This window comes from Jaculus jaculus, chromosome 9 (genome assembly GCF_020740685.1).
Source record: "Jaculus jaculus isolate mJacJac1 chromosome 9, mJacJac1.mat.Y.cur, whole genome shotgun sequence".
In the NCBI taxonomy this organism is placed as follows: domain Eukaryota; kingdom Metazoa; phylum Chordata; class Mammalia; order Rodentia; family Dipodidae; genus Jaculus; species Jaculus jaculus.
Window position 1 is genome coordinate 33085330 of NC_059110.1, and position 144179 is coordinate 33229508.

The 144179-nt window shown below is 40.7% G+C and overlaps 2 protein-coding genes and 2 pseudogenes across 2 annotated transcripts; 1 reads left to right on the top strand and 3 right to left on the bottom strand.

Annotated features, from left to right (window-relative positions):
* Positions 1 to 19758: 19758 nt before the first annotated feature.
* On the bottom strand, positions 19759 to 20714 carry LOC101605467 (annotated as a pseudogene).
* Positions 20715 to 21923: 1209 nt separating this feature from the next.
* Positions 21924 to 22952, bottom strand: LOC101599123 (trace amine-associated receptor 8a-like). Its single transcript, XM_004651198.2, is given in 3 exon segments — positions 21924 to 22189; positions 22192 to 22415; positions 22417 to 22952. Coding segments are annotated over 3 exon segments (1026 nt in total).
* A 12265-nt stretch (positions 22953 to 35217) lies between these two features.
* Positions 35218 to 59290, bottom strand: LOC101606043 (annotated as a pseudogene).
* A 9476-nt stretch (positions 59291 to 68766) lies between these two features.
* Stx7 (syntaxin 7) lies at positions 68767 to 119089 on the top strand. Its single transcript, XM_045159162.1, has 10 exons — positions 68767 to 68888; positions 79151 to 79300; positions 105384 to 105453; positions 108660 to 108753; positions 109396 to 109533; positions 110284 to 110336; positions 111412 to 111508; positions 113027 to 113099; positions 114256 to 114338; positions 115952 to 119089. Exons 2-10 carry the CDS (start codon positions 79216 to 79218, stop codon positions 116048 to 116050), a joined length of 792 nt encoding a protein of 263 aa, XP_045015097.1. The 5' UTR covers positions 68767 to 68888; positions 79151 to 79215; the 3' UTR covers positions 116051 to 119089.
* Positions 119090 to 144179: the final 25090 nt, after the last annotated feature.

Below are 144179 nucleotides of genomic sequence, written 5' to 3' on the forward strand. Positions count from 1 at the left end.
CATAGTGGAGCCCACCCAGGCTTGTAGTCACTGAGATATTTTTCCTGTGTTTACATTTTTCCATTTTCATGCAGAAAATGTGGGATAACATCTAAAGGGATTAGTAGGCTATAAAAAACTACATAACTTTGGAACTTTTCCTTGTCTTTTAAATATTTTAATTTATTCATTTCTGAGGAGAGAAAAAGAGACAGCAAGAGAATAAGAGAGCATGGGCAAGCTAGGGACCCTTGACATTACCAGCTCCAGACACACGCACCACTTTGTGCACCTGGCTTTACTATGTGGGTGCTGGAGAATTGAACCTTGTGTGACAGGCTTTGTAAGCAAGTGCCTTTAACCACAAAGCAATCATCTCAGCCCCCAGTTTTTCCATTATATCATCCATATATCTTTCTAAGCCTGGCTCCAAAAATCATATCCTCAGTAAATTCTTTTCATGTATCCCAAACGTTAGGATTCATTGTCCCATATCATTTATCAATGTATATTTTTCTGTACGTTTGACTTGAAGCACATCATATTGCTATCATTGTTTTAAACCAGTTCCACTCATAATGTAGAACCCACCTGCTAGGCAAATGCTTCTTCTCGTTTATTCAGGTATCTCCATGACCATGCTATAAACAGTTGTTTAATAAATGTATTAGCTATCTTTGTCATTGCTGCACCAAATGTCTGACAAAAGCAACTTAAGGGGGAGGGGTCATTGGGGACAGGAATTTAGAAGGCCAAATTTAGGCAGAATATGCATAAAAAATAGGAGATAGCTTCAAAGTTGTTCAAGTTTATAGTCCATTATTACAGAGAAGAAGGCATGGTGACAGGAGCATTCAGCACCTAGTCATGTGTCCAGCATGAAAAAGCAGAGAACAGGAATACTGCTCTGCTAGCTTTCCCCCTTGATACAGCCCAGGACCTCAGCCTATAGAATGGAGCCAAATTTAGGGCGAGTCTTCCCACCTCAATTAACCTAACTTAGAAAATCCATTAATCTACTCTAGGAAATCCTTCACAGACACGCCCAGAACCTTGTTCCCATGGTGATTCTAAGTCCTGTCAAGTAAACAACCAAATTAGCCATCATAATAAATATGTCTACATACTGCATATATGAATCTCTAGTCACCACTTGCATTTAGGGAGATCCTAGACCACTTTCACCTCTTCAATTTCAGGACGTGTTTTCATTGTTACTCATCTTAAAGGGAATGCTCTAAAATTCAACTGTCCTAAGAGACGCTTCTTTTTTCTAGGGAAACTTATAGGTACAAAAGCTCTCAGCACTCTGAGAAAGGTAGTGGGCTAGTCAGCTAGAAAAAGGCCTGCATTTAAAATTTCAATTTCTTTTAAGAAATATGTAAATCCAGAATTTTACCAAATACTTTCTCTATATTTTACCATTTTATTACAAATGGTGAAACATGGCAATTAATATTTTCTTTTTATAAAAAGAAATTCTAGACACATGCACCACCTTGAAGAGCCAAGACAATGCAAGCATTCTTCCCAAGCTTATCTTTGGTTCTGTTGCATCCCACTCTGGTGTTCATTTTGTGTTAACTGTTCATGGGGAGAGGAGAACAATTCATGAAAATATCAATACCAGTACGAATATCAACACAACCTGGCATCACACATTCTTGAGTAATAGTGTAGACTGAACCAAGGCTTTTGATTTTGCTGTTTATTCTCAGCACTAAGAAACAACACCAGGAACTCACAGGCTTTAGAATGGTAATAGCAAGGTATGTCTCCAGTCTTCAAGATGATTGACATTTTCCTAAAATCACATATCTGGCTTGAATAGAATCATCTATGGCCAATAAGATCATTGTGTAGCACCAACAAAACACTTTACATTTGTGTAACTAACCAGGAAGCCGTGACTGACATATCTAAAGTACTCGTACTAAAGACTATGATGAAAGATGTAGAAAACTAATCCCTCATCTGTTCTCTTTTAGGCAAAGTTCAAGATATTCACTATATGTTCAAAACAAATACCCTACTTACAGTCACATTGTAGGTTTAGACATAATACCAAAATATTTTGTTTGACAAAGAATGAGCTTCCAAATATTTCCATTTACCCCTGAACTATTATGAATTATAACTAAACAACAATGCTAGGGGTAGTATATTGAATGGGACTATTATCTGACTCTTTCAATAAATTTTTCTTTCTATTGTTCTCATATGCTCTAAAAATAAGGAGCATGCTATACCCTTCCTTAAACCTGTCATAGTTAGGTTGCTTGATTGGATATTGTTAAGTGATGGTATGAAACTTTATTTGTTGGTTATTAACATGTTGCTACTCTATTTATTGAGCTTTAGTATGCCAAGCTCAGTCCTACATGTGCAAATTAACTCTAATGTCCAAGACAGGTTTATACACTCTTGTTTGCTTGTGTGAATTCAAACAGTCTTGAAAACTCATTAAAACAACATTTCTACCAAAAAAGTTCCTCATTTAATTCCTTTATCAGCCTGTGAAGACCCTGTGAAATCGTCATTAGTCCTCTGATTCCAGGACTCAGCACAACACTTTCATGACCCTAAAAATATAATGTGCTGTCCATGTTACTCATCAAAATTAATTTCCTTGAAAAAGTTATAAGTGGAATACATATTTTTTTTTTTTTTGATTTTTGAAGGTAGGGTCTCACTGTAGCCCAGGCTGACCTGGAATTCACTATGGAGTCTCAGGGTGGCCTCGAACTCATGGCGATCCTCCTACCTCTGCCTCCCGAGTGCTGGGATTAAAGGCGTGCGCCACCACGCCCGGCTGGAATACATATTTTGATGGCTGATGCAGATGCTTAAACAAAATTATGCTCAAAATTTATTAGAAGATAATTTAAATCCTCATTGGAAATCAAGAAAAGATATCATATTTTAATAATGACAATGGATAAACATAAGAAAGAAAAAACACAAGGCTTATCAGTAAGTGCTCCAGTGTAATTCAGGTTCATTACATAAAATATTCTAGATATGAATTCTGCAATGACTTTTACTGAATTAATAGTGTAAAATATCCCAGAAAGCAAAATATGAAAATATACCATGTATAATTTATACTGCTCTAATATAGTATACATTTTTTCTGCAGGATTAACAGAATTTTTGATTCTGAAACACTCTGGGGAAATAAAATAAAATTCAATGTCACTTCTCCTCAAGTTTTTTATTACTCAGTTTCTGTTAACTAAAAACAAAATTATAAAGGTTAGAGGTTAAAATGTCCAAATTCTCCCACTTGTTGAGAACTTGTACCATCAGCCTCTTCCAAAATAACTTGTACAAAAATAACAAGCAATTCCTTTTGGAAGAAGAGCCAGTAGGTTCCTGCTCTTCTTCATCAAGGCATGGAATGTTGAGATAACATTGTCCCCTGCCTTAAGTCACTCCATATTGTGTAAAAGAGGGGCTTTTTAGACTGCATCTTTCCATGAGTGACTCCATTTTACAAGCAGAATTTGACCAGTTGTGAGGATGGAAGATGCCTCTGCATGTAGAGAACACCATTTGTCTGGTACCACCCACAAGCAGACTAATGAATAAATTATTCCTGACAGTAGAAATGGTGCCAAACTGTAAATTTATCAAAGGAATTTGGGACCAAAGGAGCACACGTGTGTGTTAAAATCATAGCAGAAAAACCAAGTCTGAGAACTTGTTAGACACGTGAGACTGGACTCCACACAGAGGAAGAGTAAAGCCACAATGAATAACCTCACCGACCTCACATCTGACCACTGGTGTGTGCATGAAGACACCGCCAGGCAGAGAACACCAACTGTCCCAGAGGCTTCATCTCTGCTCAGTCACTACTGCTAATGTTCCCTACCCAAAGTGCCACTTACCTGTCTGCCTGCTTACCCCAGGATCTGCCTTCAGTCCTACCCAGGCCCCGCCTGCCTTTGGCCTCTACTCTTCATGGCCCAGCAGCTCACTCCAGCAATCCTACAGCCTGACTCTACAGCAGCAGAGTTATCTCCTACAGGGACTCTGAACATCTATCCCTTCCCAGGGTTCACTTCTCAGGCCTCTTTGAACTCTGCTATTCTACTCTGGCCTCTTTAATACATTACAGCCATTCTTTAACTAACACACACACACACACAAAATGAACTGTGTGACTTGAAAGGATTAGTAATTATGATTTTTAAAAAACATTTTGTTCATTTTTATTTATTTATTTGAGAGTGACAGAGAGAGAAAGAGGCACAGAGAGAGAGAGAGAAAGAGAGAGAGAGAGAGAGAGAGAGAGAGAGGGAGGAGAGAATGGGAGCATCAGGGCTTCCAGCCACTGCAAACGAACTCCACATGCGTGTTTCCCCTTGTGCATTTGGCTAACGTGGGTCCTGGAGAATTGAGCCTTGAACTGGGTCCTTTGGATTCACAGGCAAGCACTTAACCGCTAAGCCATCCCTCTAGCCCAGGATTAGTAATTATGATTTGAATAAAACAACCTGTGTTTGGGGCTAGAGAGATGGCTAAGTAAAGGGCTTGCCAAGCAAGTATGAGAACCTGAATTTGGACTTAAAGAAAAAACCCCACATCAAAGCCAAGCATGGCTGTGCCTGCCTGGGATCCCAACACTGGAGAGGTGGACAGAGGAAGATCCCAGGCTGTTGTTGACTAGCTACTTGTTGGCTACCTGAGTTGGTGAGCCCGAGGTTCAATGTGAGATCCTGCCTCAACAAATAAGGGTGGAGAGTAGTTGAGTTGCTTTCTGGTCTCCACATGTAGGAATACACATGTGCACACATTCACTCACACATACAAAAAATACAGACACCTGTATACACATGACATTAAAACAGATGCTCACAAAACAGTCTGTTTGTCTTTGTCACTTAGCAAATTGAGAGCAATAAAACTTCTGTACCTTGTGAATAATGTCTCGATAAATTCTGGCATTGTGGAAAAGCACAAAATATGACATATGGGGCTTTCTCTGCCTCTCAATCTGCCTCTTTCTCTCTCTGTCTGTGGCTCTCAAATAAATAAATAAAAACAAACAAAAAATTATTTAAAAAATATGACATAGTGTACTTGTGGCAAGAAATAAAAAGATTGATTTTGAGAGACACAATTGTCATTCACTTATTATAATATATTGATATATATTTTTTAAGTTTTTATTAGTGATTATGAATTTTATACTATCTCTAATTTGTAACCTAAACTTCATCATAAATCTGTATATACACAGAAAAAATGTGATATAAACAAAATTCACTGATATCCATTGATTTAGGCATCCACTGGATGTTTGGATGTATAATCTGAGGATGAGGGGATTTTGGCACACATTTTTTAATATTTTATTTTCATTTATTACAAAGACAGATGGACAGACACACACACACACACACACACACACACACGCACACACACAGAGAGAGAGAGAGAGAGAGAGAGAGAGAGAGAGAGAGAGAGGGAGAGAAACAGAGAGACAGAGAAAGAAAGAAAGAGAAAGAGACAATGGGTGTGCAAGAGACTCTAGCCACTGTAAACCAAATCCAGGTGCATGTGCCATCATGTGCATCTGGCTCACATGGGTGCTGGGGAACTGAACATGTATCTTTAGGCTTTGCAGGCAAGTGCCTTAATGGCTAAGCCATCTCTCCAGCCCAGCACATACTAGTTTTAAGTGAGAAAAGTGTGGAGAAAACTTACAGAAGGTAAGTGCACATGATTTCAAATTGGCATAGGTTGATCATTGTGCCAGGCACTTGTGGGACATTTTCTATGTGAAGAACTTCTGAACAATGTCTATACTTAGTATATCACAAGGCTTAATTACTTACTAGTCCCATAATATAAATAGACATGCTAAGATTATGTCCAATATTGAATATAAGTTTACCAACTGACCACCAAACCTCTAAGAGGTATAAACATTGAAGGTAGAGGGAAAGATCATCTGATTTTAATCTCTTGGGTAGTGCCATCAAAAAGAATTGGGACTGGGGCTGCATAGATGGCCTAGCAGTTAAGGCACTTGCCTGTGAAGCCTAATGACCCAGGTTCAATTGCCCAGTACCCACATAAGCCAGATGCACAGGGTGATGCCCACCGGAAAGTCAGCAGAGGCCAGGGAGGCAGCAGGGACATTGGCTGGAGAGTGTAGCTGCCTGAAGTGGAGGATGGACGTCATCACCAGGAGGTTTCCAGCCATGGCCAGTGCAGCACCAAAGCCAAGGAGTGCATAGAGGATGAGCCAGGGCTCTGGCGAGTAGGGAGTCTTCACGCAGGATCCATTCACGTTCTCATAGCAAAGCTGCAAGGCTGGCTGGGAGAAGTTGCTGGCCATGGTTCTGCAACCTGATGTTTGCTGTGTTCTGTCCTCTGATAGGGAATAATAACTTTGTGTTCTGAAAAGTAGAACAAAAACATAACTAGAAAATTGATTTCAAATTTTGCCTGAGATTCTTTCCTTTTCTGATTTTAATCATAATGAAAATAAAAAATTTAAAAACTGTAAATAATATTTTTCTTCCTGGCATTAGTCACTGTTGCAGTCAGGTCACATTGCTGGCAGAAATCACCCAACCAAGAGCAGCTTCTGGGAAAAAAAAGCATTTATTTTGACTAACCGATTTGAGGGGAAGCTCTAAGATGGCAGGGAAAACGATGGCATGAGCAGAGGGTGGACATCACCCCTGGCCAACATAAGGTGGACAATAGCAACAGAATTGTGTGCCAAACACTGGCAAGGGAAAGCTGGCTATAACACCCATAAGCCCACCCCCAACAGTACACTGCCTCCATGAGGTGTTAGTTCCGAAATCTCCATCAGCTGGGAACCTAGCATTCAGAACATCCAAGTTTATGTGGGACACCTGAATCAAATCACCACATTCCACCCCTGACTCCCATAAACTAATAACCATACATGATGTAAAATGTAATACATTCATCCAACTTTAAAAGTCCCATTGTTTGTATCACTCCCAATGATGTTCAAACATCCTCATGGTCCAAGGTCTTTTAAATGAGCCATAATACCCAAAAAATATCCCCCCTAAGCCCATAATAGCAGAGAATAAACACTCACTGCCAAAGATGGCATTAGGTATAGCAAAGAAATACTCAACCAATCCAAGATTTAAGCAGGGCAAACATCAAACTGTAGCTCCAAGTCCAACAACTCTAGCCAGTGACAAATCTCCAAGTCTGGTAATTTTAACTAGCAACAAGTCTCTGGACTTCCAATTCTGCCAATCCAGCTTGGCTACTCACAGTCCTGGAAAACATCATCTGGGGTCAGAAGCTTCCCTTAGCAGCCATCTCGTAGTCCTGGTATCTCCACTGGGTCTCCACTGCAACTCACGGTTCATCCTCACAGCTCCATCAGGTCTCCATACAGGCATCCAGCAAACCTACTTTACACTGTCTATGGCTGTTTCCAAAACACAAGACCATATTGCAAACTTAATAACCCTCTCTTTTCTACATTTCTTATACTCCACAATACCAGGTAGGATGCCGATTTGTTAATCCAGGGGAGAATAAATCAGACTTTGAAGAACAGGACACTCCTTGAGCACTCAGGCTCCTTCAAACGTGGCTACATTCTTCCTGTTGCACCGTTGCACGCCAGCTGGCCTAATCTCAAAAGTTGTAATCTCATATATTTTCAGCTGAACAGGCAGAAGTTTCAGCCTAAATATTTTATTTCTGTGCCGTATTCTTCTGCACATGCCAGTCCATTTCTATGCAATGCAACCCTGCACAAATTCTCATGACATGGGCATAACAGCAAGCCTCTCACAATACCGCTTCTAGCCCAGTTAAGACAAAGCTGTTTCCCACCCTCATAAGTCAGACCTCAAAGTCCATAGTTCTTACTGCACTCAGGTCTTCCAACTCTGACCCGAATAGTCAATCAAGCTGTACTTACAGTACTGCAAGGCATCTCTTAGGTCAAGGTTTCAAATCCTTCCACATTCCTCTTGAAAATCAGATCCAAAAGACCATAGCCACATAGTCAGGTGTCTAGCAGCAATCCCACTCCTTGGTAGGCATATAAGGAGGGAAAATGATTAAACAAGTCGTAAATCACATTATCTCTATGCCCAAGGAAAGAAACAAGCACAGATATAAGCAGAACTGAATGCAGACATATTTGTGTGATTAGAAGCAGATAGTTTAATGCAAGACTGTCACTCATTTAAAAGGATCAAAAGTTCCCATGCAGACTAAAAAACAACAACAGCAATGTAAATAGTAGTCAGGTTTAAAGTCCTCTCTGTACAATGCCATAAAATGGCCCCAAAGCAACACGATTTGCCCCAGTTGCAACTAGGCTCTCAGAACACCATTCATCTAATGAGATATTAGAACACAGACAACAGACATAGGTTCACATAATACACCTGGGCTGAAATGTTTGTCATTTCTTTGACTGATATAATTTGCTCTATCACAACTTAATAGGCACAAAACACCTTTTAGAGCATGACTATTATTTAGGGACTTTTAGAGTTGGGTGGAAACAACTTAAAAACTACCAGGAACCAGACTGGAGAGATGGCTTAGTGGTTAAGGCGCTTGCCTGTGAAGCCTAAGGACTCATTCAGATCTCTAGGTCCCACAAAAGCCCAGTGCACAGTGATATGAGCATGCAAGGTTGCAAATGTGCACAAGGGGTCTTGAGTTCCTGGAGTTTCTTTGCAGTGGCTAAACGCCCTAACACTTCCATTCTCTCTCTCTCACCAATAAATAATAAATAATAATAATAACTACTAGGCACCAGATGTGTGCTTTTTGTGAGTTGAGACTATAAAGTAAAAATAAAAACTAAATAATGCTTCCAGTTAAAATAAGAAAGCTCATGGAGAAATATAATATTGAATTAGAACTAATAAAATCAAGAACCAGACCATGTGGATATCTTACAGAAGATCATGGTGTGTGGTGGTGTGAAGCCGTTTTCCCCCATAGACTCATGTGTTTTGAATGCCTAGTTCCCAGCTGATGGCAATTTGGAAGGTAGAGCCTTGCTGGAGAGATGTGTTGTTGGGGTCGGGCCTAGAGGTGTCACTACCAGCTCCTCCTTGCTAGAGTCCATCTCACTCACCTGCTGCTACTGTCCACCAGATGTTGGCAAGGCGGTGAAGTCTATCCTCTGCTCTACCATCTTGCCCTGTTCTCGTGGTGCTTTCCCTGGAGACTGAGCCAGAATAAAATACTTTTTCTATTAGCTCCCCCCCCCTCAGGAACTTTGTCCCAGCAACAGGAAAGTAGCTACAACAGAAAATTGGGGTCATTGCTGCTAGAAACCTGAATGTGGCTTTTGGCCTTTTAGAATTGATTTGCAAGAGTAATGTGGAAGGATTTGAAAACTTGGCCTAAGAGACTCCTAGCAGTACTATGTGCTTATTTTTAAAAATTATATATATATATATATATATATATATATATATATATATATATATATTATATATATATTGGAGAGGGAGAGAGAATGGGTATGCCAGGACCTCTAGTTGCTGCAAACAAACTCCAGATGCACATGACACTTGGGGAATTTAACCTGTGTCCTTTGGCTTTGCAAACAAGTGCCTTAACCACTAAGCTATCTCTTTTTTTATGGACAGGGTAGTCAAATTTATTTCAAAACAAAAGCTTTGTTGGGCTGCATCAAATGCAAAAGAAAAGGAATACTTAGGGGAACTGATAAATTACCAGTGTTAAGCTATCTCTTTAGCCTATATAAGCAGATTTTTTTGTTTATTTATTTATTTGAGAGCAACAAAGAAAGAGGCAGAGAAAGAGAGAGAGAGAGAGAGAGAGAGAGAGAGAAAATGGACGTGCCAGGGCTTCCAGCCTCTGCAAAGGACCTCCAGATGCGTATGCCCCCTTGTGCATCTGGCTAACATGGGTCCTGGGGTATCAAGCCTCGAACCAGGGTCCTTAGGCTTCACAGGCAAGTGCTTAACTGCTAAGCTATCTCTCCATCCCTGTATGCAGATTTTTGATGGACCATTCTGATCTGTGTTTGACAGACTTAAATGCAGAGAAAACTATATACTGTGATGGTTTTGATTATGTCAGGAAGAAAGAGCTTTGTCTGGATTGGTCTAGAGGCAATTTGTATAAAAGTATAGCTATGTCCTGCCCAATGTCCTTTGAACATGAAGAGGACTGAGTTTAGAAGAAATAGACTGGGGTGAGCAGATGGACCTGGAACACAGAAAAATGAAAGTTGGGCTCCAGACATCAGCCCAATTCAGCTGCAATTGACTGAGAGATTGCCACCATTGAGATTGGGCCAGCTATCCTGTCCTGAGACAGTAGAAATAATGATGACTCTTTTGAAAATAGAGGACCTGAATGCCAAAGAAGTGTCCTACTCTTCAAATTTGGCTTCATTGCCACCATATGAATAAACTTGTTGGCCTATCTAGTCCTATGGGAATATAACAAATGCAGGAAAGGGGAAGGGTAGTTGGATTTACAATGCAGTTTACTTATTTTTCTTTTTTTTGAAATTCCCACTGGGCAATATGTGGTCAGGCAGCATTGCTGTAGTCCCTGTGGACTGTGGATTGCAGTGAAAATCTAGGAGATTCCAAGACTATGAGACAGCTTCCAAGGAGTGCAGCTGGCCAAAGATAGATTACTCCCCAGGCTTTGAGAAGCCCAGCTGGAGGGACAAAATTAGAACCTCAGAGAATTCATTGGTTATAGATATGAGACTTAGGGCTAAAGAATTTTGTATTTTGGCCTGCTTATTTTAGAACTTGCCTTAGTTCAATCTTGCCTTTTTATGCTTAATGCCACCTTTTGCACTATGAATGTTTACTCTGTGCCATTATGTATTTTTGGCTTCTCCAGACCAAAATACCAAATTCATTACATTGAAGACAAGCTGATCATGTAGTTGAGCAAGTGGTACCTAGCACATTGAAGGCATTAATAGCATATAGGTCGCCTAGACATGCCCTATGAAAGATTTAGGGGTTCTATATCATTAGGTACTTAAAGATGTCTGACAGAAAGGAAAGGACAGATAACTATATATTCTGGAGTTCCTGTAGCAAAGAAGAAACCACCATGCTTGGTATACCTCTCTAGAATCTGAAGGTAAGATACCCAATATTTAGCAATACCACTCTAGCCCATAGGCTTGGTGACAAAGATGTCTACTCACTTCTGGGTAGCTTGAATAGGAGAGGATCCCAAAGTTGGATAAAGCTTCAATAGAAAGGTAATATAATTAGTGACATGTGCTGGAAATGTTAATGGCAGAACAAAAAAAAAAGATGCGATAAATATTAGAATCCTTTGCAATTCTGGAGCAAGGCCATGTTATTTTCAGTGGAGAGAAAAGACTTTTTTCTTTGTTTGCTTGTTATTCGAGTAGGGTCTCACACTAGTCCAGGCTGACCTGGAACTCACTATGTAGTCTCAGGGTGGCCTTGAACTCATGGCGATCCACCTACCTCTGTGCACCACCATACCTGGCAAAAAAGACTGTTTTGACTGATGGCTCTTGGTGTTCTCCTGAGACCAGTATTATCAGAACATTTGGCTGTCTCCAACCAGAGATCCTGAGTCTGATCCCATCCATCTTGAAACCTGTATACTGGATCATCCAGTAGAAGTGACCCATCCACAGTTAAGCATAAGCAGGCTGGAGGGCTCATAGATGCTGCATGAACTCAGTCTGTAATTATCCTACACCACCACATGTCCATCTCACACTTCAGATAACTGGAGTAAAAGCCCAGGCTGGGTGTTGGGATGGACTGTCTCCGTCTGTTAGTGTGTGTGTAAATATGAACAGTAGTTGTATTTTCACTTTGCTCCGTCCTGACTTTGGATAAGCTTCGAGAAGCAAAAGTTCCCAATAGGTGAATTGTTGATTTTGCTCAGTTGGTGTTAATACCAGAACTATTTTCCACTTAAATAAATCTTCCCTTCCAATCACAGAAAAAAAATCGCCACATAGTCTCACATCATCTACAGCACCTAACCTGAACCTACCCAAGATGCCTTACATAACCAGCAAGCTTCTTGTGGACTAGACAATAGGATGGGTGGGGAGGGAGGACAACAGAGGGGGTGGGGGACACAAATGTAGACACAAACGGCAATGGTACCATAAAAAAACTACTTCCTAAAAGGCAGACCAAATATCTGAACCTTCACCAGGCCCTTAGAGGGAACACCTGACCCACAAGACACTGGAGAGGGTATGAGGAAGACTGACCTTAATCTTCTACAGCCTCTCTCTCCCTCTCTCTATCTCTATTATATTAGTTATCTTTTTCTTCCTTTTCTTAGTGGGCACTGACCTGTAACTCCCAGTACCAGCAGTTGGCTATCATCCACAATGAGCTTTTGATCAGAGAGACCTACAAGGTTTCCTAAAAGAAAGACAGATTTCTGTCAGAGTACTTGATGACCCACCAAAGTTTAGTGGCAAGACCCTACTGCTGAAGACACTTTATGGGTTGACACATAAAATGGAATGGCATGGCTAGAAGCTGGAAGAGAGTCAGTCCCAGACAGTCAGTGCATCTAGTGCCAGAAGGTGCTACATGGGCGACTGGGGGAAAATGACCAATATCTGTCCAAGCAACTCATGGTGTAACCTATTTAGCAGCAAATAACCTGTTGTGCTGCTCACACAAGTGCAATAGTGGCACACAGCCATGGTAGGGAACCACTGCTGTTGATTTGGCTAACTAATATCCTCAGTGGTATGGGACCCATAGCTGGAGCTGGGAAACAAGTCAGAACCATACCCAAAAATAAGCCCGCTCTCCACTATCAAGCTCCCACCAATCATGGGCTACAAGAGGGCCTACACCTATTAAATGCTGTATAAAAAAGTAAGGGTTATCTCATTTGTCTGGTGCTAACTTACTCTCCATTGGAGAATCTGCTTCTCTTTTTCAGATAGATATAGATCCTAAGGAGAGAGCCGCCTCATCATGCCTCAAAAGGGCCCCAGCTGAAACTAAGAACAATTGGCAAAACAAGCAAGGGTGCTGTTTTCCTGGTGAACCGGATACCAGCACAAGGGGGAAGGAGATCAACACAGAGAAAAATCAACTCCTACCAAATCAGAGAGCCAGAGACTCAGAGGCCCCCAACACCTCATCACCAAAGCAGACCAAAAATGAACCCAACATAGCTCAGGGAAATTTTGTGGAAGAGGGGGTGGAAAGAATGTCAGAGCCACATGTTGGGTCATGATATGCAAACATTTATCCTACCCATAACTGTGGGCTGGCCCCAGAATGCATGACCCATATACTTCAACAAGGACGGCAAAGGGGAGGAGTTAGGTAATGGATGAGCCTAATAATGGTACCAAATTGACTGTATTTGCTGAGTACAAAGCTAATTAATAAAAAATAAATCTTCCCTTCCTAGAACTATACTCTTAGTTCTCTTCTACTTTCATCTGCTACCATCTCAGAAAGTAACCTCTCTATTTGAATCAGCTTCACATTACTGGGATGACTCTCCAAATCAGACAGTTTATAGGAGGAATGGAGTTTACTAAAGCTTGTAGATCCAGGGGAAGTTTCATAATGGTGGAAAAGAGTAAACCCACCATCAGCACCACAAGCAAGCGCACTCCAGGAACTCCAGACTGAGCTCCAGCACTCTACAAATCTTGAGACTAGATTTTCACATCTGTCCCCAAAACTTAGGCTGGACCCTAGGATCCACCCAGTGACACCTCCTACAGCCAGGTAGCTGGAAATCTAAGAAGCTTTAATGAAACTCCTGAATCTATTGGGGAACATACATTCAAAATACCACACTCTCTGAAGTAGCATTTTATTTTTAATGATGTCACATGAAAAATTTAATTTATTCAGTTATCACGTAGCCATTGTTTCAGTTACTTTCTCATTGCTGGGTCAAAATACCCAACTAGAAGCTGGTATTATCTTATCTTTGCTCTTTGGATTCACATAGCTGGGATGTGAGACTATTCGAGCTATTAGAGATAGCTCTAATGGATATCTTGAGTCATCCTTCTCTATAAAAGGTGTGCTTTTAAGCTCATTTCACTTTTGCGATGTGCATGTGCATGATGTGTGCGTGTTCCTGAGCGTGCATATCACAGCACGTGTGTGGATGTCAGAGGACAACTTTCGGGTGCTGGTTCTCCTCTTCAACCTACTTTGACACAAGGTCTCATGTTCTTCACCACGGCTTTTCCCCAGGCAGGCTGGCCCCGAGCCTCCAGTGGAACTTCCTGTCCCTGGCTCTCGGGATGAGCTGTGAGCTGGGACTACAAATGCCTGCCACAGAGTCCAGCTGTTTCCCTGGACGCTGGGACTCTGAACTCAAGTCCTCACGCTTGCACAGCAAGCACTTGACCCACTGAGCCTCAGCCCGGACTTTCATATTTGCAATCAGTTACAAGAGTCTTCTCACAGAATGCCGCAGCTCCCTCTGAGCTCTAGTATCTAATTATAGCATAATGCATTCACAACACTCTGCACATAGTCAACTAGGTTTTGTGGTTAACAGTATTGATCATGAAATTTCAGTTAAGCAATCTTACAAAGGCATATTGTAAAATTTTCTCAGGAAAACATCCTTAGGAACTTTCCCTACAGAGAGCACGTAAAATATGAACCTTGCGATATTTTTGCTGCTGTGGGTTTCAGCTCTCTTTCTTCACAACCTCTCGATTTTATCATATGTTCATCACTGTAGGATGCTTCATTAGCATCTTAATGTGATAGTAAGATGCTCCATTGCACAAGGGGTGACTTAATGAAGGTGGAAGACTTTGCAGATAAAAGAAAATATGTTTTCAAAACAGACCAGCTGTGAATAGTCCTTCCAGCCAATCACTGTGCGTCAGCTCATGTGTTCTCGATTCAGGTGAGGAGACTGCATGTGAAAAGATGGTTCAATTGATCTCACACTTTTCTCTCGCTCTCTGTAAAACCATATATTATATCCATACAGCTTATATACACACATACATACAATACTCTTTTTTGACCCTCACTCCCAGCTCCTGTTTCCCTGGGTGGCCCTCCTCATTGGGGTTAGGGTATTCACTCACAAGTGCTGGGATTAAAGGCATGTGCCACCACGCCCAGCTCTTATCTGCTCTTTTAACAAAAAAGTGTGAAATGATGGACATATTACTTTGTATCACTTTCTTCAAGCTTTCACTATGTATATACCCCATACCATCATAACAAAAGCCTCAAAATATAAAATTTAATATAAATTAATATTTAAAAATAATATATTATAAATATAGCCAATTTTCTGTATATCAAAGGACACATATTTCACCCTTAAATCTTTCTTAAGAATAATTTAACCTTGAAATACATATTTAAAGTATGATTCTGCTTTTATCAAAAGCAAATGCAAGGCAAAATTGTTTTCTTTAAAATTGACTTTAAATGTTTGTTGTCTTTAAATAATGATGAGCAAAGTCAAGACAAGAGCACCGGAGCTAAATTAAACCTAAACAGAGTAGTTTAACAAGTTGTAAAACATGGAAGCCAGGAAAGAATGTAGGATGGCGTCAGTAATAAGTGAGGAACTTGTTATAGTAATGCCCAGCCACAGTGATGCAATCAGAGAAGGCGTCAGTATTAATGAAGATTTCTTTGCTCCCTCCCTCCCTCCTCCCCCTTCCTTCCTTCCTTCCTTCCTTCCTTCCTTCCTTCCTTCCTTCCTTCCTTCCTTCCTTCGTTCCTTCCTTCCTTTATCCTTTTCTTCTCTCTTCTTTATAGAGGTGATGGGATAGAACACAGGACCTGACATATGCCAGCTGATCACTCTTCTCCTGATCGATACTACTCTGTCTTTACAATTTGTTATTGATGGACAAGTTACAGCCTTACCCTTAAATAACTGGTAAAGTTATTTTAATCTTAGTTGATACTGAAGACAACTGTCTAATTGTCCTGTTACTTTCTGTGTCTTATTACCTCATTTAAATATTTTCTTAATTTTAATTTATTTATTTGAGAAAGAAAGAGAGGGAGAAAGCAGGCACACCACTCCAGCCACGGCAAACAAACTCCAGACCCATGTGCCACCTTGTGCATCTGGCTTACATGGGTACTGGGGAATCAAACCAAGGTCCTATGGCTTTGCAGGCCTTAACCACTGAGCCATTTCTCCAGCACTAACTTTTTTTTTTTTAAATACACAGAGCTTTACATCATTTAGACATCTTAGTATTTACTGGGGAAAACATATACTGACAACCGCTATTCTTAGTTAAACCATACTTTTAGACATACATTTTATTAATAAAATTTAACACATATGTTACTAATGGCAGATACATAAAAGATGTGGTATTTCAATAACTACATCTGTGATATAAGCAGATAAATTATTTCTCTACAAGATATCTACGGCCTTCCATTGGCTGTAGAAAACAACTCCAGATCCATAGTCCACCATGGAGGAGAGACCAAGTTCAGTCACAATGCCAAGGGTTATTTTGCAGACAAGCTTGCAGAGTGGAGCTCAATTCCTTCCAAGTGGGTTTCACTCCAAACATAGCCTTGGCTCCAGAGGGAATATGTTTGAAAGCATGGAAAGTTGATTTCTAAGAACAAATGAGTCATTGAGAGAGCATGAAACTGTGCTAATAGTCTAATTTTGGGGGTGGGGGAGAAATAAAGACTTACTTATAGAGGGTAATAAAAAGAGGAGAAAAATAAGAAAATGGGTTGGAAGTGTATTCATCTAGAGATACACTCTATAAGTAAAAATAAATAGCATAGCATATATTTTTTAATTCATTTAGATCATTTTGTATATTACTTACACATTCAGTGTTAGTTTACCTTTGCAAAGGAAGAAAAAAAATAGGCAATCTTTATAGAAATATCTGACTCACCAGCCAGGGGACACATGGTTTGAGTTACTTCTTAAGGAATGAAAGCAATGGAGCTTAGTCAAGCATGCATGTAAGGCAGTCCAGAGAGCTGCTCTCAATGGTATTGTCTGAACCACAAACAGGTGTTCTGCTGTGAAGACTCAAAACCCCCATTGTCATCTTTTGTCCTTTTATCCTCATACATAATCTCAGCCCTCTTCAAAATGTGTTAGCACACAAATTTTAAACAGCTTAATTTTCTGTTAAATATTTTCAAGCTCGGGCTGGAGAGATGGCTTAGCGGTTAAGTGCTTGCCTGTGAAGCCTAAGGACCCCGGTTCAAGGCTCGGTTCCCCAAGTCCCACGTTAGCCAGATGCACAAGGGGGCACACATGTCTGGAGTCCGTTGGCAGAGGCTGGAAGCCCTGGCGCGCCCATTCTCTCTCTCTCCCTCTATCTGTCTTTCTCTCTGTGTCTGTCGCTCTCAAATAAATAAATAAAAAATTAAAAAAAATATATTTTCAAGCTGGTTCACCTATAAAATACATGGCATGCAATATCCATAGCACATACTTAGGGTCCTTTTATTTCATAAGACAAGATTGTGCAGAATAGTCTGGAGACTGGAGAGATGACCCCGTTGGCAAAGTGCTGGCCACTAAAGCATGAGTTTGGGTCCCAAATGCCCTTGTGAAAGCCTTGCATGGTGGTATACACTGTGCTCCTGGTATTGATGAGGCAGAGGCAGGAATCCAGCCACATTTGTGAGCTTCAGGCTCAATGAGAGATCTTAACTCAAAAAAGAAATAAGATGGAGGGCTAGACAGATGGATCAGCAGTTAAGTATGCTCCTTGTGCATGCATAAAGGCCTGAGGGTCCTGAGACCACCAGACTTTGAATGTAGCTGGGCATGGTCACAGGCTAGTGCAAGCTTAATCCTTTGGGGAAGTAGAGTCAGAGCCCCAGAATCTCAGGAATCTGGCTTAAAAACCAAACAAAGACTGAATGTAAGAGACATGGAGTAGTCCACCTGACACTCTGCTCTTCTCCAGCACCTTTAGGAAAACATCACCTGCCTCCCCACCACTTTATGAGACACCACACCAAGCATGCATGTGTGCATGCGTGCATACATGCACACACACACACACATACACACAAAATAGTTTATGCAATCAGCTACCTAAGCAAAAAATTAAGACATAAGCTCAAAGGTTTAAGAAGTTTCAGAAGGTGATTCTCCTTATCTTGGTTTATTTTCAGATTCACCGTATCTTGAAATATACAAGATAGATTTTAATGAAAACAAATTAAAGTTCATGCTTCTTGGAAATATATAACTGATAAAAAAAACTGGAGACACTACTAGATTCTATCTCTGTTTAGTCTTTGCTTCATTAAAACAATTCTTAGTTAAACTTGAATTACTGTTTTAGGATTTTCAAAGGTCAATGTCATGCATGGATCACTGTAAAACCTCACATGTAAAACATATATTCATTTGGATTGATATTTTTTAAATATTCTTTTTAAAAAAACTTTTTGTTATTTATTTGAGAGAAAGAGATAAAGAGGCAGAGAGAGGGAGAGAGAGAATGGGTATGCCAGGTCCTCTAGCCACTCCAAACGAATCCCAGATGCATGTGCCAACTTATGTATATGGCTTACAGGGATCCTGGGGAATCAAACCAAGGTCCTTTGGCTTTGCAGGCAAATGCCTTAACCACTAAGCCATCTCTCCAGCTCTGGATTGATATTTTAATAGTAAAATTATCATATTAATTCACATTATTTAAAAAGAAGTGGAAAGATCTTTTTTTTTTAAATTTTTTTGTTCATTTTTATTTATTTATTTGAGAGTGACAGAGACAGAAAGAGGGAGAGAGAGAGAGAGAGAGAGAGAGGGAGAGAGAGAGAGAGAGAGAGAGACAATGGGTGCCCAGGGCTTCCAGACACTGCAAACGAATTCCAGATGTGTGCGCTCCCTTGTGCATCTGGCTAACGTGGGTCCTGGAGAATTGAGCCTTGAACTGGAGTCCTTAGGCTTCACAGGCAAGCACTTAACCACTAAGCCATCTCTCCAGCCCGAGAGATCTTTTTTATATGACTATTATACAACAATAATGTTACTTAACAGTAGCATGCAGAATTGTGATCGCTAAATGTGTTCTTTTTCTAATTGAGACAAAGAATTCAGGGTGCAGAAAAGAATTCAAAATTCTTTACAAATGATCTTCAATCACTATGCAGTGCTATATTCCAATTCTCAGAAGAGTCTTTTTAGATTAAAAAGTGCTTCAGGAATTTATAATATGAAATTTACTTCACAAGTGAAACGAATAAAAATAAGAGGCTTATTTTTCCCAAGAGAATCTAATTTTCATCACAACAGGAACTTTTTCCACCTTTGTGCCCTTTGTAAAATTGAGCACTGAACATAGCTGTGGAAGAAACAACAAAATATTTGAATTTGCAACACTCAGGAGGCAGAGGCCATGAGTTTAAGGCCACCCTGAGACTCCATAGTGAATTCCAGGTCATCCTGAGCCAGAGTGAGACCCTGCCTCAAAAAACAAACAAACAAAAATATTTGAATTTGAATTATTACAGCTCCAAGTCATTTGAAAAAACAAGTGGGATGGTCAAAGCAGATCCGGACAAATAAAAAACAATTAAGGAATACTATGTAGGAAGAAATTAGCAAGTCTTTTCCATGTGCACCTAAGTTCTAAAAAGTGCTAAATCACATGAAGAGAAAAAGGAAGAAATTATTCATAATAGTGGTTGAAAATAAGACCCTTCAACTTGCCACTCTAGACCTAAGTATGTATTTTTGCACTTGAACTTAATTCCAAGTTGGTTTTGAAATCCCTACATTGATTTTTTTTTTTTTTTAGTGTGTATCTGCTTCTCCAGAAAATAAATTAGTTCTTGATGAATCACTCCTTAAGACTTTGTCACTTGCAAAAAGTTTGATTGCTTTCCAGAACCAGGGATAAAAAAGCATATATCAAGGGTTTCATAGCTGAATTATAGTAAACACACCAGCCCAATAGCTCATAAACATATGCTGGAGTTATGAAGTCCATGTAAGCATTGATCACTGCATCAATGACGTATGGTAGCCACAAAACAAGAAATGCGGCCATGACAATGCCCAACGTTCTGACCACCTTCCTCTCTCTTTTGGCTACTCTCTCCTCATAGCTTTCTATGGAGGACTGAGCTTGGCTGCCTGAACTTTCTATCTTCCTTGCTTCATGCTTAGCCACCAAAAAGATCTTACAGTATATGAACACCATGGCCACTGTGGGGAGAAAGAATAATAGGAAGCAGAGTAAAACCCAATTTTGATTTGATGGACCCTGAAAGCCTCCCACATAAATTAGAGCAATGACTTTCCTCGATCCCTTCTTCACTGGTTCCAGGTAACAGCAAAGAACCAAGAGACAGCAATGCATACTCCTGAAACCAATATGGTGAGCTTGGTTGGGTAGGAGAGTGGATCATGACAGCAATGTACCTGTCAACAGAGATGCAGCAGAGATGAAATAAAGATGAAAAGCAAAAGGACATGTCAAAGCAGCTGTGGGATCTGCAGCCACTCTCCACAGTCCTCACAGGCCGAAGGGCATGACTCACTCCCACCAAGATGTCTTTACAGGCCAGGGTCACCACCAGAAAGTTTGTAGGTGTGTACAGATGTTTGAAGTTGATGATCACAATAATGAATAAGTTTCCAACCACAGCCATCAGGGGCCCTTGGTCCCAGGGCAGCGTAGAGGATGACTCGAGGACCTGGAGAATAAGAAGTCTTAATGCAGGATCGTTCATGTCATCATAGCACATGCAGTCTCAGGGTGGCCTCAAACTCAAGACAATCCTCCTACCTCTGTCTCCCAAGTGCTGGGATTAAAGATGAGCACCAGCATGCCCAGCTCAGCATACACTATTTGTTAGCAAGAAAAAGTATGGAGAAAACTTGCAGGAAGGAAGTGCACAGGATTTCAAGTTGGCATATGTTAGTCATTGTGCCAGGCACTTGTGGGACATTCTCTATGTGCAAAAGTGTTGGGTAGTGTCTATATTTATTACCTGATCTCAAGGCTGAATTAATGGTGCCATGACAAATTTGTGTATATTAAAAAGATTAAACCCCACAGTTAAGTATAAGAAGTTTACCTTCTACTCCCAAAGCCTTGTCATGAACAGGCTTTGAAGGAACATAGAGACATTGTCCTAGAATCTGGTATGGACAGGGATGGTGTCACCTCAAATCTGTGTTAAAATCTTATGTCCAGCCAGATGTGGTGGCACACGCCTTTAATCCCAGCACTAGGGAGGCAGAGGTAGGAGGATCACCATGATTTCAAGGCCACCCTGAGACTACATAGTGAATTCCAGCTCAGCCTGAGCTAGAGTGACACCCTACCTCAAAAAACCAAAAAAGAAAAAAAACAAAGGTCTTACGTCCCCACACTCTAGTCTTGAACAAGATAAATGAGTTATGACAGATGTTAAGCATTGGCTCAAGTCCTTACAAATGTTTTTGTAATAGGACTCAGACACAAACCTGTACAAAGAAAATTTTCATCTGCAAGACTAAGGGGGAAAGCCTCTGGAAAGGAACTCCTGCTGGTGTCCCTTGATGTTTGACTTTTCCTTATCCTCTAGCAGTCTGAGAAGCAGATTTCGGCTGAGATCTCGTGGTCTATGTACAGTCTATGTGTGGCAGCCCAAGCAAAGAAAGCAGAACAGCAAGCGAGAGTTGGGCATACAATAAAGACTAGAAATTTCACATCATTAACAAGATTTACAATTCAGAAAGGTGGGTGACACAATTGCATATGGCAAGAATAGGCACACAATATTAACAGAGAAGATGCTTAGAAAACATTTTATGATTCATTTTAATGCAGGAAGTAGTTATACAATGGTTTAACTTTAACCTCATAATTTCCAATTATGAAACATCTTTTCTTTCATTTTTACATTTTATTTCATTTTAACTTCCTAAATTAGAAAGTATCTTTAACATTCTCACCTTAGTGCATATAGTTACTCTGAAAACACACTCATGGTTGATGTATGGCAGCTTAAAAAATGCCCATTCAAGAAAAGTCTTATTGCTTTCCTAAACCAAGGATAAAACAAAGCATAAATCAGGGGGTTCATGGCTGAGTTATAATAGGTACTCCAGCAACAGATTTCATAGATATAGGCAGGTGTGATGAAGCCCATAGAAGTGTCAATTATTGCATCAATCACATAGGGAAGCCATGACACCATAAAGGCCACCACTGTGATTCCCAGGACTTTTGCAGCCTTTCCCGCTTGGCCACTCTGGCTTTGTAACTGTCCAGAGATGTTTCTGCCCTGCCACTATCTATGGTTGTTTCAATCTTTAGAGCTTGCTGTTTAGCTACCAAGAAAACCTTACTGTAAAGAATTATCATAACTAGGGCAAGTATGAGGAATAAGAGAAAATGTACCACAACCCAATCTTGATTTATAATGATTTGGCAGCCACCCACGCAGTTGAGAGCACTTGATGTCTTCCATCCCATCATCACTGACACCCGTGTAGAACACGGCACTGCTATACACCAGGGGCAGGATCCAGGACACAGCAATGCACACCCCGGACACAGACCCCGTGAACTTGGTGGGATAGGCCAGAGGGTCAGTGACAGCGATGTACCTGTCGATGGAGATGCAGCACAGGTGGAAGAGAGAGGAGTAACAAAACGCCGCATCACAGCACGTGTGGAAAGTACAAAATTTATCTCCAAAGTACCAGCAGCTCTCGATGGACCTGACCATACTGAAGGGCATCACGGTGACACCCACCAGAAAGTCAGCAGCGGCCAGGGAGGCGACCAGGAAGTAGGTGGGAAAGTGTAGCTGCCTGAAGTGGAGGATGGATGTCATCACCAGGAGGTTTCCAGCCATGGACAGCACAGTGCCAAAGCCAAAAACTGCATAGAGGATGAGCCGGGGCCCAGGCGAGTAGGGAGTCTTCACGCAGGATCCATTCACGTTCTCATAGCAAAGCTGCAAAGCTGGCTGGGAGAAGTTGCTGGCCATGGTTCTGCAACCTGATGCTTGCTGTGTTCTGTCCTTGTGAAAGGGAGCAATAACTTTGACTTAGGGAAATAGAAAAAAAATATCTTTGTATCTGGAGAAATGATTTCAAATATTGCCTGATATTCTTTGCTTTTTCTATTGATTCATAATCTAATTAGAAATTTCAAGACTCAGAACATCATTTTCCCTGTTATTAGTCTCTTAATTATTCCTGTAATTGGGTTACTGTCAATCACAGACAAATATAAGGCTTTTCTATAGCCAAGAAATCACATTACCTAAATAATTGAAGATGTAAAATGATCCCTTGCAAAAGATAATCTTTGATAATGTAAGCACACGTTTGAAATGTCACCCTTTAATAGGATTCTATGCCCTTAGATGTTTTGGGAAGCCAGCCAATCTGTTTTACCCATTATAAATTCCACACCTGCAGTCCCCACAGTGCAAGGTGTGAGTCTTGAAATAAACTTATGATTAATGATTGTAATTATTATCTTCTACAAGTCATGTTTCTCTGCACTCTGCTAATTTGTGAGTATACTTCTTATTCTCACTACCAAGGACTTTTATAAATTCAATTATGCAGAAAAGGCTCAGGTCAGTATTTAACAGTGATTTTATCCATTCCATATATATAAGAGTAGGAAATTCTTCCTCCATTTTATATAAAACAACTATCCAGTAACAGATTTTAGAGACATTTCCTCCAGTGTAGTAGATTTCAAATCTTGAATATAGAAACATGATAAGCTATTTAGGATAAAGATATACTAATCATTTGCTAATTATGAAAACAGCATATATTAAATTTGTGGCATGAAAAAAATCCTTTACACTAACATCAGCCCAACTCTTCCCATTAATGCTAACTCAGTTTCCCTATAAATTTTCAAACCTAATTTTGCTATTTAGGATAAAGATATACTAATCATTTGCTAATTATGAAAACAGCATATATTAAATTTGTGGCATGAAAACAATCCTTTACACTAACATCAGCCCAACTCTTCCCATTAATGCTAACTCAGTTTCCCTATAAATTTTCAAACTTAATTTTCTGGGTTGTGATGGAGGCAAGAGTCAAGGATAGTTTCCATATTCATAACTTGTCAAGAGAAAGCTATAGTAAGGGCTGGCAAGATGCTCCACTGGTACAGGTACTTGCCTGCAAATCCTAATGGCCTGGGTTCAGTTCCTCAGAACCCACATAAAGCCAGGTGCACAAGTGGCACATGCATCTGGAGTTCATTTGTAATGGCTAGAGGTGCTGACACACTCATTTTCTCTGTCTCACTATGTATGCAAATAAATACATAAAACAAAAAAAAGAAAGCTACAGTATAGAAGAATACATTAACTTAGGATGTTGATGAGTTAGGCTTGTACCGGTTGAGGGGACATAAAAGTGGGTCCTTTGTAGGTAGTGTGACCACTGTGGTTTTGCCCAGGAAAGAAGCAGACAGAGACAGATATTTGATGTTTCTGTCATTCTGCTAGTGGTGAAGCCATACAGGTAAACTGAGCACCTGGTGTACCTCTGCCATGGTCCCTCGGATGCGGCACTCTGGCTTTGTTGCTTGGATCCTAGTATACACAGTCACAACAGAAATAGGAGTATCAACTGCACAGTGATACCCATAAAAGAAAGAGCAGCAAATGCTACACAGGGGAAGACAGGTAAAAGTGATCCCAGGGAGCCAGTGGAAAGAAAGAGGCTGGGAGAGTTCCTAGCCAGAATATCATGTTGAAGCAGTGAGTTAAATAAAAACTAAGACTTGTGGGTTTCCGTTAACAGCTAGATTACTGATATGCATAAGTAGACTTTTCTGTGCAATGAGGGAAATAGCATCTCTAATAGTCATGAGGCACATTAAGTATGAATGGCTATGGTTGTGGGAGACAATCTGATGCAGTGAGCACTGGTGAATATTCAACTGCAAGAGGAAGACATATGTGATAGGAAACACAGATTCAGAAAGCATCCAGTTACAGTTGTTCCTGCTTTGATTTTATTATTTGAGGGTGTTGAAGAAGAACTAATGAAGAAGCCGAGACCAAAAACTAAGCTCTTATTGGCAACATTTTCTTGTCAATAAGAAACCAACCAGGTACAGACCCAGGCTATGGAACATGAGTTCAAGGAAGTAAAAATAATGCCTTTTAAAGCCATGGGACCACCATGACCTGCCCATGTCCTTTTTTTTTCTTTCCCAAGGCAGGGTCTCACTCTAGTCCAGGCTTACCTGGAATTTGCTCTGTACCCCAGGCTGACCTTCAACTCACAGCGACCCTCCTACCTCTTCCTTCCAAGTGCTGAGATTAAAGGCATGCACCAAACACAGCTCCATGTCTTCTATTATATAAGTTGACCTCTGAGTGGTTCTGATGAGTACTGATGGCTGGCATCAAGAAAAGAAAGAGCTGAGCGTGGTGGCACATGCCTTTAATCCCAGCACTCAGGAGGCAGAGGTAGGAAGATCACTGTGAGTTCAAGGCCACCCTGAGACCACATAGTGAATTCTAGGTCAGCCTGGGCTAAAGTGAGACCGTACCTTGAAAATCAAAAAAAAAAAAAAAAAAAAAAAAAGAAAAGAAAAGAAATTAGTCAAATACCATAGTCATATACTCTCAGTGCCCAAGGAGAAAAGCAAGCACAAGATGTGAGCACACTGAAAACAGACATTTTTACTTGTACATGAAGAAACAGAAGTGGAATATAGGATTGTAACACCTTTAAAAGAACCAAAAAAAGGGCTGGAGAGATGGCTTAGAGGTTAAGGTGCTTGGCTGCAAAGCCAAAGGACACAGGCTCAATTCCCCAGAACCCACATAAGCCAGATGTACAAGGTGTCACATGCATCTGGAGTTCATTTACAGTGGCTAGAGACCCTGGCACATCCATTATCTCTCTCTCTCTCTCTCTCTTCTCTCTAAATAAATAAATAATAAATAAACGTGAAGTAAACTTTTTTTTTTTTTTTTTTTTTTTTTACAAAATGAGGTGGGCATGGTGGCACATGCCTGTAATCCCAGCACTCAGGAGGCAGAGGTAGGAGAATCATTATGAGTTTGAGGCCACCCTGAAACTACATAGTTAATTCCAGGTCAACCTGAGCCAGAGTGAGACCCTACCTTGAAAAACCAATAAATAAATAAATAATGCAAATATGCCCTTCTAGATAGTAACAAATACTCAGTACACATATTTAAAGTTGGGGTCTAGAGGAAGGGTTCACACCTCCCAACATAGGTAAAATGATCCTCATGCAATAAGATTTGCTCCAATTGCATCTAAATATTAGTCGTTCAGGAAAGTGTTCATCTAGGGAGATACCAGGATGCAGACATAAACTCACATAAAACCTTTGGAGTGACATGCCTCCTGGGTGCCTTCTTTTTTTTTTTTTAATTTTTTTTTTATTTAATTGAGAACGACGGACACAGAGAGAAAGACAGATAGAAGGAGAGAGAGAGAATGGGCGCACCAGGGCCTCCAGCCTCTGCAAACGAACTCCAGATGCGTGCGCCCCCTTGTGCATCTGGCTAATGTGGGACCTGGGGAACCGAGCCTCGAACCGGGGTCCTTAGGCTTCACAGGCAAGTGCTTAACCGCTAAGCCATCTCTCCAGCCCCTGAGTGCCTTCTTGATTCATGGTATTTTATATATGACAAACAATTAGGAACACAAAGTAAATTTTAGAGAATGACTGTGATTTTAGGTCCTTTCAGAGATGGAAGGAGACAACTTAAAATCTTTCCTGGTCCCAAAGATATGATTTTTGTAAGTTGAGAACAAAGTAAAATCAAAAGCTATTCAATAACTCTTCCACTCAAATGAGAAATCACAAGGAGACATATATTACTAAATTAGGACTCATAACATCAACAAACAAAACAGGTAACACCATTGGGCATGTTACAGAACATCAACGTAATGCATTACATTGATGACGTGCTGATCACACAGGAAGAGCAAGTGGTACCAAGCACTGTGAAGGCCTTAATAAGAAATAGGTTTCTGGGCTGGGCTGGAGAGATGGCCTAGTGGTTAAGCAGTTGCCTGTGAAGCCTAACTACCCTGGTTAGTGGCTTGATTCCCCAGGATCCACATAAGCCAGATGCCCAAGGTGGCATATGCATCTGCAGTTCATTTGCAGTGGCTGGAGGCCCTGGTGTGCCCATTATCTCTCTTTCTCTCTTTCTCTGTCTCTTTCTTTCTCCGTCTGTCACTCTCAAATAAATAAATAAAAATAAACAAAAATAAATAAAAAATAGATTTCCTGGAAATGTGTAGATTGGCCTAATGAAAAGAGATTCAGGGGTCCTACTTTAAAAATATTCTACACAAAGGAAAGGACAAATGACAATATGTTGTGTCTCCTACAGCAAAGAAGGAAGCACCATGTCTGGTTGACCTCACTAGAATCTGATGGCCACACACTTCACACATAGGCATACCCCTGTGGCCCATATACTTGATAACAAAGATGTCTGCTAGTTTCCATGTAACTGGTATGCAAGAGAACTCCAAAGTAAGGTGGGGCTTCAATGGAAATCTCATAATTAGTGACCTTGTGTTGTGGTAATATTAATTACAGAAAACAGTATTGGTATAGATGTTGTGGCAGGTACCGTTGTGTGGTGATTTGATTCAGGTGTCCCCCATAAACTTAGGTATTCCAAATGTTAGTCTTCCTAGCTGATGGCAATTGGAAATTAAAGCCTCCTGGAGGTGGAGTATTGTTGGGGGTGGGCTTATGGGATTTTTAGCTGTTTTCCCCTTGACAGTGTTTGGCACACTCCCCTGCTACTATTGTCCGCCTTACGTTGGCCAGTGGGTGATGTCCACCCTCTGCTCATGCCATCATTTGCTCCTGCCATAATGGAGCTTCCCCTTGAGCCTATAAACCAAAATAAATGCTTTTTCCCCAAAAGCTGCTCTTGGTCTGGTGATTTCTGCCAGCAATGTGAACCTGACTGCAACACATGGGGATTAACTTTGAGTCCTTTGCAGTTCTGGATTAAGGCCAAGCTATTTCCTGTGGAGGATACAAGGCAGGTGACTCTTGGTGTGCTACTGAGCCCAGGTAGTATTGCAACTTTTGGCTGTGCACATCAGAGCATGCTGTGTGCGACACCTTCCAGCATAAGCTAAGCATTATGGATCCTCCATTGGAAATAATCCATCCAAGGCCCAGCATTGGCAGGCTGGTGGGTGCACAGGAGCTGCACGAGCCCGAAATTCATGTTTCCTGCTCCGTTGCATCTCCACCTCCCACTTCAGGTAGCTGGAATCAAACCCCAAGCTGGCTGTATGGATAGGTTGTAACAGTGAGTTGTTGAGTGTGGGTCAAAAATGACCCAAGGTTGAATTTGAAATTTGCTCAGTACTGGCTGTGGATGAGCATAGAGAGGCAAGCCGCTCCCAATGGCTGAACTGTTGGTTTTACTCAATTGGTATTAATACCAGACTATTTCCCACCTAAATAAATCTCCCCTAGAGCTATATTCTTGGTAGTTTTCTTATAATTTTGTCCACTACCATCTCAAAAGAGAAGCCCTCTGTATTCACATTTTATTTTTGATGATTTCATATGAACAAATTAATTTTTTTCAGCCAATAGTTATCACTTAGCAGATGTACTGGTTGCTTTCACATTCTAGGGCCAAAGATCCATCCAGTAGCTGGTTAAAAGAGGAAATGGTTTTAACCTGGTAGAATCCTTCATGGTGGGAATAGCACAGCAGGAGCTGGAAGCCAGGGTCACATCATCACACTGGCATACAGGAAGAACAAAGAGAACAGCAAGCAGGTTTAAACTACAAAACCTCAATGTCCCTGGTACCCAGGGACACATTTCCTCCAGTAATGCTCTGCCTCCAAAAGGTTCCACGACCTTCTCAAATCAATTATTACAGGGACATTATACATTCCTATTGTTGATATAATCTATAAGGCTAAGTTTATGTAGCATTGTCCTTATGTTAAAATAGTGTCCTCTCTCATTTGCCATGTGTGTGTTTAGAGTGCATATGTGTGAGGATGTTCAAACAGAATGAAAAATCAAAGTCAGCTCCATTGTAATTCCTGGGAGAATAGTCCATGTCGTACTTGTGATATTATTGAAGATCTTCCTAACTAGTTCACAGTAGTAGTAAAGTCTTGACTTGGAAGGCTTGACATTTTAGCCCATGGAATTTATCCAAAACTTGCTTCTTCATTAATGTTTCTTTAAATTAATATTAACAATATGAAAAAATGCTAATGTCAAAAATTCACAGATTGTAAATGGTTCATATAAATATCTTTTTTATTTTTGCATGAATGTATTATCTTTAATCTTTGGAATCCTGCTATCTCTAATGAATATTTAGAGTTATACTTCTTTATAAAACATATAATTTTAAACTCATTTGACTTTTTTGATGTGTATGTGCATGATGTGTATGTGTTCTTGAGCGTGCATATCACAGCACGTGTGTGGATGCCAGAGGACAACTTTCGGGTGCTGGTTCTCCTCTTCAACCTACTTTGACACAAGGTCTCATGTTCTTCACCACGGCTTTTCCCCAGGCTGGCTGGCCTTGGGCCTCCAGTGGAATTTCCTGTCCCTGGCTCTCGGGATGAGTTGTGAGCTGGGACTACAAATGCCTGCCACAGAGTCCAGCTGTTTCCCTGGACGCTGGGACTCTGAACTCAAATCCTCACGCTTGCACAGCAAGCACTTGACCCACTGAGCCTCAGCCCGGACTTTCATATTTGCAATCAGTTACAAGAGTCTTCTCACAGAATGCCACAGCTCCCTCTGAGCTCTAGTGTCTAATTATAGCATAATGCATTCACAACACTCTGCACATAGTCAACTAGGTTTTGTGGTTAACAGGTTCAATTATGAAATTTCAGAAAAGTAAGCTTACAAATGCATGTCATAAAATTATCTCAAAAGAAACATCCAAAGAAAACTTTTCCTACTGAGATCTGATAAAATATGAAAGAAGCCCTATTTTTCCTACAGTGGTTTATCACCTCTCTTCACAATCTGTCTATCTACTTATAATATATCTATCACTGTAGGAATCTTCATTATCATCTTAATTCCATAGTAAGAAACTCCCTTTATACACAGGTTATCTTAATCAAAGTGTAAGTCAGTGAACTGTGAACTGTGGAGGTATAATTCAACCCCAAGCTTCTGACCTTAAGAGATCACTCTGGACCACTACATTGTGCACAGTCTTTGTAGATTAAAGGAAATATCTGCTTTCAAAACTAAACCAGCTGTGAATAATCCTCACAGTCAATGACTGTTGTATCAGCTCATATGTTCTCAATTCAGATAAGGCAACTCAATGTAAATCCAAATGACATGATCTAACACTTCTTGTTAACTACAAAGTGACATTTAACAAATATTTCAAAGACTAAAACTGAAAATTTTCAAAGGATTATTATAGATATTTTCTATTTTAAAAATCACATAAAGAAGGCAGTGATAAATATAGTTTTTCACCACACGTTGCCAACACAGAACATAGAGAGACCTGGCTGGAATCCAAAAGAGAGCCACACCCCAGGCAGTCAGCCCATCGAGCACTGGCAAGGGCAACATGAGCCTGTGGGGGGAAGTGGCCAGCAAAAGTTAGAGCCAGCAGGAGTCTAAGCTACTCAGAAGCAACCAGCCTGACAAGAAGTACATACCAGTGCAGTGGTGGCCCACAGCCTTGGTGGGTAACCAGTGGCTTTCTGACTGGCTAACAGATTGGTTCAGTGGAAAGGAACCTATATCTGGAACTAGGAGCCAGGCCCGAATCCCATGGAGACAAAGATTGTGCTCTCCAATGTCAAGCTCCCACTAGTCTTTGGCTAAAAGAGGGCCTACATCCATCAAACTCTCCCTAAATTAATAACACTTATTCTATTTAACCTATGCTAATTTCACTCTCTGTTGAAAAATCTGTTTTTGTTTTTCAGAAGGTAGTGAGACCTGAGGAGATAAATAGTAGCCAAGGCCCAGGTAAAGCCATCAAGGAATTGGGGAGGAGAGCAAGAGTGCTGCTTCCATGGTGAGCCTGACAATCAGCTCCAAGGTGAAGGAAACAGAATTGAGGATACTCAACACCTACCAAAGCAGAGATCCCGAGAATCCTAAGAGCTCATCACTGAAGTAGACTTAAAACACACCCACTACGGCTCAGGGAATTTTATGGAGGAAGGGGTTGGTAGAGCTACAGGTTGGGACATCATGCCCAGAGACATTGCCTTTCCCCCCAAACTGACTTCTGCTCCCACAACACAGAACCCACAACCTCATGGGGAATACCAGCAACCCCACTGAGGAGTGGGGTCAGGGAGGAGGGTAAAGGTGGTACCAACACATGATGTATGCATGCAAAGTATGTTCTTGATTTAAAAAAAAACCGTAAAAATGAAAAAATACATATAGACTTAAAGATTTATGGATTATTCACATATTTTCTTCACAAATATCTTTGAAGATTTAAAAATTGCAAAGCAATGTGCTAGATATTGAATTGTCTAAAACAAAGCCTTACCTGAAAATATTTTTTAAAAATGTAGCATTTTCTATAAACATCAGATTTGTTGACTTACAAGGGACAGATATGTATAAATATAATTTCTTTTATTAAAAATATAAGTTCAAAGATGAATTATTTTGAAGTAAGCACTGAAAGCAAAATGCATGTCCTTAGACATGCAGAAATTTTATTTGTTTACAATATTTTCTTTTTTGTTTATTATGGGTTTTTATTTAATTTTCTGTATTTGTGGTTTGTATCATGATTCTAAGGGCTATATACATAATAAAATTAAAAAAGAAGTACTCTTAAACAAATTTATATTTTATTAATAAAATTTAATATATTTTAATAATGACACATACATAAGAGACATGGTGTTTCAATAACTGCATTTGTGGCATAAGCAGATTAATTACTTCTCTGCTAGATATCTACAGCCTCCCATTGGCTGCAGCAGACAGCTCCAGATCCACAGTTCATCAGGGAGGAAAGACCCAGCTCAGCTACAGGTCACAATGTCAAAGGTGACTTTGCAGACTGGCTTGCAAAGTGGAGATCAATTCCTCCCACAGTGGGTCTCACATAATCCTTAGCTCCTCAGGAATTTGTTTTGCAACTGAAAAGAGGTTTACAGTTGATTTCTAAGAATCAGTGAGTCACTGGAGAAAGGGAGGTGCTGTACCAATAATCTAGTTGTTTGGGGAGAAATAAACACTTTTCATTGAAAGATTACTTTATAGAAAAGTTAATAAAAAGAGTAGAACATAAGCAAGAAAATTGGATGGAAGTCTTTTCATGCAAGGATGTCCTCTACAAGTAAAATGAACATAGAGTATATTTTAATTCCTGCAGCTTGTTCTACTCATTATTAACAAGTCCTAATGTTAACTTACAGTTGCAATTGAAGGAAAGGATATGTGTTTTTATACAGACATATCTGATTCACCAGCCAAGCTTTGAGTTACTTCTTAAGGAATGAAAGGAAGGGAGCTTAACCATGCATCCATGTAAGGCAGTCTGGAGAGCTGCTCTTTTTTTTTTTTTTTTTAAATTTTTTATTTATTTATTTGAGAGTGACAGACATAGAGAGAAAGACAGATAGAGGGAGAGAGAGAGAATGGGCGCGCCAGGGCTTCCAGCCTCTGCAAACGAACTCCAGACGCGTGCGCCCCCTTGTGCATCTGGCTAACGTGGGACCTGGGGATCCGAGCCTTGAACCGGGGTCCTTAGGCTTCACAGGCAAGCGCTTAACGGCTAAGCCATCTCTCCAGCCCTGGAGAGCTGCTCTTGATGGTGTTGTCTGAACCACAAACAGTTCTGCAGTAAAGACTCAAAACCCCTTTGTCCTCTTTTGCCCTTGTCTCTCTCCTAAATCCTTTCAGACCATTCAAAGTATATTAGCTCACACATGTCACACAGCTTAATTTTTAATCAAATATTTCCAAACTGCTTCACCTATAAGTCACACAGCCTTCAATGTTCATGAACTACTTACTTAGTGCCCTTTCATTTCAAAGATAAGCCTGTGTAGAACAGGCTGAAGACTTGAAAGATGGTTCAATTGGTAAAGTGTTTGCCACATGAGAATGAGACCAGCACTCATGCAAAACCCAGGTGTGGCAGCACATACTTGTGATCTCAGTGCTGGTGAGACAGAGGCAGGAGGATCCCTGTAGCTTGCTGGCTATGTAGGCTAGCCAAATTGGTTAGTTTCAGGTTCAGCAAGAGGCCTTCTTTCAAAATATATGATGGAGAGCTAGACAGATGGCTCGGAGGTTAAGAGTGCTTCCTGTTCAAACCCGAGGACCTTAAGGTATGCTGAGATCACCAGAATTGGAACCCCCTTATCCATAGTAAATAGCTGGCCATAGCCACATGCACCTATAATTCCAATTGTTGTGCCATGACCCCTGACCAGGAGCCAAGACCCCCGGTCACCCAGGAATCACCTAGAGGACCGCCACAGAAGCCGAGACACTCGAATGTAAAAGCAACAGGTTTCTTTTAATGTCAAGCTTAAGCAGGGACTCAATCCACACAGACCGACGCAGCGGGAGTGGGAGAGAGCCTCGACCTTCTAAAAGTAGGGGTTTATAAAGGAAAAGAGTGGGAAGGGGGAAAAGGGGTTACATCACATAGCATCTTTTAAAATGATTGGTTCCAAGAAGGCGCGCACGGGAACATTTCTAGTTGCTCATCTCTGGTCAGCAGACTGCTTGCAGATCCTATCTTTTGCAAGGGGCCGGAGGCCCCCAGAGCTAAGTATTTCTGGAATGTCCTGTTGAGCAAGCGAGCATGAGTTACAGAAGCAAAGGTCGGCACTTTAATCAGTTAGTTCCTTATCTGAGCCGAGCCCGGGATCCTCCTTTGTTCACAATGGTTTGTCCTACAATGGCAGTGTCATTGTTTAATTAGTTACGTGTTATTTCTTTCTGGTCTCTCACAATTCCATAGAGAATCAAAGCCCAGAGTCAGAGTCCCACAGGCTCAGGAATCACTAAAAAGATTATGGGTCGCATGAAAGATTGGGCAGCAGAGAGATGGATTAGACACCTGACGATCAGCTTCCCTCTAGCCACCTTGGAGGAGCACCACCTCCTTCGCCAAGACAAGCTTATGTGGCAACACACACACACACACACACACACACACACCATAATTTATGTAATCATCAACCTAAACAGAGGATTAATCAGAAGTTCAAGGATTTCAGTTTTCAGAAGACAATCATCCCCACCTTAGTCACTGTATCTTGAAACATACAACTTAGATTTTAATGAAAACAATTTTAAAATTCATGCTTCTTGGGAAATGTACAACAAATGATAAAACTGGCACTCTTGCTAGGACATATACCTGTCATGGAGTACTTGCTGGATTAAAACAACCTTGGTTACATTTACACCACTCAGTGCTAAATGTTTTCAAAGACAAACGCCACAAATGGTTTAAAGGCAAAGCTCAAAAGGTGAATAAATGCTCATGTAAACTTGTATTTTTTTTCACAGAGGGGGTATTTAAATGTAGGGTCTCATTCTAGTCCAGGCTGATCTGGAATTCACTAGTAGTCTCAATTCTAGAGGCCTTCAATTCGTGGTGCTCCTCCTATCTCTGCTTCACAAGTGCTGGGATTAAAGGCATGCACCACTGTATTTTTAGTAAAAAAAAAAAATTATTTTAGTTCAAACTATTAAAAAAGAAGTATACCATCCTTTTCATACTTCTCCTACAATAATAATGTCCTCTAACAGAACATGGGCAGTCATGAACACTAAATGTGTTCTTGGGGACACAGTCCTCATCAAATGGAGATGAAGAGTTCAAGGCTCAGCTGACACAAGAGTTTAAATGCATTTAGATAATCTGTAATCACAGATAGTTCTCTATCCAAAGTCTCTGCTTTTTTAAATAATGTATTTACTTCTCAAGCAAGACATGCTTTAAAGAAAGTTTTTTCTTTGTCCCCAGAGAATCCAATTTCCATATAGCAGGGGCTTTTGCCTTTTTTGTGTTCTGTGGTCACCAGCACTGAGAATGAGTATGGGGGAAAATACAGAGTTTCGAATTTTTGAAGAAAGAAGTAAGAAATTTATAGCAGAGTTGGACAAGCAGTAAATCACTAAGGAATACTATGTGGAAGAAATTAGCAAGACCCATTCATGTGTCACTAAATCATAAAAAGTGTCAAAATTACAAAAAAAGGAAAAATTTTCAGAAAAAGTTAGAATGTAAGACCCTTTAATTTGACTTTGCCACTTGCAATAAGTTTGATTGCTTTCCAGAACCAGGGATTAAAAAAACATATATCAAGGGTTTCATAGCTGAATTATAGCAAACACACCAGCCCAATAGCTCATAAACATATGCTGGAGTTATGAAGTCCGTGTAAGCATCGATCACTGCATCAGTGACATATGGTAGCCACGAAACAAGAAATGTGGCCATGCCAATGCCCAAGGTTCTGGCCGCCTTCCTCTCTCTCAGCTAATCTCTCCTTGTAGCTTCCTATGGAGGACTGAGCTTGGCTGCCTGAATTTTCTATCTTCCTGGCCTCATGCTTAGCCACCAAAAAGATCTTACAGTATATGAACACCATGGCCACCATGGGGAGAAAGAATAATAGGAAACAGAGTAAAACCCAGTTTTGATTTGCTGGAGCCTGACAGACTCCACACAGGTCAGAGCAATGACTCTTTCCTTGATCCCTTCTTTACTGGCTCCAGGTAACAGCAAAGAACCAAGAGACAGCAATGCATACTCCTGAAACCGCTATGGTGAGCTTGGTTGGGTAGGAAAGTGGATCGTGACAGCAATGTACCTGTCAACGGAGATGCAGCAGAGATGAAATAAAGATGCAAAGCAGAAGGATGTGTCAAAGCAGCTGTGGGATCTCCGCTTTCCACAGTCCTCACGGCCCGAAGGGCATGACTGTCACTCCCACCAAGATGTCTGCACAGGCCAGGGATGCCACCAGAAAGTGTGTAGGTATGTGCAGATGTTTGAAGTGGAGGATCGCAATAATGACCAGTAAGTTTCCAACCACAGCCATCAGGGGCCCCTAATCCCCGGACAGCATAGAGGATGACTCAAGGACCTGGAGAATAAGAAGTCTTAGTGCAGGACCTTTCATGTCCTCATAGCAGAGTTCCACAGCCTCCACTTGGGAAGAATTGCTCACCTTTGCCTTTTATTTATTTATTAATTTTTGTTCATCTTTATTTATTTAGTTGAGAGTGACAGAGAAAGAGGCAGATAGATAGATAGATAGATAGATAGATAGATAGATAGATAGATACATACATACATACATACATACATACATACATAGAGAGAGAATGGGTGCACCAGGGCCTCCAGCCACTGCGAATGAACTCCAGACACATGTCTTCCCTTTCCAGGGTCCTTAGGCTTCATAGGAAGTGCTTAACACTAAGCAATCTCTCCAGCCCATCACCTTTGCCTTTTTACTTGGATGATTTTAACATTTCCATATTTCACACCTAGTGACCTAAAGGCACAAAGAAAATAGCAATTCCACAATCTGATAGAAGGAAAAAGGTCTCTAGGTAAAACAAGGTAAGTTTTATAACTCTTTCTGTGTGATATCTATGCCAACTTAGTCTTTCTAAGAAGTAACCTAAAGTTTGTAATATACTTAGAGTGATAACTTGTGCCCAAAAGTTGCTAAAAAGAAGTCAAATATATCACTAAATAAATGGCCAGAAATATGTGTAGTCTAATTATATTACACAATGCAATTTGATAGTCATTTCAATAGCTATACTTTTAAAAGGGTCACTTTACCTTTTGAAAACCCTGTCTGGAGCCACCTGAGTCAAGAATAACTCAGCCACCAATAGCAGAGTTTTATTTACTTAGTTATCTCTCTGAGTGGCCACTTCAGAGGTAATGACAAACAATAAAAAAAAAAAATGACATCTTCTTCAAATCATAATCTCAACATCCCTGTAGTATAGAGTGTGAATTCAGACTGAGAGTTTACTCATAATAGCCTTAAACGACTTTGGGAAGTTATGTCTTTGATAATTGTATTTTCAGAGTTTATCTTTTTTCTGTACTATTTTACTTATTTATGGTTTAAAGAGCTGAAATGATGTGGAACTATTGTCAAACTGATATTAGGCCAACCAGGACAAAAGTATTCCCCAGTCAAATAGCCTATCTTGGTTGTCTAGTATCAGTAAGAATTTTTAAAAATAAGAAAGAACTGGGTCTGGAGACATAGCTTAGCAGTTAAGATGTTTGCCTGCAAAGCCTAAGGACCCATGCTGTACTCTGCAGACCCCACATAAGCCAGGCACACAAAGTGTGCAAGCATGCAAGTTTGCACATGAGCTCAAGATGACACACACGTCAATTGCAGTGGCTGGAGGCCCTGGTATGCCAATTATCTCTCACTTTCTCCCTCTTTCTCATTCCCATTTAAAAAAAAAATACAGAAGCTGGGCATGGTGGCACACACCTTTAACCCCAGTGGGATTAAAGGGAGGCAGAGGTAGGAGGATTTCCGTGAGTTTGAGGCCACCCTGAGACTTCACAGTGAATTCCAGGTCAGCCTGGGCTAGAGTGAGACCCTACCTGGAACCCCCCCCCCCCACAATACAGAAAAAGAAATAGCTTACTTAGTACCTCACCCCCAATTCTTAAAAAGGCAGTGTAGCTTGAAACCCACCACAGGAGAAAGGGGTGGGCTGGAATGGTGCTTTGACATTAGCCATGTCCCATTAAGTGCATATTCATGCTGCTAACCAAGGTTCAAATAGTTTCTGTAGGTGTTTGAGTTTGTTCTAAGACATGAAGTATAAAGAAGGCTTACTGACTTTGTCAAATTAGTGAAAGACTTTTACCATGTTTGACAATGGGTAAGTGCAATCTTGCTTCTCAATATTAATCTCTAGGATAGAAAATTGACCACATTTATTACCATTTACTCCACAGCACACATCTGGGCTTTGTTGAAAATTCAGGGTCCTTGAAAAAAGTATAACTACACATGTAAGTGTGTGTGTGCCTTTTACCTATGTAAGTTCCAGATAATAAGTTTCCCTAATGCTGAAGTTATAAGTAATGCTTATTTCCAGCTTTGCTAACATATTGTGTTGATGTTTACTTCACATTTATGTTTGAGCTCTCCCTGATTGACGGTGCAGGATTAAGTGTCCACTATGCACATTTGTACTGAGTTCACTCCTTACACTCTCCCAAGGGTGAGTCAGTGTGCTCATACATCCATGTGAACAACAAAGTCACACTGACGGCATAATCCCAAACTCTTGTGCCAGCTCTCTTCATACACTCCATCCTTGTCTTGCTTGATTCTCAGAACAGCCAAAGGAAGTTCACCATAGAGCGGTGCTTATAGTTTGAATGTCTGTGTAAAGCCTTGGAGTTTCCGTAAGCCTTGGAGTTCCCCACTTCTATAGTACACAAGTAATGAACCCATGATGCATGAGGATGTGACCTCAGTTCTTCCTATTTGAGCTCTGGAAATGCAAACTTCTGCCTCTACATGTCTCTAGTCTTGCCCTTCTCCTGAAGCAAAGACACTTGAATGGCAAGGAGCACTCCTAAATGGCCTTTCTTGCTGTGGAATAATGCTCTTCACCTGTCAGAGGAAGGAGGGCTTTGCAATGCCATGCTTGTCCCAACAATGGATAGCGAAGGTGGTGCATGGAGAATCAAACGCATTTTTATGCCAGAAACCAAGAGGTTTTTAATGTGAAAGCATTTCAAAGGAGCTCTGCTGTCAACATGAATAGGCTCTTGATATACAGATCTTTAACCTCTTTGGGCTAGAGAGCTGGCTTAGCAGGCATGAGCACTTGCAGTGCAAGCATGAAGGCCTGAGTCTGGTCCCCAGAACACACAGACTTCAGGCCGGGCCATGCATGCCTGCAACCCCAGTACTGAGCGGTGTGGAGACAGGAGAACTGCTGGGGCTCACTGACCGGCAAATGACTGAAAAATGACAGCTCCAGATCCAGTAAACCTCTATCTCAGGAAAACAAAGCTGAAGAGTGACAGAGGAGAACACAGCACTCTACTCTGGCCTCTGCATCTCCACACCTCTGCAACTCAAATCATAACAGAATTATTCAGATCCTTGAGTTTTAGAAATTCAAAATCTTAGGTATTATCAAAGCAGCTATTTACCATTGTTTCTCTGCTTCATCCTTTTCCTCTTCTGTTTCTTAACGGATAATTATCTATAAGTGGTTATATATTATCTAAGTTATGTGAGATATAGTATTTTTCTCTTTTCACCACACTCTTCTTAATATTGTGTATCAGATAACCCTAATTATCTATGGCTAAATACACTTACAATTTTCTCTGGGATTTGTATTAGAATTCATCAGTAATATTTAATTTCAGAAATTACAAATTTTCAGTCCTAGATAGTTTTGTTTTTATTTTGTTGTTGTTGAGGCAGGGTCTTACAATGTTTTCCAGGCTGAACTTATACTCATGATCACCCAAGCTCGGCCTCCTTTATGCTGACATTACAGCCATGCGCTACCATGCCCAGTTCCAACTGTAGAATTTTATCTTGTGCTGTTATGTATGTAGGCATTTATTTTGATTTCTCAACTGAGGATTCCCAGATTTCAATTCACTGGTAGCATGTTCTTTGTAACATTAGTGACAGCAATGGCAGCTGCTTTGGGTGCTGGGGAGGTGGCTGAGAATAGAAAATACCTGCTGTACAACTCTGACAACCTGAATTCGGATACCCAGATCCTACATAAAAGCTGAAGCTATGGTTGGCTTTGATATTCCCAGCACACCTGCTGAAAAAAGGGAGATGGAGACAGGAGAATTTCCTGGAAGACTTTTTATAGCTCAGTGGGATGGACTTTACCGCCAAGCTCAGGTGAACAAGGCAGAGAGCTGATGGCTGTTTTCTGTTTGTTTATTAGTTAGTTTGTTTGATTTTGGACTCTAGAAGACAGCATACCTAAGTATGTCAGACTGGGTGCTGTTGTTGAACTGAGGGACTAGACTGGATCAGAAGCTGAATTCCAGTTCTGCCAAAGCAGGCAGATGATATCTCTTCATTTTCTGTCTTTGGACCATTGTCCATGACTACCTATTTAAGAAAGGAACTACCGTGTGCCTATTTCTCCCTCACTTCTTTTCTTCCTGAAAATTCCCCTCTCTTTCTAGTGAGCACAGTTACCATGAGGACATTTTTCAGGTTCTGTGGATCAAAAGGTTTTGTTTTTCAACAAGTTCCCCCACCAACCCATATACCCTGCTAACTAAACCCAGTCCTGGGCTAACACCCATGAAAATGGTAACTGTTTTCCCTTAAGTACATGTATCTCACCAAAATGTGCTTACCTGTATTCACTCTCTGATGCTTTCAGGTATCTGCCTCTGACCCAGAATATTGTTGTTTTGTGTGAAGTAATCATGCACACCAAATGTGGTGGTTTGATTCAGGTGTCCCCCACAAACTTAGGTGTTGTAAATGCTAGCTCCCCAGCTGATGGATATTTGGGAATTAATGCCTCCTGGAGGGAGTGTATTGTTGGGGCGGGCTTATGGGTGTTATAGCCAGTTGCCCCATGCCAGTGTTTGGCAAATTCTCCTGTTGCTATTGTTCACCTTATGTTGGCCAGGGGGTGATGTCCACCCTCTGCTCATGCCATTGTTTTCCCCTGCCATCGTGGAGCTTCACCTCAAGCCTCTAAGCCAAAATAAATATCTTTTTCCCAGAAGCTGCTCATGGTTGGGTGATTTCTACCAGCAAGGCGAACCAGACTGCAACACCAAACATGTATTAAATATCTAAACTTTTTCTTTGTTCTATAGTTTTGCCTTTGTTACTACATCCTACTCTTAACTTTTATTTCTGCAATTCACACTTAGTTGAATCTCCCTATTGGTACAAATAAGAATTAGTTAAATATGTTTCAGTTAGTTAAATATACTCTCTGTGTTGAGTTCTTTCTTAGATGTGCTGTTTGTCTTGGTCACATTCTTCCTTCTTCTGAATTGCCTCAATTGTCTAGTATCACTCAGACAAGATTTACATTCAGCTCAAATCAATGTTCTTGTTATTCTTAGCTGTCTTCCTAGTATAGACTTTTTTCACAAATACCTCATCACAGGAACACATATCTACTAATCAGATCAGTCATACTTACAAAAAGTATGATAGATGACAAATTTTTTATAAATTAACCAAAATATATATTGATAAACAGTAATAAGCTAAAAAGATCAAACATTCCATAAATGTGGTATACTTCTGGAAGTACACTCTACTATAGAATGTTTATGTAGCCCCAAAATTCATGGCTTGAGGCCTAATCCTCAAGGTGATGGTATTAGGAAGTGTGTTATTTAAGGGGTGATGGAGCTGTCATATTTGGGATTGGTGCTGTTATAAAAGAGACTCCAGGTCTGGAGAGATGGCTCAGCAGTTAAGTAACTTGACTATGAAGACTAAGGACCCATGTTCGATTCTCTAGTATCCACATAAGCCAGATACACAAAGTGACACAAATGTGCAAAGTGCCACATGTATACAAGATGGTGCAGGCGTTTGGAGTTTGATTTCAGTGGCTGGAGACACTGGCCAACCAATTCTCTCTGTCTCTCTCTCTCTAAAAAAGAAATCCAAAAAAGGGACTACAGAGAGTCTCCTCACATATGTCACCATGTGAGGATGCACGTGAAAGGTAGCTATCTATAAAGCAGGCAGTGAATGCTCACCAGAAAGCATATCTGTTGGCACCTTGACTTTGGACAGTATCCAGAACTGTGAGAAATAAACTTCAGTTGCTCATAAGTCACCCAACCTATGCTGTTCTGGGATAATAACCACATGATAACAGACAAAAAGCCACTTGTTTTCCTTTTGTTTTGGATTGTATGGAACTCAATCAGCCTGCTCATTATTGTGTTTTATGTTCATCAGAATGAGAAAAAGTGATACAGTGAAATGATGAGATAACATTTGGATCCTATCAAAGAGAAAGCCTTCAGAGTAAGTTCAGCTTCTCTGTCACTATTGCAGTGTGCCACCTATAGCACAGCCCACTGGGTTTTTTGGAAAGTAAAAGGAATTCACTACAACAATAAACAGAACCAACCTGCAGAAGGAGTAGTAATCCCAGTAATAATGTCTATTATGCAGTATCATTTGAGCATGCTTTATATTAATTAGTAAATTTACATATGTGAATTAATCATTTAATTGAGAATGCAGCTCATGGTAAGTTTCCAGAAAGAACTCTGCTATTATTCTAAAGGACGTCAGGATGGAAAAAATATATTGATGATATATGCTAAGAATAATATGACTATCAAGAAATGAGTTCCTCAGTTACTTTGGTAGATATATGTATTACAGGGGATAAAGATAGCATTGAAGTAAAGTCTTGGGAGATGTAAGAATCTGGGACATATCAAAATACACACTTTAAAGACAAGTCATTCCAACTTGTGCCTGCCTCCACTGCTACCCTTTGTCTCTCTTATTGACAGCTTCATTGGATATTCCTAATGATTTGATAATCCAGAAAAAATAAAATCAAACCTGATTTTTACATATACTTATGTCTTCCACAATATAAAAGCTGTGCTATTGTAGCCCAAAGAACTTTGTGATGGGCAATTCTTCCAGTAAACAGAATTAGTGATAGCATACATTTGAACCCACCATTTGTTTAGAGTAAGAGATGTCCTCAGGCATGTGTACTATGGATGGCCTATATTAGTTTGACTAGGTTATTAGAATCTTAGAAGAATCAAAATAAGAGGACTAGTGGCAGGGATATTTGAGGAAAAGATGTGTTGACTTGACAGCTTAGAGTGGGCTCATAGAGGAAAGGAGTATGTTCTGTATACGTATCTACCAAAAAGGCAGAGCAGAGAGGAAAGTTATTAATGACTGTAGAGCAAGGGGGCCACTTAGAGAGGTTAGCTACTCTCATTTACCAACCAAAGCAGTGCTTGGTCAGTAGCTTTATATTCATGGTGGCATAGATGAAGTCTAAGCAGTTTCTTCACATGGTGGGCTTTCCTCCTCGTGAAATTTTACAGCAAAGCAGAAGCCCAGCCACACACCAGGAAGTAAGTTTGAATGAATTCCATGCATATTAAGGCAGCCAGAATTTGTTTCTATAACATGAAAACTTATGAGAACTTAGATTTTATTTCTTTGTTAGCTATGTTTTCACCATCTATTGGCCTACTGAATATCTCTTGTATCACCAGACTCAGTAGAATCAAGAGAGAAACTTTATACCAACAGAAGAAGTAAAGCAGAAGTTGCACATGCTATGGGATTTGTACTCCTACAAGTCATGAGTCAGAAGCAGCTCATCTTGTGGGATGGTATGATGGTCTACTGAAGATGTCTACTGCAGGATGAAAGCAAGTTCAGGGAATAGGCTGTTATCCTAAGGGAAGTGATACACACTCTTTTTTTAAAAATTTTTTTTTTGGTTCATTTTTTATTTATTTATTTGAGAGCGACAGACATAGAGAGAAAGACACATAGAGGGAAAGAGAGAGAATGGGCGAGCCAGGGCTTCCAGCCACTGCAAACGAACTCCAGACACATGCACCCCCTTGTGCATCTGGCTAACGTGGGACCTGGGTAACCGAGCCTCGAACCGGGGTCCTTAGGCTTCACAGGCAAGCGCTTAACCGCTAAGCCATCTCTCCAGCCCATGATACACACTCTTAACCAGCTGGCACTACACATGTATTTTATCTCATTTTCACATAATGAGTCTTACAGCCACATGCTATATCGTTAAAAGTTAAGAGTTGTTCCCTTGACTCTCCTCATGAAATTATTTTTATTCCCCAAATAATTACTGTAGACTTTGCTGGCTTACAGTCTTATCAATGCATAGAAGAATGCTTCTACATTAATTTAAATGAGAGCATCTGTGACCAGTCATAACATTGAATTTAAGCTGAGATTGCCAATGGGGACCTTTGAGATTATTTACACCACTAGAAAAATAAGCTTAAAAGGAGTTAGGATATTTGTAGCACTAATCCTGGTGTCAATAAAGTGTTGGATAGAACATTAGTATTAAAGGAATGCTGTGTTAAAGTCCTAAAGACTCAGTTTTCTCAGAAACGTTGCACCCTCACTGAATAGAGAAACCTGACAGTAGCTAGGCACTACTGAAGGTCAAGGAAGAGGGTCTAAGCAATAGAAAAGAAGAGACAAGCATTTAACAACATTTATACTGTAATCCATTGAACAATGATACAGAGAGAGAGAGAGAAAGAGAGAGATTGCTCACTTAATCTAATTTTCCAAATTTCCTAATTTTTGAAAATATATAGTATAACTCCTTTTTTTCCATAAGAGTAGAGTGGTGTTTACTGCATATTTTAGCCTATAAGTTACTGAATATTTAAAGGGGACTTCATTAGGATGGAAGAGGAACATATGCCCACCCAGACATCATGAACTTGGAAGCAATAATTGGGAAGATTGAGCTGCTAAATGGTATGCTTTGAGTTATGCAAGGAGTATTAAGAGAAAAATAAGCACTCTTATTTCTAAGTTTTGGGGAAAAGTGTGGTACTTGTAAGGCACATGTGTGAACTTGACTGTCCCAAATCCAAGCAGTCTTCATATGGTTGGGAAATGACCAAGAGAAGGGGTGTAGTAGTTCTCTTCTCATGGCTGGGATAAAACACCCAATCAGAAGCAGCTTATGGGAAGATAGGGTTTATTTCAGTTTATGGTTTCAAGGGGAAGATTCATCATGGCAGGAAAAGCATGGCACAAGCAAGACAGCAGGGAAATGAAGTAGTGTGAGTGCGCTACCTCTGGGAAGGGGAGCTGGGCTGTAATAATACCCCAAAGCCTGCCCCCAGCAACACAACTCCTTTAGCAAGGTCCATTTTCCAAATTGCCACCAGCTGGGGATTGAGTATGCAACTGAATCACGCACATATGAGACTAGGGGAGGCATTTCACATTCAAACTACCACAAGGCATATCAGGACCTATGTTATAACATGTACCCTCTTCCCACCTTCCTGCCCAGTGTGTATAGGATGAATGTTGATGCCTGCTCAGAGACTTCAGGGTGTTATGGTCAATTTCATGTTGCTGGGATGAACATCCAAACCAGACATAGTTTATAGGAGGAAGGGATATATTTCAAGCTTATAGATCCAGGGGGCAGTTCCATCATTGGTAGAAGAAACTGCTTCCATACATCCAAGCAGAGAGAAACAACCAAACAGCCAGCAAAAACCAAAAGCAGCAAGCACAAACTGGCACACAAGCAGCAGGGACCCCACCGGAGCCCAGACTACCCTTATGGCTGGAAATCAAATCCACCCCCAAACATACTTCAGGGATCCACTCCCAGTGACACCTCTTCCAGCCAGGCAGCTGGAGGTCCAAATTTTAATCAAACACCCAAGTCTATGTGGGTCCTACATTCAATCTCCCACAAGGGGTGATGAGGAAAGAGAGTGACTTAGACATCTTGACTGCAGCCTCAGGGAGGCTAGCTCATGTCCACAGTGACAGAGCAGAGCTGAGATGGAATGTCCCTGTGTGGCTTTCTCACTAGATCACCTGTGCTGGAATTGTTCCTTGGGTCCTATCTGAGACAGAGTCTCCTGCCCGTCTGTAGATTTAGGATATTACCTATACTTTCCTAATGAGCTGAATCTTTTTTTTTTTTTTTTTGAGGTAGGGTCTCACTCTAGTCCAGGCTGACCTGGAACTCACTGTGTAGTCTCAGGGTGGCCTCAAACTCATGAACTCATGGTGATCCTCCTACCTCTGCCTCCTGAGTGCTGTGGTTAAAGGCATGTGCTATCACACCCAGCTGATGAGCTAAAATTTTACCTGAAAAAATGACCTGTACTATATGAACAAGGAATAGTGAAAATTCAAGAATGACTGACTTCTAACATTCTCGCCTAGCTAACCTGCTGGAAGAGAAAGCTTGAGTAGATAGGGTGAGAATGGGATTTCTAGTTTGTGATATTGAATGCCAGATGCACAATAAACAAATGGTTAGATCCAGATAATACTCTCAAAGCTGGGACAATTTATTTAGAGACTGTAGTAGTTTGAGTGTATGTCCCCCATAGATTCAGGTATGTTATAAAAGCTTGTAACGTCCATCTCCAGTTACCTGGCTGGCAAAGTTGTCACTGTTGGTGGATCCTGGAAACCAATCCTAAGGTATCTCTGGGGTTGGATCTGAACTCCAGCTCAAAGGTAGCAGGTAAGTCTGAGCTCTGATAGGGGTCCTGCTTGTTTCTGCTTACTGCTTTTTGGTGTTGCTGACTGGTGGTGGTTTCTCTCTTGCTTGGATTTATGAATGGGAGCCAGCTTCTTCCACCATTGATGAAATTTCCCTTGTATTTTGTGAGCTTGAAATAAACCCTTTCCTACCATAAATTGTGCCTGGTTTGGATGTTCATTCCAGCAACATGAAACTGTCTACATCAGAGACCATAATCTTCTCTTTTTCTTTTAAGAAAGATTAATGGCTGGAGAGACAGCTCAGCAGTTAAAGGCAATTGCTTGCAGATCCTGATGGCCCAGTCTCAATTCCCTAGTACTCATATAAAGTCAGATGCAGTGGCAAGAGGACTGGCAAACCCATACTTTATTCTCTTTCTCCACCTGTCTTTCTCTCTCAAGTAAATAAATAAAATGGTTTTTAAAGGAAGGCTGGAGAGATGGCACAGCAATTAAAGTGCTTGATCTCAAAGCCTAATGGTCTGGGTTCAATTTCCTAGTACCCAGGTAAAGCCAGAAGCACAAAGCGGTACTTGTATCTGGAATTTGTATGCAGCAGTAAGAGGTCCTGGCATGCCCATACTCACTCGTTCTACTTTCTTTTCTCTCTCTCTCTCTCTCTCTCACTCAAATAAATTAAAATATTATAAAAAGGGGACTTCATTTTTGGCCATGCTGAAAAGAGTTATAGATAAAGGGGTTCCAGTGACCCCAGGTTTATCTTTAGGATGCAGAGTTAGTGTTAAATAGAGGAAGAATTGAGGCACACAGCAAGAGGCAAGCTCAATTAAGTAGGTTTGCTCAAAATGTGGGCTGGTTGGTCCTTATCTCAGTTCTGGGTTTGCAAGGAGGTTTGAAGAAGTCCTTATTGGTAGAGTGGACAAGCTGGTTCCCATGTGCCTCTTTGTCCTTAGTTGGGGGCATCATCAGGGGATGGTCTGTTTATGATGTTCTGTTGTTCTTAGAAGTCAAGGTGAACCGGGCATGTTGGCGCACGCTTTAATCCCAGCATTCAGGAGGCAGAGGTAGGAGGATTGCCATAAATTTGAGGCCACCCTGAGACTCCATAGTGAATTCCAGGTCAGCCTGGGCTAGAGTGAGACCCTACCTCGAGAAAAAAAAAAGGAATCAAGGTGAGTTCTTCAACTTTAAGACAACAAGTAGTCTTTTGGGTACCTTTTTGAGAAGTCTGGACCTAGACATTTAAAAACTAACAGTGAGAAGTGGAGGCTGTTATGTTGTACATTATAATTAATCACCCAGAGTACTAAGTGTTAGGGACATGCTTCATCATAAATGCATCGTGATTCTGCTTGTGTTTCAGGCATCTACTAGCTGTCACTGCAGGACTACCAAAGTCAGGTCATGCTGAAGTCAGCTGATGACTTTACAATTCTATGCCATGGCCTGAAAAATGCTGCTTGAGATTCTAGATTTATTCTGAAATAAGAAACAAATGAGGCATAATAATAGTTCTGAGATTTCCATTATTTGATACTTTCTTTACCCAAATCTTGTTGATCCAATATTCTCTATCACATGTATTGAATAATATATTTTATTTTAAAAAATCTATATATTTGGCCAGGCATGGTGGCTCACACTTTCAATCCTAGCACTTTGGAAGCAGAGGTAGAAGGAATGCTGTAAGTTTGAGGCCAGCCTGGAACTACAGAGTGAGTTCTCGGTCAGCCTGAGCTAGAATGAGACCCTACCTCAAAAACTAAGTAAATAAAAATAAAATTAAACTGAAAATAGTTATTTGTGTATATATGTGTGTGAATGTGCATGCACAGAGGCATGTGCCATGGTTTCTTGCTGGTGCAAATGAACACCTGTCTTGCTTTATGTGAGCTGCTGGAGCAGGGGGATGCTTTGCAAGCAAGTGCTTTGAACTGCTGAGCCATCTCCCTTGACCCTATAATATATTTTTGACAATTTAAAGTCTCTCCTTTTTATCAATGCCTGAAGTACCTTCAGCTATGAGAATTTTCTGGATATAAGTAGATGATAAAAGCAAAACCATGTTTCCAAGCTTCTGAAGAAGTTGTTTCCTAACTTAGAAATAATTTACTTATCAACAGTGTAAGTTAGAAGGCTTGAAAATAAGATCCCTATAGTAGTAGCTGAAACTGTGAAGGGAGTTATGACATACTCATGATTTATTGATTACTGAATTATTTCAGATGTAATGACCCACTCTGTTTTAACACCCTCTCATTTCAAGGTAATTTGCTGCCCCGTAGTGGTCAGTGTGAGCAATTCTGGACTGAAGAAACAAAACAGAAAAATTCAATGCTAAACAGGAAGTCTTTTGACATGCATCCCCACAGCAAACACTTTGAAAGCACAGCAGGGTGATTATCAACTCTCTACCTTCGGAGCCATCCTTTTATAAAAGTCTACTTAAATAAAGGTTCTGAACTATTATCTTTATTAGAATCACATTAATCTTCATTAAAATAGGTGCATGTTAAGATTCCCTGGTCCTCCACAAAATCTCCTCTTAGGTCTAAAGTGGAACCTGCATGGCCTTTTCCAATTAAGTTCCCCAAAGGATCCTGACATTTCACAATTGACTTTCGGAGTGATGATTACAAAAGGAAGAACTCTAGGGCTGGAGAGATGGCATAGTGGTTAAGCGCTTGCCTGTGATGCCTAAGGATCCTGGTTCAAAGCTCGATTCCCCAGGACCCACGTTAGCCAGACGCACAAGGGGGCACATGCGTCTGGAGTTCATTTGCAGTGGCTGGAGCCCCTGGTGTGCCCATTCTCTCCCTCTCTCTCTAGCTGCCTCTTTCCCTCTCTGTCTGCTGCTCTCAAATAAATAAATAAAATTTTTGTTTGTTTGTTTTTGTTTTTTTCTAGGTAGATTCTCATTTTAGCACAGGCTGACCTGGAATTCTCTATGTATTCTCAGGGTGGCCTCGAACTCACAGTGATCCTCCTACCTCTGCCTCCTGAGTGCTTGGATTAAAGGTGTGCGCCACCATGCCCAGCCAATTTTTTTTTTTTAAAGAAAGAATTCTAAACTTGGAGTTAGAAAAGTGTGGGATGTTCACTCTGTTATCGTTTGTAAAACTTCTTCCAGTCTAGGCATGTGGGGCAGGTGCTAAGAAAGCAGATACAAACCACAGCCCCTAGCCTAAATAAGTTCATTGTCTACTTGGAGAGAGAGGCCAGGTAAACAATCTCCATGCCTTCAGATAGTGCTCCAGAAAGAAAGAGTCGGGGCACTGTGGGAGGGAGAAAGAGAGCCTTGGGGAGTGCCGGGGGAAGACATTCATTGTCAACGTGCTCCATTTAGGGATTGTGAATTGACTTAGGACAAGTGGTATTCAAGTTTCTAATTTGTGTGAGCCCACACCCAAAGTCTTTGAGTATCTCTTTGTCCCTCTTACAAGGCTAAATGCATATGGAGTCATGATTCAGCTGTGTCTGGGACTGTCCTTGGTTAAAGACACCACAGTGTTTATAATAAGTAAAGTAGCTGAACTCTAACTCCCAAGAGTGACAGTTTTATGGTCTTATTTATATGCATGACCCATGTATGTTATGAGGGGAAGCTTATTATTCTTGTAATTAAAATAGGTTCACATGCTAAGTGTTCACTCAATGTCAATGTTAACTCAAAATCATCTATCAAACATAAATCTAGAATACTTTTTTGTCATTAAACATGGTACTGTGTAAACTCCAAATGGAAAATTAAATGGGATAACATGAAATAAGGGGACATGGGCAGAAAAATCCTTAAAAGAGGGAGACAGAAAAACAAAAAAAAGGAAAGGATAGAAAGATAAGAAGAATTAGGATGGGGAGACCAGAGAAAGTGATTTATCCCCCTGTCACCTTCACATTTCGGTCATTCTTCTTCTATCGTAGCCTAGCAAGCCAAACACCTCTGTGGTCCTTTCTGAAGCAACACTAACATTTATGCAGGGTCCCTGTCTTGTCCCTGGCTCTTGTAGTACTGAGAGTTAACACATGTTGAATGATGATCTGTTAGCAGGTACTCCCGCAAAGGCTTTCCTTTGTGACTACACAGAATCATCACAGCTGTGTGAGGGACCATTGTAATCATTACTTGACCTGTGAGCATGATGTTAGTAACTTACACAAATGCAAAACTAGGAGCTGAGCCTGTGTCCTTATCTTCATTGTAGGTTACTTGATGGCCAGGAGTTTATAGTCTCCTCCATTTTTTTTAATCCTCCTCATGCCAGTGGCAGAAAAGTGTAAAACCAAAAAGTATAATGAATGCCTAAAGAAGGAAAAAGAGATAAGAATGAAGGAGAATTGGAATTAACTGGTCATAACCAGAAACATCTAAATACAAACTTTATCTAATTGTCTCCTAACCTTTGTGGATTAGCTAATTGACTGTCAAAAGCACTTCAACTATTAAGATATTTAAATTTCAAATAGATAATTCTCGAAAAATTTTACCACAAAGTGAATTCCATGGAAATGTTGCCCTCTTCATTTGAAGTGACCAGAGGATTGTCATCTCAGGGCCAACAGCATTCATAAGCTATGGCCTTAGCACTCACTTCCTGACATTCCTCACTATTCTCTCATCCTCATAGAGCAGATGGCCTTACTTTCCTCTCATGAGTCTTGTGAAGAGAAAAATTTTGATAGTTCAGCAGTATATGAAGCAAAGTTAAGGTTGATTAGTATATCTTTTAGATATTCTCTCTCTCTCTCCCTCTGTAGACACACATGTATACATGGATACATACATACGTTTACCTTATAGCCTCACAGCGCATCATCTAGATTTTTTACGACATTTGCACTGCAAGGTGCCGAGAACTGCATACTTCCACATATTTGCTCATTTGATTTGTCCACCAGAGCCCATGAGGCATGTTCATTTCCCAAGTGACAAAACTAAAGCCCAGAGAGGTTGAGTGACTTAACTATCACATATCTATGGATAGTGGAACTCATGTTTGAACCAAGAAATCTGACTGGCAGGATACCCTCATACTTTCATAATTTCATAATTTGTTAATGGTCGTATATTCCACTGTTATATGTGAAAAATATGTAGTTAATAAATCCCACCTTCAGTTTGTAGGAAGGCCACACCAGCTCACAGAGTCACAGCTCTCTGTAAGCATGCCCATTACCACATACCTGCCTGTTGTCAACACTAGGCATTGCCATGCTCTTTCCTATGGCCCGCTCCTGAGCCCTGCAGTGCTGGAAACCAGTGAGACTTCTTCCTCAAAGTCCCTGAACTTAGGTCTAACCTCAGCCTGAGCCAGCTAAAAGCCAGCCTTCTCTGAGAGCTGGAAGGCCTGAGGCAGAACATTCTCTGATATATTGCCTGGCCTTGTCACTTTCCATTCATCTCACTTTGCATATAATCTTTTCTAGTCACATGCATCTCTCTCTGAAAGAAAACTCCACTGTGCTAGCCCAGGGGACCCTTGTAGATCTTTTGGTCAAAGGAGTTTCCCTGTTGTGATGATCCCTTCCCCCACGCAACCTCTTTTCAATTGAGTATATCCTAAGTCTTTATTATTATTATTATTCCAAAAGAACAGCACCTTGACACATGACTGAACCATTATATAAAAATTAAATCAATCAAGTTTTCTTTTGTTGAGAGAGAGTGAGAGAGGGATGGAGGAAAAGAACGGGCACACCAAGGCCTGCAGCTACTGAAAACGAACCCCAGATACATGTACCACTTTGTGCATCAGGCTTTATGTAGATAATGGGGAATTGAACCCCCACTGTTAGGCACTGCCAGCAAGAGCCTTAATTGCTAAGCCAACTCTCTAGACCCTCATTTTGTTTTTTAAAATGTACTCTTGTTTGTTATTCAGATGTAGATTATTGGCTATTTTTGTTCTTTCTCATGGATTTTATAGAACTCCACAGCAGATATGCTCAGTTCAGATGTCTCCAGAATATTGGCTTTTTTTCTTTTCTTTTCAGGAGATTTTGGCCAATAAAGACATTACCTTACAATATTGGACCTTGTGGCTTTCCTTATACTGAATTTAAGTTTCCTCAAAGATTCAATCATGGTCCCTTATTGTGGTCTCAGCAGCGCCAGTATATAGTTCCAAATCCATCACACCCACAGAGGCTGTGGTTTCTCTCCCACTTTCCACCTCATCAACCAGTTATCTCTTTTGAATCTTACTTTCCAGAAAGCCTGGATAACACTACTCACCTAAATCTGGAATTTGAAAAGTGAGTAGGCTCATTGCTTAAAATATTCGGAAGATGAGAAAAATGAAGGCATTCTTTAAACACTTTATTTTCTAACATTCTTAATGCTTTATTTTCTAACATTTTCTAAAAGTATAGCAGTCTTTATTCCCCCAAGGGGTGCTCCTAGATTTTCTAAGAATGGAGTTAAGGAAAGAAGGCAGCAGATGCATGCATCTATATACTTTTTGTTTGTTTGTTTGTTTTGAGGTAGGGTCTTGCTCTAGCCCAGGCTGACCTGGATTTCACTCAGGGTGGCCTTGAACACACAGCAATCCTCCTACTCTGCCTCCCACATGCTGGGATTAAAGGAGTGTGCCACCACACCTGGCCTGTATATTTCTTTTCTCTCGCACTCAACTCTCACTCCTGCCCCAAAGCATGGTGGGTAAAGCAGGGCAATCTGGACGGTGCCTGTAGTCACAGGTTTCAAGTGACTAAGCCATGTTCCCTTGAAAATAAACCACTGCTCTTCCCGTTTTATAGCTTCCTGTTCTTTTCCCGCTACTCTTGTTCCCCTAAGAGTCCTGTGAAATCTAAGCATGCAAGTTTGGCATAGGCTTTTAATTTTAAGAAAATTGGATTAATGTTTCTATGACTTGTCTATTTTAAGCTTTGGATAAATTTTTCTTAAAATGTTTTTAAAATTTATTCTATTTATTTATTTGCAAGCAGACAGAGACAGAGTGGGCATACTATGGCCTCTAGCTGCTACAAACTCCAGATGTATGGCAAGCAAACTCTGGTCCTTAAGTTTTGTAGGCAACTGCAGAGGCATTTTTCCAGCCCCTTAAATAGATTTTTTTTTTCTTCCCAGAAGCACATTTATGTTAAAAGAAGAAAATTTGGGAATAATGCTCACAGGAGATAGAGACGAAGAAAGTGGGATTCTCAGAAGGAAAAGGCTAGGAATGTGGTTTCAGCGAGACTAGCTTTGATGAGACCATACTGGAAGCTCTGGGACTCACGTTGACTGTAAGTCAGGATCTGATTTCTCTTTGTATCAGTAAGAGGGTCTCTGCTCAAGGGAAAGAGATGCACCATCTTGGTGTGAGAACTCATGTGCCAAACCCTCACATGGGCTCTCAGACACATGAGTTCATCTATCCTCCTCGTCCTGGTCTGCCGGTTTCCCTCATTCTCCTGACTTACCTGAATACTTCCCTGAATAAATTACAAACTGTCCTTGTCAGTCTGTTTTATTCCAATTCTTTGTTAAAACAGATACAAACTCAGGGTTTGGCGTTTAAGGACTTATACTGAACCCCTCACCCCCAACCCTGTTACACAAGCATATATAGTTTCATTGATGAATTTTAGCAAACACTTAAGAAAGAAATAATACCAATTCTATAAAATACTTTCCAAAATATAGGAAAGAACACACTTTAACTGGTAAAATATCAACATTGTCCTAATGCTAAAAACAGACAGAAACATAAGAACAAGCCCCCAAATCTAGAGAATAGTCCTCAAAATATGCAAACAAACGAATTCTCAATAAAATGTTAGCTAAAAAATCCAGCAATATGCAAAAAGAATAACATCACAAGCAAGCAGAATTCACTGTAGGAATGCATGGATATTTAAAATTCAATTTCAAATTATATATTAGCAGACAAAACAGTAAAACCACAGTCATCTTAATAGATGGAGAAAAGACATCTGAAAAAATTAACATCCACTAATGATAAACCTTTTCAGTCAATTGGTAAAAGGATACTTCTTTAATGTAATAAGGGGAATATTAAAACCCTTACAGCTTTCTTTTTTTGGAAGGGGGGAGTTTAGGTAGGGTCTTGCTCGAGCCCAGGATGACCTGGAATTTATTATGTTGTTTCAGGCTGGCCTCAAACTCACTGCTATCCTCCTACCTCTGTCTCCCATGTGCTGGGATTAAAGGCATGGGTCACTATGCCCAGCTAATAAAATAGGTTTTTTTTTTTTTTTAAACTTTTATTATTTATTTATTTATTTGAGAGAGAGAGAGAGAGAGAGAAAGAAAGGGCATGCCAGGGCCTTCAGTCACTGCAAATGAACTATAGATGCATGTGTCATGCTGTGCATCTAACTTGTATGTGGGTCCTGGGGAATCAAACCTGGTCCTTTTACTTTGCAGGTAAGATCTTTGACTGCTAAGCCATTCCTCTAGACCTATACCATCAAGTTTCTGTTCCATACTGAAAAACTAATTTTTTCCTCCTAAGATCAGAAACAGGACAGATATTGTCCTTACCATTACTATTAAGCATCATACTGGTATTCTTACTAAATAAACAGGACAAGAAAAAGAAACAAAACCCATACAAATTGAAAAGGATAAAAAATAAGAGGTTAGGGGTAGAATTCTTTGGCTAACTTTCATGAGGACATAGGTTGATGTCAACAATAAAAAATAATCTCTGGGTTTGAGAGATGGCTCAGGGGCTAAGGTGCTTGCCTGCATAGCCTAAGGACACAGGTTTGATTCCCCATTACCCATGTAAGCCAGATGCACAAGGTAGCATATGTCTGGAATTCATTTGCAGTGGCTAATGGCCCTGGCATGTCATTCTCTCTTCTTCTCCTCCTCCTCCTCATTCTTCTTTTTCTCTTTCTCCTCTTCCTCTTCCTTCTCTCTCTCTCAAATAAATAAATAAATAAAATGATAGAAAAGAAAAAAAAGCACCTTGACACATAACTGAACCATTATATAAAAATTAAATCAATTAATTATAGACCTAAATTTAAAATGTAAATTTATGAAACTTTGCATGAACTGCTGCCTGTTCAGCTGCAATTGAGAGATTATAACTTTGAGATTGGGCCAGCTGATCTGTGTTGGGGCAACAGGAAGAATATAGACTCTTTTGAAGGGGCTTGGGTTCTCAAGGAACATCCTATTTTTCAAAGTCTACTTTATTCCCCCCTGAATTAACAAATTTTCACCCTACCTGGTATTGTAGAGTATAAGAAATGCAGGAAAGAGAGGGTCATTGAGTTTGCAACACGGTCTTGTGTTTTGGAAATCGCCATGGACAGTGTGAAGCAGGTTGCTGGATGCCTGCATGGAGACCCGATGGAGCCATGAAGATGAACCATGGATTGCAATGGAGACCCAGTGGAAATTCTGGGACCATGAGATGGCTGCTAGGGTAAGCTGCCAGCCTCCATAAAGTTTTCCAAGACTGTGAGTAGCCTAGCTAGAGGAGCGGAAACTCCAGAGACTTGTTGCTGGTTAGAATTATTGGTCTTGGAGATTTGTCATTGACTACAGTTGTTGGACTTGGAGCTACAGAGTTTAATATTTGCCCTGTTTAAATCATGTATTGCTTGAGCATTTCTTTGCTATGCCCAATGCCATATTTTGCAGTATGAATAGTCTGTGCCACTATGGGGTTTTTGAGGTTATTTTTTTGGTATTATGGCTTAGTTAAAAGAGCTTGGATTATGGGGATATATGAACATAATTAAATTGATAAAAACTATGGGGACTTTTAAAGTTGGTTGAATGCATTGCATTTCACATCACATATGATTATCAGCTTATGGGGGCCAGGGGTGGAATGTGCGGCTTGATTCAGGTGTCCCCCATAAACTTAGGTGTTCTGAAGGGTGCTAGGTTCTCAGATGATGGAGATTTGGGAATTAATGCCTCCTGGAGGTGGTGTGTTGTTGGGGGCAGGCTTATGGGTGTTATAGCCAGTTTCCCCATGTCAGTGTTTGGCACAGTCTCCTATTGCTATTGTCCACCTTATATTGGCCAGGGGATGATGTATACCCTCTGCTCATGCCATAGTTTTCCCCTGCCATTGTGGAGCTTCCCCTTGAGCCTGTAAGCCAAAATAAACCACTTTTTTTTCACAAGTTGCTCTGTGTTGGGTGATTTCTACCAGCAATGCTAACCTGATTGCAACAGTAAAGTGGTACCAAGGAATGAGAGTGCTGTTAGACACCTGACTGTGTGGCTTTGGCCTTTTGGAGCTGATTTTCAGAGGAATGTGGACAGATTTGAAACCTTGGCCCTAAGAGATGCCTTGCAGTGCTGTAAGTACAGCTTGATGGAATATTCTGGTCAGAGCTACAAGACCTGAATGCAGTAAGAACTATGGACTATGAGGTTTGGCTTATGAGGGTGAGAAAGAGCTATGCCTGGACTGGGCTAGCAGTTTGTGTGAGGCTTGCTGTTATGCCCATGTCCTGAGAAGTTGTGCAGGGTTGCTTTGCGTAGAAATGAACTGGCATGAGCAGAGGGATATGGCACAGAAAGAAAAACCTGTAGGTGAACTGTTGCCCATTCAGCTGCAACTGAGAGATTACAACCTTTGAGACTGGGCTAACTGACATGCACTGGGGTAACAGGAAGAATGTAGACTCTTTTGGAGGGGCCTGAGTGCTTAAGAAGTGTCTTGCTCTTCAAAGTCTGCTTTATTCCCCCAGGATTAACAAAATGGCACCCTACCTAGTATTGTGGAGTATAAGAAATGCAGGAAAGAGAAGGTCATTGAATTTGCTACATGATCTTGTGTTTTGGAAATGGCCATGGGCAGTATGAAGCAGGTTTATTGGTTGCCTGCATGGAGACCCCATGGGGCTATGAGGATGAACCGTGGATTGCACTGGATATGCCAGGACCATGAGATGGCTGCTAAGGAAAGCACCAGTTTTCCAGGACTGTGAGTAGCCTAGCTGGAGGGGTGGAATTGGAATGCCAGAGACTTGTTGCTGGTTAGCATTATGAGACTTGGAGCTTTTTCACTGGCTAGAGTTGTTGGATTTTAAGCCTCAGAGTTTGATGTTTTCCTTGGTTGTTTTAAATATTGTATTGGTTGAATATTTCTTTGCTATGTCCAATGCCATCTTTTGTAGTGTGAATGTTTATTCTGTGCTATTATGGAATTTGGGGGAATTTTTTGGTGTTATGGCTCAGTTAAAAGCCCTTGGATTATGGGGATGTTTGAACATCATTAGGATTGATAAAAACTATGGGAACTTTTAAAGTTGGATGAATGCATTTCATTTTAAATAATGTATGGTTATTAGTTTATGGAGGCCAGGGGCAGAATGTGGTGGTTTGATTCAGGTGTCCCAGCTGATGGAAATTTGGAAATTAAAACCTTGAGGGAGTGTATTGTTGGGGGTGGATTTATGGGTGTTATAGCCAGTTTCCCCATGCCAGTGTTTGGCACACTCTCCTGTTGCTATTGTCCACCTTATGTCGGCCAGGGGGGGTGATGTCCACCCTCTGCTCATGCTATTGTTTTCCCTGCCATTGTGGAGCTTCCCCTTGAGCCTATAAGCCAAAAACTTTTTTCCCACAAGCTGCTCTTGGTTGGGTGATTTCTACCAGCAATGCAAACCTGATTGCAACATATGGTCACATGCACTTTTGTGTCTTTGGTTGATTGGTTGGTTGGTTTTATTTTGTTGTGTTTTATTGTGTTTGGGATGATGTTTTATTTTGTTGTGTTTGGGATGATGTCTCACTGGCCTAGAACTTGTGATTCTCCAACTCAGACTCCTGAGTGTTGAGCTCTAGGCATCTGCCACCACACCTGGCTAGGATGAGTATTAAACTCAATATTAAAGGATGATCCACAGAAGAAAAACTTGTTAAATTGGAGCTTATCAAAAGTCATTTTTATCTGGGTTTGGTGGCATACACTTTTAATCCCAGCATTTGGGAAGCAAAGGTAGGAGGATCACTGTGAGTTTGAGGCCGGCCTGAGTCTACAGAGTGAATTCCAGGTCAGCCTGGAGTACAGCAAGACAGTACCTTGAAAACCCAATAAATAAATAAATAAATAAATAAATAAGTAAATGTTGTTTTTCTTTTGAATGAGAAATTAAATGCCATGAATGAGAAGACAACCTAAAGCTAGAAAGCAAATCTTTGCAAATGATGTGTTTAACAAAACACTTGCATATGTAAGTAATATGTAATAAAACAATTGAGCAAAAGCTCTTAAGCGATACCACACTAGGGAAGACATATATATGAAATTCAAATGAGCAAGAATAAAAAAAGCTTAGCACAATCAGAAACATGGGATTAAAATACAATCAGTTGTACTATCAAAAGGTTACAAAGATGCAAAGCAACAGAGATCCTTATCCACTTCTGGTAGGAACAACAAATGATATAGCCACTTCCATTTTGGAAAACAATTCAGTAGTTCCATATTAATATATATATTCAGATAACTTATTCACAATTCTATATATTTAGTCAATTGAAAAATATTCTTACCTAAATCTGTTTTCAAGCATTTATAGAAGTTCCTTTCATAATAACCCCAAATTGGAAATAACCAGTTGGTGAATGGGGAAATAAACTATTGAAAGAATGATACAAACTCTTCAGCCATAAAAGAACAAATTACTGATTCATCTAATAATGTAGATGCTTCTTAAATTCATTATTCTAAATGAAACAAGACAGACTTAAAAGGTGACTTGTTGCTGTTAGGTCAGGACAGAATGGAGTTACGGAGGACAGCAAGAGGGCAACAGAGACACAAGGAAGTGTGTCATCCACATTCCTCAAGGGACTGCCCAGCCATTACCCCTTCCTTGCCTAGTAATGCCCCAGGTCTAGGTTTTATGCCCCTTATCTCCCACCTGGTCACTTCTGGTGTCACACCCTATGGCTAATGTAAAGAACAAAGGAGTTCTTCCCTTCCTCACCTTCCCCCAACTGAAGAGCCTTATATAGCTCACTATCTGTAATCTCAAAGCTGGCTGCTTTGCTCTTGAGAGTCAGTGCTGGCAGCTTGTGTTTATCCCAAATAAGAGCTTCCATCTTTGCCTCAGAGTGGTCTCCGTGGTCTTGGTCTCTCCTGAACCTTACAATTTCATGTTTCAATTTTTGTGGAGGAAGAGAAAACATGATGGTTGCCCCAGGCTGTAAGGAAGTGAGCATTATATTAGCTAACGTTGGTGCAAAAGGAGATATTTAAGGCAATGGAACTAATCTGTATTCTATTGAGATGATAGATTTTTTATTTGTTATTTCTTACTAGAAAATAAGCCTTATTCAAATTACAAAAGAAAGAAGGAAACAGAGAAAAGAACAAAAGGAAAGGAAAGAGAGAGATAGAAAACAAGAAGAAAGGGAGGGATGGAGGAAAAGAAGAAAGAAATTAGCTAGTAGGTTTAGGATCTCAGGATGAAATGTTGATCAATAACAAATGAATCTACCAACAAAATAAACATGTGACATATTTTCCACTGAAGAAGGTGGAGCTGACCTTGATACTCTTTGAAAGTGTTGTTTTGATTTCGTGCTCTGATGAAAAAGACAAGAAGAATTGCCCATTAGCACTGCAGTTAAAATTATTTTTTCCCTCAGAAGGATAACCCAGAATTCAAAAGTGACTTTACGTTATGAAGCCACAATTCTGAAGTGACTTTACATTACATAAATAAATAAATTGTAGCTTATGAGAGCTTGGGTCCTCCATGTTAAAGAAAGAAGTCTGTAAAAACATTAAACAAAGCTAGCTGAATCCTGTGGTACTGAATTAAAGGGAGAAGATTAGTATGAACTCATGTTTGTATATGCAGAAAAGTTAAGTGGAATTATAGATATATGTATGTGGATAGATTTATAGAGACATGTATTTCCTTTCCCTATATCCTGTGAACAAGAAACCCATCCCCAAACAATGAGAAGTTAGCTCCCAAATCTTGACTTGTAAGTGCCATCTTCCAGCAAAAGGAACAGTAATCTCTAAGTAAAATGACTGAGTGTAGAATTGGAGTAGGGAAATAAAGGATGGAGATAACCTGGAGTATCTCATTATACCCAAAAAGGATTCAAAATAAGAGATTTGTCAAAAGAACTCAAGCCAGCTTGAATAAAATTTCCAGTGATGGGGTAACTGAGAGATAAATGAACCCTAAGCTAAAATAACAAGGAGGCTGAAGAGCTGGCTTAGTGGTTACGGTGCTTGCCTTTGAAGCCTAAGAACTCATGTTTGAATCTCCAGGTCCCACATAGCCAGACACACAGTGATGCAAGTGTGCAACGGTGCACATGTGCACAAGGGGGCGCACATGTATGGAGTTCATACACAACGGCTGAAGTCCCTAGCATGCTCATTCTTTCCCTCCCTCCCTTTCTCTCTTAAAAATAATACATAATGAAAGTTTAAAAAAATAACAAGGACAAATAAACCCCCAATGGTGCAAATGACTGAAAGATAAATTGGAGAGTCGTGACAAAAATCCTCCTTCTAGAAGCATGGAAAGAAATACAAAGTCCCTCCTAGGTAAAAGAAATCACAAGAAACACTTTTCAAAGTTCTTCTTGAATGCTAGGGAAAAATGAACCATGCACAGTCTCAAAATATTTCTCCCAAAAGATCCCTGCAATGGTTTCCCTGTATGCCAATAAACTATTTCTGAGACAGGGTTTGACTATGTTTCCCAGGCCAACTTTGGACTTTCACTTTATAGCCATGCAGGGCAGGTGTTGGAGCTATCTTCTTCTTGATGAGATAAATAGCTGATGGGAAGAAAGTTATTTTGTCTTACAATCTTGAGGAGAAGCTTCATGATGGCAGGGAATAGCACACCTCTTCCAGCAAGGCTCCAACTCCCAAGTTGACATCAGCTGGGAAGCAAGCGCTCAAAGCACATGAGTTTGTGGTGAATACCTAATTCAAACCATGATAGCAGGCTAGCCACAAGCTTAGCCTCTTAAATGTTGGGATTAAAGGAATGTATCTGGGCCATTAGTTTCCAATAGTCTTTCCAAAGGTAGGGCTTTATTCTCCTTCTTTGATCAGAGACAAAACTCAGGTGCTTTTCTAATGAGCGTGCTATGAAGTGGAAATAAACAGTCTTTGTTCAGTGCAGGAAACTTGGACACCATTTTGACCTCATGAATGAGAGGAACAATTCATATCTGTGGAATCCTTCCCCAACACCTCTGATCCAGCCTATGCATGTGGATGCATCAGACAAAAGTAAACTGAGGGACATTCTACAAAATGCTCCTGACTAGTAGTCTTAACCAGTGTCACAGTTAGGGTTGGAGCGATGGCTCAGCACTTAAGATCACTTCCTGTGTAAGCTTGAGGGACTGAAGAGGATCGAGAGAGATTTCAAGTTCCATCTACAGGACTCACAATAAACAGTTGGCTGTGGCCACTCATGTCTGCAACCCAGTCTTGCGAGAAGCAGAGACAACAGGATCACCAGAACTTACGAAAAGAATAAAAAAGAGCAAGCTCTACGATCAGTAAGAGACTCTCAAGTAAGAACAGGTGAAGTGCGTTGGAGGGTGTCACTTGACATTGCCCTCTGGTAACTACTACAGGTGGGTGTACAGGGTGCTGCAAGGGCACATGCGTGTGCATACTCCACAACACACATGCCATGCAAAATAGTGCCAAAGCCATAACAAAGAAAGAAATCAGTCACTTATGGGAGGAAACAAAGCAAACACTGTACAAATAATGTGGCATGCTAGATCGGTTACCAGAGCAAAACAGACATTACTGGAGCTTATGAGTTTCACTGATAGCCAGTCGTTTGGTTGTCCATGTGTTCATTGTTTTTTTTTTTTTTTTTTTTTTTAAGGTAGGGTCTCACTCTAACCCAGGCTGACCTGGAATTCACCATGTAGTCTCAGGCTGGCCTTGAACTCACAGTGATCCTCTTACCTCTGCCTCTGAGGTGCTGATATTAAAGGCATGCACCACCATGCCTGGCTAATTGTTTATTTTTGATGAATGCTATATAAGATGCTTATGTTCAAGAAATTGAGTGAGTCAGATGGAAACTGCCCAATCTTTGCAAGTCTTTCTTTTTCTTTTGTTCTTTTCTTTCTTAAGAGTCTCACTCTATAGCCCAAACTGACCTAGAACTTACTATGTAGCCCAGTCTGGCCTCAAACTCACAACAATCCTTTCCCCTCAGCCTTCCAAGTGCCAGGATAACAGGTGTTACCTATCATGTCTAGCTTGTAACACTTCTATGTACAAATATTCCAAAGAAAAATACTTATTTTAAAACCGGGAAGTAGAAAGAATATATAACAGATAGCAAGAACTATGTGAGCCAAGTAAAGAAATAAGGGAAAACCCTGGTGTATGATTAAATTGCTGTCAGTAGGAAGGCAGGACCAAAAAAGAAAGAGAAGTTCCTTAAACCAACATAATTTCAATCATACATTTCAATGCACGGAACATCAGGATCTAAGGCACGTGGCACTCAGATGTAAGGTGACTCAACACTGTGTCATCTGAACTGGGGTAAATTTGAGGATAAATATGTCACTCAGCAGGCGGGGTGCTGGGACAACAAACATAAATTGGGACTGTCCTAGGCAAACTGGACATGGTCTTCCTATTTGCCACCATAAAGAGATTGGACTTGATTTTCAGAACAGTGTTTCCCATAATGCAGAACTGAAAGTCTTAACAAATTTTAAGTGTAAAAATGTTCATAGTAAAATGGATTCAAAAATACAGGCTCAAAGAAAGTTATGTTTACTGAACCACTTCTCAGAGCTTCTGATTTATGCATGTTTTTGAATATTCATGAATGTAATATGTTTCTCATGCATTTCTCTGTGGACTAATTCCCCAACCCACATAATACCCACCCTTTCCCTAGCAAAGCATTTCTTATTTTAAACAGTACATTTTGGCAGGTAGGATTTGAATTCTGGAGTGCTGGCTTGAGATTCATATTTTAAGCAGTTTAGCACCTACTGGGAGGAAAACGACATCAAGTTGGATTGGACACACCAGTATCAGTACTGTCTCAGTGTACTGGGACTCGGCATTACTGGGCAGAGAACAAGGGTCGTGGAAAACATGTTCAGAAGGCATGGTAAGAAACAAGCTCCCATGGTTTGGATGTGTCTTCCAGAGTTCATGGTTACAAGCTTAATCCATAGCTCATATGTTAATGGTGTGTGGAGGTGGAGACTTTGGGAGGTGATTAAGACTAGCAGAAGCCTTGATGGCATCTGTAATAAGATCTTCTCTGTCGTATGCTGTGGTACTCTCCAGCATGTTAATGAGATAGCACAAGGCCCTCACCAGAAGCCAAGGAGAAGCAGACACCACAGTCTTGACTACCCAGCCTCCAGAGCTGTAAGCCAAATTGGACTTGTGTTCTTTGTTACCCAGTTTCATGGACAGACATCAATATAATTATCCTGATTGCTCATTTTCTTAGATGTATACTTATTATCTACATGTTTAAACTAGAACAAAATCTTGGTGTTTGTCCAGGCACTTGTGTGCTCTTAGGAAATAAGCAGACCAGTGGCAGACATGTGCATCAGTGGCTTTACTCATTGCCACGAGCAAATACCTGACAAGAAGCAGCTTAAGGAAGGAAGGGTTTATCTTGGCCTACAATTTCAGAGGATATACTCTATCATGACTGGGAAGGCGTGGTGAGAGGAGCATGAAGTAGCTGGTCACATTGTATCCATAGTTGAAAATAAGATTTAGGACAGCTAGTTTTGGTCAGAGTGTAATCAATAATTAGTAGGACGATTGGAAGAGGCCCGCTAGCCTCAGAGTCTTCTATAAAGCCTTGTACTTGTCCCTTCCATAGCCAGAGGTTGACCAAAGTCATCAGGAAGAAATCTGAAGATTAGAGGCCACATAGATGTTAAGTTCTTGCATTATCACTCCCTAAATGGTGGAATCACCTCTTCCCAGTTCATTAATCATTTCTTAATTCTCACACAACTTTCAGTTCTCAGATTACCTGAAATTTCTGTGACAAGTGACATCTTAGATCACACACATTTTTTTTGAGAATGTTTTCCTTCATTCCCTCTCTCTCTTTCTCGACCTGGAGCTCATTCTGTAGTCCCAGGCTGGCCTCAAACTCACTGCAATCTTTCTACTTCTGCCTCCCAGGTACTGGAAATAAAGGCATTTACCTCCACACCCAGCTTCCTTCATTCTCAAGTTTACATTTTCCTGCATTATTTATTTCTCTACTTCTTTTTGCTGTCCATTTCTTAAACACAGGTAGTTCACAACATCCCATACTTAAAATCTTCTCATAGATCCCATCAGTACTCTATTCTGAATACTTGCTCACATTTTTTCAAGTACCAAAAGGGACACTGGATGTCTGAAGTATGCATGTTTAATATTTCTTAGTATTTTAATACCTTGTCCAAAGCAAAATGTGTCACATTTCTGACACTTCAGTACCTCCTTGTTTGTTTTATTAGTAATCTTAGATCTCAGAAGGCCATGATAATCTCTTCTATTTTCCATACCTAGTTGATTTGAAAGCCTTCCCAACTATTTCTCAGTTAACCTTTGTCTCCAACTTATTTGCCTTAGGGCAGTGCTGCAGAGTCTCCAGTACTGGGGAGAGTCTTGCCTCCTGAGTGTTTTCATTCTCGGTGTGATTTCTCTTTCATTTTCCCTACTTCCCCCTCAGACTTTTCTTCATGGTATGGAATTATGAGAACTCCATACCTTTACGTAAAAACCTTTGGTATTTCAAATCCCATTAGATAGATCCCATCACATAACATGGTACAGTGGCTTTCATTCTAAGAGTCCCACTTGCATTTAGAATGTAATGTCAAGCACTATGCTGAATTGAAAGATTTGTTTACACTTGTCTATGATATTATAAGACTATACCTTCTCTCTCTCTCATTTTTTTTTTTGCCTAAATGTCCTTTTCCATCTTGCCTTTCACTGAACTCAATGTCTCTTTAAAAAAGTTCTGTTCATATTTCTTCTTTGGAATCATCTCTGACCCCACAGTGAATCACCCTCATATCTGGTTTGCTACTGTGCTTTATATAAATCTTTGTCCCAGTGCAGTTTACCCTATTTACTGGAAAAGATACTGCTCCGTGATGGAAAACACTATCTTATGCACAATACGTAGTTCATGGGAGGCTCCCGTGAGCACTTGCTCACGAAGGATATGCTAGGAAGATCTCCAGAGTATTAATTAGGACACTTGGGCCTGTACTGTTCGCAGTCATCTGTGTGGTTTGATTCGGAAGTATTCTGCTGTTTCAGTTTCTATGTTCTGTGAAATGAAGAAGTAGAAGCAGGCACTCCATGAGAGACTACGCAATGCTTGCAGTTAACACCACTCCCTGTCATAGAGGTGGAGACAAAATGCACCTGCTCACAGAATTGTATTTATATTGAAATTATAAAAATGTTGAAAAACGGGAGAGATTTTGAATAAAATTTGAATTTCCTTTATATCTTGAAAAAGCAAGTAATGTCATTAAATTGGGGTAATATTTCTTAAGTCCGCAGTAGGGGCTATGAGCATAGCCCAGGAGTAGAGCACTCACCTAGCACATCAGTTATTTTCTCATTGCTGGGAAAAGATACCCAACCAGAATCAACTAATGGAAAGAGAAGGGTTTAATTCCATTTACAGTTCCAGAAGGCAGAGTCTGTCATGGCGAGGTGAATATGGCAGAAGCAGGTTTACATCATCACATCAGCAGGAAAGAAGTGGAGAGCAATGAATACTCAATGTTCCACTAGCTTTCTCCTTTTCAATGCAGCCCTGGAACCCAGCCCATGCGATGGGGTTACCCACAATTAGGGTGTGTCCTTCCACCTCAACTAAGCTATTCTACAAAATCTCTCACAGGCATGACCAGAGATTAATAATCACATCTAGAATATATTGGGTTTGATCTTCAGTATCTCAAAACACAAACAACCTGGGGCTTATGACACAGGTCTGTAGTCCCAGCTACCCAGAAAGCTGAGGCAGGAGGATTGCAAGTTCAAGGCTTTTCCTAGGCTATAGTGATTTCAAAGGTATCTAGGCAATTTATCAAGACCCTGATTCAAAATTCAAAATTCAAAATTCAAAATTCAAAATTAAAATGGTTGAAGATATACATTGCTAGTAGAGCACTTGCCTAGCATGTATAAGGCTCTAGGTTCAATCACCAGTACCAAACAAAACAAAATAAAATTTAAAAGTCTATGATGGCTCTAGCTGAACGACACTGCTTGTAGAAAGGTGTGTCAACTCTGGACAGCATGCCACTTTCCCTCTACTGACCTAATCCAATTATGTACAACCTGCGCCTATAGTGCCAATTCAGAATATTCTGTGTTTCTAAACTAAATACAGTTTTTTTTTAAAATAATAATTATTTATTTATTTATTTTGGTTTTCTGAGGTAGGGCTTCACACTTGCCCAAGCTGACCTGGAACTCTCTATGTACTCTCAGGATGGCTCTGAACTCATGGTGCTTCTCCTACCTCTGCCTCCCCAGTGTGGGAATTAAAGGCATGCACCACCATGCCTGGCCTTTTTAAAAAAATTTCTTATTTGTTTATTTGCAAGCAGAAATAGAGAGATAGAGAGAAGAAAGACAGACAGAGAGAGAATGGACACCCCAGGGCCTGTAGCCACTGCAACTGAACTCCAGATGCATGTGCCCCTTGTGTGTCTGGCTTATGTGGGCCCTGGGCAATCGAACCTGGGTCCTTTGGCTTCACAGGCAAATGCCTTAACCACTAAGCAATCTCTCCAGCCCCTATTTTATTTATTTATTTGAGAGAGCAAGAGAGGGAATGAGGCAAACAGAGAGAGAGAATTGGCGTGCCAGGGCCTCTAGCCACTGCAAACTAACTCCAGATGCATGCATCACCTTGTGCATCTGGCTTACTTAGGACCTGTGGAATTGAACCTGGGTCCTTTGGCTTTGCAGGCAAACGCCTTAACCGTTAAGGCTTCTCTGCAGCCCAGAATATTCTGTTGTTTTTTCTTAACTTTTTTTTTTTTTTTTTTTTTGAGATAGGGTCACATTGCATTCCAGATTGACCTGGCACTCAGTCTATAAGGCTGGCCTCTAACTCACAGTGATTCTCCTATCTCACCTTTTTTTTTTTTTTTGTTTTTCAAGGTAGGGTCTCACTCTAGCTTAGGCTGACATGGAATTCACTATGTTATCTCAGGGTGGCCTCTAACTCACAGTGATCCTCCTACCTCCTGAGTGCTGGGATTAAAGGCATGTGCTACCATGCCCAGCCACGGTGCATTTTGATCATAATCCCCGTTCCAAACTTTCCTTTCTCCTTCTCCCCTGCTTCAACTGAATCCAGTAGTATTTCCTACTAGTCCCTCTTTTATTTTATTTATTTAGTTAATTTTTTTTTCTTTTTTCAAGGTAGGGTCTTGCTTTAGCCCAAGCTGACCTGGAATTCACTCTGTAGTCTCACGGTGGCCTCGAACTCACAACAATCCTCCTACCTCTGCCTCCCAAGTGCTGGGATTAAAGGCATGCACCACCACCCAGCTCCTAGTCTCTCTTCTATTTTGATGTCTTTTTTTCCCCTCTCCTCCATCATCCATGATAGAATGTTGAGGGGTCCAATACTATGCATGCCTTGTGCAATTAACCTAGCTACTATTGGAACACGAATGCAATGACAGGCCACTTCATGTCCAGAAGACAGCATTCCAAAGCATTTCTCCCCATCCTTTGGCTCTTTCAATATTGTCACAGCGTTCCCTCAGCCTTGGAGGCTGTACTAGAGACTTAGCGCTGAGAACTCAAAGGCCACTTATTCTCAGCACTTTGACGAGTTTGGGGTCTTTCTGGTTATTTTTCCCGACGTATAATTCATCAGGACCTTTGTTATCACATGTACTAATAATCCTTTCCAAAAATAAAGTTGCCTTACTATGAAAAAGTCAAACCAATCTATATCGATCATTTTCCTGAGGTGTGTCACTTGAAGCAACTGATGCCTTTTTGCTGTTGCTGATGCTTGAAGTCATTGTTGGAACGTTTATGCTCATTTTGAACGCCAGTGAAAACTGCATCCTGCGGTCCAAGGATGCTCGAGTGACTTACTTGCATGGAATGTGGAAACCTGTTTGCCATGTGCACACTCCGAAGTGGCTCTCCATTTATTTCTTGGTGGGTCCAGATAGGACTTTATTATTTTATTTTAAAGTGGAGTTGTAAATAAAGGCCGATTTTCAGAGTTAAAAGGCGAGGAAGCAGAAGGGGAATGACATCCTGGTGGGGCACGGACGTTGGCGTCATCAAATCAAGAAAACTCTCCCCGTTCCCCTCCCCTTCTCTTCTGCACGCAGGCGTTCACCATCTGGACGGTCACCAGACACCCAGCTCCCTTGCGGTTTTGCTAGTCCCCCCCCACCATTCCTTAGCTTGGAGCCAGATGGGGGCGGGGGCGGGGCGCCGTCAGTCAGCTACGCGGGCCAATGGGAGCGAAGCTAGTTCCGCCTCCTTCGCTGGGCCGAGCCGCGAGCATGCGCACTGGGCGTGCCCGCGCCACCGCCCATCAGCTGAGGACTCGCTGCTCGGAGCCGTGGGGCCCGCGGGTGACAGTGGCCGGAGAAGGAGGCGGAGGAGGAGGAAGCCGAGGGGCGTGGGGTAAGACGAGACTGGAGAGCCGGGGGGGATGTGGGGAGGGTGTTCCCTAGCGGGGCGTCTGCAGCTGTCGGCCCCTGGCCGTCGCCCTGCTGCGTGCAGCTGCGGCTCCCGAGAGGCGGAGGGCCGGGGGCGGGCGAGCGCCGCAGCGTGCGCCCACGCCCGCGCCCCGGCCGGAGGGGCGGCCCCCGGGCTCCCCGCGCGCTCTGCCCCGCGCCTCCGCGGGCTCGGGCCCCGCCCCGCCGCGCCGCGCCCCGCCCAGCCCCCGTCTAACCCCCCCGGCGGCGCTCTGGGGCTGGCCAGCCGTGACAGCCCGCAGACCTGTTCCGCTTTTACCCTCGGAAAACACCCCCCGTAAAACTTCTGCATGGGGAGCTGACGAGGGTCGGCCACGCGCGTCCTATTGTCTGCCATTTGCTGTCGGCCTTGACAAGCTAACTTTCTTTGACCTTCCTCCAACCTGTCTTGAATTGCTTTATGTGCCGAGACCTTTAAAACACACCAGCGTTTCAAGAATTCTCATGCCTTCCTGCGCGGTGTGAGTTAAGTTCAGCTAAATTTAAAACAAACAAACAACAACAAGCAAAAAAACCACAAAGGAGGTTGGGATGGCCTGGTCAAATGCTATCGCTTTTGTTCCTCAAAATTTCTTCAGTTTGGATTTTATATGCATATATTAATTTTTAATCATTTCTTACTATAATTATGTGCAATTTACAAGTTGCCCGGAATCAGGAGGAAATGGAGAGAATGACGACATGCTGTGCTGCTTGGTCGTGCTAGAGGTGGGCATTTCTTGGGTTCCAGGTGTACTCTGAGCTGAAACTGATTAAAGATGTTAAATTGTGTCTTGTGATGTGGATGAGCCTTTTGCTTTGCAGGCTGCTTTGAGAAGTTGGCCCCAAACTTGTGACCTGTTAAGAATGAGACTGGTGTTTCACAGTGTCTGTCCAAGTTAATGAGATAACATATTAACTCGGTGAAGTCCACTCCATTTTCCTTCAGATAGTTGACTCGCTGATGATCCTGATAAACAAAAAAGTCATTTCTGATTTTGATTGTCGTCCTCAATTTATCCAAATGCTTCCAGTTACATTGCGCTGAGATGTAGATCAATGGTAGAGTGCACAAAACTCTGAGTTCAATTCCCAGCATTGCACATATGTGCACATGTATGTATATATATCCAGTAAGTCTGAATAAAGTTTTCTCTGATTGCATTTAATTTGAAAGTTTAATGTGCAACATTGTAGAAACAAAAATCCCATTGACTTGAACTAAAAGTAAGTATGTCAGTTGATGGAGTAGCAGGGCTGAAAACATGCTCTGGTTTGTGTAGAGAAGACACCTAGCGTCCTCACCTTCACTGATCACCTGCAGTAAACCCCTCTCATTCAAGACTGCAAGAAGGCACACTTTAGTGCCTTAGAAATGGTAGTGTTTACCCACTGGCTTGGTGTATGTTCTTAGGAAGTAGGTCCACTTATTCACTCATTCTTCAAACACTTACTCAGCACCAGTTAGGTGGCTGAGCACTGAGAATACAGCAACGCCACATTATGAACCAAAATCCTTTCTTTAGCCCCTCTCTGACATTTCTGGGGACAAGGCAGAGGACGTAATTTATGCTGCTGTTCTTGATCAAGAAAGTGAGACTGTTTCTTTTGCCCAGGCTAAATTTTTAAAATATGAGGTTTTTGCTGTTTGGAAATCTTGAGGATTCCACAGCATGTCCAGCAGTAACTGCAGTGGTGTTTGACGCTGAGGAATCTGTTAACATTGCCTTTGTTCACTTCCTTACTGGTTTTAGAAGCAGTCTTGAGACGACTGTTGTTACAAGTTAGCACTTTGATCCTCCCTTCCATTCTTTCTTCTTAATAGCCCATGTATCTTCATAAAAACATAATTGCTGAGGTGTTGAGTTGAGTTCTAGCCAATAGAACTTTTCTATAGTGATAGAAATGGACTCTACAGGAGCTGTCTGAACTGCTGCTGGCTACAAGCCACACATCATTTCTAAACCCTTGGAAGGGAGTTTGGGTAGCTTTCATTGAACTTAATTTCCATGTTAACAGTCCACGTAGATCGTAGCTACTCACAGTATAGGTGCAGATAATAAGATAGGTATGTAGTATTCTGAGTGAGGCCAGTAGGAATTATGAAGGGTTTTCAAAAGATTATTTTTTGTGCGTGGGTACTAGGAATGGTTATAAAAAGCAAACCTTTGAAAAACTAAGCGTAAGTTTAGTTTGCTTGCAAAATCACAAACCTAAAAGTCAACTTTTAATAATCTGCTTATTACATCTAGTTATTTGGCACACTTATGTCTCATCAGAACAGCCAATCACTATTGCCTTTTTTCCCCTTCATTTATTTTTATCTTGTGTTGGCACATAGAAATTTAGGGTATCATTCATGCTTGCATCTTCAAATATAGTTTCTTGGGTTTTTTTTTTTTTTGTTACCATACTCCTTTCCCCATGCCTCCCCAGCCCCACCCTCGTGACCAGTATCACCCCCTTTTGTTCTCTGCGTTCACTTTTGGTTACATTTCAACCTTTCCAGATTTTGTTCACATGTGCTTCCCCCCCCCCCCCCGTATATACATACTTACAGTTATAAGAGCTAAAACTTGGTGGAGTCACTTTAGTTAATATGATTCTTTCCAGGTCCATCAGTTTTCCTGCAAATTTCATAATTTCATTTTTCCATATTGCTGAATGGAATTCCATTGTGTACATCTTCATTCTTCTGTTGATAGACATCTAGGCTGCTTCCAATTCTTAGCTGCTGTAAATAGAGCATATGTATGTGTAGGTTTCTCTGCCACATGCTTAGCCAGGTGTGGTATGGCTGGGTCAGATGAAAGGTGGATTTCTGACTTTTTGAGACACCTTCATATTGAATTCCATATTGGCTGTACTTGTTTGCACTCCCACTAAAAATGGATGAGGGCTTCTCATTCCCAACATTCTCACCAGCATTTGTTGTCTGTTTTCTTGCTGAAAGGCCATTCTGACTGAGGTAAGATGGCACGTAAAGTTATTTTTGGTTTGCATTTCCCAAATGGCTAGGTATGTTGAACACTTAAATATTTTTAAATTTTATTTATTTGCAAGCAGAGAGAAAGAGAAGAGAAACAGACATAGAGAATGGGCACTCCAGGGCCTCCAGCGACCTCAAATGAACTCCAGATGCATGTGCCACTTTGTGCGTCTGGCTTTATGTGGGTAGTGAGGAATAAAACCTGGGTCATTAGGCTTTAGAGGCAAGCACCTATAACTGCTGTGCCATCTCTCCAACCCCACATTTCCTGATTTTTAAAGTACTTATTGGCCATTTGTGTTTCTTCTGTTTTGACTGTCTGTTCATTTCACCAGCTCACTTGGTGATTGACAGACTTAACTTTTTGGTGTTAAATTTTTTCAGTTCTTTGTAGTTTCTGGTTATTAGCCCCTCTATCTGACATACAGGTGGCAAAAATGTTCTTCCATTCTACAGGCTATCTGTTTGCTGATGTCTTCTTTGGCTGTGCAGAGGCTTTTTAATTTCATATAGTCAGTCCCAAATATGTTGAATCTTGGGGATATTCCTTGTGCCATTGGCATCCTGTTAATAAGAAAGTTCTTGTCTATACCTATGTCCTGAAGCATGCTTCTTATCTTAGCACTTCTTGGGTTTCAGTCTTTAGACCAAGGTCTTTAATACACTTTGAATTGATATTTTTGCACTGGGTGAGAGATACAGATCAAATTTTATTTTTCTGCAGGTGGATATCCAGTTTGCCAGCACCATTGTTGAATAAGCTATCTTTTTCCCCACTGGCTGTTTTTGACTCCTGTCAGAGATTAGATGGTCAAAGTTGTGTGGATATAACTGTGGGTCCTCTATTCTGTTCCATTACTCTGAATTTCTGCTTTGGTGCCAGTCCCATGCTGTACTGTTGCCCTGGAGTATCATTAAAGATCAGGTGTTGTGACATCGCTAGCTGTGTTCTTTCTCCTTAGGTTTCCTTTGTCCATCTATGATCTTTTGTGCTCCCATATGAATTCCTGGATATCATTGGAGTTTTGATGGGAATTGCATTGAATCTGTAGTAGATTACTTTTGGCAAGATAGTAATTTTTGCAATGCAAATTCTGCCAATCCAGTAGAATGGAAGTTCTTGCCATCATGTAGTGTCCTTTTAGAGATAGAATGCATGCACATTTTTAGTGACTTGAAGTTTTCATTATAGAGATCTTTCATTTTTTTGGTTAGATTTATTCTTAGGCATTAAGTTTTTATTAGCTATTATGAGTGGGATACTTTCCTTGATTTCTTCTTCTGTGAGTTTATCATTGGTGTATATGAAGCTACTGTTTTTTTTTGTGTGTGTGTGGTGATTTTGTATCCTGCAACTTTATTGAAAGTCTTTGTTAATCCTAGGATATTATTTGTGGGTATTTTTAGTGTAAAATCATGTCATCTGCAAATAGGGAGAGTTTGACTTCTTTTCCTATTTTTGTTTGTTTAATGTCTTCGTCTTGTCTTACTGCTCTAACTAGAACTTTGAACATGATTTTGAATGAGGTGTCCAGAGAGGGCAACCTTGTCTTCCTCTTTTTTTTAGAGTAAATGGCTTCAGTTTTCTCCATTTAATAAAATATTGGCTGAGGGTTTGTCATCTGTGACCTTTGTTACATTGATGTGTGTGGCTTCTATTCCGAATTTCTCCAGTACTTTTGTTCTGAAGGTGTGTTGGACTTTGTCAAACACCTTTTCTGCATCAGTTGAATAACCATGTGATTTCTATACTTAGGTTTATTTATGTGCTATATGACTTCATTGGCTTACATATGTTGATCCAGCCTTGCATCCTCGGTATGACTTCCACCTGATCATGATGGATAATCTTCCTAATGTGGTCATGAATTCGCTTTGCAAGAATCTTATTGAGAATTTTTGCATCCATGTTTATCAGGTAAATTGGTCTGTAGTTTCTTTTTTTGGTTGTATCTTTATTCTATTTAGGAATCAGGCTAATGCTGGCTTCACAGAAGAATTTGGAAACGTTCCTTTCCTTTTTATGTTGTGGAGAAACTTGAGGAGAGCAGGTATTAGGTTGTCTTTAAAAGTTTGATAGAATTCTGTAGCAGTGAGAATCTGTGTGGTCCTGGGCTTTTCTTTGCAGAAAGACTTAACTATCACTCATGGCTCCATGGTTCATGTCACCTGCTTTGTAAGCCAGCTGACTATACTTTGGATCCCCAGCACACACACAAGGTTACACAGGTGGTGCATGCACCTGTTGTCCCAACATACCTATGGCAGTAGGACGTGTCATCAGGCAAATCATGACAATGTCATGGGCTAGCTGGTTTGGTGTTTATAGGGAAACAAGGCAAACCCTGTCTTAAGGTGGCAGGCAAGGACTGATTGACACCGTGACACGGTCCCCTGACCTCCATGTTATGTACCTCCCATCACTTGTTAGCAGAATAGTGTGTAAAAGGAAAGCAACATTTACATGGGTTACCTTGATCAACTCCTGTCCTTACCCTAAACTTGTTTCCTCATTTTAGGAGTGAGAACAGTAAAACTGTAAGTGGGCCTGCAGAAAGGTGTTAAATTTGATGTTTTCAGTTGAGTTGGTCCACCTGTCCTGAATTTCATTATACATAAGCAATATAGTTTGCTATGCAAAAGCAATAAAGTTTATGAAAGTGAAAGCTCTAAAATATAACTTCAGATTTTAATTATTTTGTTTCTTCTCATTATGCTCCAGTTTCTGTCTTTTAAATTTTTACTTATTTATTTGCTAGTGGAGAGAGAGAGAAGAGGCACACAGAATATGTGTTTGTGTGTGAGAGAGAGAATACCATGACCTCTAGCCACTGCAGACGAACTCCAGATACATGTGCCACTTTGAGCACCTGGCTGTACATGGGTACTGGGGAATCAAACCCTGATCTTCAGGCTTTGCAGGCAAGTGTCTAATTGCTGAGCTGTCTCTGAGGTCCTGCCTCCATTTCTTTACATGAAGAATCACAATAATGTTCCTATCTGAGAACGTAAATGTAAAGTCTCCATGCATAGGAAATACTAAGCCTTTCCTAAAACAGCTTTTCCTCCTTTGCTCAGCACTGAGCTGAGAGGCAGACACCTCTGTAGTCTCTCTCAGAACTTCAAGACACTCAGAGAATACCTGCCTTTAGGGTGAAGCCCAGTCATCTCCAGCACAATCCTTCATGTTTGCTTGGTTGAGTAAAGACATGAGGATAACGGGTTGTGTTAGTTACTCTTTGGAAAGAAGAAAAAGATGCTTTTAAAGGAAAACATGGAGAAGGTTTGCGCTAGATGGGCGTGAGTTGTGAGGGTTAAGGGAAAGACTGTAGTACTTTGTATGAGGTAACAGGATACCCGTGATTCATTTTGTCTGAAGAACATAGGCTACAAGTGAGAGGATGCCCGTGTAGCTCTGATGCAGGCCCCTCAGATGCAGGAACATGTGAGACACATTCTCCCTGCACACAGAGGAAAGCACCGGCTACCTGGACGTGCATTATCTTCGTTTGATCCTGGCAGGAAGCCCAAATGCTAAGTGCCTTTCCCAAGGTAGAGATTTTGCTTGCACTGGCAGCTGAACAGACAGATGGTGAGTTCTAGTAATTTCAGAGACTTATAGAGACACTAGAGTGTTAACAGTGTGACTTGTTGATATGGATACAAGACTCGCTTATATCCATGACTGTGTTAAAGTGAAAATTATTTGCGATGTGTTTGTGTTGACTGTAGGCCTTTATTTATTTAGTTTTATTTATTTTTTAAGAATGATAGTTGGTAGCTTATTTAAATTTTTTTGTTTATTTATTTGAGAGAGAGAGAGAGAGAAGGAGGGGGGGTGGAGAATGGGCACACCAGAGCTTCCAGCCACTGCAAATGAACTCCAGATGCATGTGCCACCTTGTGCATCTGGCTTACTAGGGAATCAAGCCTCGAATTGAGGTCCTTAGGCTTCACAGGCAAGCGCTTAACCGCTAAAGCATCTCTCCAGCCCCTAGTTAGCTTTTTGTGACAGGGTCATTGCTGTGACATCAAGGTTCACATTAAACTCACTGTGTAGCCTAGGCTGGAGTTCAACTCACAGTCTTTGTTCCTCAGCCTCTGAGAGCTGTGAGTACAGGTGTAGTAGACTATATCCAGCTTTCCTTGTCTGGTCTTGTCTGCTACAGTCCATAACTGTTTAGATGGCTGCAGGTCTCATCCCACCACTGGAAGGGTTTACTCCTTCTTCGCTGGTGCCATAGATGTGGAACAGCTGTCAGATGAGGCATCTGTTTGCCTCTAATGAAATGGGTTTGAGTCTGTATCAGAGCCTTGGTTCATGGAAACATAGTGGACCTGGGCAACAGTGAAGGAGGATGGAGAGCACCCAGAGCCCCTAGGACTCTCAGCATTCACCGCCCTGCCTGGCTTCAGATGCCTTGTCTTTGTGTTGCAAGAACCCCAGGTTCCAGGCATGACCCCTGTTGTTTTACCACTTTCAATAGCTCAGCTATGGTACTTCCCCCAGCACTGCCCCTAAGTACTCTCCCTCCCGCAGTTCCACATGTGTAGTGCATCAGGGCTTTTGCTTTTTTAGGGAATAATAATTTGATTTCCTTTTAAAATATTTTATTGTATTTATTTATTAGAGAGAGTGAAAGATACATGCACCACTTTATGCATTTGGCTTACCTGCGTCCCTAGGCTTCACAGGCAAGCACCTTAACTGCTAAGCCACCTCTCTAGCCCCCAAATATTTTTTGAATTACATTTGTGTAGAACATATACAGAGTATTCTTGTTTTAAAATATTTTATTTATTTGGGGGAGGGGGGGGAGAGAAGGAGAGAGGGGGGAGAGGGAGAAAGAGAAAAAGAAAGAGGGAGGGAGGGAGAGAGGGTGGGGGGAAATGAATGGGTGCACCAGAACCCCCTGCCTCTGCAAATGAACTCCAGATACATGTGCCCTTTAGTGTGTCTGGCTTTTACATGAGTACTGGGGAATTGAACTCTGGCTAGCAGGCTTTGTAAGTAAGCACCTCTAACTACTGAGTCATCTCTTCAGCCCTTGTTTGTTTTGTTTTTATTTATTATTCCATAAACAATACAGTATAACAGCAATTTACATGACATAGGACACTTGAACATACCTGAGTTTAGTAGCTGTCTGGCCTCCTCTTCTGCTACAAATCTCCAGTGGGTCCATATTGTAACATTTACACTGAACCCTTACTCTACTGTGGCATTTATTCTGTGTGGTAGTAAGCATGGTAGTTTTGGAATCTGAACCTGGGGGATTGAATCCCATCTCCACAAGTGCATGGTAGGATGTGTTATTTTGAAGCACTTATTTAATCTTTTTTTTTTTTTTTTTTTTTTTTTTTTTGCGGTAGGGTCTCACTCTAGCCCAGGCTGACCTGTGCTGGGATTAAAGGTGTGCACCACCATGCCTGGCCACTTATTTAATCTTGATAAACCACAATTAACTCATAACTAAAATGATGGAACTGCCCATTTTAAAGAGGAAGAAGTTGTGAAAATTAGTTTGGACAGTCTATGTGAAATGCTTCTCATTTCACAGTTAGGTAGTAAATGTTAGGTCATTTCTCTTTTTCTTTCTCTTTCTGGGGTTGCCTCCTATTTATACTATCCTTGAATCATCTGGTCTAGCGTTAGTCAGCAATGCCTCCTTCCTTTGGTAAACACATAGGCCCATATATTCATATTCTTGGTCTGTCCACCTAGTCTTTATGTCCAAGTATTTGTTCTACTTACTAATCATACCCAAGTAACCAGCTTATGTTTCTACTTCATTGAAAGTTTCTAGGTAAGGACAATTGTGATTTTTCTGTCCCCCCCTTTTTTTTGCCTAGTATATGGTCTTTAATGAATTTGTATTTTTTTAATTTTTTACTGGTATATATAATTATCCTTTCTCCTAAATGACAGTTTCATTTGAGCATATACTTTATTTTTTAAGACAAGGTCCAGCTATGTAGTTCAGGCTAGTCTTGAATGGTTATAGTCCTACCTCAGCCTCCCGAGTGCTGAGAGACAGATGTTCCCACCCTGCCTGGAGTCAGACACTGTGTCTTCATGTTTCATTTATCTTGTTCTGAATCTCCCAAATGCTTCACTTAATGGTGGACATGTAGCAACCTTTTCAGCAGTGGTGACTCACAGACTGACCACTGGCCACCTTGCAGTACACACTTGGTGTCATAGAGGTACTGGAGTGGTTGGCATCCCTTGCTAGGCACATGGCATGGCAGCAGTTTGACAGCTGACTTTCCAAATCCGAAATGTGAATAGAAAGAAGAAAATGCCTTCATCTTCCCTCCCTTGTGAGGCAGTACCCAGCTGTGCCTTCTAGGAAGAGAGTCACTTACTCTCCTTGCTGGGTCAGGAAGCAGTGTGAGCCTCTTATAGGACATTCCTTGGTCTTCTCAGTTGTCAGCTTGGCTATTTCAAGATTTACCTTTCCCATTACACATCTCTGAGATGTTCCTATGTATGATATTGATATTAAACATGATGAAGTTTCTATGGATAGTTTGAAGTCCAGATTCTATTTAACATTTAAGCATTTTGTGCTAAGAATTGTTTTAAATTTTAGAGAAAAAGAAATAGTATGTGGGTCCTGCCTTATGCTTGCTTGTATTTTTGTTGAGAAAAATCTAGAAATATTTAAAGTTATACATAGAAAAAGGACTTAATAATCATTTTCCTTTGATCAAAGAAGTTTTCAAAGGGAATGTGCAATTTGAATTTTAATTGTTAAGCATATTTAACATGACTAACCTTAGGAGATCAAGGTGTGTGTGTGTGTGTGTGTGTGTGTGTGTGTGTGTGTGTGTAGACAAGGGTTTTGCTATTGTATATATGTATCACATTGCCATGTCTCAGTTGTATCATGTCCCAGATGGATAATTTGGAAAATGTAAATTAATAACTTTAAAAATGCCATTATTGGGGCTGAAGAGATAGATTATCAGTTGAGGTACTTGCCTGTGAAGCATAAGGACCCAGGTTCGATTCACTGGTACCTATATAAGATGCACAAGGTGGCACATGTGTCTGGAGGTTGTTTGCAGTATTTGGAGGTTCTGGTACACCCATTCTCTCTCTTTCCCTATCTGCTTCTTTGTTTCCCTTCCTCCCTTCTTCCTTTTCTCCCTCCCACTTTCTTAAATAAATAAAATATAAAGAAATGAAATTATGCAACTTTTGTATCTTTTAGGTGACTGTGTAGAAAACCACGTGCCCACAGTCATCTGATGAACTTCGTGAGCCAGTGTGGCAGCCATGTCTTACACTCCAGGGATTGGTGGGGACCCCACCCAGCTGGCTCAGCGCATCTCCTCCAACATCCAGAAGATCACACAGTGCTGTGAGTTGAGTTTCAAATTGACTTCACTGTTTTCAGTTCTGAGTTGAATTTGGTGAAGGCTCATAGATCTTCTGCACTTGAGGGAAGGAGGAGCATGCCACTAAGAACAGATGTGAACATTAACTCTCCCTGGGATGAGTACAGGGATAATTGTAATGGAAGAGTAGAATGTCACAGTGGGCACGCAGTGCATTGCTTGTTAATGAAGTAAAGGTCATACATACGAGGTGCTCGTATTTGATCTCGACTCAGCTGGTTCCTGAGATTGAGATTAGTCAATCCTGTCCCACAGGTTAGGAACTGAGGGGCACTAGGAGCTCAAAGGATTTATGTTTATTAGGAATAACATTTGGTGGGATAGTGACTAGGTTAATTCTATAGAGGTGAATACATGACATAAAATTAAAGGAACAGAGAACTAAGCAGTTACCTTGGTTCGTTTTGTGTTGCAAAACTTGTGTAACAAAATGTACAAGGATTGTCACCTTACAAAGGAACTGCACTGTTGGGCTCACAATTTTGGAGGTCCAGTAACACATCATGGCTTCTTTTAAGCTTCTGGTGATGGCCTCATGATACAAGAGCTCACATGGCCAAGGGGAGCCCGAGGAAGCCTCACTGCTGAGTAACAGCTACCCTCATGACAGCCAGTCACATCAGTAACAACTAGTGACTCTCAGTGACACCTCAATCCTCAGCATGAAGTTTAATGTGAAAACCACATTCAAACCATGGCCAGAGAGGATATTTTAATCTATTGGGGGAGATGCTATAGAAGACAATGAATCAGATTCCCCACAAATGGCCTCTTCCTTTATTTTTCATAGAAGCAAACACAATGACTGATTCAGTATGGCATTTCACTGAAAATCATTACTTCTCAGAATATACATACACAAGTTAAAGAAAATCATTGTGGTAGATTAGAGCTTATGGATTTTGTTTGTAAGAAAATTTTTATTCCTCAATTATAGCCAGTCTCTCTGCGAATTATGCTAGCCACCTGTCTGTCAGTGTTTATCCACTAGGGCATTGTCAGAACTTGTTGAGTGTGTTAATGCAGTTTTATTCTTCAGCCTTACCAGGATGTTAGCACACTACTAAAATACAGAAAGTTTCCGCGGGACTGTACTACGTTTAATCATTACCCTCCCAGTACTTACTACTTTGTCTGAATGGTTTAAACAAGATTCTAGTATGTTTTGGAGGTAAAGGGTATATCTTAGAATATAGAAGTTTCTAGAAAGCTACGGATATGCGCAACCATATAAAATAGTTCTTACTCTGACTTGGAGTGCCTTGTGTCTTTGGCGGCTTTCTTAGAGGAGCCAAGAACGGCAGGGCAGGCAGTGTAGAAGTCCCTCGGGACCGTCTGGCTTCCTGTGCCTCCAGCTTCACGTCAGGACTGATGGTGGATACAAAGGCACCTCTCCTTTTCGAGGCTCTTTAAAAACATTTTTATGATTTGTGAGGAGCGGGTGGGGGAGAGAGAGAAAATAAGGGCCTCCACACTGCGGAGGAACTCCAGACACGTGCGCTACCTTTCGTATCTATCTGCTTTCTGTGGGCTCTATGGATTTAAACCCAGACCGTTAGGCTTTGCAAGCAATCGCCTTTCACCACTGAGTCATCTCCCATGTCATTTTTGTGGCTCTCTTGCTGCTTGTTAAAAGTATCACTGATATGGGCTGGAGAGATGGCTTAGCGGTTAAGCACTTGCCTGTGAAGCCTAAAGGACCCCGGTTCGAGGCTCGATTCCCCAGGACCCACGTTAGACAGATGCACAAGGGGGCGCACGCGTCTGGAGTTCGTTTGCAGTGGCTGGAAGCCCTGGTGTGCCCATTCCTTCTCTATCTGTCTCTTTCTCTCCCTCTCTCTCTGTCACTCTCAAATAAAGAAATAAAAAGGACAAAAAATATTTAAAAAAAAAATGTATTGCTGATCTGCCTTAGGAACCTGTGTGAAAATCCGAAGGGAGCTTATGATTTAACTTACACATATGAAAAATAAAGACCTCTGTGCAAAGGGTAGGCTTCTGTGCTGGTAGAGCAAAATGGTGTCAGGAATTCCAAGAGGATGAGGAATGACTGTAGTATACCGACATGAGAGAAGGAGTAAGCAGAGGATGGAACACACGGTGCCTGGACTGGAGATTGTGTGTCATCTTGACCTGAGGGGAGGTAAAGGCTATGGTAAGTCGGCCATGATTGCTAAGAGCGACCAGTTGATCTCGCCAGATGAGAAGCAGTAACTTAAGCCAGAGTTGAATGTTCGTCATGTGGCTCACACTGAGGATGCAGCTTCCCTGTGACCTAGGGCAAGCTTGGGTTGTGGGAGGAGCCATGCCATCCCCCACCCCCACCTGCCCCGCTGTCCTGTGCTTACAACTGGTAATACTGAGTTCAAGTGGGACCAGGTGGTGAAGGCCTATAACCCCAGCTATTGACGAGGCTAAGGTGGAGGATCACAAGTTCAAGGCCTGCCTGGGCTATAGAGTAAGTTCAAGGCCAACCAGGGTAACTAAGTGATCTTGTCTTAAAATGGAAAGTTAAAAGGGAGCTAGTCATGTAGCTTAGTAGTACTTGCTTAGCATACACACAGCCCTCGGTTCAGTCTCCAATACTGCTAAATGAAGTGAAATTAAATTAAAATTAAGTAATTGTAATGAAATAATGGAATGAAATTAAAAGAAAATGCTGGGTCATTAAGCCAAGTGAAGGTCTGGCCATGATGCTCTTCAGATTTGCAGGGCACGGTGCCTCTTGTCAGTTTAAAACAGAAGTCATGTGTTCTGCATGCATATTGGGGCCTCCATACTCACTCACAAACTACAGGGAGTCATGCCCTGAGCTGAGGAGAAAGGCTTTTTGAATTATCTTCAGTGGTAACTAATGGCAGAGACAAGATACACAGAAAGTGTGTAAGATAGAATGGGTACTATTAAAAATCCTAACAAAGCTTGAGGTGGTCAGAAAATAAGGACATAAATGGTAAGCCCCAGTTATCTGAAGCACAGTGCATGAGGCAAGAGTGGCTGAGGCAAGAGGAGATCACAGAAGGCTGGATGAATTACTAACGGCTTTGTAGACTCTATGGGAAGTTTAGATTTCATTGTAACAGGCCGAGGAAAACACCGGATGCTTTTGAGCAGGGAAGAGAAGAATCAGATTTACACGGTGCAAAGATGACTTTGGCTGCAACTTCGACTTTTGGGGACTGAAAGGCCTTACGTTGGCCTTGGCAGAGGTTTGTCGGAAGATGTGGGCATGCACCTGGGTGTTAGTGGTGAGGATAGAGAGAAGGGAAGAGTGTGTTTTGGGGACAGTTGGGAGAACTTGCTGATGAGTGCAGGTGGGGCTGGAGGGAGAGGAGTCAAGAACGACCCCGGAATTTCTGCACAGAGCGACGGAGGACTGGCTGGTTAAATGTATGTATGAGATGGAAAGGACTTCATGTCAAGACAGTGGAGGAAAGCTTTGTTTTGGTCCGGTAAATCTTTTCCCAGTAGAATGCTAGGCAAGCACTCTGCCACTGAATCACATCCCCGACCTCTGAGTTGGCTTTTTGACATGTATGTGTCAGTGTCCAATAGTTTACATATATAAATTTGAAAATCACGATGACCCCCAAAGCAAAAATGGCATTTAAAAATGTGTAGATTTGAAATAATCCCAAAATAGTTCAGAGAAAAGGACTGGGACATTAGCAGACTGTAGAAGTCAGAAAGATAGGGAGAGAGTAACTCAGAGTCAGGGCTGTGACCAGAGAGCTAAGAGCAAAAACAAGTCTGGTAGATGACTGGAAGTGAAAGAAGGAAATTTTCGGGAACGAGCTCTGCGGGGCCGGGAGGTGACTCCGTCGGGGGGGTCTCTGCTGTGCGAGCGTGAGAACGTGAGCCCACGTCTCCAGTGCCCTCGCGAGACACCAGCTGCGATGGCCTAGACCTGTACGCCCAGCACGGGGGAAACAGGCAGGAGGGTTCCCAGGGCTTGCTGGCTAGCCGGTCTGGCTGATTAGGTAAGGTCCCTGTTCAGTGAGAGATCTTCATCAGTGCACCCATGGCCCTCAGAGCCAGGAGAATCTGGACACTTGCAGGCCAGCTAGACTGCTGCATGCAGTGGTGCAAGAGACGGTCTGTCTCAAGAAAGAACGAGAAAGGAGAGGACAAATACTTCAAGGTTACACACACACGCGCACACACTCACACACACACACATCTTACAAAAGGGTGGAGAGCAACTGAGGACACCAGAGCTTGACATCTTGCCTCCACATGCACATGCACACAGATAGGTGCCTTCATGCATGCACCTCTGCATACATACTACACACACACACACACACACACACACACACGGAAAACAAAAGTATAAGGCTTCATTTCTGTCTAGTGCTGCTGAGAGGCTAAGATACTAAGCAGAGAATTACATGTGACAAGTGCTAGCTAAAATACAAAGTCGTCTCATGTCTATCTTTCAAGTGTGGGAGGAGAGGGGACTTCATCCCTCATGTAAAGATTTCCCGGAAGTCGCTCACCCAGGCTTATGTTGTGCACTGTATGGCCACACCTAGCTAAGTAGGCTGTCAATTTATTTAGCTGGGTTTCAATGTGTTCACCAAAATTGGGAACTCCCCTTTGAAAAAGAAGAGGTAATTAGTATTTTGTAGGTAGCAACAAACTCATGGAAGTTGAAAGGCCAGAGTGGATGGGATTACATTTTCCTATAAGAAAAGGGAAACTCTAAAGAGTATAGTTGTAAAAAACAAAAGTGCCTTTGAAGACTAGAAGGGGACCTGCAAATGAACCCCTCATGAGTGGTTTGATTTCATCTACAAACAGGTGAGGGTTGAGCACAGTGTAGGTGGGAATGGGGCTGGCCAAGAAGATTTCCTTCCTGAGTGGGGCTGTGTTAAAATGAAATGTTGAGGCCAAAGCAACAGAAAGAGAATGGGAGGGAAATGATTGGAAGTTTCTGGAAAGGAGAGAGTAAACTAGTTGTGAATTTCATAATTGCGATAATGAATGTATAGTCCACAGGGAAGTAGAGAAGGAGGGTTTGGCAGGACGAATTTACATTTGAGATGTGGAATCATGAATTTAGTGAAACCAGGCACCTCTTTTTAAGCTTCTCTTAATTTTGAGGTTCAACATCTAAATGCGAGTAAGTTTAGAATGAGGCTAAGTTTTTGTTAAAAATCTTGTCTACTGTTCTCTTAGAGGTTGTGCAGAAATCACATGAAGTGAAAAGCAGAAGTGTGAAATTTCAGTTCACTTTCCCCACTCCCCCCCACACCTGACTGTGTTGTTAATACAGGAAGGGTATGGTGGAATAAAAGGTACTTTGCACCACATTTGGGTTCTTCACTCTGACATTCTCATCTTTTGAGTTTGTGTCCTTGTGAATGATCTGATTTTGTAAAAGAGCCCAGAGAAGATGATGGAAGAAGAGTAGTGGAAGGTGTAGTCGTATTAAATCATATGGTGCCGTTCATACCAAAGAAGGATAATGATTACAATAAAACTTGATTGTTAGAAGGGCCCAAGAGAAACAGATAGTGATACTGGAGTTTTGTGTCATTTTACCAGGATTCTATTATTCTGTTTGGCAAAGAATAGTACAAATGAAACTCATTTTTTTTCTGAGTATTAAACTGAAGACCATTGGAAAGCATCTACCTCTGAGCTATATCCTCAGACCTGAAAAAAAAAAATCCAAAAGTTAAGTGCTTTATAACATTGTGAAGTCACTTTTTTTGTTTTGTTTTGTTTTGAGGCAAGCCTTACAGACTGGCCTTTTTTATGGAAGAGCGAGAGAGAGGGGGAAAGGGAGAGAAAGAGATAGATAGAGATAGAGATAGAAAAAGAAAGAATTGGCACACCAGGGTCTCCAGCCAATCAAACTCCAGATGCCTGTGCCCCCTTGTGCACATGTGCGACCTTGCGCACTTCCATCACTGTGTCTGGCTTACACGGACCTAGAAAGTTGAACATGAGTCCTTATGTTTTTCAGGCAAGAGCCTTAATTTCTAAGCCATCTCTCCAGCCCTGAAATCACTTTTTACTAAAAATATCAGTAGTGTAATGAATCTCCTTATTAGTAAAGCATTTAAGCCATCAAGGTAATTTATTAAACAAAATATTAAACATTAAAAATACACATAGATCAAACTATATACATAGCACAGATACACTAAAACAATATTTTAAAGTCAAAACAAAGTGGAACTTTATTGTATATCTCTGTGTGAATATCTGAGTGGAACATTAAATGATTAAGTGAATATTTTTATCCTGTAGAGTAGACTGTCAACTCTATAACAAAGTCAGTTAGGCATTTGCTCTTTTGTCTTCATGTCCTGAACATTATTTTCTGCTCTTTGCCTACCATGGCACCTAGACAATTTTTTTTTTAAGGTAGGGTCTCACTCTAGCTCAGTCTGACCTGGAATTCATTACGAAGTCTTAGGGTAGCCTCAAAGTCATGGTAATCCTCCTACCTCTGCCTACCAAGTTCTGGGAATAAAGGTGTGCACTACCATGTCTTGCTTAACTTTCTTTTTTTTGATGGGTTTGATGGAAGTTTTCAGGTAGGGTCTCACAGCCCAGGGTGGCCTGGAACTTTGTAGTTCTGGGTTACTTTTGAAGTCAAAACAATCCTCTTACCTCTGCCTCCCAAGTGCTGGCATTAAAAACATGTACCACACCATCCAGGTAAATATTCTTGACCCAGAGTCTCAGGCCACCACTTTCAGTAGAGTGGAGTGGGAAGTAAACACACCTGTCTGTTTTCCTAGCTCCAGAAGCTCAACATGTGTCTAAGAAGTATTAGATTTAGTTCTCACATTTTGAGTCAGTGCTCAAAAGTAGCATTTTTATTATCAATATTTAGACTAGAAATGTATACTCAATTACCTTCTCTTATCTTTTCTGTATTTTCTCTGATTTAGTACCAGTGTGTGTGTGGTATAAAGGGAAGCAAGCCATTGTGGGTTGACATGCTGAGCCTGTCAAACCAAAGAATGCTTTCACATGGACCAAACACATACTGTATAGAAACACGTCTTCAGAATACACAGAGAAAACTTGTGTTTTTGAAAGACACAGAAGAAATTAGTTGACATTTTAAACATGTTTTTTGTCTTTAAAAAATGACATGTATGGGGCTGGAGAGATGGCTTAGCGTTTAAGCGCTTGCCTGTGAAGCCTAAGGACCCCTGTTCAAGGCTCGGTTCCCCAGGTCCCACGTTAGCCAGATGCACAAGGGGGCGCACGCGTCTGGAGTTCGTTTGCAGAGGCTGGAAAGCCCTGGCGCACCCATTCTCTCTCTCTCTCTATCTCTCTTTCTCTCTGTGTCTGTCGCTCTCAAATAAATAAATAAAAAATGAACAAAAAAAATTTTAAAAAAATGACATGTATGTTCTGAGCTAGTATAGAGATTATTAGTCCAATGGAATATCTCTCCCAACACCATGCATATCAAGAAATAGAACATTCTGAGCCCCCCCTCCCACATCCTCTTCATTTGCGTACCCACTCCATGTCTTTCAGATATTCCAGAATCCTGATTTTTAACATCTCTAATTAGCTTACCTGGCTTCAAGTGTCATCTGATGTACTAGTGTGCTTTATTTGTGTTGGGACTCATTCTCTGCATTATGCTTGGGATTTATCCTTGTAGCTATAGGCTGTTTGCACTTACATTGTACTCCACATTCAGACCCTTGAACCTCAGTTTATTCTTCTTCCATGTTTTGTTGTTTCCCTTTCCTATGATCAGCAGTGTTCTGTGTGTGTACCTCAAGCGAGGGTTGCTGGCTCTCAGGGTACGTGTGTTAGCTTTAGTAGGTAAGCCAGCTTACTTAAGTATGCTTATTATTATGCTGCCATCAGCCAGGGTATGACAGTTCATATCACACCACATCCTTGCAAGCCATGTCTTAAATTTTGTCCATTTTAGCTATTTTAGTTATATTTCATTGTGGCTAAATTTGCCATTCTCTGATTGGAATCAGGCATTACAGGATGCAGCTGAGTTAGGAAATTCAGTCTGTTGCATAAGGTATATGCATGTGCTTGCACATTTCCTGAAATCAGATTCAGACAGGGGGAGCTTGAGTAAGCTGTTCACTTTCTAGGTGGTGGTTTCCTTACACACATTGTATGTGGGCAGGAGTATAGTCTCTTCTACGGAAACAGGCTACTGAGAGCTGTTTTAGAGTCCTGAAAGAAAGCTTTTGTAACACATAACAGATTAGGTTTTTGTTTGTTTATTCTTAAGGGTCCCGATGTTATGTCTAGGTCCATAATACATGTTTTCAACATCTCATAAAGGAAGCCATGCGTAAAAGCAATTAGAGTGACACCAGGATTTATGCAGTGTGCACTAAGTATGAGGAGATGGGAGAGTTGTGGGCAGTGAAGTTTCTGCAGTGAGTCAAAACAAAATTAACAAAACGCTGAGTTAAAATATTTACATATATACTAATTGTGGTGGAGCGGCATCTCCGTTCTGAGCACGAATAAGAATGCCAGCATTTGAGTTAATACTCTTTTTAAAGAGTAACCTGAAAAAAGAAAGCATAAAGTGGCTGAAGGTAGCTGCTGGACATGGTTTAAACAAATCCACTGGAAAAATCTTTGCATCAGAATTTGAGGGAAGAAGTTTGTGTTAGAATTTATGTAATATGTCACGTGTGTTTCCTCTGTATATATGTTTTACATACAGTTTGGGAAGGCAGAAGTCTCTAGGGAAGTGCTAAGAATGAATTTATGACCATTGTTATAAATGTTATAGATGACAGAATGTATTTTGGTTGAATTAATCATTTTTTTTTTGTCATTTGTCGCCTGTAAATTTAAGCTGCCCACTACACATAGACTTGTTTAGAATTTTATGAATATCGCTTGAATTTCCCTGTGTTGGTAAGTAGCTTCTCCTCCTGTACGTGCACTTCCCTTGTTTATTAAGAGGTGTTGGTGCACTGATGGCATCCTAGTAAGATTCTCAAGAGTTTGAGATGACATAAAAAGTTGGAGCCAGGCATAGTGACACATACCTTTAATTCCAGCACTTGGGAGGCAGAGGTAGGAGAATTGCCGTGAGTTCGAGGCCACCCTGAGACTACATAGTTAATTCCAGGACAGTCTGAGCTACAGTGAAACCCTACCTCAAAACAAAACAAAATGTCTGTAAAAACATGGATCCCTTTGCTGTCTCTGAGAATGCCAAAAGTTTGCTTGTTGAGTCTGGGGCAGGGGGCTCTTGTTTTGAAGCACCTTAACACATGACTACACAAAAGGGAAGTTAGTATCCTAACTTCTCTTTTTGGTGCCACAGCAAGATTTTCTTTAAGAAAGGACCCCCAGCCTCCCGAAGTGAGCAAGCTCACTGGAATTGTCTGTTTCCTTTTCCTCATGTAGAACTTTAATGAAGTGAGAAAATACTGGATAGAGGAAAGAGAATTGAAAGCTTGTCTCTTCCCTCCCTCCTTTCTGATCTATGTACCTTTCCTATCGTACATCTCAGAGCATTTGGTTGAGATTAACTTTGCGGTTAAGGAGAGAAACCCAGTAGTTTGATTTCATTGTAATATTTTTCATGCCTAAGTCATTAGCACAATGTAGTAGTCAGGCAGGAAAATTAACTCTTATCCATGGGACTCTTATCAGCGAGTGACTGAGCACAAGTGCAGTGTGTGACCAGTGAACTCTTATTTAATGAGCTGTCTCCTTAAGGGGGGGCTCCAGTGTGCTTTGGGAACTTTAACTTCTCTTCCTGCCAGAACCATCTATATGTCTCTGCCCTGAGCACAAACTTGTTACCTTCACTCCTGCCCTGCAATCTGATAACGGGTGTCTTTCCTTCCCTGCATCCTATCTAATTGCAAATATTGTATATGTCAAATTTATCCATTTCTCCTCATTTCCATGTCACCACCCAGGTCTGAGTTGCTTCTATTGCTTTGAGTGACTGTGTCCTCTAAATCATTCTCCCTGATTCCATTCCCATGTGTTAGTCTTCTCCACATGGTTACCAAGGTGAACTTTTAAAATTATAAATGATATCATGTCTTCCCGCAGCTTAAAACTCGAGAATGAGTTAAGCCAAGTAATTTATAATCAAGGGTGAATGAATCCCTCCCAGATCTAATCTCTGTTCCTACTTGCTATCTACACTTTCCCCTTGCATTGCCACACTCCAAAGTGTCACCTCAAGGTCTTTGCATTTCCTCTCATTTAGCTTCATATGTCTCCCCAGATCAGCCTGTGGCTGGTTCTTTTTTGGTAGTCGGGTCTCATTACATGTGGTAGATACCTTCCTTGACCTACCATTGTTTCCTTCAGCCATTTCTCATCAGCCGCTTTGTTAATGGAATGCATCTTATCTTTAAATCAAAGTGCAACTTTTAGTTACTTATTCTGTGTTCCTCACTAACATGCCAGTCTTTGAGAGAATGGTTTTCATGTATTTTATCTGCAGAGGTATTCACACATGATTATTATTATTATTATTATTTACAAAAATGAGATGATAACATAAATGTTTTGTTTGCTATACTGATTATTTTCATTATTAGTTGTTCTATACAGAATTTACCCAATCCTTTATTAAAGAAAATTTTATCCTATGAGTATATATATGATTGAGAGTTGGGGAGCTCGATACCTGTACTGTCGCCACAAATCAATCCTCTGTATACATGCATCAGTCACTGTCTCCTTGCTGGGGCAGAAGACCTGCCCAGCAGCAGCTTCGGGAAGGAAAGCACTTATTTCAGCGCAAGGTCCAGAGGGTGGAGGAAAGCAGGGCCTGTGTAGGAAGCCAGAGTCATGTCACCAGAGAGGAAGGAGAGACCTAAGGAGACAGCAAGTGGGGCCAGGCTAAAGTACCTCAAGGCCTGCCCTGGAGACCCACCTTCTTTAGCAAGGCTCCACCTCCTACAGACTCCATAGCCTTGACGTATAGTGCCACTTTGCTGAGAAACAGGTATCCAGACATATGAGGGGTCATTTTAAATTCAGCCACCACAGTTGGTAAGTATGATTGTGGCCATATGACAAAAGTGTCTCTAACTAGATAATATTTACTTAAAATTATTACAATTACTATGAGATTTTGTTCATTATAAACATGAATTAATCACCAGTAGTTGCAACAGTGCAGTTTCGTTTTCATTAGAATATAGTTTATGGTCAGTTGTATAATGGCTGCTGAGCTCATTCTTGTTGGCCTAGTGCTTGTATGGGAGCCCGACAGCAGAAGTTAGGCTTTGCTACTTAGTTTTCATTCCTCAGAATTATTTTGACGGGTCTTGCCGTCATCTCTCTGATCCTTTTTGCTGTTGTTTCTTTGCTTACCAAGTTCCAAGCAATTTTTTTTATTATTAACAACTTCCATGATTATAAACAATATCCCATGGTAATGCCCTCCCACCCCCACTTTCCCCTTTGAAACTCTATTTTCCATCATCTACCCTCCTGCTCTCAATCAGTTTCTCTCTTATTTTGATGTCATCATCTTTTCCTCTTATGATGATGGTTCTTGTGTAGGTAGTATCAGCGGGCCTCCAGTCTAATTAGAGGGCAGCTGGATCATTTGGAGTGGCTGGCAAAATATAAGGCTTGCAGTGTCCATTGATGAGTATCTTCACTAGTGATTTCACTCTCTCCCATTGAACTACATGCAGAATGGCTTCTTGCAGCTTTCTTTCAGCTGGTCTTCGTGGGGGAGGTTATCAGTTCAGTTCCAGCAGGATTTTTTATTGGTCTTGCAGCCCAAGTGTGTAGAGTCTTCAGCAATAGGGTCTTACCATCTATTCCTGGTGGGAAACCAAGGGCCTTGGCAATGGCCTGTAATGTTTTGGGGGCATTAGGGACCTCCGTGGCCAACAACTTATTGGAAAGTATTCCATCCCTGGCACTAAAAATTTTCTAGTAACAATCTATGGCTCCTGAGTGTTCCATTATCCAAAAACATAGGTTTCCATATGATTTATTTATATCCTCTTAGATTTTGATTAGCCCTCCCTCCACCTTTCCTTTATTCAATCTCTTCTCCTGACCTCACTTTGGGCCTTTTCACCCCCATTAATACCTCTTCTACTAACATATGTACAATGCCATCCTATTAAGTACCCCCTCCTTTCCTTTCTCTTACTCTTCCCTTTATATCTCTTGTCTAGCTTATTGGTCTTTGCTACTGAGCTGTCTTCCTCTTCACACAGAAGTCCAATCATCTGTAGCTAGGATCCACGTGTGAGAGAGAACATGTGACACTTGGCTTTCTGGGCCTGGGTTACCTCACTTAGTATGATCCTTTCCAGATCCATCCATTTTCCTGCAAATTTCATAATTTCATTTTTCTTTACTGCTGAGTAGGACTCCATTTTGTAAAAGTGCCATATTGTCTTTATCCACTCATCAGTTGAGGGACATCTAGGCTGGTTCCATTTCCCAGCTATTGTGAATTGAGTGGCAATAAACATGGTTGAGCAAGTATCTCTAAGGTAATGAGATGAGTCCTTAGGATATATGCCTAGGAGTGCTATAGCTGGGTCATATGGTAGATCTGTTTTTTGCTGTCTCAGGAACCTCCACACTGATTTCCACAATGCTTGGACCAGATGGTATTCCCACCAACAGTGTAGAAGTGTTCCTCTTCTCTCACATCCTTGCCAGCATTTATGATCATTTGTTTTCATGATGGTGGCCAATCTGACAGGAGTGAGATGGAATCTCAATGTAGTTTAAATCTGCATCTCCCTGATGACTAGGGATGTAGAACATTTTTTTAAAGATGCTTATATGCCATCTGTATTTCTTCTTTTGAGACCTCCCCATTTAGTTGGATAGCCCATTTTTTAATTGGGTCATTTGATTTCTTGTTATTTAATTTTTTTTAGTTCTTTGTATATCCTAGATATTAATCCTTTATTAGATGTATAGCTGGCAAAGATTTTTTTCCCATTCTGTAGGTTGCCTGTTTGCTTTATTCACAGTGTCCTTTGCATACACAGTTGTAACTTCATAAGATCCCAGTGGTTAATCTGTGGTTTTATTGCCTGAGCAATTGGGGTTATTTTCAGAAAGTCTTTGCCAAGACCAATATGTTGAAGGGTTTCCTGTACTTTTTCCTCTAGCACTTTCAGAGTTTCTGGTCTGATGTTAAGGTCTTTAATCCATTTGGACTTAATTCTTATGCATGAAGAGAGAGAAGGATCTACTTACATCCTTCAACAAATACATATCCAGTTTTCTCAGCACCATTTGCTGAAGAGGCTGTCTTTTCTCCAATGAGTATTTTTGGAATTTTTGTTGAATATCAGGTGGCTATAGCTACCTGCACTTACATCTGGGTCCTCTATTCTGATCCTTCTGCTCCATTGTTCTACATGTCTGCTTTTGTGCCAGTACCATGCCATTTTTGTTACTATGACTCTGTAGTATAGGTTAAAATCAGGTATGGTGATACCACCAGCCTTATTTTTGTTGCTCATAATTGTTTTAGATATTCAAGATTTTGTGATTCCAAATGAATTTTTGGATTGTGTTTTTTCTATTTCTGTGAAGAATGCCATTGGAATTTTGATAGGGATTGCATTAAATGTGTAGATTCCTTTTGGTAAGATTGCCATTTTCACAATATTGAATCTTCCGATCCAAGAACAAGGGATGTTTTTCCATTTTCTAATGTGCTGCAATTTCTTGCTTGAGTGTTTTAAAGTTTGCATTGTAGAGATCCTTCACTTTCTTAGTTAGGTTTATTCCAAGGTACTTTATTTTTGTTTTTTTAATGCAGTTGTGAATGGAAACGATTCTCTGATTCATCCTCTGTGTGTGTGTTGTTAGCATATATGAAGGATTCTGATTTCTGTGTGTTTATTTTATATCCTGCTGTATGGCTATAGATGTTTATCAGTTCTAATAGTTTTCTGGTAGAGTCTTTAGGGTACTTTATGTATAGAATCATGTTATCTGAAAATAATGAAAACTTGATCTCTTCATTTCCAATTTGTATCCCTTTTATGTGTGTCTCTTGCCTTATTGCTATGGCTATGACTTCCAGTACTATATCAAATAAAAGGACACCCTTGTCTTGTTCCTGATTTTAGTGGAGAAGTTTCCATTCAGTAATATGTTGGCTATAGGCTTGTCATAAACAGCCTTTATGCATATGTTCCTTCTATTCCCAGTCTCTGTAGGACTTTTATCATGATGGGATGTTGCATTTTTTCAATTGATTTTTCTGCATCTAATGAGATGATCATGTGATTTTTGTCCTTCAGTCCATTTATATAATGTATTATATTTATCGATTTGCATATGTTGAACCATCCTTGCATCTGTGAGATAAAGCTTACTTGGTCAGATCTTTCTTATATATTCTTGTTTTCTATTTGCCAATATTTTGTTGAGAATTTTTGCATCTGTGTTCATGTCTGTAATTTTCTCTTTTTTTGTTCTACCTTTGCCTGGTTTTGATATCAGGGTGATGCTAGCTTCATAGAGGGAGTTCAGTAGAATTTCTTCTTTTTCTATTTTATGGAAAAACTTAAGAAGCAATGGTGTTAGTTCTTCCCTTAAGGTCTGGTAAAATTCACCAGTGAATCCATCTGGGCCTGGACTTTTTTTTAATTGGGAGATTTTTGATAATTGCTTGGAACTCCATACTTGTTATAGGTCTATTTAAGTGATTAATCTCATCTTGATTTAATTTAGGTAGGTCATATAAATCAAGGAAATCATCTATTCCTTTCAGATTTTCATACTTAGTGGAGTATATGTTTTTATAGTCTATCCCTATAATTTTTTTGAATTTCTCTGGTATCTGTTGTGATGGTACCTTTTTTATCTCTTAATTTTATTAATTTGTGTCTGTTCTCTATTCTGGTCAGATCTGCCAAGCAGTATTTTTGGTCAAAGATTAATTGCCTTTTGTATGTATTCCACATAGAGCTTTTCCTAAAGCGACTGTTAGTTGGCTTGCTTTGGATGTTACTTTGGATGAACCCAGATGTGATCCAAAGTAGTGCTCCCCACCTTCCTCGTTGTGGTGTCGTTCTCATGAGCATTGTTTCAGTACGCCATGGGTGCGCTCATGCGTTCATGATGCTGTGTGTGGCCACATACTTCTCTGGGATGGTTTTGTCTTCATCCCATGGGAAGTCAGCGAGGAATGCCCACAGATTATATCAAGATTTGCTTCTAGTCTGTGGACCATCATTCTACTCTGGAGTCTGGAAATCTCTAATAAAGTCCCACGGAAGCCTGCCTATTTGTGAAAACTCAGAGTACACTGGAAAATAAGCATGCCAGTATATATCTGGTGCTTTTTAGGTGTGTAGTCTTGCTGGAAAGTGAGATCCTTTGATTTTGCTTTTCTTTTTCTTTTTCTTTTACTTTTTCTTTTTCTTTTTCAAGAGAGAGTTTTGCTATGAAGCTGAGAACTCGGTCTTATTATCTTTGTTCCAGCAGACTGCAGAATGCTGGGATTATAGGCATGTTGTGTGCTAACCTAGTATTTTATTTTATTTGTTTTAATTCTTTTACCTGCTCTGTGTCTTATATTAAGAATAGTCTGGTTTTTCACATTGTTACTAGAGTTCATCATCATGCCTGTTCAGATGAGAAAATTTAGGTTTAGAGTGGTTAAGTCACTTGTGTAAGTTCATACATTTGTATTTGAATTAGAACTTGAATTCAGGACAATCTGACTTATGTAACACAAGACATTCATGTTGTACCAGGACACAGTTTGTGCATCTGTGAACATTTGTTCATTCCTTGAGTATTCACAAAGTGCCTGTGGTATACTAGGCAGTCTGGATGCTGGAGGTGTGTCAGTGAACACAATAAACAGAAATGCATGCCCTCATGGAGTGACCCTTAAGTGAGGGTGACAGCATCAGATAACGAAGACAATTGAATGATGTTGTAGAAAAAGGTCTTATAAACATTTTGAACAGTAGCAATGAATAGTACTTGTCTGCAGGAAGAACTTCATCCAGGAGGAGGATCCAGGTAGGCTTGAGGAATTGAAGAAAGTAAGGGAATGTGCTCTCAGTATCTAGGAATTTTCGGGGAGGAATACTATGGAAGTTCCCGTGGGACATTGAGGACTGGTGAAAAGGAAGGAGAGTGGGAGCTTGTGCCAGATTGGGCAGACCTTGCAGGTCATTGTAAGGACCTTGAATGGAACAAGGGTTTGGGCAGAGGGTGATAGTACAGGGACAGAAGATGCATTGTTGGAGATGTGTCAGGTGGTTAGGCTGGTGGACATATGCAAGGGAGCAGTTACTGTCATGGGCCATGTAATCTAAGGCCAGGAGGGCTTTTTGGAGTCAGTATGCCAGCGCGGGCTAGGTGCCCAGGGAATAGTGATGGCCGTGGCATTATGAAGACATGGTACTACCAAGACATGGTGCTGCGGCTGTCAGCAGTGAGAAGGTGGAGCTGTGCTCTGCGGGGGTGGAGGGGGGAGACACATGATCACTTGGGGAGAAGTTGAGGGACATTGAGCTGCTGCGCATTGATATCCTGAAGAGTCTGGTGGACAGGGTGTTAGCTAAAAGTCACAGCCCTCAGGAGGTGTACAGTGAGAGTGACCTTAGGGACCAAAGTGACTGAAACTGCACTGGATAGCGGAGATATGCTCCAACGCTTTCTCTGTTTTTGTTCTTACTTGTCATTTAGACTTCATTTCTAAATTTACCTTGTTTAAATTTTTTTTTTTTTTTTATAGATTTGGGACTCAAAATTGAGGCACGGAGATAAACCATTTATTGAGTTGAGGACATAATTGTAACAGGCTGGGGGGTGGAAAGGAAGAGGGAGAAAGAGGTAAGGTGGGATGGGTGCCCCAGAAAGCGCAAGAGGGTCCAGGAAAGCAAGAGAGGGCTGGAGAAAAGGTTTTCTGGGAGGAAGACGAAGCTGCCCTGCAGAGAGGCCTTGAGTGGTGTGTGGAGGCTGCGGTGCATGAGGCCCCTTCCCGCTGGACGTGGCTCCTGAATTCCAGACCTAGTCTAGGCATGGCGGTACGTGGAGGAGAGAGCTCTGAGACTTAAACTCTTCCTTTTCCTTCCTGAATGAGTCGACTTTTTACTCATTAGCTTGTTATCATTTGACCATGTGCTCTTGGTCTTTCTGATCTTCCTTTAAAACTGCCTCATAGACTCTTCTTAAAGACTTTTGGGGGTATTTTTTTGTTTTTTAATTAATTAATTTTTTATTAACAATTTCCATGATTGTAAACAGTGTCTCATGGTAATGTCCTCTCTCCCCCACTTTCCCCTTTGAAACTCCACTCTCTATTGTATATCCTCCCCTCTCAATCAGTCTCTGTTTTATTTCGATGTCATCATCTTTTCCTCCTTTTATGATGGTCTTGTATGGGTAGTGTCAGGCACTATGAGGTCATGGATATTCAGGCCATTTTGTGTCTGGAGGAGCACATACTAAGGAGTCCTACCCTTTGGCTATTACATTCTTTCCATTACCTCGTCAACAATGGACCCTGAGCCTTGGAAGGTATGATAGAGATATTGCAGTGCTGAGCACTTCTGTCACTTCTTCCCACCACCATGATGCCTTCTGAGTCATCCCAAGGTCACTGTCATCTGAAAAAAGAAGGTTCTGTACCAAAAGTGAGAGTATCATTAATATATGGGTATGAACATTAAGAGAAGTGATTACCAGGCAGTTTGACGAGCATAGCATATACATTTAGCAAGACAACAGCAGATATTACACCCCTAGGGCTCATGACTACCCCTGTTTTAGGTTTTCAGTATCAGGGATATATTCCCTCCCATGGAATGGACCTCCGGTCTAATTAGAGGGCAGTTGGTTTCCACCAGGACAGACGTGCCACTATTGCACCTGTTAGCTCACTGTTGCACCTGTTGGCTCATTTTGGGGGTTATTTTTGATCATAACTTTCATTTTAGTCACTTTGTGGTATCATGACATATTTTCTCAGATATGGACTCCATGTTGGGAGTTACTGTTGATATCCACATTTCCAAGTGGCCCCTGTGAGGCTGCTTGCTGACTGGTTTGATTTTCATGGGAGGAGCTGTCTAGCTTCCCTGCTCAGGGGCTTTCTCCCCTGCCTCCTCACATGGACATCTGTGCTGCCCAACCCCCCGAGGATTGTTTCCTCCAGTCTCTGTCTCACAGGACCTAGTCTGATATAGGAGGGTTCTCCCCTGTAGTCATGATGTCACCCCATCATTTCAGGGTCCCAAGAACACTTCTTTCCTAGGTATTTCCATCCTTTTAGGAAATAGTCCCATCCGTGATCAGCCTTGGTCAGGTTGGAGCCTCCTCTGTCTGCCTGTTCTGGCAGACCACTCCTTGCTTCATAGCCTGGCTCCTGCCTGTTCCCACTCAGTGGTGTTTGTGTGTGTGTGTGTGTGTGTGTGTGTGTGTGTGTGTGTGTGTGTTATCTACACACCTCTCTATGTCTCTCTCTCCCTCTGATTGAGTGTCTGTTACCTAAAATGTATAGGGCCACAAGTGTTCAAATCTCAGACTTTGAATTGTAGGATATTAGTTTATGTAAAATGAGACATCTTGGGAACAGAATTCCAGTCTGAACATGAAAATCATGTATATATTGAATCTTTTTTTATTTATTTATTTATTTATTTGAGAGCAACAGACAGAGAACGAGGCGCAGAGAGAGAGAGAGAGAGAGAGAGAGAGAGAATGGGCGCGCCAGGGCTTCCAGCCTCTGCAAACGAACTCCAGACACGTGCGCCCCCTGTGCATCTGGCTAACGTGGGACCTGGGGAACCGAGCCTCGAACCGGGGTCCTTAGGCTTCACAGGCGAGCGCTTAACCGCTAAGCCATCTCTCCAGCCCTATATATTGAATCTTGAACACGTAGCCTGAAGGTAATTGTATACAATATTTTTAGTAATTCTGTCCATGAAATGAAAGGTTCATAGTCTGGAATTTTCCATTTGTGACACTCTAGTGTTCAAAAGTTTTGAACTTCGGATTTTTGGATTAAGGATGCTCACCCTGTGAATATTCACTGGTGACAGCTGGAAGCTCTCCTCCCCCTTCTCTGGCCTCCACAGCTTTATTATTCCCTGCCTTCTCATTTCTCTTCCTTTTGGCCATATTTACACATTTTTATGAATTTTTACGAATTTTGTCTTAATTTCTGTGAAAATACTTTTTTCCCCCTTTTCCCTCTGTTGTGTTTTGCTTGTGGAAGGAAGCAAGCGGGAGAATCAGACAATTGTACTGCATTCCTACAGGAAGCAGGCATTGCTTCGAGTATTATAGAAGCGCTTCATGATATCTTGAGAAATTAGGACGGAGGGAGGAGGCTGGGAATCATTGTCATCTACACTGGAGTCACTTGGTGGCCTGGGTCCTCCTTGGCTGCTGGGGCACAGCATTACTGGGCCAAGTAGTGTTGGAGAGGAAGGGAATGCCATGGGCAAAAGGAGACATCGGGAAGGCTAGAGGTCTGCCAGGTGCAGGACATCCTCACTATGTCCTTCCTGTGTGCATCTTACCCGCCTTCTGCAGAGACAGGGCTCTTGGCCCTCACCTCTGCTTGCTGTCTGTACAGCAGTCCCTGTGCTAAAACGTGAGCCTTTGCTAGGAGGTACAGTCCGGAATGTTCTGGCCGTCTGGGAATCTGACTTTTTATTTACTCATGGTTGGCAGATGACTTGTTTTGGCCATGGTGCTAAGGATCAGGTCCTATGAGTCGAGTCAGCCTTTTATTAATCGACAGGAGCATTAAATTACCCCAAACTGTGGCTCTGCCAGCCTCTGGGCTTTTCTACCTGTGTCGTCTCTGGGGAAAAACCCAGTGAGGAACTTCTACCTGCTCTAAACTTGAGGTTGCTTGGCAAGGCCAGGTGTACCTGCAGGGGCGCATGCCAGGAGGCACAGTACCGTCACTGGGCTGGTTCTTGGAGGCGGAGCTTCTCTGGAGACTGACTCCACAGTCTCCCTCAAGGAGGGAACCACCAAGAAGATAAAAGCTCCTTCCTGTCCCAGTCACAAGACAGAGCCACAGATAAAGAGAACTTTGAAAAGAAGCCACAGGGTTTCAACATCTTTCTGATTCTCTAGGACGAGCCTCCCCTTGTGATGTTGATATATTATTAAGTAGACCGAGTCCACATGACCCACATGACCTTTTCTTGGAGCCTTTTTGTGTTGATAGTTTATGGCTTTTTTTTTTTTTTTTTTTTTGATTACCTGAGGTAGGGTCTCACTCTGGCTCAGGCTGACCTGGAATTCACTATGTAGTCTCAGGGTGGCCTCAAACTCTCGGTGATCCTTCTACTCTGCCTTCCAAGTGCTGGGATTAAAGGGGTATGCCACCATACCTGGCAAGTTTATGTATTTGTGTTTATTTTTATTTATTTATTTGAGAGCCACAGACAAAGAAAGAAAGAGGAAGGGAGAGACAGAGACAGAGAGAGACAGAGAGAGAACAGGCTCACCAGGGCCTCCAGCCACTGCAAAGGAACTCCAGATGCGTGCGCCCGCTTGTGCATCTGGCTAACATGGGTCCTGGGGGATCGAGCCTTAAACTGGGGTCCTTAGGCTTCACAGGCAAGTGATCAACCACTAAGCCATCTGTCCAGCCCCCAAGCTTATGTATTTTTAACTGGTAAAGATATTTTATAGATTGGGAAGATGGCTCAGTGGATAAAAGCACTTGCTTAGAAAGCCTATTGGCTGGGGTTTAAGTCCCACCCACCCACATTACAGCTGGATGTGCATTCATTTGCAGTGGTATCAGGAGGCCCTGTCATACCCAAACACACACACACGCACACACAAAAATAACTTTTTATAATGATACTTTAAATGGACATTTTCCTGTCTTCCTTGTGCTCCATAATGGATCTGAATTTCAACTCTAAAATTTATTATAAATAGTATCTAATAGAGAGCTCTGCTGTGTTTAGAAATGTTTTCACATATATTGTATAGTTCTCCACATCACCTTACAGTGCAGTAGGAACTGATAGATAAGGAAAGAGTTCAGTCTTCTCATATTTAGGGTTTTTGTGGTTCTGTTTTAGTCACTTGTATGTAGCTGTTAGGTACATGCCATTCTCAGATAGGAGCTGACTCCTTCCTCCTCTTCATGGGATATAATTGCCATTTATGTTGAAATTTATCATTTCCTCTGTAATCCTCACCATACATATATCATAGATTATTAAGTTATGTTGTCCTCAAGCATGAGTCACAATGGTTAATTAAGATATGTTAATAAGAATACTCTTCTTGTCCACATCTGGCTTCGGAGGAAATGACGTAGCCCTTCCTCCTGTACTCTCGTTTCCTGACCCTCGTTACCTCCAGTGAAAGGAGCTTACTTGCACTGCCCAGTTTAAGTCACTGACATGGGAAAGCTAGGTGGTTTCTCAGCATGTGGCTGTTGAAGCAGCTTGGTTTGGAAATGTGAGGTCAGAGCCCCAAAGTCAGCAGCACAAAGTGTGATCAAAGCCAGGGGGACTCTGCAGTCCACTTGCTGGTCAGTGTAAACTTGTTCTTCCTCTCTGTGGAGGTTGAGACTGAATTGGAATGTCAAAATCAACTAAGGATTTTTTTTTTTAAGACCTTTATTTTTCTGAGGTTAGCTGTTATACATCCGTTAGTTTGGATTGAGCAACAGTGATATGGCCTGCTAAAAGATAAGGTAGCTGAATTCTTCCCTGGGTGATTGGGAAACAGTTGTTTTTGAAGGTGGTCTGTGTGGGTTTGGGAAGGTCCTTGTAGCGTGCTTGTCTATGTGTCAGGAGGCCAGGTAGGTGAATTTACACATGCTGGAGCATTAAAAACCCTGACGTGAACCTCTGTTTGCATTATTATTATTATTATTTAACATTTTGTTTGTAAAAACAAAATTTTACTGCCCAAATAAGAAACAAGGCACACGTCTGTGGTGAAGCACGTTCCTCAAGCCGGGATCCGCTAGGTGGCAGCACACTCACACTGAACGAGAAGGAGCGCGTCTCCCCGCGCTGGGCTGCAGGTGGCGCTGTGCTGCTGAGCAGACGGTGACGCACGTTTTGGTTGAGTTGTATTTCTGTTACGAAAAACTGTAATGTACTCTGGAAGTGAGTAATGGTGAAAATAGCACAAAATTGTGGATAATGACAAAGGAAATTTTCTTGCTATATTCTTCTAAAGGTACATCTTGAAAGAACCCCTTTTATAATTTGAAAATCATCTGTTAATTTTCCTAGTGTTTTTTAAATAGAAAATATGCCAGTTAAATGAGCCATCACTTTCCTGTAAATACATAACAGCCCAGACCATTGGGAAAGGGAGCCATGAGGACTAGAGTGCAGGAGACCAGGAGCGTGAGCGGTTCTTCTTTTTTTTTTTTTAATTTTTTTTGGTTTATTTATTTTTATTTATTTGAGAGCGACAGACAGAGGCAGAGAGAGAGAGAGAGAAAGAGAGAGAGAGAGAGAGAATGGGTGCGCCAGGGCTTCCAGCCACTGCAGACGAATTCCAGATGATGCGTGCGCCCCCTAGTGCATCTGGCTAACGTGGGTCCTGGGGAATCGAGCCTTGAACCGGGGTCCTTAGGCTTCACAGGCAAGCACTTAACTGCTAAGCTATCTCTCCAACCCAAAAAACTTCTTAATGATAGTTTTCATACTTATATTTAGTGTATTTTGATAATAATTCCATCCCACTACTTTGTTTTATCCATCTCCCTCATCCTCTTCCACCAAACCCTTCTTTCCAACTAGTCTCTCTATTTTTATGTATCTCCCCAGCCATTCATGATGGACTGTTGATGGGCCCAGTATTGTGTTGGTAACAACAGTCACTATGTGATGCCCGCAAAGGCCGCTTCATGTCTGGAGACAGCCTTCTAAAGCACTCCACCCCATCCTTTTTGTTCCCTCATGGTCACCTGGGTTGAGACAGAAGTTCCCATAAAACACTTTATCTTACCCTACCTTCCATGAGAAAAAGAATTAATCTTCACTGAAGCCATGCAGTAACAGAATAGTAGAAATGTGATACATTGAATACCTGCAGAAATGTTTCATTGTGATGCAGAGTAACTCTAATCCTCTTCTTCTTCTTTTTTTTTTTTTTTTCTTTCTTGAAGTAGGGTTTTGCTATATATAGTCCAGGCTGACCTAGAATTCACTATGTAGTTTCAAGCTGGCCTCAAACTCACAGCTATCCTCCTACCTTGGCTTCCTGAGTGCTGAGATTAAAGACATGTACCACCAAGCCTGATCCTGATCCTCTTTCTACATTAATGAAAGAGCAGCAGGTAAAAATAAATTATTCCAGCCAGCACTTGTGGTGTCCTGGTAGCATATTTACAAACATACAACTTGGTGTGAATTCAGTGGAAAATTTTATTTTGCCAAACAGACTTAGTTATACAATGAGTACTTAATGTATTCAGGTAATATGCTGAGTTGAAGTTATGAATATATAGTATACTAATTTTAGTAATTCAGAGTGACAAATCAAATAGCTTTTTAAAACTCTTTTGTTGACAACTTCCATAATTATAGACAATAAACCATGATAATCCCCTTCTTTCTCTCACTTTCTCCTTCACAAATCCAATCTCCATCATATCCCCTCCCCCTCTCCATTATTCTCTGTTTTATTTTGATGTCATCATCTTTTCCTCCTATTATCAGGGTCCTATTCAAACAGCTTTTTAAAATATATATTTTATTTACTTATTTATTTGCAAGATAGAAAGAGGCAGAGAGAGAGAGAGAGAGAAGGAGGGAGAGAATGGGTGCATCAGGGCTTCCAGCCACTGCAAACGAACTCCAGATGCATGTGCCACCTTGTACTTCTGGCTTACAGTGGGTCCTGGTAAATCGAACTGGGATCCTTTGGTTTTACAGGAAATGCCTTAACTGCTAAGCCATCTCTCTAGCCCTGAAACAGCTTTTTAAATTTATTATTTATTTGCAATCAGAGAATGAGAGAAAGAGGCCAATAGAATGGATATACCAGGGCTTCTTGACACTGCAAATGTACTCCAAACACATGTGCTGCTTTGTGCTTATGGGTTTGTGTGGGTATTGGGGAATCAAACCTGCGCCATCAGACTTTGCAAGCAAGTACCTTTGACCACTGAGCCATCTCTCCAGCTCTCAAACAGCTTTCCATAAAGTATAGGATAATAAATATTTTAGTCTTTCCTGGCTCAATGTAATCTCCTGCAAGTTCTTCATTTTCTTGTTGTTATTAGCTCTTTAATACATGTTCTTAGCATGGAGGCATACAAAACCAGGTTGTGGACCCATTGGGCCATATTTTGCTGCTGATGGTGTCGAATGGTAATGCTAGTGCTATGTAAAATGTTGTCCCTAGAATCTTTAGTACATAAAACCTGAGGAGAAAGCAGGCATTTATTTCTTGACCAGTTTCAACTGGGTGCAAGGGTCATGGTCACTCATTGGTAGGCCACAAACCACACTTGGATGCACCTAAGCCTCAGCTCAACTCTTTTAAACTACTTCAAGTTGGACTCACTTACATTTCCTCTATTTGTTTTGGCTACTATCACACACTTAGATGTGAACTGATCTCTTGAATGCTTTCAAAGTCTTTTTAGAACATTGAGAAATACTGTTTCGAAAGCCAAGAAACCTGTGTTCTAATCTCAGTGCTTCTACTAAAGAGCTACAGTTTCTTGGACAAGCAGTTATTCTCTGTGCTTCTCAACTTCTTTTAAAAAATTCATTAGAAAGAGATAGAGAGAGCAACGTGGTGGTATACGCCTTTAATCCCAGCAATCAGGAGGCAGAGGTAGAAGGATCACTGAGTTTGAGGTCGGCTTGGGACCATAGAGAGAGTTCTAGAACAGCTTGGCTGCAGTGAGATCCTACCTCAGGAAAAAAAAAAAATTTCATTGTTATTTGGATGAGAGGGGAAGGCTTAACAGTTAAGGCGCTTGCCTGCAAAGACAAAGGTTCAATTCCCCAGGACCCACATAAGCCAGATGCACAAGGGGCACATATGCGCCTGGAGTTTGTTTGCAGTAGCTGAAGGCCCTGGCATGCCCATTCTCTCTCTCTTTTTCTCTCCCTGCCTATTACTGTATCTCTCTCTCTCTTTCAAATAAACAATTTTTTTAAATATTTAAAGAGAGGGAGAGGGAGAAAATGGGCTTGCTAGGGTCTCTGGCTATTGCAAATGAACTCCATATACATGTGCCACCTTGTCATCCAGCTTATGTGGGTTCTGGGGAATCAAGCCTGTGTACTTAGGCTTGATAGGCAAGCACTTTAATCACGAAGCTATTTCCAAACCTTCAACTTCTTTGTTTGCAAAACAGGATTCAACCAACATCATATATTTTTTCAAAATCAGTGATAATTTCAAATTTATATTCCCATATGATAAAAGTCACCTCCTAAATGTCACCTGTTGGTGACAGCTGAGATTGTGTGAATGTCTTCCAGTTTTAGCGTGCATGAATGGTCTTAATCCTTTCCAGTTATGACACAGATGACTAAAAAGATTGTTTCTAATTTTCTTACTTTTCTTTTCATTTTTCTTATTTTTTGGTTTGTTTTACTCTAGTCCAAGCTGTCCTAGAATTCACTATGTGGTCTCAGGGTGGCCTTGAACTCACAGCAGTCCTACCTCTGCCTCCCAAGTGCTGGGGTTAAAGGCGTGTGACACCATGACAGGCCCATTCCTAATTTTCTTATCCATTCCTCCTTTATGACTATAATTCATTCACTTTGTATTATAATTAAGTATAGAGTCAACGTAGTTTCTTTCTTCACATTATTTATGCCAGTGTATCACTCATTTCTTTGCTGTCCTGGTAAAATGTGAGAGATAATGTTTCCGGTATAAGTGCAGTTTCTCGTGTTAACCTTCCCACTCAATTTGCTTTTGAAAATCAGATCCATTTTTGTTGTCAATTAGACTTAAACAGTTTTCTTTATCTTTTTCTCAGTTCTTGTTGTCTATCATAATGTCTTTGGCTTTCAGCTGCTCAGTTACACACTTGCTTTTCCTTTATTTCTGTGGCCCTGACTTTCCTAACAGTTATCCATTTATTTCTCCTTATAATAGCTGTGGAAATCCAGAGGGCTCTGAATCAACTTGGGACACCTCAGGATTCCCCTGAATTGAGGCAACAGCTGTAAGTATTGAAAAGAAAAAGATAAGAAAACCCATTTTTGTTACTGTAATTTTTGTACTGTGTGTTTTCTGGAGAAACTGATAGAAAAATTACTAAAGATTTTTTTTTTAATTTTTTTTTTTGTTTTTGTTTTTTGAGGTAGGGTCTCACTGTGGCCCAGGCTAACCTGGAATTCACTATGGAGTCTCAGGGTGGCCTTGAACTCATGGCAATCCTCCTACCTCTGCCTCCCGAGTGAGTGCTGGGATTAAAGGTGTGTGCCACCATGCCTGGCAGCAAGGTTTTTTTTTTTTTTTTTTTTTTTTTTTTTTTGTTACCTTATCCAGACGTTTGTACTGATTCTTACCAAAGCAAAACTTCTTTAGTTGGCATTTCTTTTTTATCCCGATTGTTTTTGAGAAATTATATGCTTCTCAGTGTGATTTACTTCTCTGCATTGGTCCCAGTTTTATTTTGTTTACATCAGTACATAGTTGTACTAACTACTTTCCAAAACTTTATACTTAACATGCATGGCTTTACTTGCATGCATAAATTTATGTAAGTAAAAAATTTAAAAACTTGACATAATGGTTCATGCCTGTGAGACTGCAGAGTGAGAACTGTTTCATTTTAAAAATTTTTACTTAAGGGCTGGAGAGATGGCTTAGCGGTTAAGTGCTTGCCTGTGAAGCCTAAGGACCCCGGTTCGAGTCTCGGTTCCCCAGGTCCCACATTAGCCAGATGCACAAGGGGGCGCATGCGTCTGGAGTTCGTTTGCAGAGGCTGGAAGCCCTGGCACGCCCATTCTCTCTCTCTCCCTCTATCTGTCTTTCTCTCTGTGTCTGTCGCTCTCAAATAAGTAAATAAAAAAAAATTAAAAAAAAAACATTTTTACTTAAAAAAAAACTTTTCACTGACAGCTTCCATACATGTAGACAACATACCATTATCATAATCCTCTCCCACCAACCCTGTACCTCACCTTTTCTACACCCCTCCTGTGAGTCCCTTCTTTCCAGCTAGTCCCTCATCTGCTGTTATGTAGGTAGTGCCCCTGTGAGGCCATGCGTCCTGTGACCAGTTTGGGTCTGGAAGACAGCACCGCAAAGCACGCCTCCTCTTCCATTTGCTTTTATAAGACCCTGTTTCAAAAAAAAACACCAACAAAATACACACACACACACACACACACACACACACACACACATACACACACACACATCCATATACATATACATATACATATACATACATACATACATACACACACACACACACATGTGTATATATATATATAGTGAACTTGTGGAGAACATATTTCAGTAAGCTAATATGCTTGTAGGACAATAATAGTATTTTGTGATGTTTTGTAAAAACATATAGATTATACAGTTTTTCATCTTTTCTGATTTGAACCTTAAGAAATTTAAGTGAGGTAGTCAGAGCTATTAGCTATTCCTAGTTTGCTCACAAGGAAAACTTATTTCTTTGGTTTTATTGATTTCCCCACTATTTACACACTCTTCATTTTCAGTGCTTTAAAAGCGGAAAATTTAAGTGATATATGTTTATACTTATATACACTACGTAGGTAATAGCAGTTCATATATTTAGAAGTGTAATTTGAAGGTATATACTTACCTGTATGATATATTTTATTTTTCTGCAGTAGATAGATATCAGGATGGCAAACGTGCTTAAAGCTAATAAATCATGTGTTAAAGTAAAATGGAATGAAAATATATCATTCTGAATTGTTATGATATCTTGTGGAGTTGATAGAAATTCTGAATACAGAGACATGATCAGTAAGGTTGCCCTGGTAAAACTTTGTCCAATTCCAAAGATTTCAAAAGGCATATCAAAGATGGGATGTTTGGTACATGGAGATAAAAATTGGTGATGGTTTTCCATATTAGATCCTCCTGGGCAACTTTTACGTAGTCCTCTTTAGTGTGGTCATTCCGTGTGTAGGTCTGTGATGTGTATGAGAGGCACTAATGTAAGTGGTAAAGCAGCACTTTAGTACAGGGGGCTTTTGTTGAGTGTTAAGTTTGTAAATTAATATTTGTACTTTTTATGATAGCTCAGAAGATTCGGGTATAGATATTATATTCCCTTTTTGTTGTGTTTTGTTTCTTTTTAAAGAAATGCTATTAGTTTTTGTATATCATACTTCAATAATAGTTTTTACTGTTATTGCCTCTTCTTTTCTATTTTTTAAATTATATGGGAAATAAATGTTCACATAAAGAAATGGAAGAGACTAGATGTACCTAAAACCTGAGAAATTGGAAAAAAAAAATGTCTTTACTTATCCATCTAACTTGGCGGGTATGAGACACAAATAAAACATGCCCTTTATAAAAAACCAGACAGTCAACACTCCTGGTTAAAATTCCTTTTGACTTAAGTAATTTCCTTTTTTTTTTTTTTTTTTTTTTTTGAGGTAAGATCTTACTTTAGCCTAGGCTGACCTGGAACTTACTATGTAGTCTCAGGCTGGCTTTGAATTTAGTGATCCTCTTACCTTTGCCTCTCAAGTGCTGGGATTAAAGGCATGCACCAATATGCCCGACATCGCTTTCATTTTAATGTATAGGAAATCATTTTTATTAATAGATGAGGAAAATTCACATGTGTTCCTGATATTTCTGTAAGCTTTGTTATCCTGGGTGAATGAAGAACCTGCTATGTAAAATTTACTTAGTATTCATAAAAAGTAGAACCTAAAGATTTTGGCTTGACAGAAGAAATTGAGAAGTCAGTTTATAAAACTATAAGCAGTTAGTTCTAACTCACAGTTTGAGAATATAAATATTTTTTTTCTAATACTGTTCATTAGAGTTAACAGAAATGGCAGAGTTGTGACTCAAATATATAGTTCTTAGCCTTTTGCAAATTTTTTGTACACAATTATTTGTAACAAATGTCTTACCAAATGCTTTCTGTTTCTCTTGCTTGCCCATCGTGGCTGGTGTTACAGAAGAATAGTGCAAACATTACATCTTTCCTGGGGAAAAGGGGATTTTCTTTTTTAGTTTGTGGTGAGGGAAGGTGTGTAAGGGAGGGATTATTTATGTTGAATGTTTAGACTTTCTTCTGCATGATACACATGTTATATTATCTTTAGAAAGCTTCATGCTGTATGAATAAGAAAATAAAATATTTTAAACTTAAAAAAATATAGTTCTTTATAATGTGTGTTTTTTCTTTCCCTTTAGGCAACAGAAGCAGCAGTATACTAACCAGCTTGCCAAAGAAACAGATAAATATGTTAAAGAGTTTGGCTCCCTGCCCACTACCCCCAGTGAGCAGGTACCATGCTTTAAGAGCCCGGGTTGTTTTGAATGTGAAGGGAGTGAAGTGCATACGTGGGGCTTTGAACTTGATGCTAGAAGAGAAATTGGGGAGGCAAAAACTTGTATTTGAGGTTCAGTTTCAGAATATAAAAGTATATGTAGTTGCTCAGCTAGTATCTTGTGGTTCAGTGAGGCAGAAACTGTTCCCATACAGTTGCGCTGACTCATAATTAAGTGCAAAGAGCACGATTCCCGCTTTCCAAAGCTGCCTTCTCACAGCATGTGCGCTCACTCAGCATGCGCTGTGGGCACACATCTGCCTCCTTGTTCCTTACTGCCAGTTAGTACAGATGCAAGAGTATCAGGTTTTATTTGCCTAAAAAAAAAATTATTATTTTTAGCCTCAGAATCACGACCCACTTTTTATTAGCTATGAGAAATCCAGCACATTGGGTCTTTCACCTCATGGTCAATGTGCTATGTTTTAACAAAGTGTCAAGATGTGATTGAGAGCGAGCCAGTAAGTCCCTGTAAGCCTGTAACTGGGGAGTGAGTAAAACTGTTAGGATTAAGAGCCAAACAGTGGTAAAGCCACTAGCGCAAAGCCTGCTGGAGTGAGCAGCTCCACTCAGCAGGATTTCCACTCTCTTTCCTGTAGCGGCAAAGAAAGATCCAGAAGGACCGCTTAGTGGCCGAGTTTACAACGTCCCTGACAAACTTCCAGAAGGTCCAGAGGCAAGCGGCTGAGAGAGAGAAGGAGTTCGTTGCTCGAGTAAGAGCCAGCTCCAGAGTATCTGTACGTATTGCGTGAAGTGTGCATTCCCTTGAGTTTTAAACTGTGGAGATCTGTGACTGTCCTGGGAATCCAAATGAGCATATCTTCAGGGTTTTCTGTCCGACTCTTAAGAAGCATGGTGTCATATATCATTGGAGTCATCCATTGTCCTTGCTGCAGAGCAACTGGAAACATATTCTACTTAAATATAAAAACCTGTTTTGTCAAATGAGAGTAGAGGTCAAGGGCAGCCAATGTCATAGGGACTTGGTGCCGAGGATGTGAGCATGTGCACATGCTGGTACAGAGAGCACCTTCCTCCTGGGCTATAGGGGATGATGGTGTTGAGCATGGCACATGTGTCAGACTCCTGTTGAGAATGGGTTTGAACCCAGAAAGCGTAGATGAAGAATGATCCCAGGTGGAATTTTGAGTTCATCTAGTTTTAAATTCCCTCAGAAATGGTCACAGGGTTCTTATCTTTTACTGTAGAGGTTTTGTAATGACATTAAATTTTAGCCAAATGATATTTATTATTAATTCCCTAAGAAGAGTTAATGAATTTCTTTCTTTTAGCTTAAGACATACTTTGTTAATACTTGAAGCAGTTGGCCTGGACAGTTGGAACAGGAACTTGTCCCTCACTCTCCACATGCATCTACACATGTCACACACATAAATAAAGTTAGGCTACCTTAAGGAAAAATATGTGTTTACTTTTTCTTATTTTTGCTTTCTTGCCTATTCCATTCTCTGACTGAATATACTCAGGGTGGTTTTCCTGAAGACAGTTCAAAAGAAAGGAATCTTGTATCCTGGGAAAGGTAAGAAACAGAAAACATTTTTTTAGATCAAATGATAATTTTTTTCTTTTCACAATTTTTATTAACATTTTCTGTGATCATAAAAAATATCCCATGGTAATACCCTCCCTCCCCCCCCCACCTGCACTTTCCCCTTTGAAATTCCATTCTCCATCATATTACAACCCCATCTCAATCATTGTACTTACATATAAACAATACCAACCTATCAAATGATAATTTTTAAAACTTCACACAGTATAGTCCTTGAAGTAATATAGTAGAATTTTTTTATAAATTTAAAATAATAAGTGTGAAATCCTTTAAGATATTTATTATAAAATATGAAATTAATTTTATATATAAATATTTGCTGACTTAATTTTTTAGCATAAATTATTCTCTCAGTTTGAAGTCAGCTAAGAAGAGAGATCCAAGTGCCAAATTTAGCTTTCAATGATTATGTAAGTCTTAAGTCCACATAGGATAAAACTTGAGAATGGAAATTGAATATCATTTTAGAAATAGATTCTTAGCACCATTTATTTATTTATTTATTTATTTAGACTTTTTGAGACAGGATCTCACTATTCTGCTCAAGCTGGCCTAGACAGATTGTTCTGTCTCAGCTCCTTAGTGCTAGGGTTATATACATGTACCACCATGACTGGCTCAGTTTATCACTTTTTTTTTCTTATTTATTTATTTATTTTGAAAGCAACAGACGGAGAGAGAGATAGAGGCTGATATATATATATATATATATATATATATATATATATATATATATATATATATATATATAGAGAGAGAGAGAGAGAGAGAGAGAGAGAGAGAGAGGATGCGTGCCAGGGCCTCCGGAACTCCAGACGCATGCACCCCTTTGTGCATCTGGCTGACATGGGTCCTGGAGAATCGAGCCTCCAACTGGAGTCCTTAGGTTTCACAGGCAAGTGCTTAACTGCCAAGCCATCCCTCCAGCCCAGTTTATCATTTTTATATCACCAATTCTCTGACTTTAAAAAACAAGCTATCTTATTTTGTGAGTATGCCTTAAATAAGAAATAAGTCGCTTTTCCGTATTGATTTTTATTAGCCAGACACAACCCCAGGTACAGGTACAGGATGAGGAAATTACAGAGGATGACCTTCGCCTTATTCATGAGAGAGAGTCTTCCATCAGGCAACTTGAGGTAAGAGCCATTTTGCAGTGCCAGGCTTCTGCTCTGTTCCGTAGCCCATGCTCATAGCACCTTGACAATGCTGGGAGAGAAAACACAGCCAGTGTTTCAGTGTGGCATCATTGATGGCATACAAAATGGAATCATTCAGTAATGCTTTTGGTGCTAGGGTGAGAGAGCACACAGGAGTGTACTTCCCCCCACCCTGCTGTTGATCTTGTTAAGTCACCCACAGACCACCATCGTATTGAGAAGATGCCATTCTAAAGATGAATGCCTGTACAGGGGATCTGCATGGCATTCCACAGTGCATGTATACATCATCCCAGCACCAATAAGACTTTTTACAATGGCTTGAAAAGTATTTTACTTATTTTTACTGTGTTTATTGTCTCAGGAAAACCTAAGGATTTGTTAAATCATAGTGCTTGTGAAGCCTACCTCAGTTTCCAGACAGTGGGTTAACAGTAGCCTATAGTGGCTAGTCTGTTGAAGGTTTCATGTACCAAGCACTGAGTGATAAATTACCTTAACTATCTCATTTCCTCTTCACAAGGGCTCTGTGAACTAGTTCATTTTGTCCTTATCACAACGGGGGAAACTAAGGCTGGTGATGAACACATAAACTTCCCTACTCACCTGTTGGAGTTACCATCATATTGTTGGTATAAAACATCCAACCAAAGCAACAGAGGAGAGGAAAGGTGTTTATTTTGGCTTACAGTCTTGATGATATCAGGGGAAAACATGGCATGAGCCAAGGGGGGGTATCACTTCTGCCACAGCTGGTGGAAAACAATAGCAGAAAAGTGATACGAACTTTCGCAAGGGGGAGCTGGCTACAACACCCTTAAACCTGTCCTCAACAACACTCCTCTTCCAGCAAAACTCTACCTTCCAAAGTGCCATCAACTGGAGACCGAGCATTCAAAACATGAGTTTATGGAGGACATCTAATTCAAATCACCACATCACCTGAGTAAAATATTTAAATCTTTGATTGGGAAAGTACTTATATATTGAAGAAAAGGAAAATTTTAATTTCTTTATCCATTATATATATTTTTACCAGTAGTGAAATTTATAACTTCACTATAATCTATTGGATATTCAAATTTATTAATGTAGGGCTTTAATTCTATACCCAATGTTTTGTTCACTTAAATTCTCAAATTGGCGGGTCAAGTTTTACAGAAATATGTCCTAAGAAGAGAGTGCTTGATGGTTTAAGCCAAAGTTACCATCGTGCCTGGCCTGCTTACAGTTCCTTCCTTTCCATCCCATGTCACTTGCTGAATGCCACAAACTCGTTTTAGACAAGAAGGGGCTGTTCAAAAGGCCTTTAGTTAGGATTGTTGGCAGTGTAAGTTTCTAAGATCTGTATATTAATTTAAATATGTTTTTGCCTCTGTGTGAGTTGTGTGAGTGGGAAGAAATTAGTTTCTTTTTGTCCTTTTGGTTTTTCTCTTTCTTGTGTTGTGGGGACTGAATTTCTATTTATACATAATAATGTGTACCTTTTTGTCTCAGGCTGATATTCTGGACATTAATGAAATATTTAAAGACTTGGGAATGATGATTCATGAACAAGGGGACATGATTGGTAAGTCCTGCTGATGTAGATTTCGTGGTGCAGGAGCCGATTACCCACAGTTTACCTGAGTCATGAGATAGTGGTCCAAGGGAGAGAAACTGCATCCTACCCCCTCCTCGGACTCCCTGTCATGAAAGGTCTCGTCTCTACAACAAAGTGTCACCATTGGCTTTACCCAAAACAGACCTGGGTTTTGGTTCTTCTCATTGGAATGACCAGATTGTTTATTTCAGAAGGCCCAGGTGTATTCTGGGCCTCTTGCTCCTGTGACTGGAAGAGGCCCCATGGGACATCATGCCAGCCTCTAGTCCCAGTTTTAATCCCAGTTTAATTCTCCTCACACTGAAGACTGTTAGGAAAATTCATCTTTTAATCATGTGTTGTTTTATGCAGACTAGATGCTAAGAATTCTTTCGAAGATTTTTTTTCAAAGAGTTATTAAAAATTTCTATAAGGTTAGGTAGAAGTAAAAATTCTTTAGTTAAGGTATAATCCCAACATTGATCAGGATCTTTGTTATTTTTACTCTTTTGAAATCTGATAGGCATGAATATCTGAGCATGTCTAAAAATACATTTAATATATATTCTGAATTTGGTTCACTTGAAATATTCATATCTTTAGTTCATTATAACTGCTTTTTGTTTATTCTTTGCTCCACTAGTGCCAGTGCATCACAGGACAAACTTACAAAACCAATGTGTTCACTTACCCAGCACATAGTTAGTGAGTACAGACCCTGCCAGGGCTCAGATCTAGGCACTGGGGATTCATCTAACCTTGAAGTACTAGTTCAAGGCCAGCCCTCATGGGTCTTAAAACTGGAAGAGAAAGGAACAATTTAGCAGTAGAAATGCAAGTAAACAGTGACATAGTAAGACAGGACTTCTGGGGTGGAGAATGCTGCACTTTACAGTCATTTCAGTGAGGACTGGGCAGCAGCAAGGAGCACATCTGGGAAGGTATTCCAAGCAGAGGGAGTGGCAAGTTCAAGGTCTGGAGGGAGAAGCCTGACCATGTTTTTATTCAGTGAAAATAGCAGGGGGTAGGGAAGATGATAAGGGTCCATAGCTTACGTGCTTGTTGAATGAAACTTAGTGGCTTATTCCTGGAGCATCAGCTTATGTTAACAGTTCCATGTGTGAGTGTGTGCTTTATTTTAAAGACAGCATAGAAGCCAATGTAGAAAACGCAGAGGTGCATGTTCAACAGGCAAATCAGCAGCTGTCAAGAGCAGCAGATTACCAGGTAACGTTAACTGTGTTATGTTTTCTATAACAGTTTTTATTTAACTTTTGCATATAACCAATTTGAAGTGAGTGTATATGCTAACTTTATTTTTTTTTATATTTGTGCTTATTTGAGAGAGAATGAGTGAGTATAGGTGTACCAGGACTTCTTGCAACTGCAAGAAAACTCCAGATGGATGCACCACTTTATGCACTTGGCTTTACACCAGTACTAGGGAATCAAACCTAGGCCAGCAAGCTTTGTAAGCAAGAACTTACACCACTGAGCCACCTCTCCAGCCCTATATATGCTGACTTTAAAAGTCCATGGGGAATGGTCAGAAATATTCCAGCTTAAAATTGGTTTTAGTGTGTGTATTCTAGGTTGATCTGCAAAGATAGAATGTTTAATGTCCAGGGCAATGAGATAGCAGGAGACAGTGCCAGGTGTTTTTTCCCCATGCTTGTCTATGATGTCATTGTGATCTTATAAATTAGAGAGGCCTCTTTGATAGTGGTTTTTTTTTTTTTTTTTTTTGATTTCCTGTTCTCTCTTACCTTTTCTTGATATCATGGGCACTCTGGATTAGAAAGGCAAAAGTCCTTGTCCTAGAAAAGTTTCTTCAGGTCCAGTAGGAATTCTCTTAGTTGGTAGCGCCATTAATCTTTACATAGTATGTCAACACTTAGCAGTTCCTTCTGCAGGGATGTTCACTTCTTAAAGGGATCATGTTCATATAGGGAGTCCATGTGTATGTGTCCAATATTAATTATGTGTCATGTACTGTACCACTGTCAGGGCTGCGGACCAGCAACACTTCATACCACATGTAGATCTTTGTTCAGTGAGAATAAGACCAGGCTCCAGAAGGTTCTGAGTATCATATCACCATTTGATTTCCCTCTGCAAACTTCTTGTTTTCTTGTTGTTCATAATTATTATTTTCTTGGACTTTACAGCTTTCTATAATATTTTTACCTTTCATAGATATTGTCCATTGCTTTTTACTTTCCCTTATAATCTAAGAAGTTGCTTTTTATGCCACTGCCATTTTTTTTCCACACTGGATAAATCTCTGTATGTTCACTGATGTGTAACACTTTGTTCAATGACATGTAAGTAATACCAAAGTTCCGGAAAGCTGTTCTTTGTTTGCATTCGTAGTAACCTCCGACTGTTAACCTAAGTCAGTAACTTATTTCTTGATATCTCTCTCTCTCTCTCTCTCTCTCTCTCTCTCCCTCTCTCTCTCTCTCTCTCTCTGTCTGTGTGTGTGTGTGTGTGTGTGTGTGTGTAGTGCTGGGGATTGAACCCAGGACTTCATGCGTACTGAGCAAATACTCAACACTGAGTTACGTATGCCTTGTGTCTTCTTTCTTAAGCCCAACCATACCCCAAGAAAACTATCAATAACATTTACAGTTGTTCCCTAATTATAGCATTAATTCAAGATGGATATTCTTTGAAAGAATATTGCCACATGCATTGTGGAGCTTTTTGAGAGAATACCCAGCCAAAATGTGAGAGTGATAAGCCATTGCTGATTTTACTTTTGAAATGAACCTAGTTATTTTCAGTTGCTCTATTTAATATGCTAAATGTATAAATTTGTCTTGTTTTTGCATCTGCAGCGCAAGAATAGAAAAACCCTGTGCATCATTATTTTCATCCTGGTCATTGGGATTGTGATCATCTCTCTCATCATATGGGTATTGAAAGGCCAAGGTTAAGGAGTGGTACATTGCATTGCATTGTCTAAATTATGAAGGAAGATCCCTATAATCATGTTTTTATTCTTGTTGTGACTTGTTGTATAAAAGATGATTCCCATACTTTGTTATTTTACTGGGTTAATTTCCTTTGGATTAAATCTGGTTATTTTCTAATACTGAAGGTTTCAGTTGCTGGCATAACTTACAAACTTTTCATTTCAATAACTGTTGGATTTTGTTCACATTGTATATGCCTTTCATTTATAATTTATTTACATTGCTTGATTTAGTTTTTTGAATTACTGGATTTGAAAGTATGTGTTTGTTCTGTGTACATCTTTGTTACTGTATAAAATAAATCCAGATTTGTGTTATTTTATTAAATATTGTATAATTTCATTTCAATTTGGCTGTCAAATATTCTTAATAGCAAAAATTAATACGTCTATCTCTTTTTTTTCTTCTGGTTCAGATTAAGATTATGTAATTTTTATTAATTGCACTTTTTAAAGATTTACTTTCTTTGAATAAAATCAGTGAATGATTTCCTAACATGTATCATGCACTTGATGTGTAAATAAGCATTTGCTATGGATTACCTAGAAAGGTACTAAGAATAGATTGTTTTGTTCTATTTAAGTCTGATGTGTACTAGGGAAAGTGAAGTTACTATAAATGTGCATTGTAATTTGGAGAAAGAATATGGAAAATCCATGTCTATTATATTTGGAATATAACAACTCCAACTTCTTATTCCACATAACATTCTTAACAGTTTGGTCTGATTTTATGAGCCATTATTTACATGCTGTTATGTCCTGTAAAAGAATGATTAACCATGTTTCTTTAGATCTAACTTGGTTTTAAGAAGTAACTTTATGGTAGTTATGTTTTTGAGCAACTAATACTTAAAAGTATTGCTTATGTTGAGTACATCCTTGGTTACATAATGAATTGGATATTTACCAATGGACTCACTTGCCTTCTTATATCAATGTTATTTCTGTATACTAATCTGAATCTGTAAAGAGAGACTACTTTGTTTATAGTTTGTATTTTATAATGTTCTTCTTCATCAGTTTGGTAGTGAAGGCAGTGTTAATGTGGTGCTCTGAGATTTCAAGGGGAACAAGTGAAATATTAACTAAGTTAGTTGTATCCTTGATACCAAAATAAAGATGACTTGTAAGGAGCTTGGATAGGTCTGCTTTCTGAGGACATCTTCTGTGGGGCCAACACTTACCTCAGACCTCCTCACCTGTACAGCTAGACATCTTTTTGGATCATGAATTTACTCAAAAGTGTATTTTGAGGGATTTGAGTGTTTCTATTCGCTAATGTGGCAGGTATCAGCAAAATTTTGTTTTCCACAAAAGGGAAAGAGAACTTTTTTGGAAATGACTGGAATTTTGAGAGTTTCTATTGCCAGAATCAGACATTTTTCATGGTCAGGGTGAGCTATACAAAAAGAGTTCATGCAAAGACTACCACTTAAGGTCATTGTAAGCCCACCAGGCCTGTTGGAACGTGGTCTTGTGCAGGTGCCCATCAGCATGTGGAGTGCCATACAGCACACTGGCAGCACATGACTCAATCAAAACCCCGGGGGCATCCACAGAACGGCCTTCCCACAGACCTATACTTGATCAAATGTTTATCCTTTATTCTCATATAGGCCAAGTGCATTTACTTACACTTATTTCATGGTATGTTCCCAGCAACAACCAAAAAGCATTGTGAAAAATTGGTGCATGGCTCTAATAACTTTATTTAAAATGTACTCAGATGGTGCTCATCAATCTGTGATTTAAGATGAAGTTTTAGTGGCTTACATTCTTTTAAAAATTATTTTTTTCTTTGGTTTTTCTAGGTAGGACCTCATTCTAGTCCAGGCTGATCTGGAATTCACTGCGTAGTCTCAGATTGGCCTCAAACTCATAACAGTCCTTATACATATGCCCCCCAAGTGCTGGGATTAAAGGCACGTCCCATCATGCCCAGCTAAAAAGCATTAATTTTAAAGGAAAATTTTTCATAGAGTTTTAGAACATAAAACATAATCTTGGAGAAAAAACTTAAGTCAAAAAAAAAGTGAAAAAAAAATACTCTAGGTCAATTTTAGTCTCTCTCTCCCTCCCTCCCTCTCCCTCTTTCTCTCTCTCTCTTTTGTGTGTGTGTGTGTGTGTGTAGTCGAGGACCCTAGCCCATGAAATGGCCTCGTAGTTAAGGTGTGTCCTCCTACCTCAGTTAGCCTGATAAAAAGACTCCCCCACAGGCCTGCCCACAAGACTGAGATTAATCAGCTTGCTCAACTGAATTGGCAGTGTGGCATTTAGTATTTGGCCATTGCATCAGTCAGTAAATATGAAGATGAGTGATAGTAAAAGAATTAGTTTCCTTGTAATATAGTGCAGCATTTTAAAAATTGGGCTGGGGTCATCTCTTTTTAGAAACTGTGGATACAGGCACAGGTAGAGGCCAGTGCAAAGCAGCAGTGTCAGGAGAGGGCCCTGAGCGCACAGCGCTGTGGCACCTGCGGCAGGGACCAGTGACACCACACCTCGAAGAGTTTGCAACTGGGCTGCTCGTTGTCTTCACGGCTTATACGAAACATGGCCCGGTTTCACATAGGAAAGGCTGTGCTTTGAATACCAGCTTTTAAAACACATCTATAAAGAAACTAACAATGACTGTGAGGCCTTTTAACCCCTGAAATAAGTCTGTAGTGTGAGCAAGAAACATGTACGATTTCTGTTTCATGTTGAGAAATGAATGTTGAAAACCTGCAGAAAAAATGAGTCCTCGCCCACCTTGGTAGGGAAGATCAGTTCACAAGAACGATCATTCGTTGGCAGTCGAGCTTTGGGACAGCACAAAGCATGTTGATTGGGGATGTTTGTTGCTGAATGGTGTTGCAGTTTATTTAAATATGAGAATTCCTCAGTCGTGTATATAAAGAACATCAGTCATCTTTCTTTTCTGAAAAAAACTGCTGTATGTTTTACAATTCAATTCATTAAAACAACAAAAAGTAAAAATAAAACCACTACCCTGTCAGTTCCAGGTCTCGTTAGTCTTCTGTAAGAGGTAAGTGTTAAGTGGTGTAACCTGTGAGCAAGAACGTACACTTACCCACGTCTGCCTCAGTAGGAGCTGGAAGATACAGCAATGCACCTTTTTACTTTTTTGACAAAATTCATCACACCATGTCCTTAGCTACTCAGCAGTGAAGATGAAACCATTTCCCATTTGTATCCTCATGGTGACACAGGAGATAGGAGTGAGATTGTGGAGATATAAACACACAGTGATCACCTTTCAGCTGCCTGGCTCTGCCAGTCACGCCATGGAGCAGCAGCTCATTTCCTAACTTAAGACATGTGCAAAACTTTTTTTTTTTTCTCCTTCAAGTTCATTTTTAACTATTTTAACTTTTCAGTCAGGAATGCAACCACCCGTTGCATTATAAGCATAAAGCTATTTTATGCTGTGAGTACTTCACTCCGAATGTACTTGACTCCTCTGATTTTAACTTTAATATTCCCCTCTCTCTTTTGAGACAGTGTCTCACGTAGCTCAAGCTGTGCAGCGAAGCATGACCTTGAACTTCAGAGCCTCCCCCATCCCTGTGCACTTCTGAGTACTAGGGTTCGTGGTCAAGCACCTTCAGCCTGGGGTGTTTGTGTGGTGCTCAGGACGGAACACAGGGCTTCCTGTGTGCTTGCTAGGAAAGCTCTCTGGTGACACTCTCAGTCTGGAGCATAAGGACTCTTAATGGGGGCCCTTTGGAAGCTTCTATCAGAAGGGAGGGGGGAAAGGAGTACGTAGCCTTTTAGTGAGTGAGCCCTAAGAACCACCATGAACCTCCAGAGCGTCTCTAAGCTCTGTCTGTCTCGACTGCCACACCCGTATGTGAACGAGGTGTCTTCAGCTGTCTGTAAGAGCTCCGGGGACACCACTCTGACCAGCTGTCACTTAATGCTGGAAAACAAAATCTGGAAAATGTCACTTACTGTCCCTGGACTGCACAGGATGTGCTGAGGGTATGGACGAGGTGGTAACCAGTTCTTCCCCAATAAAGAAGCAAGAACCCGTACACCCATAGCACAGACCATGTGGGAAGAGTCAAGGAGTTGCCCTCAATTCCGGTAGGAATTCTTAGATGAAACTTAGAAGCACTGGTGGACTGTACCTGGGAAACAGCTCATTTTCTCCAGCAACAGGATGTCTATATGTTGTGCATGATGACCGAGAGTCCAGTACTTAGAACTGTTTCTACCCCCTCCCTTGCTTTTCTCTGCTCCCTTCCCCATATAGTTGTTCAATAAATACGTGACTTAATTTAAGTCTTATTTTAGGCCAGCATTAAAAAAAAAAAGTTTACTTAGATCAGATATGGTGCTTCACGCCTTTAATCCCAGATCTTGGGTTGCAGAGGTAGGAGGATCACCATGAGTTTAAGGCTACCCTGAAACTACATAGTGAATTCCAGGTCAGCCTGGACTGGAGTGAGACCCTACCTTGAACCCCTCCCCTCCAAAAAATTACTTATTTGAGAGATAGTGAGAGAATGAGAGAGAGAAAGGCACATAGAATGGGCACACCAGAACCTCCAGCCCCTGAAAATGAACTTCAGATGCATGCGCCACCTTGTGCATCTGTCTTACTTGGATACTGGCTAATCAAAGTCATTAGGCTTCACAGGCAAGTGCCTTAACTAAGCTATCTCTCCAGCCCCTGGGCCAGCATTTTGCCAGGCTGCACATGCTTGAGCATGGAGTTTTTGAATGAACAACAACAAAAATTCCTTCCTTCAGGGAGCTTATATTCTTGCATCTGCCATATCAAAAGATTTGGGGATGTAAGAAAGGAAACCTGTGGGTTGGAGAGATGGCTTAGCAGTGAAGGCATTTGTCTCCAAAGCCAAAGGACCCTGGTTCAATTCTCCAGAACCCACATAAGCCAGATGCACAAGGGGGCGCATGTGTCTGGAATTCATTTGCAGTGGCTGGAGGCCCTGGCATGCCCATTCTCTGTCCCTCTCACCCCTCTTTCTCTCAAATAAATAAATAAAAACAAACTAAAAATAAAGGAAACATGAAAAGGGAATGTGTAAGAATGCATTCACCCTCCCAGGAGCACTTAGCACTTAAAAATTGGCCACCATTTGCTAATAATGTATCCTGTTTGTCTGCCTCATCACATAATGGAGTTTTGGTTTCTTGGTGCAATTAGAATACTTCTAGAAAATCAGAGTTTTCAAGGTCTCTGCAAGTCTCTAAAAGGAGGTATTCTCCTGGTTTTGCTATAGCTGGCTTTAGAGTGCATTGATATCCATTATGATTGTACTATATTTTTTATTACTTTGTTACTTTACATGGGTACTGTAGAATTGAATCCCTGGTCTACAGGCCTTGTAAACAAGCACTTTTTCCATCTAAGCCATTTCCCCAGCCCTCAGATCTGACTTTATCAGACATTTTCAGTTACTGCTTCCAGTAGAGGGCAACCTAAAGAAGTGAGGGAACAAAGGGGAATTTGAAATTTAGTCTTTGATCAGAATGCCCCCAAACACACTCAGTATACTCTTTGTAAAATATAGCTTTAAATAATTTTTTTGGGGGGGGTTGAGGTAGGGTCTCACTCTAGCCCAGGCTGACCTGGAATTCACTATGGAGTCTCAGGTTGGCCTCCAACTCACGGTGATCCTCCTACCTCTGCCTCCCAGGTGCTGGGATTAAAGGCATGCGCCACCACACCCGGCCCCCAAAATAATTTTTAATGAAAAGGAACTATAGAAGAAAACAGTCCAGAAAGAGATGCATTTCTATAATCCCAGCCCTTAGGGGCAGAAGCAGGAAGATCAAGAGTTCAAGGCCGGTCTTAGCTCCATGGCAGTTTTGAAGCCTGCCTGTGCTATCCAAGGTCCTGTCTCAACACATACCTTCCCGTCAAAAAACTAACATACTTTTAGTAACTAATATACTTTGTTATAGTTCAAAGATTGTATTAATATTACAATTTTAATCCTTTATTTTCTAATCATTTTAGTTCACATAAAAATTAACCTATAAACATTATCATCACCACCCCACCCCAAGTCACCCTAATTTTCAACACTGAAATAGAACTAAACAGCTGACACTGTTGCTTCTGGCAAATTTTTAAGAGGTCGGTCACTTAATTACTCAGTGGGATTCCTGTAAGCTGTGTGTAGTGATGACATTTCTGTTGGTTAGTGGTGGAAGGAAAACCAGGTTCTTGGTACAGTCACTGTATGTATAACAACCCCTGCTTGTTTCCAAGGGAGCCTTCTAGAACTGTGCCAAGTCTTTAAATAAACTTGAAAGAGTATTAATTCCTACTTTGGCCAACCTAAAGTACAAAATTTTAAGTGTTTACTGTAAGTACTGTGAGACAGTAGTTGTGCTAACTCCAAATGCTATTAGCATTGGAAGAAAACTTAAGAGATGATCTTCTTTCACCTGAATTGATTTTGCTTCTCTGTCACCATGAATTGTGCAAGACAGAGGTAATGGGTAAAGACTGCTTGGAGGTGTTTGCGTGTAGGGCTGTCTCTGGGTTCTCTGGTGCTCCATTAATCTGTACATGTGTCATCATCAGTCTCTCTCAATTACTCTAACTAATGTCTTGATATCAAATAGATGCTTTGCTTCCACAATAACCTTACTTTCAAGACTTGTTTTCAGTGCATCACATTCTGTGGTAGCTTTAGGCATGCCACATGGGACATCTAAGATGTCATCACTCTCTAGGTCTAGCCTAGAAGACATCTCACCTCTCTTGTTTTTACTTGTTTGCAAGGAAAGAGAGAGAGAGAGAGAGAGAGAGAGAGAGAGAATGGGTGAACCAGGTCCTCTTGTTAGTGCAACAAAACTCCAGATATATGTGCCAATTTGTCTATCTGACTTTACCATGGGTACTGGGGAATCTAATCCAGTAAGCTTTGCAAGCAAGCACCTTAAAGTGCTGTACCATCTCCCTAGTCTATCTCACCTTTGTTTTTTTGTTTGTTTTGTTTTTCAAGGTAGGGTCTCACTCTGGCCCAAGCTGACCTGGAATTCACTATGGAGTCTCAGGGTGGCCTCGAACTCACAGTGATCCTCTTAACTCTGCTTGCCGAGTGCTGGGATTAAAGACATGTGCCACCATGCCCAGCTCCATCTCACCTCTTTTTAAAAAACTTTTTTATTAATTAGTTTTGTATTTAGCAAATCAGTCAGTCTGGTACCATTATTAGGCTCATCCGTGACCTATCCCCTCCTCTTGGCCCCTCCTTGTTGAGGTATGGGTCATGCATTGTGGAGTTAGCCCACAGTTATGGGTAGCATAAATGTCTCTGCATATCATGACCCAACATGTGGCTCTGACATTCTTTCCGCCCCCTCTTCACAAAATTTCCCTAAGCCATGTTGGGTTCATTTTTGGTCTGCTTCAGTGATGAGGTATTGGGGGCCTCTGGGTCTCTTGCTCTCTGATTTGGTAGGAGTTGATTTTTCTCTGTGTTCTTATTTGGTTCACCAGGAAACCAGCACCCTTCCTTGTTTTGCCAGTTTTTCTTAGTTTCAGCCAGGGCCCTTTTGAGGTATGATGAGGTGGCTCTCTCCTTAGGATCTGCATCTATCTGAGAAAGAGAAGCAGATTCTCCAATGAAGAGTAAGTTAGCACCAGGACAGATAAGATAACCCTTACTTTTTTATAGAGAATTTAATAGGTGTAGGCCCTTTTGTAGCCCATGATTGATGGTAGCTTGATAATGGAGAGTGGGCTTATGTTTGGATATGGTTCTAATTTGTTTCCCAGCTCCAGCTAGGGGTCCTGTACCTCTGAGGGAATCAGTTAGCCGAATCAAGAGCAGCTGGTTCCCCACCATGGCTGTGTGCCACTATTGCACTTGTGTGGACATCTCAAGAGGTTATTTGCTGCTAAATTGCTTGGACAGATACTGCTCATTTTCCCCCAGTCGCCCATGTACCACCTTCTGGCACTAGACGCGCTGACTGGGGACTGACTCTCTTCCAGCTTCCAGCCATGCCATTCCATTTTAAGTGTCAACCGTATAAGGTGTCTTCAGCAGTAGGGTCTTACCACTAACCTTTGGTGGGTCATCAAGTACTCTGACAGAAATCTGTCTTTCTTTTAGGAAATCTTACAGGTCTCTCTGATCAAAAGCTCATTGTGGATGATAGTCACATGCTGGTACTGGGAGTTATAGGTCAGTGCCCACTAAGAAAAGGAAGAAAAATATAACTAATATAAAAGAGTTAGAGAGAAGAGAGGAGGAGGTTGGGGGGAGAGGGAGAGAGATAGAGGGAGAGAGGGAAGATGTGGAAGATTAAGGTTAGTCTTCGTCATACCCTCTCCAGTCTCACCTCTTTTTATGTATCTTTATCATCTCCTATTTGTACTATTTTGCTTCTTCTACATACTTTAAAAACCACATCAATGTCATAATTTCTGCTTTATCCATCTAACATAATTTAGAAGTCTCAAAAGCCAAAGAAATTATTTTGCATTTACTGGTATCTTTGTTTTCTCGGCTTATTTTTTTGTTACAGTCCAAAGTCCCATATTTATCACTTCCTTTCTATTCAGAGAGCCTCCTTTGACTTATTGTTACTGCTCCACTAAGCATATTCCCTTGGTCTTTCTTCCTATGACAGCCTTGATTTTCCCTATATTTTTTCTAGACAAAGCATTCTAGATTGATAGTTCCTTTGTTTCAGTACTTGATGTGTATTGCCCTATATTTTTTCTGGCTTCCATGGATCCTCATAAGAAATCTACTATTTTTTTTTCAAATTGTTTTTCCCCCAAAGATACAGTACATTTGTCTTAGTTCCTCTTTGTCTTTAGTTTTTCAAGTGTCTGAACCTGGCTATGTCATGTGCTAGAGGTTGCAATTCACAGTGACTGAGGTTTCTTCTACTTCTTATCTATGTGCATTTGTTTCTCCCCAAACTTGGGGAATTTTCAGCCATCATTCCAGAAAGTAATTTTTCCAGTTTAACCCTCTTTGTTTGTGCTCGAATGTGAACGCTGCATTCTCACAGTCCCGTAAGTCCCTAAGGATGCGTTGGGTTTTATTCTGTTTCTATCTGTGTTCATTTGTGTAATTCGTATTGCTTTTACTTCAAATTCACCCCCTCTGACATCTGCCCCCTCCCCCCGCCGTATCACCCATCCTCTGCGCTTCTAATCCATGTATTCTGCTCTCCAACTCTTCCGTTTTATTCCTGCCATTTTCAGTGCAAAAAATTTTGGTCCTTTACTGAAACTGTTTGCTGACATCTAGAATGTGAAATTATATTACAGTAAATAGGATCAACTTACATGAAAATGTATTCATTTCAAAATGAGTAAATCAACAAATGTAATGTGTATAACTTGGTGGAACTGATTAGAAAGAAAATAAAAGGGTCATAAAAACGTTACAGATGAAAATACAGATGAGGAAATGAATACAGAAACCATTTTCGAAGGCTCTGAATCATTTTCAATATATTACCAAACAGATTAAAATGTATGATTTATGGAAAAATAAAATTTACCAAAACTGCCTAAGAAAGAAGCAGAGGGTTTGTGCTTCTGGCAGAAAACATGGCCTTTAGTCCATTTTCTGGCTCATTAGAAAGCAAGATAATAACTAAGGATTTTTGCAAATGAGACTAGGCTGAAACCAAAGTAGTCAGGAGACAGAAAAATGTAATCCTAAGAGAAAACCAGGGACTCCAGGCAAATTAAAGAAACTGAACCAAAGACTCCTGTAAACCAGGAGTCCTTTAAAGCATGGAAGGAGTTCCAGGGTGCTGGAGTCTGAAGGCTGCTCTGGGAGGTGAATGAAAGTCTTCTCCTGAGGGAAGCCTCCATAATTAATGCTTCTAGAGTAAACAAGCACACCGGGCAATAAGCCACTTGGCTTGAGAAACAACAGACTTAAACACTTGAATTCAGGTGTTGGAGTTAGCAAGTCTAATGTAACTCTTACAAAATGATTAAGGAAGTAATATATTTATGGAAATGTATATGTAATAAGATATGTGTATAGAGAACCAAAGATAAAGAGGTATAAACTGTAAAACTACTGAATTAAGTATCTTGAGAGTAGACTTTTCTCTAGTAACTAGAACCAAATAATAGGAAAGGATGTATATTGCAACAAGGACAGACAACGAGATAGAAAATATGAATGAGAGGTTGTAAGACCCAAAGGGTAAAATGAAAAGTTCCCATGTGTATTCCTGGAGTCCTGAAATGGAAGGAAATGGTTATTTAATGACTTCTAAACCCAATCAACAATGTGAATGATAAGAAATAACAAAGATCAGACAGGAACAGTGAAAGAAAACATTTCAATACAATGAAACTGGAAGAATAATAAAGGCAAAGACATATTAAAGCAGCCAGAATAACAAAATAGTTCCCTACAAAACTGTGACCGATAGCCAGTGTCGCTGCTCAAGACCAGCCTGTGCTACAGATCCTGTTTCAAAAACAAATCAATAGGGTTGGAGAGATGGCTTAACAGCTAAGTTGCTTGCCTGTGAAGCCAAAGGATCCAGGTTCAATTACCCAGGACCCACATAAGCCAGATGCCCAAGGTGGCACGTGTGTTGGAGTTTGTTTTCAGTGGCTGGAGGCCCTGGTGTACCCATTCTCCCTCTCTCTCTCCCCTTGCAAAAATATAAATAAAATACTGATTTCCTTGGGCTAGAGAGATGGCTCAGTGGTTTAAAACATCTGCTTGCAAAGTCTGATGGCTCAAGTTGGATGCTCCAGTACCCATGTAAAGCCAGATGAACAAAGTGGCACATTTATCTGGGTTTCATTTGCAGTGGAAAGAAGCCCTGGTGTACCCATTGTCATTCTCTTTCTTTCTTTTGAAAAAGACATCTTTGAGGTTCCAAGTGAAAATAATTGCCAACCTAGAATGAATGTCCAGTGAAATATATTCTTTCTAGAACTAAGAAAAACATTTACACTTGTTTTTCAAATGAGGATTTATGACCAATAGACTTTCACTTAAAGGCTAAAGGTACATTTTAGGATAGAGAATACATGGGGAATGTAAATCAGTACTATCTGTACTCTGTTGTATAAAAAGAACATAATCAGAATATGAGCAAAATGGTTCACTATAAGCTATGGAATGCATATATGAAGAAGGCGCAGAGCAGCATTTGGGAATCAATGTAAGTCTCCCAAGAACTTTAGGTCAGAAGTAAAGGTAATGACTAACCTTAAATTTTGTTGGCCTAGGTGTTCATACTGTTTTAACATACACAGAGAGAGAATGGGTGTGCCAGGGACTCCAGCCACTGCTAATGAACTCCAACACATGTGCCACCTGTGCATCTAGCTTATGTGGATCCTGGGGAATTGAACCTGGATCTTTAGACTTGGCAGGCAAGCACCTTAACTGCTAAGCCATATCTCCAGGCCTATTGGTTTGTATGTTAAATATTTGTTAAAGAATATAACCAATACCTGATATGCTCATACAATAAAATTTATAATCAACATAAAAAGAGTAGTAATAAAGTATTACTGCTAAACTAGTAGAAGGAAAACATTCTGAAAGGAGGGTTGTCAAAGCAAACTCCAAGTCTGATAGTTCAAAAACTACAAAAAGGAGAAAGTCACAGCAAAAGCAAAGAAATGGAAATAACTGAAAATAATTATAATTAAGATAAATGATTGATGCCACTAGATTAGGGAGGACTACAAGTTCTAGTAGATACAGTTTATAAAAGTCAAAGGTAAGAGAAAGATGAAATGATCGGGAGAAAAATAACAAGCAGCTATACTTAGATAGGGTAGCCATAAAATTATTAGCTTTTGTTAATATTTATTTTTAGTGGTGCCTGGTGTCAAACCTATAGCCTGGAGGATGCTAGGCAAGTGCTGTGCCACTGAAAAACATTCCCAGCTCATGTTTTATTGAGTGAGAACCTTAAAAGGGATAGGAAGAGTAACAAAATAGTAGACATTTCAATTAATGAAGCAGGTTTAACAAGTTTTAACAGTTCAAAACAAAGATTTGTAAAACTACAGAGAAAATGAGCAAACCTTTTTTTCAGTGGTTTTTAAATTTTTATTTTTTTTATTAATTAGTTTTGTATTCAGCAAATACAATCAGTTTGGTGCCATTATTAGGCTCATCTGTGACCTACCCCACCCTTTGGCCTCTCTTTGTTGTGGTATATGGGTCGTGCATTGTGGAGTTAGCCTACAGTTATGGGTAAGATAAATGTCTCTGCATATCATGACCCAACATGTGGCTCTGACATTCTTTCCGACCCCTCTTCCACAAAATTTCCTTGAGCCATGTCGGGTTCATTTTTGGTCTGCTTCAGTGATGAGGTGTTGGGGGGCCTCTGGGTTTCTGGCTCTCTGATTTGGTAGGAGTTGGTTTTTCTCTGTGTTGATCTCCTTCACCCTTGTGCCAGTACCCAGTTCACCAGGAAAACAGCACCATTGCTTGTTTCACCAATTGTTCTTAGTTTCAGTCGGGGCCCTTTTGAGGTATGATGGGGTGGCTCTCTCCTTAGGATTTACATCTATCTGAGAAAGAGAAGCAGATTCTCCAACGGAGAGTAAGTTAGCACCAGGACAAATGAGATAACCCTGACTTTTTTTTAATAGAGAATTTAATAGATGTAGGTCCTCTTGTGGCCCACAATTGATGATAGCTTGATAATGGACAGTGGGCTTATGTTTGGATATGGCTCTAACTTGTTTCCCAGCTCCAGCTATGGGTCTCGTACCACTGAGGGTATTGGTTAGCCAAATCAAAAGCAGTTGGTTCCCCATCATGGCTATGTGCCACTAATACACTTGTGTGGGCATCTCAAGAGGTTATTTGCTGCTAAGTACGTGAGACCATGAGTTGCTTGGACAGATATTGGTCATTTTCCCCCAGTTGCCCATGTAGCATCTTCTGGTAGTAGACATGCTGACTGTCTGGGGACTGACTCTCTTCCAGCTTCTAGACATGCCATTCCATTTTACGTGTTGACCACATAAGGTGTCTTCAGCAATAGGGTGTTACCACTAACCTTTGGTGGGTCATCAAGTACTCTGACATAAATCTGTCTTTCTTTTAGGAAACCTTGTAGGTCTCTCTGATCAAAATCTCATTGTAGATGACAGCCACCTGCTGGTACTGGGAGTTACAGGTCAGTACCCACTAAGAAAAGGAAGAAAAAGATAACTAATATAGAAGATTAAAGAGAAGAGAGAGAGAGACAGAGAGAGAAAGAGATAGAGAGAGGGAGGGAGGGAGAGAGGAAGGGAAGCTGTAGAAGATTAAGGTCAGTCTTCATCATACCCTCTTCAGTGTCTTGTGGTTCAGGCTTTCCCTCTAAGAGCCTGGTGAATGTTCAGCCATTTGGTCTGCCTTTTAGGAAGTAGAATTTTATGGTACCATTGCCATTTGGGTCTAGATTTGTGTTTCCCACCCCCTCTGTTGCCCTCTCCTCCCTCCCCACCCATCCTATTGTCTAGTCCACAAGATGCTTCCTGGGTATGTAAGGCACCTTGGGTAGATTTTTTTTTCAGTTTAAAAATATTTTATTATTTATTTATTTGACAGAAAGAGGGAGAAAGGAGCAGGGAGAGAAAGAGAGAGAAGGGGGGTGGGAATGGATGTTCCAGGGCCTCCGGCCACTGCAAAGGAACTCTAGACACATGCGCCCTGTTGCGCATCTGACTAATGTGTGCCCCAGGGAATTGAACCTGGGTCCCTTGGCTTTACAGGTAAATATCTTAACTGCTAATCCATCCCTCCATCCCCAGATACAGTTTTAATACCACCTTTCTTTATATTTATCTATTGAAGAACATTTGGATTGGCTGCTTTGATTACAAATATTGCTGCTATAAAATTTAAGTACAGGTTTTATGGAACATCAGTCTTCATTTCTCTACAGTAAATACCTGGACATCACTGGCAAGGTCATATGGTATGTGTATGTTTAATTTTATATATCTATATCTATCTATCTATATATTTGACAACTTCTATGCTTACAGACAACAAACCATGGTATTTCCCTCCCCTCCCCAACTTTCCTCTTCATAACTCTGTTCTCTGTCATATCTGCTCCCTCTCTCCATTAATCTCTCTTTTAATTTCATGTCATCAACTTTTTCTCCTATTATGAAGGTCTTGTGTAGCTATTGCTAGGCACTGTTGAGGTCTTGGATATTGAGGCCAATTTCTGTCCAGACAATTGTTTATAAGGAGTGGTACCCTTACTTTGGCTCTTACATTCTTTCTCCCACCTCTTCCACAGTAGGCCCTGAGCCTTGGAGGGTGAGATGTTTCAGTGCTGGACACTCCTCTGTCCCTTCTTCTCAGCACTATGTTGCCTTTTGGGTCATCCCAGTAATCATCACCATCTAAAAAGAGAAGCTTTTCTAACAGGAAATAAGAACACCATTAATATATTAATATAAACATTAAGTGTAGTGTTTTCAGGACAATTTTGTGAAAGTAATATACACATTTATGCAGATAAGAGCAGGCTTTATACTCCTTAGGCTCATGACCTCCCCTGTCATAGGCTTTTGATTGGGGTTTCAGTACAAGGCATGTATTCCCTCCCATAGAGTGGGCCTTCAGTCCAGTTAGAGAGCAGTTGGTTTCCCCCAGACCAGACATGATACAATTGCACTCGTTCAGTCATTTGGCCTGACTGGCCAAACTTGAGGCTTCCAGCATACATTGTTTCCACCACTGATGACTTCTGTCTCCCATAAGGTTGAATATAGTGCAGCTATTTCCAGCTTTCAGTTGGCTGGTCTATAGGGAGAAGGTTTTCTGCTCAGCACCAGCTTGATTTCTCAGTGAGTTTGCTGTTCAGGCATGTGAAGTCTTCAGCAATAGGGTTTTGCCATCTCTTTCTCATGGGAAATCAAGAGCCTTGCCAATAGCCTATAATGTTTTGGAGGCAACTGGGACCTCCCTGGCCAACAACTCACTGAAACGTATTCCATCCCTGGCACTGAAAATTTTCTAGTAACAATATATTGCTCTGGATGTGCTGTTATTCAAGAAAGTAGGTTTTTATATGTCTTATGCAGAATATTTTGAATTTTGATGGATCCTTTACCCCTCCCTTCTTTTATACAGTCTCTTCCCCTGATTTAGCTTAGGCCTTTCCCCTCCTTGTAATCTGTTCTTCTACTTACATAGATATAATACCATCCCCTAAAGTCCTTCCCTCTCCTCTCTCCTTACAACCTTTTCCTAGCTTATGGGCCTCTACTAATGATTCTTGGTTCCAGCTCACACACAAGTCTATACATTTGTAGCTAGTATCCACATATGAGAGAGAACATGCAACGTTTGGCTTTCTGGGCCTGGGTTACCTCAGTATAATCTTTTCCAGATCCATTCATTTCTCTGTGAATTTCATCATTTCATTTTTCTTTACCACTGAATAGAACTCCATTGTGCAAATGTACCACATTTTTATTATCCATTCGTCTGTGGAGGGAAATTTAGACTGGTTCCATTTCCTAGCTATTGTGAATAGAGAAGCAATAAAACATTTTATTTTTCATATATGTCTTTTTAAAAAAGTTTTTTTTTTTTTTGAGAAATAGAGAGAGAGAGAGAGAGAGAATGGGCACTCCAGGGCCTTTCAGTCAGTGGGAACAAACTCAAGATGTGTGCCCTCCCCCACAACCCTGTGTTCATGTGTGACATTGCATGATTGTGTCACTCTGCGTCTGACTCCATGGGACCTGACATATGAACAATATTCTTAGGCTTTGTAGGCAAGAGCCTTAACCACCAAGCCATCTCCTCAGCCCCGTATATGTCTTTTATAATCTTAGACAGAAGAAAGAGACTTAGAAAGTCACGATAATTAGAGATGACTCAGTTAATAAAGGCTCATGCACCCCAACAGTAGAAGTTACATTTTCTTCAAGGATGAAAGACTTAGAAGGCAAATGATAGAATGATACTTTTATGATCTGTGCTTAAAGAAAGAATTCTTAGAAAACATGTATAATATGGTAAACACAATCTACATATAGTCATTGTTAATTGATCATGGAACTATCTGGACCAGTCGGCTAGTCAATTTATGTAGTCTAAAACTTTTCCAGTACCCAGCTGATGGCATCCTATGATAGGTTTTATTAAGAACAGAAGCATCACATTAAATCTCTCTCTCTCTCACAGACACACATTTTTTGGTACCAACATAAAGGAGGTTTTCTTAACACTATAGGAAAGGTGCAGTTATTTCTAATTCATTAGTTTTACATGAAGCCATGTTAAAAATAGAAAATTCTGTTGTCATTATTTCTATTTTTCTTCTGTTTTAAAAAAATAATTTATTTATTTGAGAGAGAGAAAAGGGCAGTTAGAGAGTGAGAGAAACTGGGTATGACAGGGCCTCCAACCACTGCAAACGAACTCCAGACACATGCACCACCATGTACATCTGGCTTATGTGGGTACTAGGGAATTGAACCTAGATCCTTAGACTTCTCAGGCAGGTGCCTTAACTGCTAAGCCATCTGTCAGGACCCTGTTGTCATTATTTATTTGTTGCCTACCCAATATCCACAGGACACTTCTCAGTTTTCAAAATCCCTGGGCTTTGTAGCAGTATCTGTCTTTTGGATTAGCAGATACTTGCTTCCTGTGGAAGGGAGGGACACCATGTTAACTGCAGAAATAATGAGAACTACTTCACACAAGTAAACCCACCTAATCACACTTCTTTTGCCCGAGACATGGGCAGAAACCCAGTCTCAGTAGTCAGCCCGTGGCTCCCCTCCAGCTTGTGATCCAAACCAGGTAGCATGTAGAATGGGTGGGGGGGGGGCTCTGAAAATGAAGTCAAATCTGAAGGAAACATCTTAATCTACACTCTGAGGAAAGACCCATCTTCGGGGAAAAGATGGGAGTGAGAAGTTATACACTCATTTCTTCAAAAAGCTTCTGCTATTACTTAATATATGTTGGGCCCTGACAGAAAGCAAAATCTAGTTTAGCAAATTGTGACAACGACAAGAACAAAAGAGCTCCACGTTGCTCTACTTCACTAGAAACAAAGACTGGTTTCTCAAGCCTCATCCTTGTATCCAGGAAGACTTTTGTTTTCCCAACCATGAGTTTCAGTTTCAGAAAAATGAAGAGACAATGAAAACATTGTATAAAATCTTTCTCAAATTTTTCAGTGAACACTTTTTTTTTTCACCCTAATCATCACCATGTTGAGAGGCTTCCGAAACACAAATACCTCTGTGTTCTGACCACAGACTTGGCCCCGGGAAGATGAATGATCAGACCCTACTCACCATATGATTATAAGGGTCAGGTGGTTTAAAAAGAAATTACAATCTTCATCGGACACAGGATGAACAGTGTTACCATTGAGCTCCAAGTCCCGGCTAATAAGCACGACCTTGTCAAGAGAGGGTGGTATGTTGGGAAACTGCATGCTCCTGCAGACGGGCAAAGATTTGGCAACATAAATAGTTGTAAGGGCACCAGCTTTCACTTCTGATGCCTTAACCCTCCATTTTTAGACTTGTGTCTGGGGTTAGGTTGGGAGTTTTGGAAGTCTTGAACAGTGAAGAGAGTATGATGACAACTCCACATATAATTTAGAAGAATATTCTTTTTTAAAATGCTAAAAAATTCATGGGAATTCCTAAATTCAAATGACTTTTAAAAATATTTTATTTTTATTATTTATCTGAGAGATGGAAAGATGGAGAGAGAGAGAGAGAGAGCAAGAGAGAGAAAGAATGGGCATGCCAGGGCTTCCAGCCACTGCAAATGAACCCCAGATGCATGTGCCACATTGTGCATCTGGCTGATGTGGGTACTGGGGAATCGAACTGAGGATCTTTGGCTTTGAAGGCAAGTGCCTTCAAATATATTCTTATTTCAAAATAATGAATAAAGTCATCAAAGTGAAGCTTTTTTAGTCACTTGTGATTCTCTGTTCTGCAGGTGCCCTCAACACTTGCATAGTCCATTAGCTAACTTAGCACTGGTTGCATTGTAGCTGTCAAATAATATTTTTATATAATTTTACAAAATCTGTATGGAGAGAAAGAATGTGATTTTGAGAGGGATTTGGTTGCTCACACCAACAATATATTTTAATATGGGTTCTCTTCTAAGCTTACTTTCTTAAATAGGATAAGTAAGGCACACTCTTCAGTCCTGAATACACTGTTCTTTGACACAGTGGCAAGGTTATATGTGTTTTAGAAAAGAACACAAACAAACAAACAAGGCAGGTGTGTTAGTCAGCTTTCCATTGGTTACAAACTACTTGAGATAAATTACCTCCTAAAGGTTACTTTAGCTCACAGTTTCAGAAGCTTCAGTCTATTGCCACTTAGGCTGTCACACTGGACCTGTGGCAAGGCTGACAGTTGGCAGCGAGCAGATGGTAGAACAAAGGTGCTAACCACAGGGAGGCTAAGAAGTGAAAAGACAGAAGCTAGGGTCTCTGTGGTGGTTTGATTCAGGTGTTGCCCATAAATTTAGGTGTTCTGGACACTAACTTCCCAGCTGATAGTGATTTCGGAATTAACACCTCCTAGAGACAATGTATTGTTGGGGGCAGGCTTAAGGGTATTATAGCCAGTTTCCTCTTGCCAGTGGTTGGCACATTATCCTGTTGCTGTTAGCTACCTGATATTGGCTAGGAGGTGATGTCCACCCTCTACTTATGCCATCATTTTCCCCTGCCAAAAACGAGCTTCCCCTTGAGTCTGTAAGCCAAAATAAACCCTTTTCCCACAAGCTGCTCTTGGTCGGGTATTTTCTGCCAACAATGCAAATGTGTCTGCAACAGTCTCAACATAATACTGAGTGTATGAGCCAGTAACCTACTTTCTCCAACTAGGTTCCACCTTCTAAAAGTTTTTGCTTTACACTAGTGCCATCAACTGTGCATATAGCCTTCAACATGTGAGCTTTAGGGGACATGTAAGATCCAAACCATTACAGTGGGCCTTCACCCCTACACTATGAAATGATCTGTCCTGACCAAACATGACTGGAGAAAACCTTTAGGTGGGAAAAGGTCACTGTAGTTCAAAAGGCCAGGTCAGTCCTCTAGCCTTCCAGTTTACTTTCCAAGATTTGGTGGAAGCTGCCTCTGAGAAGGAGGCTGCATGTGTGACCCAATCATTATTACCCAATAAAGAAGAATGCTAAAAGGTCTGTTCTTTCTTCATCCTCAAAGCTGTTTATGATTTGTTAAGGGCTTTTGTTTTTGTTTTGTTCCTCTTGTTTTGTATCACAGCATTAGGAGGAAATGAGAAGACCAGCTGCTCCTGCATAATGACTTCAGTATGACATTGGATCATATTTTACTAACAACCTCCTTGAGCCTTTTAGAACAGAACAAGAGATGCTGAAAATGTTTGCATGAATCATTCACTGGAAAACATTTATCACATCAAGATCTTAAAAGAAGTACAAATCTTTCCCTCACTGCTGGAACAAAAAAATCTCTCATTCCCTTACGTCAGAGTTCACTACTTTAGATCTTACTTTGTTCCTCTCCTTAGGACTACTTCCAAATTATCTAAATTTAATAGCATTATTGTCTTTTATATAATGCTAATGGTATCTGGAGAACATTTTCACTGAAACATAATTCATTGTTGAGAAATAAAAGCATACACACACAAACACAGATAAACAGACACACACACACACACACACACACACACACACACACACACACAATAGCAGTTACTTTCTCATTGCTGGGACAAAACACCTGACCAGAAGCAGCTTATGGAAGGAAAGAGGGTTTTTTTGGTTAACAGTGTTTTTCTGTTTGTTGTTTGTTTGTCATGTTTTTGAGGTAGGGTACTGCTCTAGCAGAAGGCTGACCTGGATCACTATGTAGTCTCAGGCTGGCTTCAAATTCAAAGCAATTCTCCTATGTCAGCTTCCCGAGTGCTGGGACTAAAGGTGTGCAGCACCATGCCCAAGAGAGAATGAGAATGGTGCCTCAGGGCCTCTAGTCTCTGCAAGTGAATTCCAGATACCTGTGCCAGTTCGTGCATCTGGCTTTATGTGGATACTGGGAAATAGAACTCCGGCCATTAGGGTTTACAGGCAAGTGCCTGAACTGCTGTGACATATCTCCAGCCCCTGGTGTACAGTTTTGAGGGGAAGTTTCATCATGGTGGGGAAAGCATGGCACAAGCAGGAAGCTGGCTCACATCATCTCCTATCAGCAGAAAGGTAGTAGACAGAGAGGGATGAACTGTGAATACCCAATGGGGCTGGACTCATAAACCTTAAGGCTTGCCCCCAGGGACACAGCTGTTCCAAGGCTTCACCTCAAATAGGCTCCACTAGCTGGTGATCAGATATGAAGCTTAATCACAAACACATGCCTATGGGTAACATTTTATATTCAAACCACCACACATAGTTTAGAAGGTCAATTTTATGTGCTAAACTGCATTTAAATTGCTGTTTACAATGTAATAATTTTGATTGAGTCACTAACTATATTCTCTCAGATTCTTAGTTTCTTCATCCTTATAACTTCTTTTTTAAAAATATTTTATTTATTTATTTGAGAGCAACAGACACAGAGAGAAAGACAGATAGAGGGAGAGAGAGAGAATGGGCGCGCCAGGGCTTCCAGCCTCTGCAAACGAACTCCAGACACGTGCGCCCCCTTGTGCATCTGGCTAACGTGGGACCTGGGGAACCGAGCCTCGAACCGGGGTCCTTAGGCTTCACAGGCAAGCACTTAACCGCTAAGCCATCTCTCCAGCCCCTTATACCTTCTTTTAAAAAATATTTTATTTATTTACTTATTTTGAGAGAGAGGGAAAGAGGTAAGGGGGGGAGAGAGAGAGAGAGAGAGAGAGAGAGAGAGAGAGAGAGAATGGGTGGGCCAGGACCTCTACTCACTTCAAATGAACTTCAGACACATGTGCCACCTTGTGCAGCTGACTTATGTGGGTTCTGGGGAATTTACCCTGGCTCCTTCAGCTGCATAGGCAAGTGCCTCAACCACTAAGCCATCTTTCCAGATCCCTTGTAATTTCTTTAAAACTGCTAATGGTTACAGTGTTGGGAAAGCAGCTAATAGGAAAAGGATGAAGAATCTTTCAAAAGTAGTCATTTAAAGAATTGAGGGTTTTTTTTTTTTTGGCATTTAAATTCTAATCTCAGCTATAAGATTCTAGAAGGACTAAAGGCATGCTATCTCATAGTTGGCCTCAACTTTAGGACCCTTCCTATGTCCTTTTAACCATGAAAGGGATGGTTTCCTTTTACTAGACTCTGGGATATGGATGCAATGCAGTATGATGGCGCCACAATAAACAAAATAGATTCCCCAGTGGGTATTGACTACAGTTATTCAACCAAACAAGAGGGAAAAAAAAAAAAAACCCATGCTTCTTTTTCCTTAGGAGCATTAACATGTGAGAAAAACTGGAATGGATGAGTGAGGCAGGGAAGGAAGCCTTTATTCAAGAATGGCAGAAGGGGAAGTTTGTCATCAGCTGGGAGGGAGCCAGGACAGGAGTGCTCCTGAGCACTGAGGCAAGTCAAAGGCAAAGCCCAGATTGGGGACACCAGCAGGGAGGCTGGTGTATGTGACCCAGGGAAACTGAGACATTCTGAGTTAGGGCCCTCTCTTCCCACAGAGACTAGCAAAGAGAGATTCTAGGGCTGGAGAGATGGCTTAGTGGTCAAGGAGCTTGTCTGCAAAGCCTAAGAACTCATTTTCAAATCTCCAGGTCTCTTGTAACCAAACACATAGTGACAAGAAGTGCACAATGTCACACATGGGTACAAGGGAGTGCACGAGTCTGAAGTTTGTAGCGGATGAAGGCCCTGGCATGCCCATTTTCTCTCTTCCTCTCAAAAACAAATTTAAAATAAGAGATGCTACTCCTTTATGGATGATTTTAAGAACTTTGAGACAGATCTTGGCTGAATATTTGCCTCTTGAAGGGGTAGAGAATTTATGGCCACAAGTTTTCTAAAGTAAGTGATCCAAGAGAATGGACAAGAAAAGGCTGAGTGTATTTGAGTAACTTACCCAAAGACACACAACAAATTGGTATTAGAGCAAGAATGTAAATCCAGAGCTCGTGCTTATCTACAGATATTACAGCATACTTTTTTTTATTTTTTATTTTTGGTTTTAAAAAAAAGTGGGCTGGAGAGATGGCTTAGCGGTTAAGCGCTTGCCTGTGAAGCCTAAGGACCCCGGTTCGAGGCTCGGTTCCCCAGGTCTCACGTTAGCCAGATGCACAAGGGGGCACATGCATCTGGAGTTCGTTTGCAGAGGCTGGAAGCCCTGGCACACCCATTCTCTCTCTCTCTCTCTCTCTCCCTCTATCTGTCTTTCTCTCTGTGTCTGTCACTCTCAAATAAATAAATAAATAAATTTTTAAAAAAGAAGTTTTTTAAAAAAATAATCAATTCATCCCACTCCATCTGCATTTCTATTGAATCTTCAAAGAAGTGGTGGGTCATTGTTGAATTTTCAGTCATCATGTCTTAGAAAGAATGCCCTTTTAAACTTTGGTAATATAATATTGACCTGTTTAGACTCTGGGGTATTCCTATAAATACAACAAAGCATAGGTCTCAGTCTCAATTTTGAAGGGACACCAGTTGAACTAACCCTATACTTACTCATAAAGAGTAACACTAATAAGAAAAAAAATCAGGAAAGATTAAATGTAGATATTAAAAGTATTTGTATGGCTGTTAGAACTAAGGATGGTGACACACATGTATAATCCCAGCACTTGGGAGACTTTGGCAGGAAAATCCCATGTTTAAAGTCACCCAAAGTGATATAGTGTGCGTCAGGCCATCTTGAGTTACACAATGAGATCCTGTCTTAGTCATAATAGCAACCACATAAAAGAGATTATAGCATCTAAAAAGCAATTAGTATGATAAACATGATACAGAAATGCATTTTACAAAACACAGTATCCATTTTATAATAAAAGTTTAATCAAACTAAGGAGAGAAAGAAACATTTTGAACCTTATCAAGGGCATCTTTTATAAAACTTAAGGGAAACACCATACATAACAGCAAAAACAAAACAAAACTGAATGCCATGTTACAGAGGTGTTAGGGGGTTTGTAGTAACAATGCTATTTTCTGAATTTTGTCCTGTTGGTGTCGCTTATTTGCCTAACAAATTAAAAAGTCCCTTTTTGTTATCTGTTTTCTGATTCTAAATATTTTAATTATTTATTTATTTGATAGAGAGAGAGAGTGAGAGAATGAGTGTGCCAGGACGTCCAGCCTGTGCAAATGAACTCCAGATATGTGCACCCCCTTGTGCATCTGGCTAAAGTGGGTCCTGGTGAATCAAACCTGGGTCCTTTGGCCTTAACTGCTAAGACATCCCTCCAGCCCTGTTTTCTGATTCTAAATGCTTACCTTTGTAACTGATTGTATACACATAATTTTGAGATTAAGAGCGAGAATAAGACAAGCAGGTATGTTTTCACCACTTCCATTTAACACCATACTGGAGGGTAGCTGCTATTGCACTATAATATTATTTTTTGTCTCTAGATGGGAAACGAGGAAGATGTTGTGCCTTGCAAATAATACAACTATTATGCAGAAAAATCATATGGAATCTACAAAAACATTACTAGAACCAGAAATGAATTTTGAAAATTATAGGTTATAAGACAGTGCACCAAAAACCAGCCACAATGGACTAGCAAGTGACAATCTACATGTGCAATGAAGAAAACAATTTTAATCCCAATGGTATAAAAGTATAATGCTTAGGAGTAAATCCAGTGAAATCCAGTGTAAAAGTCCAATACTGATAACTTCAAGATATTTCTAAAAGAAATCAAAATATATCTAAATAAGAGGGAGATGTATTTTGTGCTTATTGATTGAAAGTGCAATATGGCCAAGATGACAAGTATCAAATAAATGTATAAAACCCATGTACTCTCTATGAAAAGCCCATACAAGTTTCTGTAGTAAATTGGCAAACTGGTTCTAAAAAGTATGTGGAAATTCAGAAGAAAGTTTGTAGCCAAAACAATTCTGTAACAAAATATTGTTTTACTTATTTTATTCAATTTCAATATTTAATTATAAAGCCAAAGTAAGGCAATAATCTTACATCAAAATAGAGACATTGACACAAGATGAGAAATATGTATCAGGAGAAAAGACTGAAAATCTAGATATACTTATGGCCAGTTGGTTTAATGAATGTGAAGTTCATCAAAATAAAAAAGTTTGTCCTTTCCCATCATACCTCCCCATCATACCTCAAAAGGGCCCCAGTTGAAACTAAGAATAATTGGGGAAACATGCAAGAGTGCTGTTTTCTTGGTGAACCAGAAACCAGCAAAATGGTGAAAGAAATAGACACAGAGAACAATCAACTCCCACCAAACCAGATATCCAGAGACACAGAGGCTCTCAAGATCTCAACACTGAAGCAGACCTAAAATGAACCCAACATGGCTCAGGGAAATTTGCGGTAGAGGGGGCAGAAAGAATGTCAGAGCCACACGTTGGGTCATGACACACAGAGCCATTTCTTCCTACCCATAACTGAAGGCTATCCCCACAATGCCTGACCCATATACCCCAATGAGGAGAGTCCCTGCAAGGCGGATGGTCATGGAGGAGGCTAACAGTGGTACCAACATGACTATATTCACTGAGTACAAAACAAAACAAATAAAATAAAATAAAAACTTTTGTCCCTTCTCCACCCACCTCTACAGGATCAGACTTCAGTACGTCATAACTTGAGACATAACTTGACAAAACATGCCAGACAAATCAAAGTCCTATTGGTTGGCCTTCTTTAAGGAAAACAATACAAAATTATGAGTACACAATAAGCTATGAAGGTGAGTATTTAGAATAAGAAAGCATATCATGAAACTAGTTTCTCTTAAAAATATCACAAAATCCAGAAAAATAACCTTGTTATTCACAATCTAACAGTACAACAGCTTTCCTCCTACATTTTAGGCTTCTCAAATTTAACCTCTTTGTAAGAAAAAGTTTATAATATTGTCTGTATGGGGAATAGAAACTAGCTCTTTCCTTCCTTTAGCATGGTGGATAGACACAGAGATCAGAAAGGTTTCCCAAGCTCCACCATTTATAGTCATGCCGCAGCTGGGTTTCATGTTCAGACAATGACCCACAAGTCATGAAAAAACTTGATCCTTTTGGTATGACTAGTGATGGGCCTTGATAAATGCTATCCCCACAAATGGGTTGCCTTTGCTAGAGTTTTCCACCCACCTCCATATTACTGTGCAACACTTAAGCAGAAAATATGGTGAGGAAGAAAGAAAATTTTCTTGGCTCCTAGATAATAGGGACATATAAGCAAGGAATCCATCTCCTTGGTCTCCCTCCTAAACTCAAAAATTGAGTTCTGGCCAGGCGTGGTGCTGCATGCCTTTAATCCCAGCACTCAGGAAGCAGAGGTAGGAGGATCACTGTGAGTTCAAGGCCACCCTGAGACTTCACAGTGAATTCCAGGTTAGCCTGGGCTGGAGTGAGACCCTACCTTGAAAAAAACCAAAAACAACAACAACAAAAAATTGAGTTCTGAGGCCTAAGGTCATATCTGGGTCTCAGGCTGATGGAGGTATTGCTGGATACCTGCTAGTTTCTTCACCAATATTACCCCAAGATTGTAGTGGCAATGCCCATAGTAAGCAGTGATACCATATGCCCCTGTGCTTTGCTGGGACCAGTGTTGCTTCCCTCCTTATTCCATGGACGTTATCTTAGAATACCTGGTCCCTCTAATTCACCTACAACTACAGCTAGCATCTCTCTGAAAGATATCTTAGAATGTCAATCATGTACTCTACCGTGGCATCCCTACAAGACACCTTGAAATGAGGGCAGCATTTGCATTTTAGTGGGGAGCAAAATGCCAAAGACAGACTGAGAAGAATGGGGAGCCTGGAAGTGAGTGAAGACAGAGACAGGCAGGCAGTATAGTCTTTCGAGGAACAAGCCCCTTAATAGTGTGTGTAAAAAGGGAACAAAGCCTCCTTTTAGAGTATGAGGCTGCCTTGGGAAGGAAAGAGAAGACCTAGTTGTTTCTGGGACAACTCAGCTACTATGAGAACTCCCCATTGACAGGCCAGACACAAGGAAAACAGACATAAGACATATTGCTGCTAAGGTCTTGTGGTGATTTGATTCAGGTGTCCCCCATAAACTTAGGTGTTCTGAATGCTAGGTTCCCAGCTGATGGAGATTTGGGAATTAACACCTCCTGGAGGGAGTGTGTTGTTGGGGGTGGGCTTATGGGTATTAAAGCCAGTTTCCCCTTGCCAGTGTTTGGCACACCCTCCTGTTGCTGTGGTCCATCTTATGTTGGCCAGGGGGTGATGTCCACCTTCTGCTCATGCCATTGTTTTCCCCTGCCATCGTGGAGCTTCCCCTCGAACCTGTAAGCCAAAATAAATCTCTTTTTCCCAGAAGCTGCTCTTGGTTGGGTGATTTCTAACAGCAATGCGAACCGGACTGCAACAGGTCTCAAATGGGAAAGAACAGGAGTGAGCCTACCAAGGTATAATGTGGCACCCTGGGACACAGCCTCATTATCATGGCAATGGTATATCTCAACTGGGTCAGCAGTATCATATGAAGTCCAGTGATCTGTAGGCAGCTGAGGGGAGAAGGCCAACTCATGAAAATCTCATGAAAGTCATTATCACCAACAGGTCTCCTGACATGCCTGTGGGAGTGAATGTAAGGCTCTGGGATTTAAGGGGAGAGCTCCTGCTAAGGACAAGGCATCTGCTGCTGTGAGAGGACCAGTGAGCTGACTCACTAAATGACAAAAATCCTGTCTGCTTCCTGGGGGATTCCAGACTGACATGAAGGAAGGGTCTAACAGTTTGTCACTTGACAAAAGCTATTCGTCTGTCAAGATAAAATAACTAACTCATTGGTGGGTTGAGGGGACATCATAACCTGAACGGCCTTTACACGAAGAGTGCTGCCAGGACGAGCAGCCTCCACTGAGAGCCGCCTCTGTCTCTCCCAGACCAAGAAATGTGCAGTGGCATTCTATGGTCCTGGCTCTTATTTTATTCCTCACAGAACAGGTGGTAGAATGTTTCCTTCCTTCTAACGTGCAGCCATGCAGAATGAGTGAAAAAGGAAAAAGAAACCAGTTATATCTTCTAAAATAATGCCGCCAGCTACACTGTCGTCATGCTGACATTTTATAACTACACATAAAAATCATGATCATGGCAGGAGTGGTGGCGCACGCCTTTAATCCCAGCACTTGGGAGGCAGAGGTAGGAGGCCCGTGGTGAGTTCAAGGCCATCCTGAGACTACCTGGTGAGTTCCAGGTCAGCCTGGGCTAGAGTGAGACCCTACCTCGAAAAAAAAAAAATCATGATCATGAAAACATCCCCATTGATTCTCATGTTTATAAAGATAGCTCATTTTCGTTTTGAAACAATTTTAAATAATAGAAAACTGAGGAGTTCCAGCGACCTTACTCCCCAATAAAACATTACTCAAGGTTTAAAAAAAAATTTAAAACCTTTTTTTATTTGAAAGAGGCAGAGAGAAAGAGAATGGGGGGAAGTGGTTCAAGCCAGGGCCTCCAGCTACTGGAAATGAACTCCAGATGCATGCATTGCCTTTTACATCAGGCTTATGTGGGTCCTCGGGAATCAAACCTGGTTTCTTAGGCTTCACAGACAAGCGCCTTAACTGCTAAGCCATCTCTCCAGCTCTCCAGGTTGGCTTATATAATTCAACAATTCTTTTTTCAAAGCCAAGTGCGGTGGCTCACACTAGTAATCCCAGCACTGTGGTGGCTGAGCCAGAGAGTATCGCTGTGGATCCAAGGCCAGTCTGGGCTTCATAGTGAGTTCTAGTCTGGCCTTAATTTCAGGGTGATATTCTTGTCTAAAAACCCTTTTTGGATGTGGACATACACACAGATCCATATCTAGGTATGCTAATTCCTATTTTAAATTCCCTAGGACGTTGGGTTTACCTTTCACCAGAGTACAGAGGTAAGACTGCTCAAGGCCCCACCATATGCAGCACTTTGGTTTTGTTTCAACACTCAG

Coding starts and splice junctions, on each gene's coding strand:
- Stx7 (XM_045159162.1), top strand. CDS start 79,216: ATGTCTTACACTCCAGGGATTGGTGGGGACCCCACCCAGCTGGCTCAG. Junction 79,301..105,383: donor CCAGAAGATCACACAGTGCT/GTGAGTTGAGTT, acceptor TCCTTATAATAG/CTGTGGAAATCCAGAGGGCT. Junction 113,100..114,255: donor TGAACAAGGGGACATGATTG/GTAAGTCCTGCT, acceptor TTTATTTTAAAG/ACAGCATAGAAGCCAATGTA.